Source organism: Bidens hawaiensis, unplaced genomic scaffold, assembly GCF_021521415.1.
Source record: "Bidens hawaiensis isolate Kalapana, Puna unplaced genomic scaffold, B.hawaiensis_p1.1 tig00004412_1, whole genome shotgun sequence".
NCBI classification, from domain to species: domain Eukaryota; kingdom Viridiplantae; phylum Streptophyta; class Magnoliopsida; order Asterales; family Asteraceae; genus Bidens; species Bidens hawaiensis.
The window spans coordinates 607,498-751,676 of NW_027491265.1; the positions used below are offsets into that span (position 1 = coordinate 607,498).

General features: G+C 34.8%; 11 protein-coding genes, 1 non-coding gene and 1 pseudogene across 13 annotated transcripts; 5 read left to right on the forward strand and 8 right to left on the reverse strand.

The window, feature by feature from the left end:
• The first annotated feature begins 37,420 nt into the window (after positions 1-37,420).
• On the forward strand, positions 37,421-40,232 carry LOC143626469 (wall-associated receptor kinase 2-like). The gene is made up of 3 exons (XM_077096554.1): positions 37,421-38,278; positions 38,365-38,526; positions 39,019-40,232. The coding sequence occupies exons 1-3, from the start codon at positions 37,426-37,428 to the stop codon at positions 40,230-40,232; spliced, it is 2,229 nt and encodes a 742-aa protein (XP_076952669.1). The 5' UTR covers positions 37,421-37,425.
• A 5,264-nt stretch (positions 40,233-45,496) lies between these two features.
• On the reverse strand, positions 45,497-49,451 carry LOC143626470 (gibberellin 2-beta-dioxygenase 8-like). Its single transcript, XM_077096555.1, has 3 exons — positions 48,988-49,451; positions 47,227-47,551; positions 45,497-45,757 (listed from the first exon to the last, which is right to left on the reverse strand). The coding sequence occupies exons 1-3, from the start codon at positions 49,449-49,451 to the stop codon at positions 45,518-45,520; spliced, it is 1,029 nt and encodes a 342-aa protein (XP_076952670.1). The 3' UTR covers positions 45,497-45,517.
• Positions 49,452-60,226: 10,775 nt separating this feature from the next.
• LOC143626527 (uncharacterized) lies at positions 60,227-61,752 on the forward strand. The gene is made up of 4 exons (XM_077096595.1): positions 60,227-60,434; positions 60,570-60,795; positions 60,863-61,148; positions 61,525-61,752. The coding sequence occupies exons 1-4, from the start codon at positions 60,227-60,229 to the stop codon at positions 61,750-61,752; spliced, it is 948 nt and encodes a 315-aa protein (XP_076952710.1).
• A 6,056-nt stretch (positions 61,753-67,808) lies between these two features.
• Positions 67,809-71,546, reverse strand: LOC143626471 (synaptotagmin-2-like). Its single transcript, XM_077096556.1, has 8 exons — positions 70,730-71,546; positions 69,897-70,138; positions 69,767-69,785; positions 69,469-69,674; positions 69,254-69,363; positions 69,059-69,157; positions 68,101-68,494; positions 67,809-68,008 (listed from the first exon to the last, which is right to left on the reverse strand). The coding sequence occupies exons 1-8, from the start codon at positions 71,443-71,445 to the stop codon at positions 67,920-67,922; spliced, it is 1,875 nt and encodes a 624-aa protein (XP_076952671.1). The 5' UTR covers positions 71,446-71,546; the 3' UTR covers positions 67,809-67,919.
• Positions 71,547-82,087: 10,541 nt separating this feature from the next.
• Positions 82,088-83,317, forward strand: LOC143626472 (pentatricopeptide repeat-containing protein At1g11630, mitochondrial-like). Its single transcript, XM_077096557.1, has one exon. It carries the CDS (start codon positions 82,103-82,105, stop codon positions 83,306-83,308), a length of 1,206 nt encoding a protein of 401 aa, XP_076952672.1. The 5' UTR covers positions 82,088-82,102; the 3' UTR covers positions 83,309-83,317.
• Positions 83,318-93,470: 10,153 nt separating this feature from the next.
• Positions 93,471-94,740, forward strand: LOC143626474 (UPF0496 protein 4-like). The gene is made up of 2 exons (XM_077096558.1): positions 93,471-93,700; positions 93,872-94,740. The coding sequence occupies exons 1-2, from the start codon at positions 93,587-93,589 to the stop codon at positions 94,613-94,615; spliced, it is 858 nt and encodes a 285-aa protein (XP_076952673.1). The 5' UTR covers positions 93,471-93,586; the 3' UTR covers positions 94,616-94,740.
• A 4,912-nt stretch (positions 94,741-99,652) lies between these two features.
• Positions 99,653-105,392, reverse strand: LOC143626501 (helicase-like transcription factor CHR28). Of its 2 annotated transcripts, none has more exons than XM_077096575.1 (11): positions 105,191-105,392; positions 104,988-105,098; positions 104,543-104,910; positions 104,309-104,380; positions 104,133-104,207; positions 103,236-104,049; positions 103,030-103,160; positions 101,711-101,929; positions 101,145-101,624; positions 99,954-100,163; positions 99,653-99,879 (listed from the first exon to the last, which is right to left on the reverse strand). In XM_077096575.1, the coding sequence occupies exons 1-11, from the start codon at positions 105,354-105,356 to the stop codon at positions 99,769-99,771; spliced, it is 2,757 nt and encodes a 918-aa protein (XP_076952690.1). In that variant the 5' UTR covers positions 105,357-105,392; the 3' UTR covers positions 99,653-99,768. The 2 variants fall into 2 exon arrangements, with proteins under 2 accessions (XP_076952690.1, XP_076952691.1); XM_077096576.1 differs by having other exon boundaries at positions 104,988-105,079; positions 105,187-105,392.
• An 8,717-nt stretch (positions 105,393-114,109) lies between these two features.
• Positions 114,110-116,507, reverse strand: LOC143626475 (6,7-dimethyl-8-ribityllumazine synthase, chloroplastic-like). The gene is made up of 8 exons (XM_077096559.1): positions 116,318-116,507; positions 116,119-116,237; positions 115,216-115,311; positions 114,925-115,020; positions 114,713-114,791; positions 114,567-114,613; positions 114,435-114,494; positions 114,110-114,318 (listed from the first exon to the last, which is right to left on the reverse strand). Exons 1-8 carry the CDS (start codon positions 116,505-116,507, stop codon positions 114,277-114,279), a joined length of 729 nt encoding a protein of 242 aa, XP_076952674.1. The 3' UTR covers positions 114,110-114,276.
• Positions 116,508-118,207: 1,700 nt separating this feature from the next.
• Positions 118,208-120,505, reverse strand: LOC143626476 (putative pentatricopeptide repeat-containing protein At5g08310, mitochondrial). The gene has a single exon (XM_077096560.1). The coding sequence runs from the start codon at positions 120,476-120,478 to the stop codon at positions 118,343-118,345; it is 2,136 nt and encodes a 711-aa protein (XP_076952675.1). The 5' UTR covers positions 120,479-120,505; the 3' UTR covers positions 118,208-118,342.
• Positions 120,506-127,962: 7,457 nt separating this feature from the next.
• On the forward strand, positions 127,963-131,191 carry LOC143626478 (ribose-phosphate pyrophosphokinase 4). Its single transcript, XM_077096562.1, has 7 exons — positions 127,963-128,078; positions 129,112-129,420; positions 129,518-129,620; positions 130,153-130,221; positions 130,300-130,428; positions 130,519-130,618; positions 130,865-131,191. The coding sequence occupies exons 1-7, from the start codon at positions 127,963-127,965 to the stop codon at positions 130,996-130,998; spliced, it is 960 nt and encodes a 319-aa protein (XP_076952677.1). The 3' UTR covers positions 130,999-131,191.
• Positions 131,192-133,703: 2,512 nt separating this feature from the next.
• On the reverse strand, positions 133,704-133,819 carry LOC143626545 (small nucleolar RNA Z279/snoR105/snoR108; annotated as a pseudogene).
• A 939-nt stretch (positions 133,820-134,758) lies between these two features.
• LOC143626546 (small nucleolar RNA Z279/snoR105/snoR108) lies at positions 134,759-134,864 on the reverse strand. Its single transcript, XR_013152435.1, has one exon. It is a non-coding gene; the product is annotated as a small nucleolar RNA Z279/snoR105/snoR108 (small nucleolar RNA).
• A 2,304-nt stretch (positions 134,865-137,168) lies between these two features.
• On the reverse strand, positions 137,169-141,021 carry LOC143626502 (protein MEI2-like 2). The gene is made up of 12 exons (XM_077096577.1): positions 140,931-141,021; positions 140,723-140,839; positions 140,241-140,641; positions 140,000-140,158; positions 139,813-139,929; positions 139,584-139,735; positions 139,420-139,511; positions 138,654-139,335; positions 138,490-138,574; positions 138,336-138,404; positions 138,080-138,259; positions 137,169-137,515 (listed from the first exon to the last, which is right to left on the reverse strand). The coding sequence occupies exons 1-12, from the start codon at positions 140,959-140,961 to the stop codon at positions 137,411-137,413; spliced, it is 2,190 nt and encodes a 729-aa protein (XP_076952692.1). The 5' UTR covers positions 140,962-141,021; the 3' UTR covers positions 137,169-137,410.
• Positions 141,022-144,179: the final 3,158 nt, after the last annotated feature.

Consider the following 144,179-nt stretch of genomic DNA (forward strand, 5'->3'; position numbering starts at 1 on the left):
TGGCGAAGTTATGAACAGGCGAAGTTGACTTTAGGCGAAGTTGACTTCTCGGCGAAGTTATAGCCAGGCGAAGTTATGAACAGGCGAAGTTAGCAGCCAGGCGAAGTTATGGCCAGGTGAAGTTAGCAGCCAGGTGAAGTTAAAAAAAAAAAAAAAAAAAAAAAAAAAAAAAAAAATTGTTTGGAGTTTTCGTCTGTATGGCCAGGTGTACACGATTATTGTGAGACCAAAGATGTTGTTCCGTCAACGAGTGATCTTGTTATCTCTTGGTCTTACGTGTGAACAAATACGTTTACAAAAAAAAAAAAAAAAAAAAAAAAAAAAAAAAAAAAAAATTTTGCTGACTTGTTTACAAAAGCGTTTGATAAATCCAGATTTCAAAACCTAATTGAGCTAAACGGGATGATCAATCCCGAGTAACCATGTCTTTGATTTAAAAAAAAAAAAAAAAAAAAAAAAAAAAAAAAAAAACATGGGTCATTTTTGCTTAAAATTAGTCGGTTACCTCAGTTTGATGGACATATCCTAGGATATGTTTTGGTCCTCGTTTCAACGTAGAGAATGAGGATAGCCATTAACTGGAAGACTGAAAGTGACCGGGGCAGCTATGACGTGTGTTCTTTCAGTTGCTGAAAATTAGTCGGTCATACTTAGTAAGAAGGACACATACTTGTATGTGGTCGGTCCAGTTGATCCATTGGATCTTCAGGATAGCCGTTTACCTGACGACTTTGACGTGATTGGGGCGATTGAATTTAAAGTTTTTTTTGTGGGAAATGAAATTAATGTTCAAGTCTGTTACTTCGTATGAAGTTCTATGCTGTGTTTAACAGAAAATTGATCCAACCTTGGAAAATGATATATATATTGATTGTGTGTGCTTAACTAGTGAAGTTATTAGGCTTAAAAGGCTTTAGAACAGTCATTGTATGTCATGGTAATTTTTATGGTGCGTAAAAGTGTATGTGATACTCACTTAAATTTACTCGAATTTACGTGGAAACTCCTTAAGAGTTTTGTATGTCTTCATACATATCTTTTCGAAGGATAGGCAGAAAAGCGACTACCCAGTCATACACGAGCCCGTGAGTGTTCTGATTCCCGTGAAGAAAGCATTTCAAGATACTGCAGTGATCCAGATTCGGGACTTGCAGTAATTTAGTACTCCGAAGTCGATAAAAATGTTTAATTTAAAAAAAAAATATATATATATATATATATATATATATATATATATACGTGTATATTTTTAAATACTTATGAGACATAGTAACAATCAAAATTTCTCAAGTCTGGAGTTAGAAGAAAACGGGAGGCAGACATAGTGTATCTACAAGATAATCAGACATTATGGGTCGAAGTCAATTCGGGGTGACTTGGATATAGCCAAATACGCTTTGAGAATAGATAGAAGACATCATTATCTCTGAGATGTTGCCAACTTAAATTTTTGAGCTTAACTGAACCTTAATCCGTATCACAGAAACGATGAAAACCATTTACGTTATTTACATGCTTACAACCTGTGTCTCTATGTCATAATACAGCCAAACACGGATCTAAGTGACAGTCACATCGTTAGTATGATTCCTGTTAGGATCTTTTCTAAAACGTAGTGGTCCCTGACTAGACTGAAATTTGATCCCTTATTTCGTTAAAATTTTTCTAAGTTTTTTGTTTTTTTGTAGTTATATTATTGTTGGTTACTAGGTCTTGATCATATTTGTTTAACTCTTTTTGGTAATTGATAAGGTTAAATTCAGGATTATTCAAACTTAAAGGGCTGATTTTGAAAATTACGGGCGAAGTTGTTGAATTCGGCGAAGTTGTGCTTAACTTCGCCTTGGCGAAGTTAAGAGTAACTTCGCCTGAACCAACTCTGCCCTATATAAGGGATTGTAAACAGTAACTATATCACTTTTTTCGAATTACCGGCGAACTTGTTCGAATAACCAATACATCCGGATCTTATTCTTCGCTTTCGATTTCGATCTTGTGTTCCTAGTTTCTACTATACTCGTGGTATGTGTAGTCAATATCATCCTATCTTTCTCGTTATAGTTTTACCCGGTTCGAGACCTCGGGTCGTCGAACCTTAGAAACCAAGTTTTCCGACCTCACGTTACGTGTTCATGGACGACCTTTTCATCCTAACACCATTGAAATATGTTGGACTTCATTGTTAGATCGTTAAATCGGTCCGAAACATCGGATAAACCTTGTTTGAATCTGAACAGTCGCCGTTTCAGATTCAGGCGAAGTTAAGGTTTACGCGAAGTTATTCTCAACTTCGCCAGTGGCTTAAGTTCGCCTTCAGCGAAGTTATCCACAACTTCGCTTGAAGCTTAATTTCGCCTATGGCGAAGTTATCCACAACTTCGCCTTGAACACAACTTCGCCTATTTCAAATTTTTTATAAGTTTTTAGACGAACTTACAGATGAAGCGAAGTTGTTCCCAACTTCGCCTCACCTTTAAATTCGCCTGTACATCACAACTTCGCATATGGTACACAGCGAACTTGTGAGATGATTATATGGTCTCTAACTTGATTTGTTTTGTGCAGATATGGCTGCTGTTGGAGGTACTGGAGGTGATGATGGTGATGAGCAACGACAATTCTTCCCAGCCCATAACCAATACATCACTTTGGATCCAGACGCACGAGGCGTTGAAGACTATAGGGAGATTATCACATTTCTCCAACGATCACGAGTTTTTCACGCGATCACTAATACACTACCCATATCTCTGCCCAACATTCAAGATTTCTGGCAGACGGTGTATTATGATTGCAGACCTGAGCCTCCAGTGATGCGAGCAACTGTCAATGGTCAAGACATACAGTTTTCCTCGGAAGACATACGGTTGGCTCTGCAGTTCGGTGATGAAACGAGAGACGACCCAACGGAATTCGTAGCTCCTTTCCGTGACGGAGCTTACTTAAGGATGGGTTATTCGGGTCCGCTGGGGGACTCGCAGAGGAGGAAAGGCTTTCTGCTGGATCAATGGCGCTTTTTGATGCATGTGTTGATAGTATGCATGTCCGGCAGAAAGGCAGGAACAGACGGGATGGGTGCGACGATGCAATCGGCTATGATTGCGCTGACTTACAACCGCAGATATTCTTTTAGTCAGCTAATCTTTTACGAGATTGATCGTCAGAGACGGGCGACGGCGCGCGAGCGTTTTATTATGTATCCTCGGTTTCTACAAATGATTATTAATCATGTCGCTCCGTCTATACCGCAAAGACGCCCTATCAGATACGTTGAGTGCGTAACAAAACGTATCTTTGCTCAGTGCAGAACGTCGAGCACTCGTAGCAACCCTGAGCGGCGTCCCAGGCATACTCCACTTTTCGGGTATCTCATTAACCCGGAGTATGTTCCTGCAGGAGGGGACGAGTTCAGGGATCCGCAACCACATCAGGCAGCAGCACCTCATGCTGTATCGGCTGCGCCTGTTGTATCTTCTGCTGCTGTGCCAGCTACTATATCTCAGGCTGTGTCCACTGCTGAAAACGTTGATCTAGATGCTGCTTTTAGTGGACATGGTTTGTTTGATATGGATGTCTCGGGTCCTCAGTTTATGGATGTTACCAGAGCAGCTACTTCGGTAGCTGACTCTGATCTAGACGAGACGTTTGCTGAGGCAAGAAGACTTATGGTGTCTCGTGAACGGACTACGGGAAAAAGGCCGAGAACTGTGGAGGAGGATGAGGATGAAGTGGATGAAGAGGAGGCAGTACAGATTGTGCTAAGACGCTCAAGAAGAGAACAGAGAGGGATAGGTTCGGGAGCTGGAGAATCTTCAAGACTAGTACGTTTTGCTCCACCTGCCTTATCTGGTATGTCTCTTATTCCTACTACTGCACAGGTTACGGCGATCGAGACGTCGGCACCAACAATTGTGTCCCTACCACCTCAACCGCTTAATCCACCGGTGGTAGTTGCACGGTTTGTGGAGTCGACAATAACTTCTACTGCAGGGTTACCAAGTGTACCACCTGCGGTCACTTCTGCTAATGTTCCTCCAACTCCATTGCCTACTTCAGATACCGAGAGGATTCTTTCGCTAGAGCGGATTGTTGCTGAACAGTCAAAGACTATTGACCGCCTAGTGGAATCCAATCGACTACAAGCTGCCCTCCTGGTTGAACATGGACGAATAATAGATGCCTTCAAGGATTACTTGGCATCTCAGGGGGAGAAGACGTGTAGGGGCGATGAGTTGAGAACGAAAAGACGAGAAGATCATGACGATGATCCCAATGCACCTTCAGGTGCAGGTGATGAGCTGCCAAGAACCTCTCAGGCTCTTGGAGCCTCCACAACTGAGGGGGAGTCTACAAATGCAGCTGGTGATGATGTTGTAGTTGTGGATGACGACGCTGATGTTGAAGACGTTATTGATGCGTTGAAGGAGTTGGATGAGGAGGAGGACGATGAGTTGATGGATGATGATGACGTGTTGCCTATGGATGAGATTGAGAGGATTGGAGAACAGATTAATGTGGAAGATGTATTAGAAGAAGGTGAGATTGTAGATGATTCAGTGGAACATGAGATTCCAGCTGTTGAGAGATCAGAATTGGGGGATGAGAGCGTGATAGAAGATACAGTATGGGAGGAGCAGCCGAACTGGAAAGAAGGCTGTGCTCAGTGGTTTGTTATAACCAAGAAGCCTGCAGTGCCAACGATGTTCAGAAAGACTTATAATATAAAGGGCTATGCAGAGTCAAAGAAAGGAATCATATGCTGGTTGTACGACAAAGAGCTGAAACTATTTGTGATCAAACGGTACGACGGCATTCAGTACTTTAAGAGATTGTTGAGATCTCTGAATTCCTTACCAGAATGTGAGGTGAGAGATTTAGCGAGATTGGGGCTGATCAATAGAAGTAATGATGATATGGCAAGAATCATTGGGAAGATCGTCTGGAAAGAAGCCATTAAAGACAAAAAGTTTGAACTGCTAAAGCCTCAAAAAGGAAAGTTGATAGAAGACAAAGATCGTGGAATGAGGGCTGACGGCAAACCTTGGATGGTAATGAAGTATAAACCAGTCCGTCATTTGAAAGAAGTACCGATGAAAGTTATGCCCAAGAACGTCCTAAAAGATTTAAAATGGTGGTACGTGGATTGTGAGACAGCTGAGGCGGTAATGGAAGATGAGGATGAACAAGAAGTACTTCGGGTGTACGACCCGATGCATCTTGTTAATCTATCGAAGGCTGATTTGAAAGTGCTCAACGAGAAGAAGATCTTCTACATTCCTGCTTGGAAGGATCAAGCTAGGAAATATCAAAGGGTAGTGTCGGTATGTGTGAGAGAAGGGGCGCACGCGTAGAGGTGAAGATTACAAGACTCAAGATTTGAAGATCAAGATATGAAGCTACTGCCAAGGGGGAGTCTGTTGGTACATGTATGTCAGTAGTTCATAGTCTAGCATTTGTAATCGAGTCTGTAATGTAATTATGTTTTGTTTATGTTTGTTTTGTAATGCGCGAAGTTGTCAACAAGTTCGCTATGGCGAACTTGTTGAATCAGCGAAGTTATTGACAACTTCGCCTATGGCGAAGTTGTCGTGTATATAAACTGTTTCAGACGAAACAGTTAGTGTTGGTCGTTTTAGGGTTTGTTTCAGTGTGTTTCGTATTGTTACGTGTCATCTTCTGTAATAGTGACCGTGAGTCACGTGTTCGGTTATCAATATAACGTGTTTGATTTATTGCTCGTGTGATTCTATCTCTACACTCGTAACTACCTGCGCAGGGATTCCGCACCTGCGTTGTTAGCGATATCCCGTGTACGATCCGTCCAGGAACCTACAATATTTGTTCACACGTAAGACCAAATCCCTGCGCTAACTTCGCCTGTGACGATCCGCTGGTCAGAATTGCATAGCGACGGTCACAGAATGCACCAACAGTCTCCCCTTTGACCGTTGCTCTCAATTCTAACAAACACGAAAGATCATCTGTTACAAAACATGCACTAACAGTGTGTGTTTGAGCAGCTTGTTTATTGAGAGAGAGTAAGAGACTAGAGTCGTGTGAGACGACCCGAGGTAGAGCTCACCTCGGGTCAGTCGTGTTTCTGTTTATGTTACGGTATGTAACGTGTTTTATTATTATATGAATCTGCAGATTTGATTATCCATTCTTGTATTTGTTTGTGTATTTGATCGTGTACGTGTTTGTGTTCTTCGTCTATACACCAATAAACGAGTCTAGGAGGATTCCGCACTCCTAGACCTCGTGCGGATCTCGTATCGATCAGCACCGGGACTAACATACTTTATTTCAAAGCTATAGTTATACAATAGAGAAGGTATAAATAAAATAAATTATATAAAATTCACCAAGTAATACAATCATCGACAAACACACGTACACGGGCCTCTCCACCACGAGTCAAGACTCGAGTAATATATTTGACCCGGACGCGGTAAGACCTAAGCATGTGACACGAGCCTCTCCACCACGAGTCAAACCCGAGTAATATATTTGACTAGGTCACAGCTTATACATCCAAACACGAGATACGGGCCTCCTCACCCCGGGTCTTCCCCAAGTAATATATTTGACCCGATCCCGGCTCATACATCCAAGCACGTGATACAGGCCTCCTCACCCCGGGTCTTCCCCAAGTAATATATTTGACCCGATCACGGCTCAACATAAACGGGCCTCTTCACCACGGGATTTTAAAACCCATGTAATATATTTGACCCGCCAAAATGATGATCATGTCACACGGGCCTCTCCACCACGGGTACAACCCGAGTAATATATTTGACCCGGCCGTGAATCACCATGCACACACACATCAATAAGCCTACATACATCATTCTTAGTCACGAGGAACTAAATATCATTACACAATCGTAGGCTATAAGGTAACACATCCTCATACGTATATACATACCTCCATATATACATATATATATATATTCCTGCATACATATATATATATATATATATATATATCATCCCATACGGGAACTAAGTAGATAGGTCTACTCATTTTCAATTACTACTAAGTCTACTAACGTCCTCGAGTCTAGACCATCAATAGTGTATGTAACCTTAAGGACACAAGACCATGAACGAGTCTAAAATATCCTAAGGCATATAAAATAATTCAAACATAGCTTTCAAAATGCTCAATCACGAATAAGACCATGTGATACCATCCAATAGTTTAAAAGATTAAAATCGGGTAAAATTTGTAATAGGGTGTGTATGCTAGCCCAAAACGTAAAAAGATTAAAAAGGGCATCGTGAACTCACCTGGAATCGATCGAACACCTGCAACGAGCTAGGAAATCCCTAAGTTAACACTCACAAGCAAGGGCCTGTAAAATTATACATAACGCGTTACTAAGCTAGACCGAAAGAACACTCTTGCCTAATGGGCCGCCCAAGCCCAACACTTTGGCCCAAGGCCCAACACTTTGGCCCAAGGCCCAAAACTTGGCCCAAGGCCCAACCACTTGGGCCGAGGCCCAACCCAACCCCAATTACTCTACCTCAGCCCCTAAACCTTTCAACTAACCAAATCCACCCTATGAATATGGCCGGGGCTAACCATGATGCACAACTCACTCGCCGGTAACCAAATCGAGTCGAATACGCGCGTAATAAATCTTAAAACCAATTGTCAAACGAATCAGCCCCAAATGGACTAAATTCCCATCTTAACCTTTTCTTACATCATAATTATGTCACCTGAGTTGATAGGGTTGACGGTTCCTTTTTACAACTTTCAATTTAACATTTGAACGAAAATTCGCGCACCGCCGACTCGATTGACCAATCACCAACTAAACAGCCCCGAGTATCAAAAATATAATTTTCCCACAGCCCTTAAATCCCTCCTAGGGATGTACAAACTGATTCGGTCGGTCATCCGATCGTTTAATGCATCAAGCTCAACAATTGCCAATCCTACACCCGATAAACCCTAGTTTTTGAACTAAAATCGATTGACCGACCTAAACACCTCCATTGACCATAAAATTTTAGTATGTTGTAAGTGACATACCTAAGAAGATGACGGAGTACGAACTTCAATTATAATAGCCACGAAAGATGCGAGAAAGGGCAGCCACCGGTTAAGCCTAAAACGAACTTATCGATCAATAACGAATATAACATGCAGATTTTAGCATGCAAAGATGTATTTTATTACATAGGAAAAACATGGAATTAGATTATAAAATTTTTACCAGTGTTGCATAAATATCTTAAGTTTATAAAAATATTTTTATTATATTTTTCTAGTGGACACAAAAATCATAAAATTCTTCCAACACAGAAAGGTATGTGCAGCTATTTCAGCGCGCAACAAAATGGTTTTATTTTTATAAAATTCATTAACCAAATTAAACCATTCCAATTGGGTTTGGTTCCTAACTCAAAATACTAACTTCCAAAAGTGGAACCAACCAATTTGGACCTGTCGAAAAAGGTAATGACGTCGGGAAGACAGACCAGAATCCGACATCCCGCATCAGCTTTGACACTCGATTTTATAAAATCATAAAAACCATTCAAATCTCGTCCAAAAATTACGTATTATACCTTTCTGGAAACTAGACTCAAATTAGAACATCATGGAATCAAGAATCGATCAAAAAAAAGTGGATTAACATCGCGTTACAGACCCTACAATAAACGTATACGAATCTGCCAGCAAGCTGTTATCATCAAAACTCAATCTTAACGACCAATAAACGCGTTAATATGATCAATTAAGGTGTAAAAGAGTTGTAGACACTTAATACCAACCTTGAATTAGACTCGGGAGGGCTGGAACTCGGCTGGAGCTGCACGGAAAACGAGGTGGGAGGGCTGTAGCTGCTGCGATCAGCTGCTGGTAGGAGTTAGGGTTTGTTTTGTTTTATGATATAAAAACAAAAGTTACATCCAAGTCCCTCCAAATTGAAGTGTAAGGCAAAATGGAAGGAAAGTTAAATGGTTTAACGTACCGAGATGAGGCAAAGGCTTCCAAGAAACATCGGATAAATCCCGAGAATTATACATACTCTACAAGCTTTAATTCTTGAAACCGGAATTAACGGGCGTTACACAAACATCTTTACAACTTTCATCACTAGACGTTTCACAAAATACAACTTTTGACCCTGACATCAAACTTCCTAACATTGACTCACACACTTTATTACAAACAGGATTGTTAATTGATTTTGTTAGACCCACACATGACTCAAACGGGGTTCTAACTCTCCATTTAGCTTAAAACCCTGGTTAAACTTCCCACAATCAACATTGATTACATAACCTGCTTCACAAGACACATTTAAGTTAGATTTATCAAATGATTGAACTGGAGCTGCAGTTTGTGGTATTGCAAGAACAAATTTCACAGGTTTTGGTATTCTCCCAACCCCATATGACATATCTTCCTCAGGAAAAGTAATATAGCTAAAGTGGGGCAAACTAGTATAATTATCATTCATCGGTGGGGGTACCGCTGAATAATCATATCCTAGCCCCGCTTTAACTTTAGTACTTCTCTGGGCTCCAATAAGATCATCCAATTTCTCTTATGATGCCTCAAATCTTTCAACTTGTTTTTCTTTTTCCTTTTTATCAGAAGCATCAATTTTTAACTTTTCAATTTCATCTTTTAATTCATTAATTATGTTTTTATAATATATAACGTCATGCTCCTTTTGAAAAATTTTTAGTTTAAGATTTGCCACATCATCACGATGAGTTTCAATCTTCTCAACGTAAATCTTATCAGCTTTTACATATTCAATATTTAATTAACGAAGTTTTGCATTTTCTTTCAAAACTTCGTCCTGAAGATATCTATAATATGTAGCCTTATTTATGCAAGCTTGACTGCAAAGATTGTGATTTACCTCACCGATGGGTGATGCATCGGAACTTGCAGCTGAGGATGTGGACGCTTCATTGTTTGACGTGAAAGCCATGTCTGCCATGTTGAGAGGATTCTACAGCTCTTGAAATTGATCATCCCAATCCATACCAGTTTGGACCTCCGTTTGGGAGACAAGGGCTCTTATGTTTGAGCTTGAACTCCCCTTGTGTGAATGACCTCCAATTCTCGGAGCTGAGCTGTTTAGCTTCTGCACCTCATGCTTTTTTCCAGCAGCTTTACTGTTTTCCTCCTCAGTCACCTCAGTCACATGAATATCATTGGCTGGCTTTGACGGATTCGTGCATTCTCGTGAAAAGTGACCCATCTCACTGCAGTTGTAACATCGCAGCTTTGACTTGTCGAAACCGACCATCTTCCTGTCAGAATCCTTGAAGCTGTCTTTCCCATACATCTTCATGAAGTTTGTAGCTCTTTGCACTGCCATTTCCATCTAGTACTTGATATCCATCTTGTCTAGATCCTTTTGGTTTATGTCTCTTATATCCCCAATCTCAAATTGAGGTGTCAATAGATTTCCTTTTGCATCAACTCTTCATGACTTGACAAAAATGCATGAACTAGTGAGACATTAGAGTCATTCAACATTGCGAGAGGTTCACAATAACTTGAGATTCTGCTTGGCTGAGGTTTTGAGGATGAGGTGATCCCATGTGCCTTCAGTGCTTGTTCAACTGCACTATCGACTGCCTTTTGAAATGAACTGGAACCAGATGAAGCAGATTGATTCCCGGTTGAAATAAATGTAGTTGGCTGGGTAAACATTTTGCTGAGTTTTGCTAATAAAAGTTGTTGGCATAGAAGATGCAGTACTCATCCCAGCTTGATTCAGAGAACTCAGATGATTGTTAATCCTCATTTGCTCGTCCATTTCAAACGACTTGATAGTGGAAATCAAATCAGTGTTTGGCATGGCATTCAGATTAGTGGTTCTCTTGATTTTCACAGTGTTGGTGCTCCAACTGTAAGGCAAAGATTTCATTAACTTATGATTGACCTCAGAGTTGGTGATGTTGACATTAGCAGCTTTGACTCTTACCATCAGCTTCTCAAACCTTTTTACTAAGTCCAACACAGCTTCACCTTGACGATGGTTGAACATATTGAATTCTTCTTTCAAGAGGGCCTTTTTGTTTTCCCTAATCTTAGCATTTCCTTCTACCTTTTCAATAAGAACATCCCATAAACCATTGGCACTTCTGTGTTCACGTAGAGTCTCAGTAATCTCATTCGAAAGACAAACGGTTAATATGAGAAATGCTTTCTTGTCTTGTGCTAACAGGTCCCTATCATTTTGATCATAATTCTCAGGAGTCTTTAGTTTTTCCCCAGCTTGTGTAACAGTCATGGGAACATGAGGACCTTGTTCAAAACTTCTCATTAAGTCGGATTCAGTCAACGAGATATAGTTCATGAACCTCCATTTAAAATCGGCAAAGTTATCATCTAAGGTCATGTACTTTGGAGGTTTTGTTGGTGTTCCCACTTGGTTTTCTAACAACATATACCCCTTCAACAACTCAGAATCAGTGCTCGTCATGGTCTCAGCAGTCTTAAACACCTAACAGTTCTTAAAAAGCTCAAAATTCTAACACAAACAAGAATTTCGCGCGAAACAGTTTGTGCGAAGCAAAAAAGTTTCAAGCGAAGCAAAACTAATTCTGATGAACAGTGATGCGAAGCGAAAAAGCTAAGCGAAGCGAAATGCTATGAGAAGCGCAAAACTTCTGAGAAGCAAAAAACTCAAATCTTCCAGAAGCAATCTTTCTTGGGATCTGTCCACCTAATCTTGTCAGTTTTGGTCAAAGGTTGTTGCACTAATTTTTAGGTCATGCGAAGCGAAATCTTTAACTTATCATTTTTAACAAATTTTCAAACCCGTATTACCAATTTTAACACTTTTAAACCCAAAACTTTAGATCTGGAACAAGTACACTTGCTGTTTTCACCAAGAACACACTCTAAGTCATGATTATCAACTTGAAGCCGATTCTTTTTATATTTTTGTTATTTTTCTTGTTTTAGTGGTTTTCTTAGTAAGAACACTTCTTTTCTTTTCCCAAGATCAAAACCCAAGGTTGTGATCCAAAAACCCTCAACTAGTGAGCCGAAGCTCTGATACCAATTGTAGGTCCCGTGGCGGGTGGATCTAACAACTATCTTTGGATCAACCGAACTTAGTGCTAGCGGAAATCACACTAAGTCACCTAAGTGGTCTCAGATCTTGAGAATGTTTTATGTTCGAGTTTAGAGAGAGAGAGAGAGAGGGTAAGTATGTGTGTGTCAGAGAATTTTTGGCAAAAGGTTCTTTTCTTCTCATGGCATGCTCCCTATTTATAGAGGAGCATGCATGAGAAGCATGTCATTATCATCAATGCCCAATGGGCTTGTTTACATAGTTTTCCGTTGGGCCATTTCCCTTGGCTATACAAAATGCATACAAAAGTATCAACTAGAGCCCAAATACATAAGCTTTCAATACAAAAGACTAAAATACACAAAATGGGACCTAACAAATTGAACCTCCGATCGTAAAGGACAAGACTCCCCAATTATCTTCCTCCTTACACTTCTTATCAGCATGCAATATAGCTTTCACTTGAACCCTAGGAGGCTGCCCTCACTTCCGTTTCACCGCACCACTTGCATTACCTCCGTCTGCCGTTGGTGCCGGAACAATCATCACACCACCACCGATGGGGTTCTGAATCTGTTGGCAAATCATATGGGCAAAGGGGAAATGAATCTGAACTTGTGTTAGGGTTTGAAGAAATGATGATCGATGATGTGGGAACGATGTTTTTTGTATTTTAGGGTTAGAAAGTATAAAAGAGGAAATGTGATTAAAGGAAAAGAGAAAATAAATAAAATAAAGAAAATTACTAATTTATCCCTGACTTAACGAACAAAATAAAAGGAATTGCAAATTTTAGAAAACTGAATTAGCCATTTGCAATAATTTTAAAAACAATATTAAATTTGCCTAATTAAACAAATATCAATGTATGAATTAACTCTATTTCTAATTTCTTTAAATACTAATATTATATAAAGATTAAAATAATGAGAAATGTATCTAAAAATCGTAATAGGTAAAATTAATTAAACTAACACGTGAAGTCGATACTTGTGAGTGTATATACCTAATGGGTATCAACTACTCTACAAATATTATATGATCTTATAATATCTTATAATAAAATGATATAGACATGTAAGCAGGCAACAAGTTGCGTTGTTACCCCATTTTCGATCCTACCGAAAACAAAGTTATCATTTTTCGGCGTTGTTGAGTTACTGTGCACAACCCGCTGAACACTTTTCGGAAACGGAGTATCATCGGGGAAAGAGACCCAAATGTATCGAAAGCAAAATGAATGAAGGTGTGTTGATTCTTAACACACGCCTTCCCGATGTCTCTAAGCCCGACAAAAGGGGACACCCCAGTAAGATTCACACAAGCATGCTTCCCCCCGCCCATCCAAACACAAGAATCTTATAATTAGATATGATATTGTATTTGTCTCAAAGCACGTCCATATCTTTATATTCTACTAAGGGGTAGTTTAGCAATTACTGCACCAATAAGTGCTAAATTAGTAAGAAGTCTGAATGGTTAACAAACTCTAAGTCAGTAAGTATTAAGTTAGTGTTGATTAGGCTGATGTGGTGATGGTGGTGGTGGGTCAAGGAGGCGGTGCGTGAGTGGCAGATAAAGGGTTATGAACACATATGAAGGGATAGAGTGGTAAAATTTTCATTCAATATCATTTTGAAGATTAATGATTAAGCAGTTTCCCAACCGATTCAAATGCGTCATTCTGATAAAGAAACATACTTAGTGCTGACTAATTCAGATGTAGCCTCTTAATAAAATCACTAAAAGGCTACCAAATAGAGCCCTTAAGTCTAGTCTAGTATAAGAGCACAACACTAAATATATTACTTTCCTTTTTTTATTGGTTGCTCTCTCTCTCTCTCTTAATTAGTTAATTTTCACTTGTTCCAGTCATCCCTGTCTAAACTCGTGGACTGGGCATAAGCGATGTTGGAGCTAATTCAAACTCAGGTTAACCGTTGAAGAAGTGATCGTTAGAAGATCAAACCGAGTCAATAAGCTTCTTAGTTTGGTGGCATAGTCTAGGTGTTTTTTATTATACATGCTTTATTTATCAAGTATTTCTCTTAGTTTGTTATTTGATTAAATCATTCTTTACCGTTGTAAGCTATGTCTATTTTAGGCGTTTATGATTAATGGAAAGGTATCCATCTTTGTTTTCAATATTCTTATCTATACCAATCTGCTCCAACAAGCAACCGGTGTTGTTAGTCATTGAAGTATGTAATTTGAAATAACTAGGATTTTTAGGACCCGTGCTTCGCGACGGGACCATTAAACTGAACAAAAAAGCATATGCCAAAACGTTAAACCAAGAACGCATTGCGAGTTAACACGAAATCATCATGTATCAGGTTATGACATCGGAACTAAACAAACAGAAATAAACCCGACAATGTCAAAATACAACAAATTATTAGGTGTAAAAACAAAAAAAAACGGCGGCACACTATAGCTCCGAACCAATGCAAATTCTGTTAGTATCTGCGACACCAACAAAAATTCGTAAACATGAATTTGTAAGAAAAAACACATATTTTAAAGACGCGGTATCAAACATCGAAGCGTGGATATAAAAACATATGATGACGGGATATTTTTAAGTCATGATAAAAGTTTCAGTCATTGTAAGACCAACTATAAAAAATACGAAAGCAAAGTTAAAAAGCAATAGTTTAACCGACAAATAAAACACATAAAACTAGCACTTGCCAAATATATAGTAAAAGTTAGTTAATAAGAAAATAAAATACAATAAAACAAGAACAGAGCCTGTGTGATACACGGGTGGTTAAAAAGTAAATAAAAAGTTAAATTTAATAACATACATAATAAATACCTTATGGATTTATAAGATATAAATAATTTTCTAAAATACATATATTAGTAAAATATTTCGTATTTGTATTTTAAAAGAAATCAAAATGGAAGGTTGTGTGAATCTATAACAATTAAGAAAAATGGAAGGTTAACATCAATTCATCATAGTTGAGTTGGTAAGCCACAAACTTTTAAAATTAAGGTAGTGAGTTCAATTCTCACCAACAACATATTTTTCATTTTATCAATTCATTAAATGGAAATTATAAAAATAGAAACCAGTGAGTTGAATAGTACTTTTGTGAGGAAGAAAAAATATACCTTTTAATATATATACTAATCAGATATAGAGGAAAATTATTATTCATCAATATATCAACCGGCTACTTTTTATAGGGCATAAATATACGAGCTATGTGAATATATGTAAAAGTTTATATTGTTTGCTTATGTGTTTGTGGTCACGTGCTATGTCACACTAGTCACTTTCTATGTTATTGTAACGTCTCATACGGTCGTATATATGATATGAGCAAACTACCCACATATGGCCCATATAACTTTATTGCCCGCATGTTATGTGAGTATACCTAATACGATTCGGTATAATCCACATACCAGCATACCTCGTATGATATGTTTTAGTAGTATGTCACTCGTGTGATTAAAACATGCCTCTTTCGCAATAAATTGTAAGACCCCGAATCCCGGGAATCCTACAGTTGGTAATCACATTCACAATTTCACCAAAAATTTAAAACCAAACGTTTCATTTTATTTAAAACCAGTCCAGAGTAAATAACAGCGGAAAGTTTAAGTATTAAAAATCCCAAATATAGGTACAAGTGTCCAAAAATCAAATATAAATAAAATATCGGTTTTATTTGGGATCCTCGAACAGAAATTCCTTCAACCTCCCGAGTAGCATCCAGCACGTCCAAGCGGTAGCATCCACTTCTTAACCTGAAAGTCAATCTAACATACACACAAAGTCAGCTTGAGCTGAGTGAGTTCAAGTTTTTCATAAACAATATTTCATACTTTATTTCAAAGTTATAGTTATAAACAATAGAGAGGACAATAATAAAATAAATAACATAATTCACCAAGTAATACATTCGTCGTCGAACACACGTACACGGGCCTCTCCACCACGAGTCAAGACTCGAGTAATATATTTGACCCGGACGCGGTACGACCTAAGCATGTGACACGAGCCTCTCCACCACGAGTCAAACCCGAGTAATATATTTGACTTGGTCACAGCTTATACATCCAAGCACGTGATACGGGCCTCTCCACCATGGGTACAACCTGAGTAATATATTTGACCCGATCACGGCTCAACATACAACGGGCCTCTTCACCACAGGATTTTAAAAACCCGAGTAATATATTTGACCTGCCAAAATGATGATCACGCCACACGGGCCTCTCCACCACGGGATTTGAAAACCCGAGTAATATATTTGACCCGGTCGTAATCACCATGCACACACACATCAATAAGCCTACTCACATCATTCTTGGTCACAAGGAACTAAATGTCATCACACAACCGTAGGCTATAAGGTAACATATACTCATACATACATACATACATACATACATACATACATACATACCTCCATACATATATATATATATATCATCCCATACGTGAACTAAGTAAATAGGTCTACTCATATTCAATTACTACCAAGTCTATTAGCATCCTCGAGTCTAGACCATCAATAATGTATGTAACCTTAAAGGATACAAGACCATAAACAAGTCTAAAATATCCTAAAGCATGTAAAATAATTCAAATATAGCTTTCAAAATGCACAATCACGAGTGAGACCATGTAATACCATTCAAATAGTTGTAACGAGTAAAATCGTATAAAATTGGATTTCGGTGTGTATGCTAGCCCAAAACGTTAAAAGAGTAAAAAGGGCATCATGAACTCACCTGAAACGAGCCACACAAATACCAAAGAGTTTGAGAACCTCAAAGCCAATCCACAGTTTACAAGCCTGTCGGATTGCACACAAAGATTACAAACTAAACGTACCGACTCGTTTATCCTACGATACGGTCTAACATGATTTGATTGACCTAAAGCCTTGACATTACCAAATTCAATTACATCAGCCCCTGAGGCCATGTATTTACCAAAACCACCCTTAGTTAATTCCGGGGACAAAGGATTCCCAATTTACCCCCGAAAGTTGCTGGCATTAACGAATACGTGCGTTAACGGGTTGTTTATGTACTTAGATACCGACTCAACCCGTGTGGACCAAGCTTAGTATAACCACAGCCAACAAGTCCACACGACGCTACACGAGTTGGATGGGTCAGTAATTCGCAAGCACGATGCACAAACTACCAATAAACGCGAATTTGAACCGTACCGACCCGTTCAAGTAACCGACAACCAATTCACCCTAAATACTAAAAAAAATCAGTTTCTCACAGCCAACATATCATGCCAAGTCTACAACATTCGAATTGGTTGTCAATTCACTCAAACAACGCGTTAAACACAACAACTCACAAACTAGTCAACCGAATCCTAGTTTTCAAACTATAAACAATTGGCCGACCTAACCAATTCAAATGACCATGAAATTTTAGTACGTTGTAAGTGACATGCCTAGGAAGTTTGTGGTGTAAAAACCTTAGCCGAAATAGCCCCGAAACTGCCCAATTGGACAGCCACCCGACAAGCCTAAAAACAACCGAATTTCGACGAATAAACGCGTCATAAGGATGAATTAAGGTGAAAAAGAGTTGTATACATATAATGCCGACCTGGAATTGAAGTTTGGATGGCCGGAACGAGCTGGTCTTGCACGAAAATCGAGAAGCGAGGGGGAGGGGGGCGCCAATCAGAATTAGCTAGGTGTTAGGGTTTTATTTATTTATTTTTTTTTTGTATTATAATATAATAATAATACATCCTAGCCCCTCCACTTTACAAATGGTCGAATTTGTAAGAAAATTTAAGTGAGAAACGTTTACGAGGGTGGCCAAGAGCTCACAAAAGAATGTCGGGTCAAGCCCGAAGGTGTACGCAACACTACAAAGCTAAACCTTTTATCGGAAATTTACGGACGTTACATAAATCCCATTAGATATAGAGGAAAATAATATTCATCAATATATCAACTGGCTACTTTTTATAGGGCATAAACATACGAGCTATATGAATATAAAAGCTTATATTGTTTTGCATATGTGTTTGTGGTCACGTGCTATGTCACCCCAGTCACTTTCTATGTTATTGTAACGTCTCATACGGTCGTATATATGATATGTACAAACTACCCACATATGGCCCATATAACATTATTGTTCGCATGTTGTGTGAGTATACCTAATACGATTCGGTATAATCCACATATCTGCATACCCCGTATGATATGTTTTAATAGTATGTCACTTGTGTGATTAAAACCAGCCCCATTCATAATAAATCCCATTAATAAAGGTTAGTTTCGTTATTTTTTATTAAACATTTGATATTATTAAAGTGGAGGAATATAAATATCTTACATTATTCATGATCTAGTGGTCTAGTAGTATGGTGTTTGTCTCTTTAAAATGATATGATGTATGCAAGGTTAGAAGGATTTTTGATGAAAAACTTTGTTGTTCAAAACAAAATAAAATAAATACTTGATATTTATAGTTTATAAAAAGTAGAATGTTTTTAACCTTTCTTTTAATAAACACTTGATATTATTAATTTATAAAGTATAACAACTTGCCTTTTTTAAAATGAATGGTTGGTGTCAGTTGCTCATTATAGAAACTAAGTTACTCGAATAGAATATAATAGAATAAATAATCTACAATTGAGGTTATTCACACACCCTTTGACTTCTCCACACACCATTTCAAGTGAGGTTCCATACGATAGTATAGCCCCTATATGATTGTATGTAGGGCGTGTGGATAACCAAAAGGTGTACGAATAACATATCCCATAATAAATGGGCCATTCTGATTTCTGAAAGCAGTCTAGCACCTGCCAAAGTTGACCTCAAATCGACTTTGGGATTCCTTGTGCTTCAAAACAAAAGAACTTGCAACTAGGCTACAATTTTTTATCACTAATTTCCAAAGTCGATTAATATGTGCGTTGTGGCGGGAATCAATGGATATTCTTTGGGTACATTACGGTATCGGTTCACTCATAGATCAAATGCCAAAAATCTTGGTTTTCAAAATGACTTTTTGAGAAAAAAATCAATAAATCAATAAGTTGTTTTGTAACTCAATCTCAAACATGCTCTAAATAGGAGTTCGGATGTAAAAAGTTGATTTTGGGTTTAAAACGGGCCTGTTGGAGATCTGTGTTCATCAAGAAACATTATCGCGTTCATCTTGGAACATTTCGCTAGCTTTCTGCGACACTCGATGGGTGTCGGCACTCATTATAAAATGTATTCAACCAAATCTTAAACATGCTCTAAATAGGAGTTCGGATGTAAAAAGTTGATTTTGGGTTTAAAACGGGCCTGTTGGAGATCTGTGTTCGTCAAGAAACATTGTCGCGTTCATCTTGGAACATTTCGCTAGCTTTCTGCGACACCCGATGGGTGTCGGCACTCATTATAAAATGTATTCAACCAAATTGATCTTTCTCATTAAACTGCTTGTTAATATATGCAAGTACAACATAAGTCTGAATAAGAGATTGATAACAAATAAGGAATTGCTATAAATGAAAATATACAGTCAAATAAAAGACAATAATTTGATATTCAAATTATTTTATGCATTTGGTGGGAAATCAATTGTAGTGTTAATATGCCCCGCAAGATGGACGACGAGAGGTTAGTCCCATCTTGGAAATAAGTGTGTAAAATCTTTGCTTCAGTAGTGGTTTAGTGAAACCATCAGCAAGTTGGTCATCGCCGGAGATGTGCGTGATGCGTATTGCACGTTTTTGAACCTTTTCTTGTACAAAGTTAAAATCAAGAGCGAGATGTTTCATACGGGAGTGAAAGACCGGGTTTGCCGAGTAATGCGTGGCACTTAGATTGTCACAGTAGATTGCATGTGTGACTGTTGACTTGTAACCAAGCTCAGATAAAAGTGATATAAGCCATTGAACTTCCATGGTAGTGGAGGCACCGGTCCTAAATTCAGCTTCGGTAGATGATCTCGCCACTATTGGTTGGCGTTTGGAGCTCCAAGCAACTGGATTTGATCCGAGATAAACAATGTAACCCGTTGTACTACGATAAGTAGGTTGGTCACTAGCCCAATCCGCGTCGGTGAATGCATGGAGGTTTAAAGGAGAATTATTTTTGAAGAATAACCCATGGTGTAAAGTACCGTGAAGATAGCGAAATAATCGTTTAATTGCTGCCCAATGTATATTAGTTGGTGAATGCCTAAACTGAGAAAGTTTATTAACGGCAAGGGCAATGTCAAGTCTCATGAGGGATAGGTACTATAAGTCACCGACAAATGCACGGTATTGGGTTGGCGATGGTAGAGGTGTTCCATCGGTGTGTGTGAGATGATCTAAGAATAACATTGGAGTGGACGCCGACTTGCAATCACTCATGTTGGCGCGAGTTAACAAATCAAGGACATATTTGAATTAAGAAAGAAAAAGACCATTGTTTTGGGAATGACTTAAACACCTAAAAATATGACAGAGAACCTAGATCTTTAATGGAAAAGCAAAATGCAAGAGATTTGATGAAACAATTAATGAGCGATGAATTCGGAGATAGTTGGTGTGAAACCACCTGAGAGAAGGTATGATTTTAGTTCATCATACCAAGCACGTGAAGCTTGGCGAAAACCGTAGATGGCCTTGTGTAATTCGCAAACGTGATTCGGAAAGGATGGATCGGCAAAACCGGGTGGTTGAGACATGAAAACATCCTCGACTTGAGTACCTTGGAGAAATTCATTGTTTATTTCAACTTGGCGAAGAGACCAACTTTGAGAATTGGCTAAGGAAAGAATGAGGCGAAGTTTCACACCCTGACCCAGGGCCTAGGGGCGTGACTTGTCAGTTGGTACCTGTTTTGTAATTATATCATAGCTGTGGGTTCATTTTTAACGGAAGGCTTTTTTTAAATATTAATTTACATTGAAAACTTCTCGGGAATTAAAGACCCAAGTATTCGTTTACAAAAAATATTGTTTTATATTATTACAAGGATTATATTCAAAGTTGAGCCATCTTGTGTCGCGATCATCTATCTTCATGACTCTAATCCTTGTCTATTTCTACCTGCACTTAATTACCTGCAATGATTGGGAAAATACGTCAGCGATGAGCTGGTGAAACGCTGACTCTATAAAATAATTTATAACAGTCGTTAAATACAAACATAGTTTTCTGTTTCACAATCTCAATAGGAACGCCTGTCATTCCCGGGATTTGTACCACTGCCCTACACACACAATTCAGGAGTTACCTGAGTTACATAGCCCCTGTTTGGAGTCAGCATTCCCCGAGCTATGTTACCCTATTTGGAGAATCGGTTATGACTAACTTGGTTTTGTGTGCCAATTGGTCAGTTATGTATGGATCCAGACACATGTGTAATCGGTCCGAGTTGCTTTTTATTATCTACTCTGTATTATAACGATTTAGAGATACGTAATCTCATGCAAACATTTATCAGACTCTTTGCAATAAACAGCCTGTCTATGACAAGAGTAAAAACTGTTCAGTCTGTAAAAAGGTTTAACGTATTCACCTGTGATTGTCTATTCGGTGTCGTTTGGAAACCTTTCCTGTCAATATGCTGTTAACCTATATTTGTAATAAGTTTGCATAAATTTCTCGATGGTGTTTCTTGATTAATCAGCAGACCTTAGGTCTGATTTAACCTTAGTAGAATTATAGTCGTTTATAAAAATATACTTGTATTTACATATGACGTTTGGGATAGCATGCTTGGGCTTAATAGGTTATATCACGTTAGCAAACTTCTCCAGGTAAGTAAACGGGTCCCGCGGTTGATTGGTGTACGAATTACTTACCTTAGGCAAAAAGCATCTGCTAATGATATCCCTCTTACAGTTATTATATGCCCGTCAATATAGATAGTTTCGATAACATTACTTCATATAAAAGTAACCTCATTATTTTAGTAAAAACATTATTTAGAAATCATTTACAGTTAACGGCTATACTCATAACTAGGTCTTAAATAACTATGTAATAAAGTAACTTAAGCATGATTCCTACCTTAAACGATCACTCGAGAATGAGAACAAGAAAAGATCGGCAACTCGTCAGTAAGACTACACTAGATGAAGCAGTTGGTCGTTAACAGGGCTTCGGAACCTCGTTTCTTGCGTAATCCTCGTGAAAACAAGCCGTCGGAACTTCGAGAAACGTATGGCATGGTTTTTTAGGCTAAGTATGTGTTTAAGAAAGTGTTTTAGGATGAGTTGGTTCAAACCCGTAGTTGCCCTATTTGTACTCGATTTTAGCTTCCTTCGCATCGCGCGAAGGACAATGTCCGCCGTTCACGTCGCGTGAAGCCAGATTATGACACGTCAGGACACGTGGCCTGTACAATCGTGCCACGTGTTGATAGGTGGTTGGACACGTGTATCAGATTACTTAACGTGGTTTCACGTAGCGCGAAGTATTCATTCGTGTAGCGTGAAACTCTTTTACCTCGGATTATGTTCCAGCTATTTCGCATAGCGCGAAGTAGTTTCAGCTTCAACTTTGCGTCGCGCGAAGAAATATAAAAACCAGAATTTTCATTTTTAACCCTCTATCTTTTGGAGTTGACATTTTCAGCCAAAATTTAGATGGGGTATTTTCATGGTGTTACATGAAGATTAGTGGATTTGATAACCGGACTAAATGTTTCGACATAATCTAGGCTCGGGCGTTGGTGAAAACCTTTGGTTACTAAGAGAGCTTTTAGGCGATCCACTGTTCCATCCGGTTTAAATTTAGTACAAAATACCCTTTTACAACCAACAAGGTTGGATGTGGAATCAGGAGGGATAAGGGACCAAGTTTTATTTCGCTGGAAAGCATTGGATTCGTCTTGCATGGCTTTATGCCATAGTTGAATTTTGAGTGCTTGGGTAATAGTTGTTGGTTCATTAGGATGAGGAGAGGTAGCATTGTAGAGAACAAATGTATCATTGTGGTATATGGTATTGGGTTTGCGGGTACGTGGCAGAGAAGTAATGTGTTCATTATATGTGAGTGGGGATGTGAATGAATTAGGCGATGGTGAATGGTTGTCTGGGTGGTTCAAGGGGAGGAGGGAATAGGTGGATGATGAGGATTAATTTGTAAAGTGGGCTGTTGGGTTGTGGAATTATTTGGGTTTGGAGATGTGGGATCAGAAATGGATGGATGTTGGTTTTGGTTGTCGTCAGGCTGGAGTTTAAAAGGGGAATGAATGGGGAAATTTCAATAGTTTGTGAAGAGGAATTAATGATGTCTGTTGTGTGAGATGGTGTAGAAGTTGTTGAGTTTGGATGCAAACATATGTTTAATGGTAACCAAGTGTCTGGATTAGGAGGTGATGGGGTAGACGATTTAGATAGAATTTCATAGGGGAATTCATCTTCAATAAAGTTTACATAGCAAGATATATATAAACTTTATTTGTTTGGGGATCTAAAAGATAATATGCGCTTTGAGTGGGTGAGTATCCAACAAAGATACATGGTTTAGACCTAGCTTGAAGTTTGTGGGAAGAGGATAGGACAAACAGCCAAAACTTTTTAGTTTATTGTAATTTGGTAGTTTGTTAATTAAACGTAGATATGGAGAATCGTTTTTGAGGGTGGAGGTGGGTAAACGATTAATGAGATAAGTGGCGGTGGTGAAAGCAGAAGGCCAATATTTTAGAGGTATTTTAGCATGAGATGGAAATGTTAAGCCGGTTTCGACAATATGACGATGTCGACGTCCGGCATAACCATTATGTTCCGGTGTGTGGGGTGGCGATGTAAGATAAGATATGCCACATGAGGCAAGATGAGAAGCAAGTTTGATAAATTCACCGCCATTTTATGAAAATAATTGTTTTATTTTACATTGAAAGTAATTTTCCACAAGAATTTGAAAATTAATAAATGTATTAAGAGAGTCGGATTTCTTTTTAAGAGGATAAATCCATGTATATTTGGTGTAGTGATCAACGAAGATTATATAATATTTATAACCATCATAAGAGAGAACCGGTGAGGACCATACGTCGCAAAATAAAAGTTGAAGTGGTGCATTAGAAGTAATAGAATATTCATAAAAAGGAAGCTTGAGGCTCTTGTTTATGCAACAAGAATTACATATTAAAAGTAGAAATGTACGAAGCAATAGTAGATAAATGTTGTAACACTTGTGCATGCGGGTGTCCAAGACGGTGATGCCACAAGGATGGTCAATTTTGCTGAACATAAAAAACATGAGGTGGTGATTTTGGGCTAAGCTCATAAATCCCGCATTCAGCTGTTCTCCGAAGGAGGGGTGGGTGGGAGTGGCAATCCTTGAGAATAAAATTAAGAGAGAGAAATTGTATTGGTATATTGTTATCGAGACATAAATGTGGAATAGTAATAATGTTACGAGAGAAGACGGAACGCATAAAACATCGTGTAAGGTTAATTAAACTGTATCGAAATGAAGTGCTAATGAGCCAACATGAGTAATAGTAAGAGATGAACCATCGCCAATGACGAGTTCTTGAGTACCATCATACGGAGCGTGAAGAGATAGTGCATTTAGATCATTTGTAATTTGATGAGAAGCACCACTATCAAAGAGCCATGGGCGGGTGTCATTGGTGTTTGCATTCAGAACCTGCATCATATTAGCTTGTTATGCATTGTTTTGAGTTCCTTTGGGCAAAGAAGGTAAGCCAATGTGAGTATACTGTTTCTTAAAGGCGAAACGTGAGGTAAGAGAGTGACCTTTTGCCAAGCAAAATTGGCTTTGGCCTAAAAAAGGTCGGTTTTGAGGGGTTGCTTGGGGAGTGGCCAAAGGTTTTGAAGGTTTAGGTGGGTTATGTGAAGTGTTTCGAGTGTGCCAATGTTTATGTGTGTGGCCAGTATTTGAATCAAAAGCAGTTGTTGAAGAGTATGAATAGTGGTGTGTTGTTGGGCTAACAATAACTCCTTCTTGATTAGATTTTCGTGAAGTTCCTGGAACAAGATTGGGGTATCGCGGGCATGAATCGCATCGATGAATTTGTAGGAAGTGGGATCCAACCCGTTTAAGACAACATCAGTAACATATTCCGGGTCGGGTTGTTTTCCGAGGATAGCGAGTTCATCGGCTATACCTTTGATCGATTGCATGATGTCGGTTATTGTTTGATTTAGACTTTTGATGGATTGTTTTAAGCGATATTGAAGCTGTTTGATATGGCCACGGGAGGTGGAGGCATAGGTGTCGGAAAGTATTTTCCAAGCCTCAAGTGGAGATTTGGCATTTGTGATTAACAAGACAAGAGGAGGAGAAAGGCTACCGACTAATGCTCCGAACAGTAGGTGATCTTGACGGAACCAGCCGTTAAAATCAGCATGAGGAATCGAATTTCTGTCTTTGTCAACATACGGTTTTGGTACCGGAAGTGTGGCATCAATGTATTTGAAGAGGTCAAGGCCATAGAGGAGGGCTTCGATTTGTGTTTTCCAACTTAAATAGTTGGTTTCAGTAAGTTTTAGAGAGGGAGGCAGGGTGACAATTGGAGAGAGGATGAGGTGTTGAGAGGTAATGGTGGAAGATGTAACAGAACCGGTGGTTGCCATAGCTGCCGGAAAACGTAGAGTTTCCAGAGAACAAAGCGGCAGATGCATGGTTAGGAGGCGGCTATATTTTAAGAAAATAGGATTCCTGGCTGATACCATATTAATTGTATTCAACCAAATTGGTCTTTCTCATTAAACTGCTTGTTAATATATACAAAGTACAACATAAGTCTAGGCTATGAATATGAAAATTTACAGTCAAATAAAAGATAATAATTTGATATTCAAATTATTTTATGCATTTTGGTGGGAAATCAATTGTAGTGTTAATAGTACGAGGTGTCACAATGATTGGCGAAACTTCCAGCATCGCAATATTGTAACTAGCAACACTACTAGCGTTGCAATGTAATTTGTGACACTTCTAATATCTAACGCAAGTTAGGCGAGACTGTCCGCGACAGTAGTAGAATGTGATGAGTTTTCGTAGATTAACTTTTATGTAGACCGGGGTTATCGAAAAAATTAACTTTCCGTTATTCGTTGTCCCTCCATGCACTCCAAATTTATTGGAACAAATCCGTTCTCGATTCTTTTGGGGGTTCAAAATTGATTAAAGGAAGATTCATTGAATATCATGGAAACATGTCTTTGTGACAAGAGAAATGTGACATCGAGATTGGTTCATTGGAAGCGTTTAAAAAGGCACTTTTACAAATGTGGAGGTGTGGGTTTGTTTGAAATAAACGTAGTTTATTGTTTAAGATGGTTAAAGCCTTATATGGGCAAGATAAGAACCCAATTTCCTAAATAATGATGGACGATGACATGTGTGTGGTCGGCAATGTGAAGATCATTTATTACTTTAGACGAATTGGATGTAATTGTTGATCAGTTCTTCACGTATGTAATAGAAAACATGAATGTTATGATAAACCTATAAGTAAAACATACATGTTACAGCAGAGAGAGTAGCCATGTTGATGGGAATCCTCTAGACGACATGATATTCAGCTTGGTCGAGTTCCCCTTTAGGATGTATATTAGTGATGGGGATTAGGGTTTTTTTATGGAACCGAAAATACAGAGAGAAAGGGTCACGAATTTGTGTGAGGTTTTGAGTTATGTTCTTATGATGTTAATTGATCTCTCCATATATTTATATACACCCAAGGGGAAACCCTTGATTAGCAAGTAAGGGTAATATGGTCCATCAACAATTACCTAGCTAATATAATTATAAGGTATAATTTTTTTATTTTGATCTATTTTTATATAAATGATAATGATGGCCATACATACATATATATATATATATATATTCTTACATTCTCCCACTTGGCCGAATAAACATTTATTATGAGCGTTAGCTTAGTCTACAGATTTTAACACTCATTGTAGCTTTAAACTCAAACTGGAGTAGAGAAATGCAGTCATTGAATTGAACATCAGCTCAAGACCCCCATTAATTATACTGCAGTCTTTATTTAAAACCTAAGTAGTTATGATCAAAATTTTCAAGTAAGCCCTTCAGAATATTTGATTTGTATACTAATTTGTCTATATGTCATTACGCATGCAGAACATATTAAGAGAAATACAAAATCAAAACTGGTGAGGAAAATTAATAATTAGTCAATTTAGTTTCCTCAATTCATTCATAAACGAATAATTTATTTCATATCGAAATTTAATGCGGCACCTCTCGTACTGTTACTGTTTGAGAAAACGTGGTAGCTGGCTTTGTCATAATAAGTCTTCAATATATAATTTATATGGAGTTAATAAACTTATGAGTCCAATGATAAATTTTGAACAACATTTATTTACAATTGCGTTGAGATTTAATCAACATATTATGTCATTAAAATTTAGATTGTTGTTCTTAGTTTATTATGACTCCTCCATGAGATAGATTTACATAAGAATATATCCTGAAATTTACATTTTCTTATTTTTGAATATGACGAAGTTTAGAATAATCAATCGGTTTGAATTCTCACTTATTCTTTTAATTTATAGTCCCCCGTTTCCTTTAAAGATATTTCAATACTCTTTTAGATGCTTCGCATTAATCTAGACATATCTAGTGTGTTGCAATTCGAGTAATATCTGAACGAATATAGACTTTTTTTTCCTTTCAAAAAAAAAACCTACATAAGGCTTCTACATAATAAAGCATAAGGAAACAATCTCAGTGATCCTATTATCCTCTAAAGGAGAGCATTATTGTGTGTTACTTGTATAAGGACCCTTTTAAGTTAATACTTATAAAACAAAACTAATGTCTCTTCAGGTCTATCTCAGTATGTTAAGATATATATCACGTAAGGGATATCTCTTGAGATCTATCATATCAAAGTATGTATAAACAATACTTAAACTTATGTAACATATGCTTGTCAAAAGAATGTCATCTATATAAGGACAAGTTTGTTTTTAGTTGCTCCCACTCATCTTGAGATAGGTATATTGATCCACTTAGTTGTTGATGAAAATTATTGTATAAAGGTTTCATCATATTTTGATGTTTGCATTAACCCATAAATGGATTATATTGACTTACAGACTAAGTGTTCTTTGAGCTTCAGTTTAGAACTTCAAGTTACTTTATGAACATGCAAATATGCAAGCCAGTTGTTAAGAAAAGTTGTTTAAATGTTCATGTAATGTAGCTCTTAAATATTATAAGCTAATTGAACAACGATGATCCTCAAAGAAATCTTTTGTAATAAGGGTAAGAAAATTCTTTGATGATTTACTCCCTCTTAAATATAACCTTTAATAATCAATCATGCTTGTTAGTGTCTTAACGTTTGTATTAGGATTTAGTTTAGTTATGAACACTCTTAGGTGATCAACCAAATCCCAAACGTTATTCTGACTTATAGAATTTTATTTAGATTGCTAATAATAGCTTTATACCATTCAGAAGATTGATTGATATTAATGGTTTGATTAGAAGAGGTAGGTTCAGTAAACTTTCCAACATCCATTTCAACTTTAGTTAATGGGGTTATATAATCATCAAAATTGGTAGGTTTTTAAAACCTAGATGTCCTCCTGAGTTAATTATTGGGTTTATTAGAAGTTTCAGTTTTATGGATTAGCTCTTGTTTAGGTTGCTATCATTTTCAGGATTCTAAGTGTATAAGAGTTGGTGTAGTATAGTGTATAAGAGGTGTAATCGGAGTTAAATTTGGCGTAAAATTTAATGACTCTTTTCCCCCCGCCTCTTGCACTTCTGATAAGTCATTTTAAAGACTTTTACTGCTCCCACTGACCTTAGAAACCTTTAGGAAATTAGCATGCGCGCTTAGGGTCAATATTTAAAGACCAATAGATTCTAATGGAGAAACTAGTCGTTGTAGTTTCTCTTGTTTTGAGGATTACTTTAGTTATGATAAGAAATCTGATTATGCCTATATTTAAGTACCAATGAAACTTTTGTAAGAGTAGTATTGAATTCTAAGGAGATAAGTCATGATGAAACAGTTTTGTGATGGAGCAATGTCTTGTACAAGAGGTGTAATTGAGTTAATATCAAGTTTTTACCCCCTTCTCTTGCAAATCTTACAAGTTATGATTAAGACACTTAATGCTCCCACTGATCTTCAAATCTCTTTGAAATCTACATGAGAAGTTTCAATGATGTACGTGACGTAGGAACATTTCATTCATATATTAGACTTGGTTTGATTTCCTTAACGTCCATATGTCATAAGAAACTTAGGGACATTTTTTTAGAAGAAATCATATTAAAATTAAGTATACATGAATGAATCTGTTTAAGACCATGGACTGATGTTTGGGTAAAAGTTAGTTATTATTATATATTAATTAGTTATATTTGGGTAAATAAATGAATAAACATTGGTACTTCAAGTATTGCTATGTGTTTTCAGGACATTGGAAGTTAAGGAGCTTAAACGAGCTAATTCAGAGCCATCCAGATAAAGATTAAGCAAGCCTCGAGAAGATGAAAGCATGGGGAAACATGTACTGAGGGTTAAGAAGGATTCGGGAAAGGATTGGATGAGAAACCTGAAGCCGAAGTGAAAACTAAACAAGATGGGTTACCAGGAAAGTGCCTTTTAGTAAAACGGGCATATCTCGGCCTAGAAAATGAGTTACGGAATCCATAATATATGAATTTCATGTTTCTCGACGATTGGAATCTGAATATTGTAAGTCCCCCCGGGGCGTTGCCGATCGATACGAGATCCGCACGAGGTCTAGGAGTGCGGAATCCTCCTAGACTCGTTTAATGGTGTAGAAGACGAAGAACACAATTACACACAAACACATACACGAACAAACACACGAATGGGATAAACACATCTGCAGATCCTTTCATATAATAATCATAACTCGTTACATACCAAACACGAAAACAAAGACACGGCCGACCCGAGGTGAGCTCTACCTCGGGCCGTCCCACACGACTCTCCCTCTCGGTTTCTCTCTAGACAATTAAACTGATCACAAAACACTCTAATTTTCTGGATTCTCAAACCTAAACAAGACACATATATATATAGACAAAACAACTTCGCGGGCTTGGGCTTGGGCCAGTAGGCGAAGTTGTTATAACTTCGCCTATGGCGAAGTTGTTCTAACTTCGCCTATGGCAGAAGTTGTTACAACTTCGCCTATGGTGAAGTTGTTCTAACTTCGTACTTCGTTTCCGCTGATCAGAATTGCATAGCGACGGTCACAAAATGCACCAACAGACTCCCCTTTGACCGTTGCTCTCAATTCTAACAAACACAAAAGATCATCTGTTACAAAACATGCACCAACAAATATGAAATCAGTTTACACCTTCGCGATATGAGAAGATTCTAGACATGCAACTTCGCGATACGCGAAGATGCATAAAATCGAAAAAATCTAGGTTTTGCTTTATATAAACCCATTAACCCCACCAATCGGTTTATTATGACTTTACAGAAGTAAAAGAGGAGTTGTAGGGAGATTTCCATCATTCCAAGGCTTCCGATTAGTTCCGGGTTTGTATGTTCATCAAAGATAAGTATTTTGCATAATATGTCGATGTTCGGCTAAACTCTAGTGTTCGTTCTAGGCTAAGGTTTTGTCTGAATATTCCATTTGGAATAAGTTCCACGAATGTCATTGAAATATAACTTTGGGTGGACCCATACTTATTCCTTAAGCTTAGTAATGTTTATGGCATCTAACACATGATTTTAAAATCACTTAGAATGAGATTATATGAAAAATCATCCTTATTAACCATGTCATAAATTTTCATGAATTTTGGTTTCAATGGATGAAATGTTAGATCTCATTTGGCTTTTGTTAAAAAAATAACAAGATAGAGTTGTGAAAGTATATCGTATCATCTAGTTCTATCTTTTAATATTTATATCCGGAGATTGATAACAAATAAGATGAGCATTTAATTTAAGATTGACTTTATTTTGGCTATGCAAACCTCACAACTGTCATAACGCAGCTTAAGTATTGATACTGAATTCTGATTAACTACCAGAATTTATAAGGTATCCTAAAGCATAACTAGAACAGTTTATTATGGTTTATGATAACCTGAACATTTAATTTTGTCACCAATACTCATGTTAGTTATTCGTTCATTTTTGGTAAGGAAACATATAAAGAACTAGAATCAACCAATCATTTGTTAAAGAATTAACTATTATGAATATGTGACTACTTATTTCAGCCAATTGTTCTTTTAAATTATGGATAGTGTCATTGTTTATGCCTAGTATAATGACATATATTCGCAGTGAGGCTTCTCTTTAGAGAACTTAAAGCTTGAAGTTATACTTGTATTTTGTCTATGAACCTTAGAAACATATAAAGAACTAGAATCAACCAATCATTTGTTAAAGAATTAACTATTATGAATATGTGACTACTTATTTCAGCCAATTGTTCTTTTAAATTATGGATAGCGTCATTGTTTATGCCTAGTATAATGACATATATTCGCAGTGAGGCTTCTCTTTAGAGAACTTAAAGCTTGAAGTTATACTTGTATTTTGTCTATGAACCTTAGAATTGTCCTATTTTTGGTTTTAGTGGTAGTGAGTTGAATAACATCTTATTTTCCAGTATTAGATATTTCTTTTCTTGTACATATGTTGCTGATCAACACACTCATTTTCCTTTGGTACTTCTAAGTGTTATAGTTGATTCTTAAGGCATCAAATTCTACTATTAAAAATTTTAGTGTATAATGTACTGGAAAAATTATACCTATTTTCATGTGTGAGCCCTTAATTTTATGGGTCATGATACTGTATATTATGATGTATCTAGTAATGTCATTTAACCTTATAGTTAGAATTTAGAAGGAATGCATGCATCTTTGAAGTTATTTTTATTATTTTCTAGATATTAGATTAGTCTTAGGGAAAACTAAATCTAGAATAACTCTATTTGATAGCATGAGTTTATTGATTATCATAAGAGACATTATGTTTGACTCATTCCATATGTTATGTTCTAGTTTTCAATAGAATAATTGTTATTAGAAAGAACAGTGGGTTAGTCATATCATGTCTTAAGAGATAATTAAAACTAAGAAGAGCTAAATGTTATTGAAACTCTTTATGAGGCAAAACTAATATTTGTGTTTTAAGATTATAGTGGATGTTTTGGATGAGAGTAATTTCTAGGAAGAAAATTATAGTGAATAATGTAATGGATATTAAAGTAAGACAGATTAAATTTTATGATCAATAGATTAATGAAGAATCATTAATGTGAGGATCATTATATTTTATTGAAGATGTAATATGTCTATTATTAACATCAAACTAATAGAAAACTTAAATTAAAAGTTCTACTTAAATAAAAAAATAAATCACCTTTAGACAGAATTAAAATTTATTTAAGTATATGTGCAAAACAATTGTAACACATCATCTTTGGGCAGAAGTGAGACAACAATTTTAATTATGCACGAGTTAGTTTTGCTTTATTTAAATGTAACTCATCACCTTTGGGCAGAAGCGATACATTTAAATCATGTTAAGTGAAACTAACACGGCTTATATTGAGACTTGAATGATATGTTAGATGCAATCATCACCTTTGGGCAGAAGTTTACATCAACAATTTATTCAAGTGTAAGTCTTTCCATGTTTTGTAAAATTAATCAATATATATTTATATTTTAAGTGTCTTACAAAACTAACATATTAGGCTAAATAACACGTCTTGTATTAAGACTTGAATGATATGTTCGATGTAATACATCACCTTTGGGCAGAAGTTTACATCAACAATTTATTCAAGTTTAAGCCTTTCTATGTTTTGTAAAATTAATCAATATATATTTGTATTTATATTTTTCGTGTTTTCTGTTTTAATGAGATCTCGAAAATTATTAGTTCTCGGTTAACACTTAAGTTTTCGGTTTTTATTGTGTTTTCGGTTTTATGAGATCTCGAAAATTATGAGTTCTCAGTTAACACTTGAGTTTTCGGTTTTAATTGGGTTTTTGGTTTTATGAGATCTTGAAAATTACGAGTTCTTGGTTTTAATGAGATTTCAGTTTTAGGAGATCTTGGTTTGACCAAGATTTCGGTGAGCACTAAAATCAAAATTATTTAAGGTAATAATATTTTGGTTCAAATTCTTATGGATTAATTTTATCTCCAAGATTTGTTTAATTTTGAAATTTATTTCTCAATAATTATTCAAAATTTATAAATCTTTGGAGATTTGTTTATTCAATTATTTTAGGAAAAACACAATTATAATCCGAATTTTAACCAAAATGTTTAATATTTTCGAAAAACCCATGATTAACACGAAGAACACCACCGAAAAACCATAAAGTTTTTAACAGGTTTTTAATGTGAAATCAGTTATAAGATTTTTAAACAGATTATATACAACCAGATTTCAACAAGTTCAAAAATTTAATGATAATAAAAGGCAGAATTAGGGTTTATCAGATTTTAATTCATGTCTTCCGGTTTAGATCCAGATTTAGGGAAAACATAAATAACTGATTAATCAACATCGCTCTGATACCACATGTTAATCAGTTCTTCACGTATGTATAGAAAACATGAATGTTATGATAAACCTATAAGTAAAACATACCTGTTACAGCAGAGAGAGTAGCCATAGCTGATGGGAATCCTCTAGACGACATGATAGTCAAGTTGGTCGAGTTCCCCTCTTTATGATGTATATTAGTGATGGGAATTAGGGTTCTTTTATGGAACCAAAAATACAGAGAGAAAGAGTCACGAATTTGTGTGAGGTCTTGAGTTATGTTCTTATGATGCTAATTGATCTCTCCATATATTTATATACACCCAAGGGGAAACCCTTGATTAGCAAGTAAGGGTAATATGGTCCATCAACAATTACCTAGCTAATATAATAATAAGGTATACTTTTTTTTTGTTTTGATCTATCACACACAAAGAGTATGGTTAAATATTTATTTATGATTAAGAAATATAATATTTATTTACAAAGGTGATAGTAAAGTAATGTTTCTTCTTGAAGAAGAAACCTGGTTTAGATGTTTCTTCTTGACGTGTGTCTAATAACCCTATAAAAATGACCCTCACAACTAAGCTTTAATATTAAAACGAAAATCCTAAAACCACACACAACCGGCAAGTGTACCGATCGCAAGTAGTATAGACCTAGGAAGTCCGAGTATCGAACATGTGGACACGTAAGACGCTAACGATTACTGACCCTAGACAAGACCTACCTTAGAATAATATTTAATTGATTTTTGATTTCTTTTAACTTAACTGAACTAACTGGACTAACTAACAAAACTTACCAAAAATAGAAAACTTAACGACAAACTAACTGTGTTAACTTAGGATGGAGAAAAACGTCTACCTAGGTCTGAATCAAATTGTAGGCCTAACAAGCTAATGGATTGAATGACATCAAGACACCGGTCCCTAAATATGACACGACTAAGGATCGCTCGGGCTCACTGGATTACCTCTCGGTCTCACACAACAAGCCTAAACTACTCAAAATCGGCTAAAACGACCAAACCGGGAAACAATTGCTAACGTGTTCTAATGCTAGATCACCTCTCGGTCTCACCAACACTCGACCCTAATGGAAATGAATACTACACAACCAAGGATAGAGGAACAATTTAGCTTAAACCAAAATAGATCAACTAGTAGCTCAAAACACCTAAACCTGACAAGAAACGAACTCGCTCTCGCGCAATCCTTATAATTTACTCGTATCTGATTGGGCTATATATAAAATGGTACAACTGGTTGAACCGGGTTATGCCAAGAGGTTCAACCGGTTAAATAGTTTACCTTATAATTTTCAATAAAGGGATTTTTACATATTCCCCCTTCCTAAACCTTTGAAATTACATATTTCCCCAAAATACAAGTTTTTAATGCAAAATGTACAATGCTATTTAAGCATGGTTTGGAGAAATATGTACTTTCAAAGTTTAGGAAGGAGAAATATGTAAATGCCCCTTCAATAAATGCAATTTCAGCTCCAAAAATAACCTAAAAGTAAATGATTCCATAACAAAAAAATAATTCAAAAGTTAATCCATATTAAAAAAAATAATTCAAAAACACTCAGTTTTAAAAAAATAGTCCTAAAATTTACACGTTTAATGTTAATTTTTTGTTGGGTTAAAAGTAATTTTGATAAAATATGAGCCGCAATTATCTAAAATTTCTCAGACTTAAAACCGGTTTACCGGTAGACAACCAGTATTTTAGAAAAAAACACCAGTAGATGTTCTAGGAAACTGGCCGAAAATACCAGACTCAAAATACCGGCCAGCTGTGCAAAATCCGATTTAACCGGTTCAACCGATTTTTAAAGCATTGCTTCTAACCCGGATCTTCTCACTTGCAAACAAAACGGAGAACCATCTGAGCCACACAAACCTCTTTGTTAACTTGCATTTGTATTTAATTTTTGTCTAAATCGCTGAGGTTTTTTTTTTCTTTTTGGGCCCTATGCAGTGGTATAGCTCGCACAGGCCTGATTATGACCGACTTTTGGATATGCTTTTGTTGGTGATGATGATGGTGTTTGTGGATGGATTAAAAGGATTATTATATTATTATTGTTATTATTATTTATCATATATTCATATTACCAAATTACCCTTGCATTGGAGAGTTTTTTTTATCAAAATGAATGGATAGAAAAATTATTTACCAAAGTGATTTGAAAAGTATTAATCAAATTAGGTGATTTTTAAAAATCTCTTTTTTCTCACTCTTAACATCATTGGATAAACATAACTTGATCTAAATTAAGAATTTAAGATAGACAAAAAAAATTAAATTAAAAAAATAAAAAATTTACAATTTTATATTTCGTCATGTTAAAAAATGAAAACATATTAAATCATTGTATAAATTTCACAAACATATTTTAACCATAAAAAAACACCAAAAACAACTATAACTAATTAAGAGAATATCTTAGCTTGAAAAAAAGAAAAGACAAGGTTGAATGTTGCTCGAAAAGGCTCAACTAGTCAACTCGAATGTAAACTCGGCCAGGCCAAGGCTTGTTCGCATACGAGTTTTTTTTTAGACGAGCTTTTTTCAAGCTAACTTCAAGGGAGACATGAGCTATAAACTTTTTAAATAATCCTATAATTTTTCAAGCCGAGTTTTCCTCTTTAATAAGATAAAAAACGTTTTTTTATATATCCATGTGTCACTTCATAACCATTTATTATCCCTGTTGATCAACCAAACCGAGTTGGCTTAGCTCATTTACATGCGATTTTTTTTAGTCAAGCTTTTTTCAACCAATATTCAAACGAGCAACTAGCTTTTTAAACATCACTGTAGTACATTTTTTCTTTCCAAGCCAAGCTTTTCTGTTCATTAGTTTTATAGCATTTTTTACATAGTTTTTTCCTACGCGGAGATAAACACTAATGAAAATTCAAACAAAAGATAAACACTAATAATTTAAATAAAATAAATAACAAGTCACTTACTAGATCTATCTGTATCATTATTTTACGAATTTTTTATAGTAAAACAGATATTTGTAAAAATAACTTTGTTCAGGTAAAAATAACTTTGTCAAGCGAGATTATTCTTTGCACGCACACAGATTGACTTATTTGAATGCACTTTTTTTTAAATAATTTAGAGCACAACGAGATAAAAACAGTAAAAAACTAAATTTTTATTTGTTAAAATTCGATATTTTTGGTCAATCTCCATTCAAATTAAAAAATTTATATAGAAAATATGTTTATCCAATTATGTTAAGAGCAAGAAAAATGAGATTTTTTAAAATCACCTAATGTGGTTAATATTTTTTAAATAATCTATTTTGGCAAATAATTTTTCCACTCACCCTACTCTGGTAAAAAAAAACTCTACATTGGATGGGTAACAAATAGTCAACTGACAGAAGGGCATAAAAAAGTCTATTAGAAAAGTACCAGCGCATATATCAATCAATTTAAGAATTTGATAGCACATAGACACAAATCAAAATTTTCTAAAACAATTTCGTGAACCAAATCCCCAACCCCCCCCCCCCCCCCCCCCAATCAACTTTTGCTTATATTAGTCTTAATAAATTTAATAAATGATTAAATTAATATTACCATAAAAGATTCTCATAGTCCACAGATCATTTAAAAAAAATCTAAAGACCTCTTCAAAAAGCAATTGGTCAAGTTGCACCTTAATTTCAGAGCCAATTTAGTCCGTAGTAGTTTACCCAAAACAGAGGACCAAGTCTTATAACAATGTTCATAAGATCTTTATCATCGGCCACTTCAAATCAAACTCCATATATATTAGAATCAGGAATTTAAACACAGAAAAGAGAGAAAACAGCTATGCATTTAATATTACTGATATCAGTAGTGGTTATAGCATCTTTGGGGCTAGCAAGCTCTCAAGACAGGCTAGATTGTGAAAGTTCATGTGGTAATGTGACCATTACATTCCCATTTGGCTCACGTGAGGGATGCTACTACAGTCCTGATTTCCTGGTATTCTGTGACCGATCATCCCCTGGGGGACCAATACCTTATTTCAAAAATAGGACAAGCAATATAGTCATTACAAATATGACAACGAGCAAGAGTGAGATGGAAATTCAGATGTTCGTAGCCAGCGATTGCTACAACAGCTCCGGTCCAGCCAAAAGACTAACAGCATCTTTGTCCTTGAGGGATTTTCGGATCTCAACCAAGAACAGATTTATTGCCATTGGGTGTGACACACAAGCCTTTATTGCGGGAGTGCTGGGGAACGATATCATTAGTACTGGATGCACTTCTACATGTGATAGCACCACACATATCACAAATGGATCTTGCTCAGGAGTTGGGTGTTGTGAAATTGCAGTTCCAAAAGGAATGAGCACTTTTGCTATGTCGATAAGTAGCTATAATAATCATACAAATATAACGGAATTCAACCCTTGTAGCTATGCTTTTCTCGTTGAAGAGGGGAAGTACGAATTTTCTTCCCGTGATCTGCTTGAGTTTCGAAGTGATCAGAATATGCGGATGGTACTAGATTGGGCTATTGGAAATGATACGTGTGACACGGTAAATAAGGAAGCTGATAATTTCTTATGCAAGACAAATAGCATGTGTGATCAAAACTATACAGGTCCAGGATATCGTTGTCGTTGCTTAGACGGCTATAAAGGCAACCCTTATACTAAAATTGGCTGCGAGAGTAAGTACAGATTTCATATTCGAGTATTTTGTTTCCTTCATTTGTTCCAGAATTTCACCTAATTGAGACCTTTTGCTATTCAACAGATATTAACGAATGTGAAGATAAAAATCATGGTTGTACACACAAATGTATTGATAAAGAAGGATATTATGAGTGTAAATGTCGAAAAGGTTACTCGGGAGATGGCAAGATAGGTGGATCAGGTTGCAGGGCAAATCAGTCACTCCTTACAATAATTGCTATATGTAAGTAAAGTCACAATCATTTTTCATTTTGTAAACGGAACTGCTACTAGAGCTCAAATCATGATGTTGTAAGTGATGGCACAGATCCTTTATTACAGCAAATAACACACAGCAACTGATCAAAACTGATGATCGGCTCTTTCTTGATTAATTGAAATACATACTGGACTAAAACAAAGAAGACGATTGCATCTATTCCTAACCCTAGCTGCTGACATAAATAGGCCCATTCACACACACACACGTAACATGAACGTGTTGATCAGCCCCATTCACACACACACGTAACATGAACGTGTTGATCAGCCCACGATTAAAAACTGAAACATGACCCACTACTTAACTTACAATTAAACATAACAAACATGTGACTTAAATAAATAACTTCCTAATAACTTGACCCTCTAAACTTGAATTCCTACTGACCCGTATCCGACCCGATTTGACCCGTCAAGATTAACCCAACAGTAAGATACATGTTTCTTATTGCAGGTACCTCAGCAGCTGCCACATTTTTACTTGTATTTGTAACCTGGTTATACTTCGGAATCAAGAAGCGTAGGCTTATTATTCTTAGAGAAAAATTCTTTAAGCAAAATGGTGGATTCATGCTCCAGCAACGAATTTCTGGGGATGGTGATTCCCATGACCAAGCTAAAGTCTTCACTATTGAGGAGCTTAAGAAGGCAACCAACAACTATGATGAGCGCAGAATTATTGGAAAGGGTGGCTATGGCACAGTTTATAAAGGGGTTCTATCTGATAACAGAATAGTTGCCATAAAGAAGTCCAAATTACTAGAACAAAGTGAATCCCAGATAGAACAATTTATCAATGAAGTTGTTATCCTATCCCAAATTAACCATAGAAATGTGGTGAAGTTGATTGGGTGTTGCCTGGAAACAGAAGTCCCTTTATTGGTGTACGAGTTCATTCCAAATGGCACTTTGTCTGAACACATCCACAACGAAAGCAAGTCATTAGCTATAACTTGGGACATCCGACTCAGAATAGCAACCGAGACAGCTGAAGCACTTTCATATTTACACTCCTCAGCCTCTGTTCCAATCATCCATCGAGACATCAAGCCAATGAATATACTTTTGGATGATAATTATGTAGCAAAAGTGGCCGATTTTGGTGCATCTAGGCTTATACCTATGGATCAAATTGAGTTGGCCACTATAGTGCAAGGAACATTAGGTTACTTGGATCCTGAGTACATGCACACAAGCCAGCTAACTGACAAGAGTGATGTTTATAGTTTCGGGGTAGTGCTAATAGAGTTGTTTACCGGAAGAAAGGCTCTTAACTTCGATAGGCCAGAGGAAGAGAGGAACCTGGCTATGTACTTTCTATCTTCTTTGAAAGAGGGGAGACTCTTCCAGATCCTTGACGAACACTTGCAACTAAACGAAGTTCCTAGCGAGATCATCCAAGTTTCACGACTTGCGGAAAGATGCTTAAAGGTTAGAGGAGACGAAAGGCCTACAATGAAGGAAGTAGCAATAGAGCTGGAAGGGATATTGGCATCCGTGATACATAAGCATCCATGGGTGCAAACTACTTCAAACGAAGAAGAAACAGAATATTTACTTAGAGAACCAAAGGAAGGGTATGAATACACAGATGGGGCCAACACAAGCTCATCTACTTTTGATAGCATGAGCAAGCAAACTATATTACCAATTGCTAGTGGTAGGTAATGGTACAGAATTGTAACCTTGATTTTGGTAGACCTAAGAAAGATAATAGGCAACAATTACGTTTTGCTTATCTTTTATAAACTTCTTGGATTTTGATGTGTGTAATTTTCTCTTTCTATTGGCATGTACCTTGTATGCCCAACGTCATCTGCATATGTTTATAAATTTATTAAATTTCATTTTCAAACGTGTAAGTTACTTAATTAGGTCACAAATTTGGTAGACAAAAAGTGATCCGAGGTATGCAAAACGAGCATATTATGAAGTCTCATACTCTATCAGAACATACCAAAAGTGTACTCAGTTCACTTGGATAGTGATTGATAATTTCCTTATGCTCCCATCTAATTGCTCTAACTCTTTGTGGTACTTTGAATAAATGATGGTTTATCTCTATAATTAATATACCTTATTTGAGTCGAGTGCATTGGAGATTATAATTACCAGGTGCCAGAGAAGTTTCAACACCTTTTTTATGTTGTGGGAGGTTTTTGGTTGTTACACAAGAGACTCCTACTAGTTATTGGAGACAATTACTCACTACCATGAAAATAGACATTTAATGGTCAATTTTAGACCAAAATCACAACAATCACAAAATTAGCAACAAACACTGCAGACAACACCATTTTGGTTGCGAAAAAAGTCACAAGTATGTTACTGCGTCATTTTGGTCACAAGAAGGTTGCATAAAAAGGAGAAATATGTAATTAAAATCAAAACTTCAGTTGCAATTTGTGAAAATAGCAATACCAATTAATAGTCTAACAATATGGGCGATATGGTTTAATCTTATAGGCGCAAGTCGGAAAATATTCCAACTTTGAAGACTTGTTTTATTTTTAGCATTTGATTTGGTTTCTAATTAGACATAGGTTTAATTTTGACTTCTTATCTTTTTGTTTTTGTGTATTATGTCACTAATAAACGAAAAGAGTCGATGTAATCAAAACTCCAACGTGTTCTCGGTTTTTTTGCTCCGGGTGTTTCAATCCCAAACAAGTTGTGATTTGTTTGTCAGGTTATGAACCGATAGAAGTTGAAGGAAGCTAGGGCCAGCTGATTTAGATCGTTTAAAACAAATAATCGATTGAAGGAAAACCAAACGATCATCATGGGCGATTTTCAAGTTATAGGCGGTGTCAAGTAGGATGATCAAATGGTGTCATGTACCAGTACCGAATTGGGTATCATCGGTTCTGACTCGGTACCAAATTTATGAGGTTTCGAGATTGGTACGGTACCGGTATGGTACGGTTCAGTGCAGTACAAATATTTTGCCTAATTTTTGTCTTCACTACCGATACCGCTACTGAGCTCATCCATGGTGTCAAGAAGTTGAACAACATCAGCAATCACACGTGGTCTTCGTGTTTGATGTTTTATCTTCGGGGCAAGACCCAAGTACCAAGAATTGACACTAATGGTATGATCCATAAGTGGAGGATTCGGGGCGGTCAGAAGATGTTTATTCTCAAGACCACAGTGGAAGAAGAACTACTCAATCATCTACAAGGCGTAAAGAAAGGTGAAGGAAACGTTAGCCGAGGTGGAAGAAGAATGGAATGTAGAAGAGAACATGGCCAGGAGAAAGAAGTGTTAGCTTTTACTACTGGAGTCAAAGAAAGAACCAACAATCTTGATGAGTGGATCGTCAATTCCATATGTTCAATTCACATGACCGAAGACAAAGATAAGTTATCTAACCCTTCTATTAGTTTTGGAAATAACTTGATTTCATCACAAATGAGTATTGGTGTAGGAAAGAATAATAGTAAGCATGCGTACTAGGCAACAAGAGATCAGCGTCATCACAGAGACTTTGGGAAGAAGTGGGTGATGCCTTAGGAGCAAAAGCTTGTGAGTGAAGAGAGAGAGAGAGAGAGAGAGAGAGAGAGAGAGAGAGTGATCGATTTGACTCCAAGATCAGCAAATGCAGTTTTTAAAATATTGGGTTTTGTAATTCAAAAGGGTAGCGGCACAGCTTGTTGCCCGCTTGCCTTCTGTTTCGATGTAATCCAAACTCAATACTGTTCGTAAAAAAAATGATTGAACTCTTAAAATGAAAGATTTTGGTCTTTGTATAATATACCTATGATAAAGGGATTTAAACACTTGTTTACTTCTTATTAAAGAAAAGTTTAGATTACATCGAAACAGAAGGCAAGCGGGCAACAAGCTGCGCCGCTACCCCTTTTTGAATCGCAAAACCCAATCTTTTAAAAACAATATTTGCTGATCTTGGAGTCATAACATAGCTATGCATGACCCGCTGAACACGGGTAAGTAGCTCCACAGCTTCAGGCGCGAGGAAACCAAAAGTGTCAAAATCAAAATAAATAAATACATGTTGGTTGTCAAGACACACCTTTTCATATTTTGCCACCTTACCTGAAGCAGCTTTTAATGCGGCTTGACCGACTGCGAAACCACTACTCCCTAAGCCCACCAAAGGAGAAACTCCTGTTAAATCCACACACACGTGTTTCCCTCCTATCCATCCAAACACCAAATTGTCAGCTGGTCAAAGAGATGATCTTCCCTCCGACAGGTCAGTCAGGAAATTCACAGGTTCTTCTTTCTTAACAGAAATTCCAGCTCGCCTGAATATATCAAAGAGCACATCCCTAACCAGATCGTGTCGGTACTTGAACCCCGGGAGCTCTTTACAGTGCACCGGGTGCTCCCCATATGAGGGTAAACACGCCTTACGACAAACAAGACATATCTCATCAACCGGAAATAGAGGAATCATGAGGCGATACTTAAGGATACTACGATACTCCACTGGAGACATATGCTGGCCTAACCCATCTATAGGGATAGCAAGAAGAAAATCTTGAGCATGTGGTGCTTGTAGACACTCAAAAATGGCTTTTTGTCTGCTTGTCATGTTAAAGTGTGACTCCATGTCGTGAACAATTTTACTAAAAAGAGTGCACGCCAATGCATGCTGGGCTTTAGAGGGGGGCGGTCTCTTTGTTAGAGAAACTGCTAAAATCGAAGCTTGGAATCATATCACGAAGACAAGCCAGAGCACAAGAATAATCAGAATCCATCCCACATATACCACTGTCTCGCAAAATGTGATCCTGAAGCACCCACGATTGGGCTCTCGAGGCCACAAATGCATAAGAGGAAGCCTCTACTGCCGAATACAACCCCAAACCCCCATTCTTAATGGGTAAGGAAGCAAGTCGCCATTGGAGATCTCCAAAGAAAGGACCTACACAAACTACAATGTCCTCAATCGCCTCACGCAATCCCTTGTCAAAAAACACCGCTGCCTCCATCATGTGTACAGGTTGGCATGTTCTCAAACCGAAGAAAAGTTTAGCAATACCCATACATGATCGAAGCAAAAGTAACTCACTCTGCGGGTCACCAAGTTTTGGGAGAAGACGCATCAAATCAACAGCATTAGTAGCTCTCTTCTTTGCCAAACCCTTAATAAACCCGGTGTCTTTACTAACAGCTCCCCAAGAAGCTTCACCCCTAATAATGGTCTCCCGATGTCAGCAGGGAATAAACCGTCACGAGACTTCGTACCATCACAAGAAGGCCAAAATAGCTCAGTTTTCTTAATATTCAGTTCAAGATCCAAAGTTGGACCCGTCACCTTAATGATATCCAGCACTCTAGCCACCTCCGTTGAATCTCCAATGACTGTCCCATCATCAAGATACCAGGCATGAAGAAGAAGCTTGCAATTGTCTCGAATCTGATGCACAAGGGGGTGTAAAACAAGGGAAAAAAGAAGTGGTCCCAATGGGTCTCCTTGTTGAACCCCCCGTGGTGGACCAAATATTATCATCCCCAAGATATAGTCTTGATGGCTGCCCATATAAAAATTCCACCCACAAGGAAATAGAAGGGCATCTGATCCTTACCTCATGAAGTAAAGCTGATCTATCCACCATATTAAATGCATTAGAAAAATCGACTGTAAGCATTGCAAGAGACCCATCAGTGTGACGCTCACTCAATACCCTGTTGGCGCTATGTAATACGGCCTTCGCACTACCCAACACACCAACCCCAAACTGGAAATCATTAAGGTATTTGGTCATTTCTTTGCCAACCCCTTTCATAGCCACCTTAGAAACCAAACGCCTCCATATAGTACCCACTGCAATAGGTCGAATCCCATTGTCGGGTTTTAAAAGCGGTGTAAAAGGAGCAGACGCGACAAACTCTGCCAAAGTAGACGGACATCTCCCTCCTAACCATAAATTAACCACTGCAGTGATAGCACATATGAGGTCAGTGGCAATAGCCGATCCTTCTCCACAAAGAGCATCCAAAATATGTTGCGCTCTCAAACCGTCCCTCCCACACGAAGTTCCTTTGGGAAACGATTTAATGCAACCAAGGACACTATCAACCTCCGCCACAAGAAGAGGCTCGGAATAAGTCATGTTCGGCATAGCCGGCGGTTTCTTGTACGGGTGTTTAGCCTCTAAAGCCTTTGTGATATCAGAATTGTATGGTGCAACATCAGATGAGCATAACACCTTTACTGCAACAGTAAAGTGACCATCCGCAACTTTTCGAAGACACTGTTTAACGTTATTGTTGACAAGGTCCTCCTCCTTTTGAATATCCATGTCATCTTGGCCTAATGACCTCGAACCAGAACCATTTAACATATTTTTAATTAACATGGTAATACCGTCAACTTTCCCCCATGTGGCTAAAGAACTCATTATTTAATGATGTTGCATGGCTTTCCTATTCCTGGACCTGCTTTCGTGCCTATTTTGGGTCTAAACACCTGTAAAGTGCAACGAGGAAGAAGTAACAGCCTAACCCACGCATCAACAGAATCTGGTTGAGCAACCACTTTATAGAGTGTTGTTTTCAAAGCTTGCGAAAAGGCCATCCGACAACTATGAGGGATACTCTTGACGGTAACGATAGGTGTCTTAAGTACACGATCAAGGAGGGAGACATCCAACACTTGTATGGTAGAAATAACATACGCATAGACGATTATAAGTGATCAAGCAGTATTTAATTACTTAAAGCATTTGTCCATAGAATGAGCTTGTTAGTAAAGGTTTATATATCCTTATATTATATTAGATAACACAAAGATATCTGTTATATGCCAAAAGAAAAAAAAATTACATACCCCCCCCCCCCCCCTTCTTCTCTTCAAATGGTGTGCAATACTAGGCCAGTAGAATTTTACATGATTTGATCACTACACAACACACAACTGGTTATGTGAAAGCACTCTACTTTGGAGTAACAAGTTCTTCAGCGACCAACATCCATATGTATTATGTAGAAACAAGAAATCTTGGAAGGCCAACCTTGTGACCAAAGGCTTTAACATCTTGCTGAATTTGGCTTCTATACTCTCCGAATGTAAATCTTCTGTAAACCGAATTTTCTTCATCATAGCAACCGATAAACGACTCGTAAGAAGGGCACAAGAAGTAAGCTATAGAGTGTCTCTCCACTTCCTGATTTACCATTACTTTGTGCTCCACGCTCTTGTAAACATCGTTGCTCCACGCCTGCAAATTTCGTATATTTTACGAATTTATGTCATGATTCATAGAATATATGAATTTACATGACGTGTATTCAATAGAAAAATATGATGTGTATTCTATGATCATGAATTAAACTTTACTAATGATTAATGACTGATGAACAACTATGCCTTTGGTCGAATATAAAAATCACTTATTCCTCTAAAAGTTTTATTTTGAACTATACGTCTTCTCTCACCAAAGATTAATTATCAAACCTACCAGTTGACCTGGGTTCATGCTAAGAGAATCTACAACTTATTTTTCAGAAAAAAAAGAGAATCTACAACTAAAAGTTTCATTTTGGACCATATATATGATACGTAGCATTTGTATTATACACAAAAAAAAAAAAAAAATTATAGTCAGGGGAACAAATCAGTATTTAAATATTAAGAAAAGGTCGTTAAAGCTTATTAGTTGAAAAGATGGACAATTTACTAATTAATTCCCACGCTTTTAACTCAATATGTTTAAGTGTGAGGCAATGGGGATGTAACAGGATTTGAATCACGCATGTAGCAAGAATTTTATGGGTTCGGTTTAATTCCAACAAGTGTATTTTACTAATAGAAGAAAACATCACTTCTAGTATTCAAACTTAGATACGGTAGGTTGTGTATGGAATAAGCTTTTCAGAATCCTCCTCACCCCATCACCCACCCCTAAAGTCACATTAGTTAAAACAACCCCTAAAGTCACATTAGTTAAAACAACAACAGTCTATACAAACTAACTGCATATCCACACTCTTAAATGTTGATAGATTTTTAAGATATCAATTGCTTTTCTTAATTTTAAATGTGAACTTTTCTATGATTTCTTTATTAACCTTTTATAGGCGAACATACACCTCTAAATTTACTCCTAAAATACACTAAATGTAAACTTTGTGTAATTTAAACTTGCACCGCTTAAACACCTAATGCTAATAGGCGAAGAGGATATCGGCCCATGAAGGCTTAGCAAGGTAATATCTAAAATAGATATTGCCTAAAGTGACGTTGTACAAAAAAAAATGCAGTGTCTAAAATAGATTTATAAGTATGAATCTTTTTTGCTTTATTTGACACATCTATATGAACGGTAAAGAAATCAAATATTTTTCTAGTGGTTATCTAATGATTCGAAAACTTTTAGTGTTTTTTCTTTTTGCGATTTATTTCCTCCATCTATTGACTTTAGTACGAACTTGAGAATATATTGCATTAAGCAAATTAAGATGTTGAAAGTTGTATCTACTAGCAATGCATTAAGATTTGATTCCCTACCCCATATAACTTTAGAATATGAGGGGTAGGGAACAAACACATTCGAAACTATAACATCTTTATATCATGCCCATTAGTATAAAAAGTTAAAGATGCTATTATGGGAATAAAACTTCTTGTTGTTGCATTTAAGGGCCAAAAATAGGTGTTCACCAAATGCAAAAGGTATAAGAAATATACCTGAAAAAGGTCACCAATATTGACAACAAGGGCATCCGGGTTAGGTTTAACTGCCACCCATTTGGAATCTTTCATGAGTTGAAGCCCACCAACATGTTCATCCTGGTGCAAAATTGTGAGGAAATCGCTATCCGTATGGGGCACAAGTCCAAAAACCTCTGGAGAGATGGGACATGGAGGGTATCGATTCAACCTCATGAAACACGTGTTTGCATTGCAGTTATCTTCCCATGCCCCCCTTTGAGAGCCCATATTCGCCACAAGCACTCTCGCTATTGACTTTGCAAGTTCTTGCATCGCACCCGCGTATTCCTGCATTACTTCCCTAGAAAAGATAACACCGAATATATAGAGTTACACATTTTGTATTTACTTGAAACTTGTACGTGAAGAATAAAAGGGAAATAGATAGTGATATTCTTTTATCTCAAAAACGCAGTATAATTAGGAGCATTTGCGTTTGTACGTAGGAGAATAATATATTCTTTTATTCCATTATTCTTAGCCGCTTATAATATTTTTTTTGGTTAAAATTCCTTACTTCTGATTCTCTTTATAATCTGCTTGTTTTTCTTATAATATTTGTACAATAACTAATTTATTATAGGAATAAGATAGGCAATGGCTTGATACAAACCAAAAGTTGTCCTTAACTTATATAAAACATCTTATAATAAAAATAAGAAACCATTAAAACCGACAGAGAATATTTTTTACCCGTTTTAGTTAATAAAGGACTATATGATTATCTGATTGTGGAATAGAATTGTAGTTTAGTGCTTCAAATTCTACTTTATAAATATAAATAAGCAAAGTGGTAGTGGCTTAATTAGAACCTTTTTTGATAACTATGGTTTGTAAGAATAAACATATGGTTATGTATATTTATATATGTTTATCAAAATAATTAAATTATAGCTTATTACAATATTAGCAAGGTAATTATTGATAGATCATATTACCCTTACTTGCTAATCAAGGATTTCCTCTTGTGTATATACAAATGTATAGAGAAATTTATTAACATCATAAGATAAACCTTAAACCTCACATAAGAATTCTGTAATCCCTTTTCTTTCCATATTTTCGGTTTATCAAGAACCCTAATCATCATCACTAATATACATTCTAAAGGGGAACTCGACCAAGCTGACAATCATGTCGTCTGGATCAAGCTCATTAGTCGTGGCTCCTCACTCTGCCGTAACAGGTATGTTTTAGTTATAGGTTTATCATAATATTCATGTTTTTCATTACCAACGTGAAGAACTAATCAATATGATTGCGTTCAGCAATGTCTATTTTATTAAATTATGCCCTAAAACAGTCTTTCTGTTAATATCTTATGTTTAACTTCAAGCCATGTCTTTAAATTAAACCATATACATCATGTGTGTAACAAAAACTCAAAAAACCGTTGGAAATGATTTTCCAGTGTATGTTTTTCCCACGCACATTTAGGAAAATCGTTCAAAAATGGGTTTTTGAACAAATTTCCTATGAAATCTGTCGTAGGAAAATGACTTATTTCCTAGTAGTGAAGTGTTTGAACATGCATCATGTTTATACATGGAAAAAGTAAACTTGAGCCCTAAATCAAAGAAGAGATTGAGCGATATATATATACGCACCTTTCGGCATGACAAGATCAAAGACCACACAATAAAAACAAGGTTATATATGGGTTCTAATTGTAAGAGGGAATAGTGTTGTAAAAGTTTTATTTCCTTACGAAAAAGTGAAATGAAAAGGTCATGTTACCTCAATGAGTTGAATTCTCCATAGCAAGTATCATCAGATATCTTGGAAAGAGGAACATGGAAAGCTTCACACCATGATAACTGTTTTGGACATGTTGCGGTCCGGTTTCCCCAACGATACGAGTTGTCAAGAAGCCCGGACGATGTTTTTCGTTCAAAAGGCGCCTTAAACAGCTTCACTTGCTCCTTCCTCATCTTCCTAAGAAGCTCAAGGTTTATTCCATGGTTAACAATCTGAAAGAACCCCCATTCGGATGAAGCTTTGCATATCTCCGAAGCGCAAGAAACCCGCTCTTCCTCATTCTCACTCCACAACCCGCAAAGGTCCACAAGCGGAAGCTCACATTCTTCCAACCCCGGCTCGTCGTTCACGACTCTTTGTTTAATGTCAACCCAGTCACAAGACTGGTTTAAAAGTTGAGCATAGTCATGGAAGAGAGGTGGATTCTGGTTGCGCTCAATCATTTTCACACAAAATCTCTAGTGCACGAGGGGTTTGTATGTTTAATATAACAAACTTGAATGGTACAAATATATGACCAGAAAGAGGAAGTTTTATAGTGATAATATTCAAGAAACTACAAGGAGAAAACAACAAAAGGGTGAGTGCTAAATACTAAAGTGGTCTTCTAATTGTTTATATATATCAAGGTTGAAAAATGAAGATGGAACAAACGGGAAAGCTTAGAAATTGTGACAATTGTCAAACTTGTGCAGCCTAGGAATTATATTGGGCCAAAAAGGACGAAGTCTACGCGTGGTTACAGAAGATCAAAAATATTTGGCACCGAATAATGTTAAAGAATAAAAATGCTGGTGGAAATGGCAGAAGAAAAGTTCGGTGGATCCAATTATAAGTAAAAATAATGACCAAAAGTAAGATACTTAAGAGCATGCCACATGACAAACTGTACAATCGTGTTTAACTATTGAGGTTTATGAACTGGTTAGTTTCACATGGTGATCGGTACATTTAATTTAATATATTTTTAGACAGACTAAAAGGTATATTAATGTTTACTTAGATAATAACCAGGGTTACACATAGGTAAAAAACATATCAACAAACAATATAAAACATAAACTACGTATTCAGTCAACACAAATATTTGACATAAGTTTTTTAACAAAAGATGTTAAACTATATCTATAACATAAAAAGAAAATACTTTATAAATAAACAATGCAATGAATAAGAAATAATATAACATAAATGAACCATTAGACCTGAAAAAAAATAAAAAACACATATTAGTAAAAGATTTTGTAATATTAATTGAAAACTAAGTTTACAAATACATACCAGCTTTAAACTGTATCACATTAAGTTTCCGAAAATCTCTTTGTAAATAGCTTTATTTATTTTTTTTAAATGTTCCTAATTGTTCTAAAGAACGTTTTTTTTCTTTTTTTTAGAGTGTTTTTTTAAATAATTTTCAGAGATATATATATTTTTATAGCATTTTTCATGTCATTTCTTAATAAATAAATAAATAAAACTTAAAGAACATTCAGTTTGATCACCATTCACCGGTTCTTCTTCTTTTCTCAAGAGTAAATTAAATCATTGACAATGTGGTTATTAATTGGAATAAATGGACTTAATCATGGAGTTAATTGCGTTAATGTGAATAAATAGATTTAATTGTCGAATTAATTGAATTAAATTGGAATGCTTATTTTAATTTAGTGGATTAAAAATAATTGTGAATATGTGAAAATTATTGATATGGAAATGTGATTACATGGAATCCTATGTAGATAGGCTAGAATAAGGACATGTGAAGAGAATCATCTTGCTTTAATATATTAGTAAGATAAGATGTTCATGGTGCGTAAATGTAAACAACTTGAAATAGATTTTTTTTTTTAAGATTTTTACATATTTCCTCGTACTTAGCACCCTTAATTACATATTTCCCCACACCTAACAAGCAATTACTTATTTCCCCTTTTCATATCAAATTACCAAGTTACTTATATCTCTTACCATTAATAAATTAATTAAAAAACAAAGTTATATTAGTAATTATAGAGTTAAACACACACCATGAAATCATTTTCTCTAGCCTACTTCTGGCAAGCTCGATTTTTCCGGTAAGCTTCTGGCCATCTCATCACCGCGATAAATGACTATCACCACTTTTTCCCTCTGAATCCCGCCCTCTCATGTACACTTTTTTATTATACTTGAGTTGTTTTTGTTTGTAACAAATTTATATCCAAACCTTTTTTATATTGACTATTGATTAAAAAGTTCGATGCCAATTGGTTTATTAGTGTTCGATATGTTCATCTTTACATCGACTCGGTTTGGAGTGAACTTAAGGAGATATGTAATTGATGTTTTAAGAAAGGGAATATATGTAAGGGCAAATGTTATGGAAAACCAACCAACGTTCAATATTTGCTCACAAAAGTCCCTTTACATTTTTTTACATGTAAAAGTCCCTTTACATGATATTTTTGATCATAAATATGAAATCACTTATAATGGTCTGTTTTACTATCTATAGAGGCTAGTTGTGTAATTATCTCTAAAACATAAAAATCTCTCACCATATATATATACTAGGCGAGTGCTCGCGCGATACGGCGGGTATTTGAAAACATGTCTTGGTAATCACGTAACAATTATGGGTGTTCATGGTTTGTTTTAAAATCTTGAAACCGTGGTCGTATTTTGGTTTCATAGTTGGTTTTTATCATTTACTTTCAGTCGATTGGTCAATTCCAAAATTTTCAAAATGTAGTGAATGGTTTAGTTTGCAGTTTATAACGAAAACTGTCCATATGATACCAGACCATACTGTAAAAGTTTAATGCATTTTAATATTTTGATTGTTTAGTATTAGATATGTTTTGTTATATATATATACACACACATACATACATACATATAGGGTGAGAATCCTATAAGAACTTTTTGAAATTGAAATTTTTAAGAACCATTTTGTGCAACAAAAAAACCCTTTAAAAATTATAAAAAGAAAAAAAAAAGAAAGTTTTAAAAGTGTAAAAAATCCAAAAATTTTTATTTTTCATCCAGGTTTCATTAAAAAAACCCTAACTATACACATATGTATATTTTTATTTAATCTTGATTTACATAATGTACACATATGTACGTTATCATTTATTTTAAACTAAATTTATTGTTGAAGCTTAAACTGTGAAACCAAACCAGAACCAAACCGTTAGTAATGCTTTAGTTTTAATTTTCAATTGTTCAGTTTTAATTTTCAATAATAAAAAGTTCGTTACTAACGTTTGAGCTCATACGTTTAACTTAAAGTATCAAAACTGGCATTGAACACCCTTAGGTAACATGTCAATTTTTTTAAAAAACTGAAAAAACTATAATAATATCATACTCAAATTAAAGAGCATAAAAATCTCATTTTTATGATGCAATTTTTGTACAAGAACACTGACGTATGAAAAAGTTATAGTCTTTTAAAAGTCGTAGGGGGTGGTTGGTTTGAAATTGAAATAAAAAAATATAATATGGTTAAAGATGAGAGGGTAAACTTGTAAGCTGGTTGAGTTATGTTTAAAAGACAAGTTTACCTCTTTTTACACATGTACATTATGCATTAAAATATGTAAACTCTTAAAATCAAATGTCTTAATTTTCCTTTGTCTCACGCATTATATATAGTATAGATAACCACACCAACGTTCCTCCTCCCAACAACCAGTCCATAACCGTCGACCACCTCTCCCAACCACATATACATGCAACGAATAGACACAAAGTCATCGCTGCTCCTCATCTTCTCATATCTATCATTCAATATATTTTGCATCTTTAAATCTTAGTTTCCCTAACTCTAGATACAAAACTAATTTTGTTTTTAAAGTAAAAGAGGTTAATATTTAAAGAAATTAGGGTTACATGAACTACTGTTGAAGATCCTGTGTGTTAATGTTTGTAGTTAGAATGTGGAAGGTGAAGATGAAACAGAATTAATAGTCATCATCTTGGAATATAGTAAAAGAGAACGCGTAAATTAGAGATTCGGTCGACCCCAAGATGAATTAACCCAAAAATCCAAAATTGAGATCTATTTCAACAGTCCGAAAACCATTCCTCAACAAGACCACCATCGGTGAGGAACAAATCATCGACCTCATCCTCAATGTCGTTGTACGACACATCTCGGAGTGGCTTATCGGTGTCGATACAAACCGATTCAACAACTCTCAAATTCGATATGAGATTTGAGGAAAATTGACTGGAGAGGCATAATCCTAGACCTTGTTTTGATGTACCAAAATTAATGAACACTGGGTGAGGATTGATTGATTGGAAGGTCTAACATAACTAATGGTGAGATAATTTTGTGTTTAAAGATAGTTACACAACTAGCTCCTATAGATTGTAAAACAGACCATTATAAGTAATTTCATATTTATGTTCAATAATATCATGTAGAGGGACTTTTATATGCAAAAAAATGTGAGGAGACTTTTGTAAGCAAACATTGAAAGTTGGTTGGTTTTTTATAGCATTTGCCCTATATATAAATACTTATTTAATTATGTCATTAAATGTAAAGCAGTCATTTAATTAGTTAATTTTAATGAAATTGGGAGATATGTAATATGTGTGGTTTAAGGAGGGAAAATATGTAATTGTTTTTAAGGAATGGGTAAATATGTAATAAGGTAACGTAGTAAGGGGATATATGTAAATGCTTTTTTTTTATTATGCACGATTTATTTATTTAATTTCACTTTTTTTTTCTTTAGTTTTGTTATAGAATACAATGAAAATCCCATAACTTTAGTTACCATCAATCAATTATATATGGACAAAATAAAGATAACTACAAAAAAACCGTCGGTAATACCTTGATAATTGAGGTTTTGGATTTTTTTTATTACATTACAAGGTTTTCCAAGCAATTGTCGAGATGGGGCCATTTTTGACGGGTATTTCGTTGGTATAATCATCTAGAACTACCTGATCCCTTTTCCCTCAAGCGCAACACAAAATCAATCAAACTAAAGTCATATTGTTTGTTTGTTATCCCACCCCCACTTGCGCCAAACCTTTTTTTCTTATGCCCCAAGTGTTTGTTTAGTGGTGGTTAAAATGTTGGCATCAGTGGGTACCGGTACTATAATATTACCTCTTTGTTTGTGGTTTTGTCATTTATACAGGATAATTCATCTTTAAAATCAAAGATGAATTATTGATGTGGTCTTAGAATCCTCGTCTTATATATGGTTTCACTGTTGTTGATTAATAAATATGGTGTTATTTACCTTACACTAAGCAATGGTGGTCTACATTAATCCATAGATGATCGCCTACTAGCATGTGGTTGTTATAATTTGTAATGTCAGCAATGTAATTAAAAAAATTGTATGCTAGAGAAATTTAATGTAATTTATCTACATAAAGTTTGTTTAACAAAATGACTTGTTATAGCCACTGTTACTTCATATGATTAAAACGGACCTAACTGACACGTGTCAAGGGCCATAATGGCCCAGTAGCGAACCAGTAAGTGTATATGTGTTGTTTAACATAATGACTTGTTATAGCCACTATTACTTCATATGATCAAAACGGACCTAACTGACACGTGTCAAGGGCCATAATGGCCCAGTAGCGAACCAGTAACTGTATATGTGTCTGGAACACCAAAATGACTTGTTATAACTTAGTGTTGCTTTGTAATAAGATAAGGAACTCAACTAACACATGTCAAGGCATATCATGGCCCAATTCGAACTAGTAACAATATATGTGTTTACGACGTCAAAATGACTTGTTATAACTAATCTTTACTTTGCATTACCAAAACGAGCCTAAGGCATGCCAAAGCCAATCATATTCCAATAACGAACTTTAATTGTATATGTGTATTTAACAACAAAATGAAGAGTTTTTTGGCAATACCCTTCAATTTCGGGAGTTAGGAATATATGAAATTTTAAAAGTTCGGTAAGTTTTTTATTTTTTTAAATGCTCATCATCCCATGATATAAAGTCTTTGAAAACCAAATCTGGTTGGAAAATCAAATACTCATGCTAACCCATAATTTACATTACAATCTTTTGAACTATTCACGAACCAAACAAAATATCGGATTTCAGTTCTATTCTATTCTATTCTATTTTCAGTTAACTTAAAAAATTATAGGGAACTTCAAATCTTCTAGTATTTTAAATTCACAAATCAAACTTCCAACTAAACACGACCATTCGTTTATAAGATGAAAGAACAAAATCAAAAATAATCTTGAACATTCATCTAATTAAATTTTGCTAACAAATATAATTAAAAAATATGTTTCAATAAAAATATAAATCAGCACCAATATAATGCATTAATATGTTAGATAGTTGCTAATTTACACCTAAACCACCTTACCACCTCATTAAAATAGATAGTTGCTAATTTTAACAAATTTTTCGATACAATTATTAATAAGGGGCATTTACATATTTCTTATTCCTAAAGTCATTTATTACATATTTTCTTAAGCTAAAAAAACTAAATTACATATTTTCCCTTCCTAATACATATATATTATATATTTATCCTTTTCACTAAAATTAACTTATTAAATTCCCATTTTACCCTTATATATAAAAAATGTTTCTTGCATATTTTCACTGTCAAATTTTTCTAAATGATTTGATTCTTTGATGCTTGTAAATAATTTTTTAATCTTTTCATGTTCTTATGTGTAGCTTTTTGTATAATTTGATATCAATTTTATAGCTAATTGAAACAAATACACGAGATATTAGAAACTAGATTAGTTTTTTAACCCACCATTTCTCAAGCAACAAAATTAACTATATTTTGTATCTTGCAGTCCATGCCACAACCGCCAAAGACTACTACGACCCTAGAGTTCACCGCCGAAAAACCGCCGTAGGATTTCGTCGCTGATGGTTAACCAACGTTCGTCTCTCCGCCTTGGTTCGCCACAGGTATTGCAAATCTGAACATTGGTCCAACGATGGTGGGTTTCCGGCTGGTCATAAACAAGCCTATCTATAGATTCTCCAATTTAGGTTTGAGAAGAAACTCCGATTTGGTACTTCATTTCTTTTGGTTGTGGGTATTATATATTGATGAGGGTAAATGAATAATTTTATATAAAAAAAGAAGATATATGTAATTGATTTTTAAAAGTTGGGGAAAGAAAAATATGTAATTATCTGTCTTATAAAAAGGAAATATGTAAAAATCTCTATTAATAGCTACAAAAACTTATAATAAACAACGTATATGAAAATAAACTGCATATATTAATAACAATAACAATTAACAAGGGAAAATTCCCTAAATAGCCATTGTTAATCAAACTTTTTAGAAATAACCATGGTTTTTAAGAAATTTCCAAAATGACCAAAAAATCATCAAATCTAATGTAAACCATTTCTGATCTGACAAATTAATGTGGCCTATTATAAGCCGTCAGGTGTTTCATTTTCCAGCGGAATCGACTGATTTGGAGTTTCTCGGATGCATTCGTGAAGGGCCGACGTAAAAGAAAAAACAGTCGGGTACGACGATTTAATTCTTGTTACTGTCGGATCCGAAGAATTAATCTTCACAAATTTCTCTAAAATGAAGTCATGGATTCGTCGCTTTCTTGCGCTAATTTCTCAAAAAACAAATGTGATTCATGGAAAATAAGCACTATGGTTGGGTTCTCATAAAAAAACTAAGCAATTTACACTATGAATTAGCAAGATTATGTGAAGAAGATAGAGTTGGTTATGGAGGTTTTAGTGTTTGAGATGTAGAAGATGAAGACTAAAAAATTACGTCAGAGGACTAAAAAAAATTACGTTGGACAATGCAAAAACTTCGTTTTTAGTCGGAAGACCATACATCATGGCACGTGGTAAGATTTTAGTAGCCAATCTAATTCATCGGATCAGAAATAGTTTACGTCAAATCCGACAATTATTTTTGGCCATTTTAGGAATTTCTTGAAAAACCATGGTTATTTTTGAAAAGTTTGCTCAACAATTGCTATTTAGGGAATTTTCCCTAATAATAATGGTAAAGCCGGTCTTGTTCCTTTTCTGTTGAATTCTTTTTCAATTAAATAATTTAACACTGTAGTTGACTTTTAAATCCAAAGTATATTTTAATATTCAATATTATTAAATATTGAAATTCGTCAATCATGTTTGTTTTTCTTTCTTAAATTCAAAGGACGGATCAAGTTGGTCTTAGGGATGAATATTAATAATAAGCACATGGTAAGAACATCTTCGCTTCAACTGCCTTCAACTATTATAACGATAATTAATTTTATAACTATTATAGATTATTATTCTGTGCATGAGTCATGACCTCCAAACCGTTTTTTCCTCTCATAGAATATGAATATCTTCAACCACCTAAATAAAATGGTCTGCAAATAATGCATTACATGGAAGTGATTGATTGTCACTAGCCGCCCGAAAATGATGGAATATCATGCGGTTAGCGATCTGTTGATACCGTTTTCTTAACACGGTGGAATTAAATTGAACACAGGGTTTTGATTTACTAATATTACTTAACCATTGATTTGAGTTTCAAGGTTTCTATCATAAAACGGCCAAGCATACAACATAACTTCGTCTTAGTTTCAAAATATGCTACATGGATAAATCTAAACATGATTTTGTAGAATCAAAAGCTTTCAAAATCCTTAATGATTTCCTTTCAAGTAAGTAGTCTTAATGGATCCTTGAGTCCAGGTTTCTAATGATTGCGTTAATGGTGAATACAATCAACAAACACGGTTTAAATCTAACCTTACTAATAAAAGAAAATAATAAGGATGATGTGGCAATACCATATTCATTATTGATCTAATCTCTTTTCTCATTCATTCTACATATCTATGGGTTGTGAACAAAACCATTTTGTTAAATGGGTTATAATTTCCTTTATAATCTTTAATCTAATTTATTATCTATCCATGAATCATTGGTCAAAATAATTATGGCAAAAGAGTTATAATTTCTTTTATAATTTTCTAATTGCTCATCTTATTTATCCTATATATCCATGGGTCATGGGTCAAAACAATTTTGACAAATGGGTTATAATTTCCCTTCTAATTTTATAGCCTCTCATCTCATTCATTATAGTTATCCATGGGTAATGAGTCAAAAGAATTTTAACAAATGTTGTATATTGTTGTAAACTTGTAATGGTTCATCTCATTCGAATTTCTAAATTTGAGATTATAGACTTCTTATTATTTATAGTATATATATTTTATTTTCTTCTTATCTTTGATTTTGTTTATTTATTTCAAAAAAACGTACCTTATTTATTTTTATTATTTAACAAATCCCGTGTAATACATGGGTTCAAAAGCTAGTAAAATAATAGAATAAACAATCAACTTGATCATATACTTTTAACCAACCTATCAGTTAGCCGATTTATAGTTGTGTTTTCACTAGATGCACAAACTAGTTGTCCATATATTATTGTGTATGCCTACTACTAGCGTGTGCTTGGGTTGCAACTGATTTTGGATGAATGTAGTACATACACAATTGGAGGCGAGAAAGGAGGGTTAGGAATGTATCAAGCTCAGTGTCAAAAATGGCATACTTACTGATAATTATAATCCCGATTCGTTAAAGATAAAACCGATGGGTGGCTAGGTCGATCTCAAGGGGAGGATAAGGAAGATCAAATTCAAATATAAAAGGTTTATTGGATTTTAATAATCCCTATTGACTAGTATTGACCGATAATAATCTCTATTCATTTTATCGCCGCTGGTGGTCCCAAATTTAAAAAAAATGGCCCCTAATGGTCCCCCGTTAAAAATGACTTAACGGCGTTATACTTTTTTCCGAATTTCAAACTAATGTGTTAGGGTTTTTAATCGGAATGAGGATACGAGTCGATTGATGTAAAGCTTCGTTCGAAACGGTGCTCCAAAACGACGATACAATGCTTCAATTCGGGTGTTTGAACTTACAATTAACAAAAATCAAGTTGTTTGGATCACCGTTTCAAGCTAATTTTTACATCAATCGACTCGTATCCTACTTCAGAACAAAAGCTCTAAAACGATAGTTTGCAATTCATAAAAAAGTATAACGCCGTTAAGTCATTTTTAACGGGGGACCATTGGGGGCCAATTTTTTTAAATTTAGGACCACCAGCGGCGATAAAATGAATAGGGATTATTATCGGTCAATACCAGTTAATAGGGATTATTAAAATCCAATAAACCAATATAAAATTACTTAAGTTTTATTTATTCAAAGTTTATATTTATCTTTAATTAGTTTCCTATTTCTAGTCAAATTGTGATTGTTAGGCCTATAAATATTTTTCAGTTTTCTTTTTATAATAAAAAGTTCAAGCTTTAATTGAAGTTTAAAAAAACCCAACCTTATTTCCATTCGATTTCGAGTTTCGATCTCAACAATTTATGTAGCATCACTTTATTTATTATATTCTTTGATACAAATCCTATCACAAAAGTCATCAACGTTAACTTCGATTCCATGGTCAAGTTTCTGTCACACAACTCTTAATTAAGAGTTCTATATCCAATTTGTTTTTTTCCAACAATTGATATCAGAGCGTAGGCGATCTACGATCTTCAGGAAGTTCAAGAACGGTATGGGGCGAATAACCACATCAGATCGACGGGAAACAATTCAGCCGTAAGGAGTACGGCTCACGTTTTTCCATTCAATCAACGAAGACGGTGACTATGGGAGACGCGGTACCAAGCGTGAACCAAGTTTTGCAAGCAAGGGAACCAAGTTCAACTTCGTTGAAGTGTTCGAAGTTAACAAAAACAAACTACAATACGTGGGCTGTAATTATGGAATCAATCCTTGATGCTTAAGGATTATGGAGGTGGTGAAAGGAGAAGCCGTAGATGAGAGAAAGAACAAGATGGCTAAGGCTATTGTTTTTCAAGCCTTATCGGAAAACGTGTTGATGCAAGTTTCAAGACCCCTAGTGCTCAGGAAATTTGGGAATCACTACGGGTAAGATTCCTTGGGGCTGATCGTGTCAACAAGCTCGCTTACGATCATTGAAGATGGGTGAAAAAGAATCTGTTGAAGACTTTGCTAGGAAGATAACGGAATACGCCTCGCAATTTGATAGTTTGGGTAGTCCGATAGATGATCATGAACTCGTGAAAAACTGCTCGATAGCGTTTCGAACCGTTTTATTGCTATTGTAGCAACTATCGAACAGTGGACCGGTCTTAACACTATGGTTTTTGAAGATTGTATAGCAAGATTAAAGGCTTTTGAAGAGAGAATCAAAGGCAAGGAAGCAATGGCCGAGATGCGAAAATTATTGTATGCCAAATACGATAATCAAGGAAAAAAGGTCACCGATCATGACCGGAAAAATTATGCTCGGGGTCGTGGCTCCTCGGGTTATGACCAACGGGGCCATGGAAGAGGCTGTGGTCAAGGTTAGAGTAGAGGACGGGGTCGGTTCAATCAGAACTATGATAACCGAAGAGACGGTAACCAACTGAATACGAACAACCAATGCAGAGAAGGCAATCAATGTAATAATTATAACAATCAAAATAATCAAAATCAAGGTAGAGATAAAAGCGGTGTTTGGTGTTATAATTGTAATGTTTTGGGCCACTTTGCTTGGGAATGCCCGAGATCACCGACTCAAGAAACGAATCTGAACCAAGCCGAGGCCAACCCGCCGACTCTAATGATGACCTCAGTTGAAGTTAATAAAGAACAAGTCATGTTGAACGAGGAGAAGGTTCATCCATTCCATTATGCAAACGACTCGGTAAGCGATTCAATTTGGTATTTAGATAATGGGGCATCTAATCACATAGATGTTAAGCCCACTTTGCCCAAATTGATTATCCAGTGGCGGTTTGGTGAAATTTGGAGACGGGTACAAGGTGAATATCAAAGGGAGAGGTTCAGTTATTTTCGATTGCAAGAATGGTGAGCAACGGGTTATGAATGACGTCTATTACATACCTGACTTGTGTAGCAACATATTGAGCATCGGCCAGTTAACCGAAGAAGGGTGTAAAGTTTGGATAGCAAATGACCACTTATGGCTATACGAGGAAAGAGATCGCTTGCTAATGAGAGTTCTGGGAAGTCCAAGCCGTCTTTATAAGATCGAGCTTAGAATTGAAACCCCGGTATGTCTTTTAGCTTCCATTAAAGACCAAGGATGGCTATGGCATGCTAGACTAGGTCATGTTAATTATGAAACAAACTAATATGAAGTCTAAAAATATGGTGCATGGCGATATTCAAACTTTGCATGGTGAGCATGTTTGCAATGCACGTATGCTTAGCAAACATAGTAGAAACCTGTTTCCTAAAAACGCCACGTTTCGTGCCACCAGACCATTCTAGTTGGCTCACACGAATTTATGTGAACCAATCTCACCTCCCACTTTGGGAGGAAACCGATATTTTGTGCTTCTTGTAGATGATCATACAAGGTACATGTGGGTTTATACTATTAAATATAAGAATGATGCTTTGGGTATTTTCAAAAAGTTTAAACAGGAAGTGGAGTTAGAGCATTCGTTAAAGGTTAAAGCTCTAAGAAGCGATCGAGATGGCGAGTTTCTCAACAAAATTTTCACCGAATATTGTCATCAAGAAGGAATAAAAAGGATGTTTACGGCTCTTTACTCTCCTCAACAAAACGGTGTAGTCGAAAGGCGAAACCGAAAGGTCCTAAATGCAACTAGAAGTATGATGAAAGCTATGGACCTTCCACAAAACTTATGAGGAGAAACGGTGAGATACTTGGTTTACGTGTTGAATTGGGTACCAACTAAAGCATTGAAGACAATAACCCCCTATGAAGCCTTGAAAGGCCGAAAGCCCAATATAACACACTTACGAGTGTTTGGGTGCTTAACGTAGTTGAAGATACCCACCGTTAACCTCCAAAAATTAGATGACCAAAGCATGGAGGTTGTACATCTAGGAACCGAACCGGGATCAAAAGCTTACAGATTGTACGACCGGGATCAAAACTGTATTTATGTGAGCCGGGATATCCGTTTTGAAGAAAGTCAAAAGTTTAACTGGTCTCGACATACCGACTCGTTTCAAGTCGGAACCGGACCTAAATGGGTTGAATTTATAATCGAGTCGGTCCAAGAAGAAGTTCAAGAAGAAATTTCAGTCGAAAATGAATACCCAACAGACCTTAACGGGCCTGAATTTGAAAACCAACCAGAAGATAATCCCGAACCTGAGCTGCAAAGAACTGGTCGTCAATCGGTCCCTCCTAAAAGGTTTGAAGATTATGTAATGTTATGTGAAGTAGAATGTCTTATTCTAGATGAAGAGCCAGCTACCTTTAGGCAAAGAATTCCAAAAAATGGTGAGAAGCAATGAGATCCTAATTAGTCTCAATCGAACAAAACAATACGTGGGACTTATGTAACTTACCACTGTGTTACAAGGCGATCGGTTTGAAATAGGTGTTTATAACCAAACATGATGCAGATGGGTTAATAATAAAGTACAAATCAAGATTAGTCGCGAAGGGGTACGTACAAGAGCATGGGGTAGACTTTGATGAGGTTTTTGTTTCGGTGGCAAGAATGAAAATTGTTCGTTTGTTCTAAGCAATCGCAGCAAATTATGGTTGGTTCATTTACCATTTGGACGTTAAATCGACGTTCTTAAATGGCAAGCTGAAGGAAGAATTGTATGTGAAGTAACCTGATGGTTTTGAATTTCCCAGGAAACACGGTATGGTTTATAAGTTACAAAAGGCTTTATATGGTCTTCGTCAAGCCCCACGAGCTTGGAAAGAAAAACTCGACAAAACGTTGAAAGGTTTGGATTTTATTCGATGTCCAAGAGAACCGGCTGTGTACAAGCGGAATACGAGAACTGACATCCTCATTGTTGGTGTATATGTCGATGATCTTATCGTGACTGGATCGAGTCAAACCGAGATTGAGAAATTCAAAAGTCAAATGAAGAATGAATTCGAGATGCAAGATCTCGGAATGCTATCTTATTATTTGGGCATTGAAGTAACACAAAAGAAGCATGAGATAAAGTTGAAACAAGAAGCTTATACTAATAAAATTTTAATGAGTGCAGGTTTAAGCAAGTGCAACCCGACTCGATTTCCTATGGAACATTGATTGCAAGTAACGAAAGATGAAGAATGAGAACCCATTGATGCAACCAAATATCGAAGAATAATCGGTAGCTTAAGGTGTTTAACACACACGAGGCCTGATCTGAGTTACTCAGTTGGAGTTGCTAGTAGGTTCATGCAAGAACCGAAACAATCCCACATGCAAATTATTATGTATATATTACGATATGTATAAGGCACGAGTGGGTATGGTTTAACGTATGGATGCGGTAGTAGAGAATTGGTTGGTTTTTGTGATAGTAGTTATGGTAAGGATCAAATGGATGGACAAGGTACCACCGGAATGGTGTTTTATTATGGTGGTGCATTGATCTCATGGCTCTCACAAAAATAACAACTGTAGCCTTGTCGCCATGTGAATTTGAGTACATGGCAGCAGTAACCGCGGCTTGTCAAGCTATATGGTTAAGGGGATTGTTAAGCTAGTTGACCGGGTATGAAGAAAAGGTAGTGACGTTACATGTGGATAATAGATCTGCCATAGATTTGATGAAGAATCTCGCGTTTCATGGAAGAAGTAAGATTAGATTTCACTTCATTCGTGAATGTATTGAACGTGGTGAAGTCCAAGTTGAGCATATTAATGGAGAGAAACAAAAGGTGGATATACTTACAAAAGCGCTACCGAAGTTAAAGTTTGAAGAGATGAGGAAATTGCTCGGGATTGAAGATCTGAAAGGAACGAATCAAGATTAAGGGGGTAAATGATAATTATAATCTCGATTCATTAAAGATAAAACCGAGGGGTGGCTAGGTCTATCTCAAGGTGAGGATAAGGAGGAGATCAAATTCAGATATATTATTATTTAAGTTTATTTATTTAAAGTTTATGTTTAACTTTTATTACTTTCCTATTTCTAGTCATTAGGCCTATAAATACTTTTGAGTTTTCTTTTTTATAATAATAAGTTTAGTTTTATTGAAGTTAAAAAAAACACAGCCCCTGTTTCCTTTCGATTTTAAGTATCGATCTCAACAATTATGTAGCATCACTTTATTTATTATATTCTTTGATACAAATCCCATCATAAAAGTCATCAACGTCAACTTCGATTCCGTGGTCAAGTTTCAATCACACAACTCTTAATTAAGATATCTATATCCAATTTGTTTTTTCCAACACCTAAGTTTGTGATATGGGCTAAACCCATAGCTACCTAGGTTTTTGATGACTACTTTGTGATTTAAGGATTTTTCTTGGTTTTTGGTTTTATATTTGCATTAATACTAAAGTAAAGAATCTTTTTACAATTGATTTAATGTGTTTGCATATGTAGTTTTTATTTATTATTGATCTTTGTTTCGTATGTGTCTTTTTGAACGTCTTTCAGTTATAGACGCATATTTAGGTAGCTTACTGTGTGTTTGTGATTATTTTATGGTTTTACTAGACGTAGTAATCCATATGAACATTGGTTGGTGATTTATTAAGATTTTATATTCTACCTATCTGGAGACTGAGAGGTAATAGATAGTCGGATTGTCCTTGGGATTAGGCGTTTAGGCTAGAACGCTCTGGCAGGAGGTTTCCTAGATTTCCCTAGTTTCATTGTAATTCCGTGTCTTATCGATTGTTCTTAGGTTACCCCTTGCACTTTAGGGTGTATTGAGATAATGAGACTGACAGGTAATCTATCTTTTAGGGTACTTTAGTATTGTTTGAGAGACTGACAGGTAATCCAACTAATCGGTAAGTTTAAACGCCCCTTAGTGTTTCCTTTTAGGTGACACCCGGAGAATGATTAGGGATCCACTAGGTTGCTTAAGGGTGTCGTATTATAAGATCCCGGTTCCATCATAGTTCCATAGCCGAGAGAGATCCAAGATTCATAAGTATGATTCTAAACCTAGGTAGTGTTTCTCCCATCTTTGAGCTTGTCTAGGTCATAGAGTTTAAGTCTGTTAGTGTCAGTGTCAGTGTCAGTGTCAGTTTTAGTTTAAGTATTTTTTGAGTTTATAGTTAATAAATAAAAAACACAAAAAAACAATTAAATATATTTAATTAAGTTTTAAGTCGGAGTCTAGTTTTAGGTGTCGCTAGTGTCCTTTGGGTTTGATATCCGGACTTCATTAGGCTTTACTACAGTTGATAGGTACACTTGCCTGTCTAGTAGTCTAGCATTAGGGTAGTCTAGATTTTATCATTTTAAAACTAGAGTGTCTAGATTAGATTAAGTTTTTATAGACCGCTTTCAGCACATCAGTTTTCAATACAAACCATTTGAGATACTCATACTGTTCGTATCCGATAAGCCATGGGCGTCCATATCCGGATTTGATTTGTATGACAGCTTGCAATACGTACCGTATGGTTTATAGTCCAGTTCGTATTGCCATCTTTTCATAATTGGCAAATTAATCCTTTGACTTGAACTTTATAGGCTTGACACATCAGTCCCTCAACTTCTTAAACATCAAAAAAGTCAACCGAACACTTTTAAAACTTCTGAAGACTCGTATACTCGTATATATACTTGTATATAAATATGTATTTTATATGGAGTGTTAAATTGATAACATAAATATGAATATGAAGTTTTTTTTTAATAACAAACTAACCTACTCCTAAGTACTCTTATAAACCGCATATGTCTGCAGCTTGCAGAATTTGAACCCTTCTTATTTACGATAGAAGGGAGACACCTTACCACCACCTCATATCCAAAAAAAAAAAAAACCATGTGTAAAGTCAAACCTCTTTATTTCACATGCAATCATAAATCAAGGTTTATGCATCATCACATGCTCCAAGCAGGTTTAGGTGAAAAGGCAACCAATAAATGAACTAACTTCAACTTGTGTGTTTTCATTAATTCATAATAATAAATCAATAATATTTTAATGCAATGAAAATGTCCAAAACAGTATTCGTACGTTAAAAACCTTCATTTTCCCAACCTCACGGATTCCCACCTTCGTCGATAAGAACAAATCAAGGTTTCATTTTCGACCAGATTTGAATTCCTTGCACAACTGTTTCTTAATATTCGGCCGGCATATGGTTTAGTTATCTGTCATGTGTTTTGGTTTTTGGACGGCTAATATTCATTTTTTTGGTTTTTGTTTTCAACGTGTGAAATGAATCTTTTATTTCAGCATTTATATACGGAGAATATCCCAAAAACCAGGATGTTTTAAGACTTTTATCTATAAAACATGTTTCCATGTTCTTTTTCTTCTTTTTATTTTTTTTTTCTTATTTTTATAACAAAAAAAAAAATTCAACTTAAATCCATCAGATGTTATACTTGAAATTATTTGAACCCATTGCCATACTTAATCGAATAAATTCAATACACTAGGTCTCATTGTCAAAGGTTTACCGTCCTGTATCTCCATAATTGATTTGTCAGAACCGAGAACTCGTCATATGAATTTATCGGGTTGGTTTTGAATTATAATAATCGAGTCATCTAGATTTGAAAATTTTGAAATTAAATTTGAATTAAACCATATTTGAGTTTCAATTTGAATTGAGTTCCAAAAGCAACTTGAATTTCGGTGTGAACTTGGGTTATTTCAAATAAATTAAATGAACTATGAGCGAAATAAATAATATATAATGAAAGTTACATTTAGTTTTTAAATAGTGAAAAATTATATATATGATGCGAATTCTTATATTCGGGTCAAATTGGTTTTAAAATCGCATAGAATTTAATTCAAGAATTCAATCTTTTTTATGTTAACCCAATTCAATAAATCAAATTTGAATTCTTAATTCAAATTCAGTTTAGTTCAAATTTTGATTTGTCTAACTCCATTTCACAGACGACAGTCGATTCACATAAGAAACACAGATCTTCGTACCAGATTGTCAAAAATCTTCTCAAAAAATGTTCAAATTCACTAGTCCCAAGGTTATAAGCTGGCAATTCAACATGCTTTAACTCATCACAGCAAGACGGTTATATTGGTGACCAAGCTCGTACTTGACAGTAAATAACGGTTTATATTAGTATGATGCTAGGTAGAACAATGTAAGATTTGTGTGTGTGTATTGAATGTGTGGTGGTTAGATGAGAATTGCCATTCACAAAAAAAAATAATATAATAATAATTGAATGCCCTCTTCTGAGAGGATGAACATTGTATATATGTGCATTTTTTATTTATTTATTTTTTTAAACGGCTACGTATTATAAACACAACCAAGCTACCAGGCCCAAGAGTAGCAAGGCCAAAAATCCAGAACACTATAGTATTCACTATTCACCCCTATATAGAGGTGCACAAATCGATTAACCGGTTAACCAATAACCGGTTAATTTTCTATCCGGTTTTTTATAGGCAGGAAATAACTGGTTAAACGGGTCGGGTACTAACCGGTGTTGATAAAATAATAAATAAAAAAATCAACTGGTCGGCAAATAACCGGTTAAAAACCGGTTTTTAATAAAATAATAATAAAAAAAATCAGTGAAATCAATAATAAAAACCGGTTACTAAGCAACAGTAAGAATCGGTTAGTAACCGGTTAGGATTGGACCGGTTAGACTTTCAGGTTAGGATCGGTTGGTAACCGGTTAGGATCGGTTGTAAATCGTTTGGTTGGTTTCAACGAAAATAAAGTTAGGATTGGACTGGTTACTAACCAGCGGTTAGAATCGGTTAAACAACATTATAGTATTCACCCCTATACCCAAATAAAAAACTATTTCATTTTCTTCTATAACAGGACTATTACAAAACCTCTATAAAGAGCCACATTTGTAACTCTATTTTCTCAAAAATATTAACATTTCAACACGAAAATAAAGCGAAAAAATCAAGGATTAAAGATATTCGAGCCGCCCATGTTAATGGCAGTTAGAATTGAGATGGTTGTGATCACACCAAGCCATAATAAAGCTGATCCTGCAAATAAATTTAAACATTGATTAATAAAACAACACATATGAATGAATATTACAAAACAAAACATGTCAAGTGTGGTCAATAGTCAATACCTCCTGAATCAGAACCACCATCAGGAGTCACAACATCAGGCGTTTGACCGGAGGACGTTGTAGCTGACTTCGTATTATTCACATTTAATGTTTCAGAAGCCACTATTCCCTGAAACTCTTCACTAACAATAAACGCTGCCAATACATCCATGAACGATTCTTTATCGGATGACGGCTCATATGTAGTGCCAGCTGGCGCTAGTTCTGAAAACTCGTCATCTGATGCATCAATGTCGGCTTTGATTCTTTCATCTTCTTCATCTTCAACATAAGCTTTATATGTGAGTCGAAGTAAAATCTCTCCGGTGGGCCCCTTGTTAAACGGCACCCAACCTCCTTGTAGTGTCACAACCCTGTCTGTTGGCACTGTGTCTTTTAAAGATCTTAGGTCAACCTAAAAGAAGACCGATTAAGTTATTAGCACGTCGAATAACCAGATAATTAGATATTTGAGTGTTTGAAAACGAGAATTATTAAAACTAACGAACAAAAAATTTGATAATGAGGAGTGTTTTCCAAATTAGATTAAAAAGGCGGGTTGAAAGACAATTTTCTTTTTTATAACCGTGAGAACCTGCCGTTGAGGATCCAAGACTTTTCGTAGGGGGGGGGAATAGGAGTCGGATAAAAATGCATCGGGACAACAACTGTTGAAATACCGATGTTTTAATGTATAAACAGATTTAAATAATTGAATTTAACAGCCACTAATGATGACAAAAACGCTATAATTAATGTAAAAATAAATTTTAAAAAACCGAAGTTTTATAAAAGATTAAAAAAATTTACCTAGATGAAAAATAACACTATCTTAAAAGAAAATATAAATTATCGATAAATTTTGTCAAAAAGTGTAATTTAACCAATCGGTTGTGTTGCGATTGGTATGAAACTAATTACCGGAAACCCAATTATGTGACCGCATAATAATAAAATGATCAAAGGAGCAGTTATTTACCTCTCCTGCACCAACAGTCAAGTGTACAAATCCAAGAGAATCCTTTACTTGTACCGACAACTTCTGGTTTCTAGGGTTTGTAACTAGCATACTGAAATCCTGCCATAAAGCAAAAGATCAACAAATATTAGTAATGAACTTCATACAGATATAAAAGACGCAAAATAACGAATTTCATAGTGATGAATATCTCACTTGATTCCATATTGGCTGGCCGGGAGGCCCAGTCACGGTGGTTTGACTATTCTTTTTACTATGCATCACTTGATCTTCCAGCTTTAGTTCAACATATGGATCGGTTTTTCCTGTAAAAATAAATAAAAAAAAATTCATGATAAGACTTGTATTTCAGTGTGTACTAATCTTGTACAAAAAGAAAATAATAAAAAATATATAAAAATGACAGCCACCATAGAAGAGGTAGGACAGTTTTCGAGCATCGACAAGAGTGACCGAAAGTTCGCCCGCAAAATCTTTATTTCCTTCTTGCATTTCACCCGACTTGAAATCATTTTGAAGTGGACCGACTGTTTTCCCCTTTTGGAAGTCCAACACAATTTTCTTGGGACGCACAAATAATCGAGGCAAATCCTCGGTCAAAAGTTTTTTCAAAAACCTAAAATGTAAAAAAAGAAACATCAAATAAGTAGTTGATATATCACAAGAAATGTCTAAATAAATCATGATCACGTGAAGAAAACCACTTACATTGAGAGTACGGGGATCGCTGGTATCACATAAATACATGCAAGAGAAAAAAATGTTAAATTATGTATTAGTATTTAGCTAAGTCAACAATATAATGGTACAAATGATTAACTAAAATTAAGTGGCATACCCATTAAATTAAACAACCGAAACGGCAACAACTCAAACTTAATTTTTGGAAGCGAGACAAAAGCCCATGAAACACCTCCCACCCAAGGCTCGGTTTGAATCAATCTAAGTTTAACCCAAAGTTCTCCATCAATATCAAAATCCCGAATGCCAACCGGCACCTTGACTGGAATAATCCCAAAGTTCAGTGTCAGCATTAGAAGCATTTGAGCACCACCCGTGTAACGAAGACCAATTTGGTACCTTTAAAAAGTAATACAATAAACAATTAAACATAAAAGTTAACCAGCAACTAGGCCTATAAACAAACCAAACGTTCAGCTAAGTTCGTTTGTTTAATAAATGAACGAACATGAACAAGTTTTTTTGTTGATTTAGTTAAGCGAACATGAACGCATGTCTCGTCCATTCATTTATATAATTAACGTTTGTTCATTTGCATTCGTTATGTATTCACTTAATTTTTTAGGCCAATTGTAATATGGTCTAGTTTATGAAATCAAGTACCACCCAATCGCCAATTACAATTTAGTCAAGTTTTATTAATTTTTTCGGCCCAATAAATTGATTTTCGGTTTACCTTTAATTGGCGTTCATTTAGTAATGTTCGTTTGCATTCGGTTCGTTATACTATTAACGAACACAAATACGTTTGTTTTCTTAACGAGCAAACAAACAAGAATACCTCATTCGCTTAATTATCATGTTTGATTAAAGTTAAATAAACGAGCACGAATAGGCTCCATCACGTACAATCAGTTCATTTGCACGCCTACCAACAACTAACAGATAACAACTCGAATATAAATTTTAAAACTTTAACATATAACTCACTGTAAATCATTGTTACTGCGTGACGTTCTCCGTTCCACATTTCTAACAACAAACGGCTCATCCCCAAGCGAAAACTGTTTAATCTCAACCCGTTCCACATAATCCGGCTTCTGCAAATCATCAATAACCGGCTGAAGCAACCCGATAACCCAATTCTCGAGCCCGTTTCTATAAACCTTCCATAACTTCCCCAACACCATATTCACCCACTCAACCGATTCTTTCCGCTGCAAATCCTTTTCAAGAAAAAGCGAAAAACTTGACGGTACTTGCGGCCAAATTCCGAGCTTCCCGTCATCTTTTTTCGGTTTTCTTGACGCCCAAATCTTATCAAACACCACCCCACTAATAAAAAACAAAATAAACATCCCACCAATGTTTTTATTAACTGGAGGCAAAGGAATTGGATGTATAACCCCTAATTGAGTTGATAGTTTACCTATTACAGGGTCTTCTCTAAACCCACTAAACTCATCAAAAATTTGATCTTTTTGATGGGTTTTTAAACCCATTTTCATTAAAGTTGAAATCTTTAAGCTTAAAGATTGATTCTTGCCATCAATTGAACCCATAGAACCCAAAACCAGACCTCTGTTTCTTCTTCTTCTTGAGGTTGTAATAATAAAATTGGTTCCAATTGATTTCTGACATGGGCAATTGACCGGCGATACAGATGACATCCACAGAATCTTGGAACAATCGGAGCTTGCAGACATGGAATTAGGGTTTAATACATGAAATTGAATTGGGGAAAATGGGTTGAAACCCTAAAAATGAATAGAAGCTGAATTGGTGTGTTAAATTTCAAGATTTCGATGTGGGTATGACTAAAAGTTGAAGAGAAACGGAACCCAGATTGGAATTGAAGTAAATGAATTGGATTTGAATGGTCGGCATGAGTGATTTGACTGGAAATTTATACGGTTTTAATGGCCGAGAAAGTGGGATGAGCTAAAATGGTGGAAATAAAGGAGGCTGGCGGCACGATATACACGTGGGGCGGAATAGACGCGGGGTTACATGATACGGAAGGTTGACTGTTGATGTTGATGGTGAAAGCAGGCCACCCTGGGGTCGATCTTCTTGTTGATATTGATGTTGGACGGCTGTAGACAACATGAGATGTGGTTGGAGTTTGGACTCGAGTTTTGGATGAGTTAGTTGGGTGTGGGTTCCTGGGGCGACCATAAACCGGGTAAGATTCGTGAGACTAATACTGATCATATCTGGTTATTTATAATAGGTCGATTCTCAGGTCCTAAAAGTACCGGTAAACAGTCTAGGGTCGGGTCTTGCGGGTCTGACCATGTTCTTTTTAGATAAACTGAGTATGGCATATGAGACCGGAACTAATCAGACACGGTTGTTTACAATAGGGTCGGGTACCGGGTGTAAGAATACTACTAAAAAGGTCAGGTCGGGTATCGCAGGTCGACCCGTTTGCACACCCTTGTGGGTTTATATTTGGGCCTTACGAACGAGTCAGGTCAAGTAGGTTCGGATTAAGTTCAGTTCGAAATGGATTTGGGTTGGAACGAGTTTTGGGTCAGAACAAGTCGGCATGCAAATTGTGTTTTTTCTTGAAAACACGTTATATTTCAGTTTTGCTTATAAGTTCTAATGTTAATCAATAACTCGATTATTAAAATAAAAAAGTTTCAGTGAATCTAAAGGTTCAAAAAACCTCAAAGTCTCCTTTATAATAATCCGTTAGGAGCAAAGTGGCGCATGGTAGCGAAAAACATGAACACAAATGAGCATGTACGATTATCATGCAATAAAAAACTAATCAAGAATAAACGACACAAGAATGGTTTGGTTCTAGTGCGGGACCTACATCCGTAAGCTGCAACTAGTTTATTTTCATTAATAAAGTGCAAATAATGCAATTACATAGCAATGGTATATATAGATGTATATAAATTTAGGATCAATAACTTAATTACCAAGAAACAATTATGGGTTTCACAACCTTAACCAACCCAACTATCTCCTACTTAAGGCTTTGTTCTCCTTGTCACCAATTTGAGCCCGAACCCAGAATCGGCCCACAACCTTAACCAACCCAACTATCTCCTACTTAAGGCTTTCACAATCCAGCAATAGTCATCCAAGCAAATCCTACATCAGTAACTCCAATAATCTTTAAAGACTTCAATCAACTTAATTCACCTAATTGTAGCAGTCTACACATCAGTTCCCGAAAAGCCCATTGAAGCTCCCAAGAGCTCCAATCCGGTCGTCACAGACCCATACATGAAAAAAAAACGCTTCAATGACTCATCTTCAATATCATCTGACACCAGCTTACTCGCATAACCGGCTCCAAAGACTACAGAAGAAAGAATGCTTTCCTAATACATCAAGCACCCAAGAGAGAATTTCCATTTGGAATTCCGGTCTCAAAACTCAACGTCACTATGTAACTGTGCAGAACACCCCTCGTGCTCCCACTGTTACCAAATCCCCGTTTAAGGTTTAAATCTATGAATGCACTCAAGCTGACATCCGTGTGGCTCTAGAATTCATACTTGCAGTATGAATCCACTTAACTCTACCAGATGCAATGAGCCAAGACTTTTACAACTCTAGAAAAGTTTTCAATAACAAATTCACCAATGACTTATTAAAGTAGGTAATAAAAATGAAGCAAAACAAAATCTACAACCCAAGAGTTTTCACCACCTCCTATTTGAGTCCTAGTGCATCACCACATATACATTCTTAGAACTAGAAATTACCATCTTGGGCATCAACTCTAAAGAATGCCCACACCTCCATGCAACTCCACCAAATCAACTATGCATCCCCATGTCCATGTTATCTAAACCCATACCACTCAACTCACCAAGAGATGAATCCCTAGACGTGTTTCCTCAGTGAATATCTTCATCCAAAACAAGTTCCCAAATCCCCTCAATTGTCGAACCACTGTTCACCACTGAAAAAGAAATTACATCATAGTTCTAGACAAACATGAAGTAACAATCACAATTCCCGATTAACAAATAGGCAAATGGTTATAACCACTGGTGGATCTTTCTTCGGGCCAAACTGAGCTGCGGCCCCATCACGTTTTTCGCTCGGTAGTATCCCTTTTCCAGAAAAATCAAGAAAAAATATATATGTATTGAGTGCGGCCCAGCCAAGTTATCTGAGTCCGGCCAATCCATATTATTTGAGTAAGGGCCAGCCTTGAATTTTTATAAATCTAAAGTTTGTTTAAAGCCGAAGATGAAAAATCGTTACGAAATAAACGTTGAGATAAAAAAAGGGAAGGCTAAGAAATAGAACTCCATAAGACCAACAGCAAGCCCAACTAAATTTTAAACAAAAAAAACTAAACATTAAGCCCAAAATCCAACCCTAACATATGGTGGATGTTCAAACACAACAAACGAAGGTTTCGTTGTGTGATGGCCTTTGTGTGACTTACTGACTTATGAGATTCGGCACAGAAGTCAAAACAAAAGCTGGGAAGCAAGCAAGTGAATTGATGAAATCATTTGGATGTGAAATCGATTGATTGATTGGGCATGCCGTTGTGTAACATTCTTTACTTTTCAAACCCGGAAACCCAACCCATTTCGACCTTTTGATTTTTTTTATAAACATATATATATATATATATTATAATATTCTCAAGTTTCGTTTCTTGTAACGTTCGTTAATTTTTATTTTATTTGAATTTAAATTTGCATTTGCATTGGTTAAACTGACCCGGTTTGTCGATTTAATGTATTCTTGTTCATCGTTTATTGTTAACATTATATTTCCAATTATTTATGTTTATCGTACGTTCATTATCTATTCGTATTGAATTCCGAGGATTTACGGTTATCGTTTGTCATTTTCAATTCATTTTGTTCAATTAATGAAAGTTTGACATTTTAAAGTTAAAATAATTTGCAAACTATGGGGGTAAAATATAAAAATATCCAAGTTATATAAATTCTATTTCATTTAGATCACACCTCAAAGTTCAAGGATTAAAGAGTAAATAGATTTTGAAAACTGATTCGTTTTATTAGTCGATATGATCCATTTAGTTATACATACAATCATATGTTACATATTTCGTATGTAATAGCTTTTTTCTAAAGTTATTTAAATATATTAACTGTTACTTATATATATATATATATATAAACAAAATTTATAACGCTTATTATTTTTCTTTATTCAAATGTCGTATAGATAACATTTACTTATGCATAACCAATGTATATTTTTTTATATTTAATTATGTCACATTATTTTTACTTAGTTTTAAAAATGAAGGAAAATACATTCCTACTACATTAAAATTTTGGTTAAAAATTATTTATGATGATAATAAAGGTGTTTGAATATAATTTTGTTGGTTACAACTTAATTTTTATGACCAATTAAAAACCTTGAATGGTATTCATGATCCATTAAGTATTTTGACCAATTTAATTCAATTGAAACACCCCTAGCTCAATTCACTTATAAATAGAGCTTAATTCCTTCTCATTTTCTCACAATTCAATTTACAAAAGATTGTTGTTATTCTCTTTTGGTGATTTTCACCTACTTTGATTTATGAAGTCAAACCGTGAAGTTCAAAATTTCTTCTTTTATTATCTAAGTTCTTCTTCCGGGTATGTCATGTTTATAGTTTCTGCTTGCTCGGGTCGTTTAGCACTTAACGTTATATTAAAATTTATTTAACATTAGTGTTAGTTCATAAAAACGAACTTGACTCGCTTATGTATTTAGTCATTACCTTTATTATGTTAATCAAACTAAATTTTTATAAATTATTAAAAATCAAATAAAATCATTTAAATTTAAATAAAGTTAATTATAAACTAAATTTTATCATCTTTCATCTAAAAAATCCAACTTTTTTCACATTCGTTGAGTTTCGTAAAACTTGATTAATATTTTATTATTTATTCGTTTCGTTAAACTTTATAATTCGTTAACGTAATCTTTTTTGAGAAAAAGCTATCATCAAAAACCCATGCCTTGCAAAAATAATATAATTCTCGTATTAATAATAAATTATTAGTTGAAATAATGTTTAAATTATATAAACGTTAATATCATAATCCCTTTTCGTTAACTTTATAACACGTTAAATTTATGATTTCAAGATAAAATTTCCGGTAAAATTCGAGCCTCGTTTTTTCCCATATTAATATTAGATGATTAATCAAATAATATTAAAGTAGTTTGTTAAATGCCGGTAAAGTTTGAATATAATATTATAATATTTATGCCATAAAATGTTAATAAAATGCATTAAAATAATACTTGATCCTAAAATTTAACTATTTAACTTTTTCAATCCCGTTAGGTAGATTCTATTTTTGTTTTAATTATAATTCATAAAGTTCAACCATTTCGAGTTCTTTAACGTACTTTCGATTTATGTTTCAAGTTTATCTTTGATTTCGAGGTGAGTTTCTCACACCCCCTTTTTACCTTTTTATTACTTTTAGGGGTAGCATATGTATCCTATAAACTTCAAGTATTTACAATTTCGCTTACAAACTACAATTCTTTACATGGACTTGTGTGCTTACTTACTTACTTACTTGCTTACGGGCGTTGATTTCAAGTGGTTGCCTCAATAAGTATGATTATACGCCCCCTTTGCATTCATGACCATTGTTTCGAGTGGAAAAGGGACCCCCGATCCGAGTGCGTTAGGACATTGCATGCACTTTAGTTACACTTCTAAGTTTCATGGAATTGCATGATTTTTACGTATTATCAAACCGTGTGAACTCACCAACTATTCAGATAGTTGACATTATTTTATGCATATGTTACAGGTACAAACTTTAGAGGATGACATTTGGAGAAGACACTAGACTTAGGTTATTTAAACAAATGAACAAAATGTTTAGTTGTATTTATTTTCCTTGTATTTCTTGTTTCAAACGTGTGTACCTGACTTGTAAATTAATTAATGATAATATTGTCACTTAATAGTGTCACATGTGTTTTGAACAATCTATACATAACACTCGGGCGATTTCGCTTTAGCCGGGGTGTTACACGTTGTTTGCTGAGGCCTGAGGTTCAGAACTGACTCGTGTTGGAGTGAAATCGATTAATCGAAACAGTCAACAAAAGCAAGCAGAGACCAGGTTCGATAATTCGCATCTCATAATTTTGTATTTTTTTTTCAGTTTGGTAGGTTAGGGTTTGAAATTATTGTTTAACCTGACCTGAATTGGATTGCCAACCCGAAACTTAGAAGTAGGAAAAAAATTTGGTTATTGTGACTTTCGGCCCATTTATACTAGATGCTCAAGATCCTCCGCTGGTTATACAACAATTGAACTTTCATGGAAAACAAGCGGTACCAAGGATTCTATGACCATACACAAATCATTTAACATAAACCATAACCAAAAGGTCATCCAAATGGCACAATAAATCACATGACTTGTTAATCAAATGTGCAATATAACAGCACCCATCGATCCTTTTTTTCTTCTTCTTTCTGGCTCAATAGCTAGGTAATAACCCAACCAAAAAAGAAAATAACAACCCAATCAGCCATCTTCACCCATCGTCACAGAACATACCCAACCCGGTTAACAGCTACAACACCAAACGATCTCGGCCACAAACCTCGGTTCCAAGAGTCATTTTATGTCTCGGCTAAGAATGCTGACCACCAACCCTAACCCAAAAACTATTACGACTTTTGATATTTTATTTAGCCGTTCACAGTCACCGGACAAACTAATCACCTCTCTCTAAGACACAGATTCTAGCTCCAAAAAGTTTCCTTTGATCAATCTAACTACCAAAACCCTTAATTAATCTGACTTCCAGTCATTAAACGGAAATTACGAACCAAAATCAAACTGCGAATCTTGATCGATGCAATCAATGTGTTAAACGGGTCTGACCCACGATCTTTAAAGAAAAAAAGTTTCAAGGCCACCCCAAAAATAGATGGAAGATAGAATAATATTCATGTGACTAAGCTCTAGTACCACTTGTTAGGAACAAAGCGACACACAGAAGTGAAAAATACAAACACAAAATGAGCACACACGATTTTCACGCAGTAAACAGAAAATAATAAACAATAAACGACACAAGAATTTTACGTAGTTTGGTCCCAATGGAGGGCCTACATCCACACGCTGTGACTATGCTATTTTCATTTTATTAATAAAGTGCAAAGATTACAAATATTGCATAGCAACAATATGTATAGATATAAAACTAGGATTAACGGCTTAATTAACATGAAACAATTATGGGCGCGGGTCTTTGTTCTGTATGTCACCAATTTGAACCTATACCTAAAATAGGCGCAAAGCTTTACAAACCCAACATACTCAAAACTGAAAACTAAACAATTTTGAACCCTTAAAATTCAAATTAGGAGATAATCCTTCTATCATTACTAAATATTTTGGGCTCAATATTAATTCTTTTATCTACATAACCCAAATACAAAAATTAGCAACATGCACAAACTAATTTATATTGGATATGTAAGAAGTACAGATAAGAATGAATGTAACCTAAATTACAGTTTGTATGCATTGTTTCAAATGCATGAAGCTATATATTTTGTTTTAAATGGTTTACAATATTAGCATCAAGTATCTAATAAATAATGTAAATCAAACAAAATATAATACTAGCCGTGTTCCAAATACATGCATTGTTTCAAACATGTATATGAATGACATATATTATGTTTTAAATGGTTTACTGTATCAATATCTAGTATATAATAAATAATTTAAATCAAACAAATATTAATAGCTGTTTCTAGATAAGCTCAAAAGATAAAATCATAAAAGGGTAAAAAGTATATATAAAATCTAATGTGAAATTGATGCTATTTAAAGCATGATATTTGGTTTAGAAATACATTCACACTAGGCTACCTTTAGTATATATAGGAGCAACATCTTTACTTACGATATATACGAGTTACACTTTTCTGGTTATTCGTTTAGGATTTCTTTCGGTTAAATTGCGTTTCAAGGTGAGTTTTGATATAAACTTCTGCTTCGAATAAGATGAATTCATATAATTATCAACACACCATTCTTCAACAAGGATACTACACGTACAGTGTTCTTGTATCTCCAATTCCAACTTCGTTGGTCGCGTATGAACAAGTGATTCCGGTTCATTACACCGTGAGCATACTCCACCCATCTATGCAGCTTGTAGACAACGTAGCTATACTCAATACTCCTAATATTATGTGGGTGAATCAAGAACTTATGCATATGTATTCACTAAATGATCAATATAGTACTATACCTTATCGACGACCAGAAGACACATCTGACTCATTTATTCATCAGTTGGAAGATTTTATAGAAGATAGCGTGATTATGCAAGAGTTAGAGGCCGGTCACGCTCTGCTACAACTAACCTCTAGTACAAGTGGTTCGGGTTTATCAAAAGAAGAGGTCTCCAAGCATCTGCATGTGTACACGACGCAAGGAAAGATGTTTGCAAACTCTGAAGGGGACACTTGTTCAATTTGTTTAGGTGACTATGAAAAGAAGGAGACGATGGGGCGACTAGAATGTGGGCATCAATATCATGCCGAATGCATCAAGCGATGGTTATTGTCTAAGAATGTTTGCCCGATGTGTAGGTCTACTGCGTTAATGGTATAGATGTTTAATTTAGTATTTTGATGTGATATGTTATATGTGTTTTACATTCGGTTTGGGAAACTAGTACTTGTAGTGATATAGTTACAAGCTATTTAAAGGTTTTAATTAGACTTTTAATTCACAAAAGATTGTAAATGTTACATAAAGTTATGCTTAGTTAGGCAGATTACTAACTTGCGTGTGACTAGCTTCTTGGAAAGAAAATAAACTAAGATTAATCATGCAACTAATCATATAAAATGATTATAGATTCGATCAACTAAATCCAATATATATTCATGGTGAACTAACATTAAGTATCTTTGTTATTTTTTAAACTCTATTGTTCATGTTTAACCCGAGACCTCTAATCTAAGAATCAAGTGTCTCTGTCAAGTAGGCTAGCCTTACACTGATATTGGAAAGAAACTCGTCACTTTAATATAAAAGATGAATCATATGTAATTAACATTTTGGTCATGCTAAAGCATGCTGATTAAAAATACATGAATTCATTGCAAACTCTCTGGATTATGATACGACTTTAACTAATAATATAGACAGCCAAATTACGAATAAATATTTTAACCGTGCATAAGGGTGTCAAAAGTAGTAACCTCATAAGTCTCCACCACTTGTCCACATGGTGCAAATTGACCCATCAAAACTTCTCAACCATTAATAGTAAATAACTAGCAAGGCTAAAATTTATGCTTTTAATTGCTTAATCTTGTGCTACATGAGCATCATCTCAATGTCTAAATGTCACTTCAATCTCAAAACATTTTAAATGAGACCCACCATTTACTTATTAGTTCCATATTCAATATATTAATATTTAAACCCTTAATCAAACGAATATATTTTTCTGATTTTGCAATTTTTATATATACTCATTAAAAACTTAGAAAAAAGGGTTATAAGTTTTAGCTTCTCTCATTCAAACTAACATGTAAAATCAATTTTTTGTTTATATGATTAGAGTGAACAATCTTCACTAGCGGCCTAATGGTAGAAAGACTTTGATTCTCAAGTAAATACTTAAGTTTGATCCATACTAGTGTTAGTTTAGGTGGATATTAATTATTTACAATGAAAGATTTGAGCTAGGCGTTGTGATGTTGTCACTTTAGATATTGAGCCCATCCGGGTTTTCGTTCCATCATGTCTACGCCAGAGAGTTATGCTCTTGTGACGGCACAACGACTGTCAAATGAGAGGCTGACAGCCGATGGCATAGTCAAACGCCTATCTCTAAAGTCAAACTCTAAAGTCAGCATGAGGCTGGTTAAGACACCATAATCTGGTCAAGTGAGACAAAGTGACTCTCCAAATTAGAGAATGCGGTAACTTAAACACAAAAAAAAAATTGTCATTCTATACAAAAATCAATTTTAGTTTCCAGAATTCCAGTAAACATTTTATTTTGTTTTATCAGACTCGTTTTACCCGACCCATTTTTTCCCTCGCTTACAAAAATTCCTAAATGCGACACTAAAATAACCAAATTTATATTTATTTTTTTGCGCTTTTAACTATCACTAAAATACCATTCAACCTTCAAAAAAACAACACATTTAGACTAACTTTATTCACAACCTAACTCAACCCAATATTTTAATAAAAAAAAACTAATTTCTCTCTCTTTTACATACACAACCCAAACTAACATAATTTTTTACTTTTATTCATAGCCCAACCCAATCTAATTATTTTAATACATATATCTTATTTAGGTTTTAATTTATTTTATAAAATTTATTAAAATTTAAAAAATGTTTATTTTTTAAGCTGTATTATTTTAAATATAAAAAATATTAAAAAGAGATGCGTTCATTAAACATATTTAATTAAAAGATAATTCAAGTTACAAGCATGACACTGAATTTAAAATTACAAGTACATAAGATAGAAACTACATAATTATTTATCAAGGGGAAATTTTGTCATATATGCTTAATCAAATCGTTTTTTAGAGCATTATAAGATTCTTTAGATGACAGTTTATATCAAATAAATCTAACAAACCAATAGAGTGTGGACAAATGGTAAATAAGATAATATCATAATTTTGTAAAAAAAAAGAAAAAAAAACCTTGAATTTTTACAAGTATTAACAAAACTGATTTTACATATAAATATTAAAAAAACATGTTTTTAAAAGTGCTTCATTTTTAATAAAATTTATATCGAAATGCTCATAAAAATAAATAAAACAACACTGTATTTTAAAATTTTTAAAAGAAGTTAAATAATATAAATTATTAAAAAATCAAATTATATAGAAAAGAAATTGTGTGAAAGAAAAGAAGAAAAAAAAATATTTAAATGAAAGGTTGGGTTGTGACTTAAGTTTAGGGATGAGCTCGGTACGGTACCGGTACTGAAAATACCGATCCCGAAAATCGTCAAATTTTGGTACCAGTGTGGTACCGGGACGGTACCGGTATTGAAGGTAAAAATTCAGAAAATACCGGTACCGGTACGGTACCGATCCCAAAACTCAAAACTTTGGTACCGATTCGGTACCGACGATGCCAAATCGGTACCGGTATGGATACCAAATACTCATCCCTCCTTGGGTTTGGGTTGTTCTCATGGGTGGGTTGTGCAATCAAATTGATTTAATTTATTCTTTTAATTGTTAAATAATGTAATGACCGGTTGTTCTTGGTTTATAGATCTTTACTCGTCGTCTTCCCCAAATTAGGGCTTTTTGCACCTTCAAAAACCCTCAAAAACAACAATGGCGGCTTACATTTCCAGACTCGCCAGACTCTCAATCACCCAACAAAACCCTAATTCCATACGCCCATTTTCATCATCAACATCTCTCACATCATTTCGTGCATTAAAATCCGCCATCAAATCCGAACAAGACCCACTTAAGCTCGCCAACCTCTTCGAATCATCTATTTCAATACCCACATTCAGACGCTACAAACCCTTGTTCACAATTTCCGTACACAAGCTCACTCGATCCAAACGGTTTGACCTCATTGACCGCATATTATCCAAATCAATCACGGATTCTGCACCTACCCAGCTCGCCTCTGAAGGTTTCTGGCTTCGGATTGTGATGCTTTACTCGCAAGCTGGCATGGTGGACAATGCACTCCAGGTGTTCGACGTAATGCTTGAAAGAAAAAAATGCCTGGTTACCGAAAAATCGCTTTGTGGGGTTCTCACCGTGTTGCTAGATCACAAGATTTATGATGAGAAGTTTCACCAGACTTATGAAACATTTATAAAGAAGTCGGGTGTTTTACCCGGTGTTAAGGCGTTTAATTTGGTATTGAAGGCTCATGTTAAAGCAAGTCGGGTCGATGAGGCGCAGACGTTGGTTACTGAGATGGAAAGTAAAGGTGATGTGAAACCGGATGTGGGTTCGTATAATATTTTGTTGGGAGGGTATTTGGATAGTGGGAAAAAGAGTGCGTTTGATATGGTGGTGAAACGGATGACGGAGAAGGGTTTGGAGCCGAATTTGGTTACGTATAATTATCGGATTAGGAGGTATTGTAAGAATAAAGAGTGTGCTCGAGCTAGGAAGTTGTTGGACGAGATGGTATCGAAAGGTGTGGAGCTGGATTCGTCGAGTTATAATGCTATTATTTTTGGGTTTTGTAAAGTTGGTGATTTTGAGTCTGCGAGGACGGTTCTTGAGAAAATGGTGAGTGATGGGTATGTAAAGGCGACGTCTTTTGGTTATTATACGTTGATGAAGCATATGGTTGAAGAGGGTGAGATTGAGGGTGGGTTGAAGGTATGCAAGGATATTATTAACAAGAAATGGGTTCCTCCGTTTGAAGCCACGAAGATTTTGGTCAATGGGTTGGTTAAAGATTCGAAAGCGGATGAAGCGAAGGAGATTGTTGGAGATTTCAAGAAACGGCTTAGAGGGTCTGCTATAGAATCATGGGGAAAGATTGAAGCCAGCCTTCCTATATAAACCGAAGAGCCAATTTCATAATGTATGATCGAAGGCCTAAGGTAAGATGATGGCTTGTTTTAAGTTATTTACTTGTTATATGTGATATTCTTGGTTAGTGGTTATAATTTGATCAACTATGGTTCATTTGATCGTCAGGGTTTATACCTTTTTAATCATATTTGATTTTGCTTACGTTGACATTCTCGTGGATTGTAACTTGCTCGTTAGCTTGAATACCATGTTAGCAATGCTCTTTTTGCACTAATAAGTAGATGGGAAATTGCCCGAGTTTATATTTTTATACATCAGTTTACTCCTTTGATTAATATTGTGTCAAATTGATCCGGTTCTTGTTTTGGGCAATTTAACATGTATATATTGTTAGTTAAGAACACTTACAAAGACTATACGATTGATCGCATAGAAGATTGTTCTAAATGGTTTAAATCCTAGGAGAAATAGGACACTTTTTGTAGTTTGATTACTGAAAATGAAATGGTTTATGCTACTAGTTTAATAATTTGAAGAAAGCTGATACGACCCGACAACAACAATTCCATGCAGGCGTGGACTTGACTTGTGCAGGGATCATCACTTTAGCACGAAATGGTGGCCTTAAAAGTAGTGCTAGGCTCAAAAGAAACAATAGGAGGCCCTTGAGATATGATGATTAAAGGCAGGATAAAGTGTCAAAGTAGAGTCCTTTATATTTAGTTTCCATTGCCTAGTTATTAGCCATGATCTCCGTGATGACATGTTTAGAGTCGCTAGTATAATTCTTGTTCTTTGTAACCTTTAAAGATGTGATCACAATGGTCATGGCTTGTATCTAGGAAATGGAAACTAAATAAAAGGAATTGCACTTTCACCCCTTATGCATTAATCTTTATATTTCGAGGGCCATAATTTGGGTCGATCAGTACTTTTTGGGTCATCGTTTTGGGCTGAAGCACTGGTTCATGCATAGGTCAAGTCCATGCATGTATGAGATTGTTGTCGATTCGTATAGAAGCGATTGAGAACAACTTTGTTGATAGTGGTTGTTAACACGATGTAGAATCAAGAAAACAAAACTCCTAGGTTGGGTTTGAGTTCTGTGGTTTGCTATGCATGCTATTATTAATATACGTATTTGTTTTATGAAATGACAGTATTACCCAACTTGAGGTGACTTAACGTTAAAAACAAATGGACACGGATGGCAAGGATCACTATTTGATGAAATTAGGCTTGTGAAATAACCGAACATTCAGTAAATATACCCGTCTAGCAGGAAGTTCATCAATTAATAAACGGAAGAAAAAGAACAAAAAAATTGTTTTTAAGTTAAGCATACAAACATGAATGCATGTCTCGTTATGTTATTTTTAATCGTCTACATTTGTTCATTTAAATTTGTTTATGTTCGTTCACTAGTTTACATTTGTTTATGCTTGTAGTTAATAGGCGTTAATATGTTCATTTAAAATGCTTTGACTTATTACAACTTGGTCTGGTCTAGTTTTAATAACTTTTTAGGCTAACACATTGTTTCCACATTACTATTAACTAGTTTTAGCTCAATTATGTTCTCTCATCTATGATCAATTATATTTGTTTGGCTACATTCATGAACCGCTCGTTTATGTTGTTAACGAACATAAGCGCACACGAGCATGTTCCTTTTCTTATCGAATAGATACTAACCAGAAAACCATGTTCGTTTAATTGTTCGTGTTTGATTGTTTGTTTGGTTTAAGTTAAAGGTACAAAACATGAACATGCTTGTTCGGTTCTTTACAAGCTTTAGATGAAATGATAATGTCTTTCTAACAGTACCATGTGTAACCATATATACTTTTGATGATGTCTGAAACACTATTTTGGGAAATAAATATAAAAAAGCTAAAAGGTGATTTAAGGAAAATGGAAGCTTGAAGCATCATCCATGTTGATTTATAAAGAAACAGAAAACATAACTAACGCGCTGGTTGTCGGGTCCAACCAAAATACGGACAGTATACAAGTGGTTTGTATGATATTAATCATTTTTTTTTTGAACGGCATGATATTAATCATTTGGTTTGTGAAACAAGTCATTCTATAAAATAATATATATTTATAATAGGCTTCTTTTCTTATTTATATAACTAGTTTTAGAGTCCGTGTTACACACGGAATAATTCAAATTATAAAATTACATAAATTGATTTTATTTATATCACAAAATTATTTTTTTAAATGAACTTAACAAAAAAAATGTTCGTGCATAAATGTACCCGAGAATACTTCTTTCTATTGAAAAATTCATTCTCGATGTCATATATGTATAATTGAAAGAATTTTGGTTATGAACAAATATCGGAAATAAGACCCCTCATACGATAGTAGTTTTAATCACTCAGCCTAAATACAAAATGAACGTTACCTTCATTGATATATTTCTTAATTTACCACCCATCAAAGGAAAGTAAAACATTAAATTATAACGATGAATGTCATTCAAGAACTATGTTTTTTGAGCTACACCATGAAAAAAATTTTAATAAGTTTCAGATAGCTTCTTGACTTGGTCATAATGACAATAGAAAAAATAACATGCTAACCCATGCAATTTTGTGAATATTTTGTTTCATTTGAGCATATTTTTACATAACATGCTTTCCATACAACGTTTTGATCACAATTGAAGGAATAGTTAATGTTAACATAAATATTTCAATTTTATAAAAGTTAAAAGCATTGATAGGCAATCTTTTATTAAATTTTAGTAGTTGAAGGAATAATAATCAATTTGCCAAATCCTAAACCTTTTGATTATTTCAAAAAATGACTTTAAAAATAAATTTAAAACCTGAATCATGTATAAAATTCTAACTTTCATAATTTTAACATTTTCAAGTCAACACTTTGAACCCATATCAAATTTAACAATAAATCTAGTTTGCATTCTCAAACTTTTAAAAATAATCAAAATTTTTATTTTTGACCCGTAACAAATTTTGACTTAAATGTAGTTAACTTGTACCAAACAATCTATTTACCAACTTTTGACCCATAAAATCAAATTTAAGTTTCACAACAAACCCGAAACAAGTTTCATTTGAGAAACATAATTTGTTGTTGATTTTTGGAATTCACCAAGTATTTTGAAATATAAAGTAAAATAATATGTTAATATTTATATTTATAAAAATATATAGATATTATATAAATATAGTGTAAAAGGAAAGTGAATAATAATTGATTTATTACATATATATTAGTTTTGGAGAGAAAAATTTGTGAGAATTAACCAAAAGATGACAAGTGTCCACATTTATTTTACTTTATTAGAATATGTAGATAAGTAAAACAAATAATTACATAGCGTATATGAAAAAAAATGTATTACATGTATGCTTGTATCTATACAATATATATGTACATAAATTGATTTTATTTATATCACAAAATGAATTTTTTTAAATAAACTTAATAAAAATCTGCCCGTGCAAAATCGTACCCGATAATGCTTCTTTCTATTGAAAAATTCATTCTCGGTGTCATAATGTATAATTGAAAGAATTTTGGTTATGAACAAATATCGGAAATAAGACCCCTCATACGATAGTAGTTTTAATCACTCAGCCTAAATACAAAATGAACGTTACCTTCATTGATATATTTCTTAATTTACCACCCATCAAAGGAAAGTAAAACATTAAATTATAACGATGAATGTCATTCAAGAACTATGTTTTTTGAGCTACACCATGAAAAAAATTTTAATAAGTTTCAGATAGCTTCTTGACTTGGTCATAATGACAATAGAAAAAATAACATGCTAACCCATGCAATTTTGTGAATATTTTGTTTCATTTGAGCATATTTTTACATAACATGCTTTCCATACAACGTTTTGATCACAATTGAAGGAATAGTTAATGTTAACATAAATATTTCAATTTTATAAAAGTTAAAAGCATTGATAGGCAATCTTTTATTAAATTTTAGTAGTTGAAGGAATAATAATCAATTTGCCAAATCCTAAACCTTTTGATTATTTCAAAAAATGACTTTAAAAATAAATTTAAAACCTGAATCATGTATAAAATTCTAACTTTCATAATTTTAACATTTTCAAGTCAACACTTTGAACCCATATCAAATTTAACAATAAATCTAGTTTGCATTCTCAAACTTTTAAAAATAATCAAAATTTTTATTTTTGACCCGTAACAAATTTTGACTTAAATGTAGTTAACTTGTACCAAACAATCTATTTACCAACTTTTGACCCATAAAATCAAATTTAAGTTTCACAACAAACCCGAAACAAGTTTCATTTGAGAAACATAATTTGTTGTTGATTTTTGGAATTCACCAAGTATTTTGAAATATAAAGTAAAATAATATGTTAATATTTATATTTATAAAAATATATAGATATTATATAAATATAGTGTAAAAGGAAAGTGAATAATAATTGATTTATTACATATATATTAGTTTTGGAGAGAAAAATTTGTGAGAATTAACCAAAAGATGACAAGTGTCCACATTTATTTTACTTTATTAGAATATGTAGATAAGTAAAACAAATAATTACATAGCGTATATGAAAAAAAATGTATTACATGTATGCTTGTATCTATACAATATATATGTACATAAATTGATTTTATTTATATCACAAAATGAATTTTTTTAAATAAACTTAATAAAAATCTGCCCGTGCAAAATCGTACCCGATAATGCTTCTTTCTATTGAAAAATTCATTCTCGGTGTCATAATGTATAATTGAAAGAATTTTGGTTATGAACAAATATCGGAAATAAGACCCCTCATACGATAGTAGTTTTAATCACTCAGCCTAAATACAAAATGAACGTTACCTTCATTGATATATTTCTTAATTTACCACCCATCAAAGGAAAGTAAAACATTAAATTATAACGATGAATGTCATTCAAGAACTATGTTTTTTGAGCTACACCATGAAAAAAATTTTAATAAGTTTCAGATAGCTTCTTGACTTGGTCATAATGACAATAGAAAAAATAACATGCTAACCCATGCAATTTTGTGAATATTTTGTTTCATTTGAGCATATTTTTACATAACATGCTTTCCATACAACGTTTTGATCACAATTGAAGGAATAGTTAATGTTAACATAAATATTTCAATTTTATAAAAGTTAAAAGCATTGATAGGCAATCTTTTATTAAATTTTAGTAGTTGAAGGAATAATAATCAATTTGCCAAATCCTAAACCTTTTGATTATTTCAAAAAATGACTTTAAAAATAAATTTAAAACCTGAATCATGTATAAAATTCTAACTTTCATAATTTTAACATTTTCAAGTCAACACTTTGAACCCATATCAAATTTAACAATAAATCTAGTTTGCATTCTCAAACTTTTAAAAATAATCAAAATTTTTATTTTTGACCCGTAACAAATTTTGACTTAAATGTAGTTAACTTGTACCAAACAATCTATTTACCAACTTTTGACCCATAAAATCAAATTTAAGTTTCACAACAAACCCGAAACAAGTTTCATTTGAGAAACATAATTTGTTGTTGATTTTTGGAATTCACCAAGTATTTTGAAATATAAAGTAAAATAATATGTTAATATTTATATTTATAAAAATATATAGATATTATATAAATATAGTGTAAAAGGAAAGTGAATAATAATTGATTTATTACATATATATTAGTTTTGGAGAGAAAAATTTGTGAGAATTAACCAAAAGATGACAAGTGTCCACATTTATTTTACTTTATTAGAATATGTAGATAAGTAAAACAAATAATTACATAGCGTATATGAAAAAAAATGTATTACATGTATGCTTGTATCTATACAATATATATGTACATAAATTGATTTTATTTATATCACAAAATGAATTTTTTTAAATAAACTTAATAAAAATCTGCCCGTGCAAAATCGTACCCGATAATGCTTCTTTCTATTGAAAAATTCATTCTCGGTGTCATAATGTATAATTGAAAGAATTTTGGTTATAAACCAATTTCGAAAATAAGTCTTCTCATACGATAGTAGTTCTAACCAGTCAGCCTAAATAAAAAAGAGGCATTACCTTTATTGATATATTTATCAATTTACCACCCATCAAAGGAAAGTAGAATATTAAATTGTAGCAATAGATGTTCTTCAAGAACTATGTTTTTCTGAGCTACACCATAAAAAAGATTTTGATAAGTTTTAGAGGGTTTTTCGACTTTGTCATAATGATAACATAAAAATAACATGTTAGCCCATTCAATTTTGTGAATATTTTGTTTCATTTAAGCATAGTTTTGCATGACATGCTTCTCATACAGCGTTCTGATCACCATTGAAGAAAAAATTAATGTTGACATAAATATTTCAAATTTAATAAAAGTTAGAAGCATTGATAGACATGGGTGGCATGTCGAAAGTGTTCGCAATCTTTTCTTAAATTTTAATAGTTGAGGGAAAATAGTCAATTTGTCAAATCCCGAACCTTTTGATTATTTCGAAAAATGCCCTTAAAAATAAACTTGAAACCCGAATCATGTTTAAAATTCTAACTTTTATACTTTTGACATTTTAAAGTCAGCACTTTGAACTCATAATAAATTTGACGATAAATCTATTTTGCATTCTCAAACTTTTAAAAATACTCAAAATTTTTATTTTTGACCCATAACAAATTTTGACCTAAATGTAGTTAACTTGTACCAAAAAATCTATTTACCAACTTTTGACCCATAAAATCAATTTTAATTTCCACAAAAAACCCGAAACAATTTTCATTTGAGAAACATGATTTGTTGCTGATTTTTGGAATTCACCAATTATTTTGAAATATATAAATAATATGTTAATATTTATATTTATAAAAATATATAGATATTATATAACTATATTGTAAAAGGAATGTGAATAATTATTGATTTATTACATATATTAAGGTATATTAGTTTTGGAGGGAAAAAATTATGAGAATTAACCAAAATATGACAAGTATCCCAATTTATTTTACTTTATTAGAATAGGTAGATTATTTTAGAACGACTACGATTAATCTACATATTTGTCTATAACAAAACTAGAATTTTCAACAATTTGAACATGTGTATATACAATGACACCGTTATGCTGTCAACCTTTTGAATATTTAATTAATATGTAATATATCATGGATCGATCCTTGATATTCACCAATGAGGAAAAGCCTCTTACCACTTGGTCAAAGCCTCAGTGGCAAAGTTATATGACGTTATATGAGCTTTGAATTCTTGTTAGTGAACTACAACGGTCAAGTGATTGCTTTTTGAGTAATTTTATTGTTAAGACCATTTGCTAGCTCTACACATACGGCACCCTCCCTCTTTCACATTTGACCGCCTTTCGTTCACGTTGAGAATGCCAATTACACCCTTTTTGTGTTAGCTTAATTGTAATCAATCCTAATAGTTAATCGTTGATGATAGATGGATTATACATGAATGAATCATCGTAATGAGTTTGTTTATGGGTGTAACTAGAAGGAGATCAGTTGACCCTCCGACCAGCTAGATGCTCTATTAACCAGGTATCCGATGCCTTCCGTTATTTTTTATTTGTAGTTTAACTCGTCAAAATCGTCTCACATTTACAAATAAATTGCCACCGAGTTTGTTGTTCTTAATATAGTCTCGGTTACAAAATGAGATGTTATAACACATATTAACCTTGATGGCATCTATGTTTACATCTATTTACAAGTAAATATACGTATAGTTAGAAATATTTAACATTTAATATTTGTATTTTTTTAAAAATAAATTTAAAAAATAAAAACTGATTTGGGAGAATGGAGGCGTGAAGCATCCATGTTTGACGTTGACTTATAAAGAAAAAGAAAGCCAACAAAACATAAGGAACGCGTACAAGTGGTTTGATGAGATCCATGACCCGTTTATTTTTATTCTCTCAAGCCACAAGTTTATTTGTAAACGGAGGGTTCTCATGAATTTGGCCTGAATTCACGGATATCGGTTAAACCAAACTCAGATAGCCCTTAAACGGCTTATAATATCTCATTAAATTAAAACTTAATCTCATCAATATTTGATATGGAAATCCTATAAAATAGGGATATACTTAAAATTAATATCCGGTTTTTTTTAAAAGATATCATTTATAATTAAAAAACAATTTTATAGTAAATAAAAATAAACGGGTCATGGGTCTCACCAAATCTAGATAGTTTTTAAACCAGGTTATAACATCTCATTTATTTGTGAAACCCTTTTATTATAAAAAATCCTAAGTATATTATTACTTCCTTACAATAAATAAAATTAAAATCCGAAAAATCATAACTATTAGAACCGAATAATGTAAAACGACTCCGTAAAACGAGAAATAAAAGCTAATGACAATATATAATAAATCAAGAGCTCAGTTGATTTGCCAGTAATAACTTCTACTGTTTAACCTTTTCAAAATAATCTAATTACAATGTATCATTCTTTTACGAAATAATGATATAAACTTAATTCAAAACCAAGTTGATTTCTAAATATAGAATTTTTACGTTTGCATTTTTTTAAACATCTCGGGTTATAGTTTTTTGTTCTATTATATTTTTAGTGGTTGTTACTTCAAATCTTAGTATGCCGACAAGCAACACGACGTGGTGTCTCCCCCTATCTTAGAGATGGAGAGTTCAGATCCTGCAAGATACAAATTTAGATGGTTTATGAGTATTTTGGTGTATGTTAGTTTGTCGATCAAAAAAAATATTTTTGTATGTTTTTAAATTATCAATATAAAAAATGAGAATGGCAGGACTCTTTCCATTGGTGTGGAAAGTTGTATGAAAATAACGTGACTCCCACTTGCCATTTTCCACACACCGTAAAATATACCAACATACCTCATGGCCTTTCGCTACATATCATCTTTTTCCCTCAAGAAAGAAAAGTTCCTAATCTGTTTGTCCAATAAATATATATATATATATATATATATATATATATATATATATATATATATATATATATATATGGTTTGTGATTAACACAATCTTATTCCCAACTTGGTGAAGTTGAAATATATACATTACTTTAAGAGTTGCTTATTGTTTAAGTGATTTAAAAAAAAAAGTTTGATAAAATCTATATGATAATTAAGTGAAACACATGTTCCTGAAATGATTTTATACTTTTTAATATCCACACACTTTTCCAAATGCTTTATATGAAGCTTTGCTAAGTGCTTTATAAAAAGTGGCCTTACCGTTAAAAGTGCATTTCACGAATTTAGCACGGGTATTTGTTAAGTGCTTTCTAAAAGTGGCCACGGTATTATGTGATTGACGTATATGTAAATTAAAATCTTAATATGAATGTTAATAAAAATAATATAAAACCTGTGTACTAGTCAAATTGGTTATGACAATGACAATAAGAACTAGGCTCCCAAGTCGTCAATTAGAATTCGAGCCAAAATGGAGGATTTATCATGTCTGTGTTATGCCAGAGAGTTTTAACTCTTGTGCCCGCGCAACTAATGTCAAGTTGCATAGTTTCTCCTAGGAAGCGGGAAGGACCTAGGAACTAGGGTTATGCCCTTCGGGAGAAACTCTCTAGGGGTTCCAAACCGGGGTTGGCCGCTAACCCACCTGCACCATCAAGTCATATGGTAGACTATCGCAGTTCTAAAAAAATTAAAATAACATAAACTTAGGAGCCGGACTAAACTGTTGACACTATTCACTAACATGTCAAATCAAATAAAACATTTTCACCCGTTGGTGTTCGTGAACAACTCCCATAACAAATTCATTTTCATAACGAACGAACACGTACAAGAAATAATGTTCGGCTAGGTGCTTAGGAACCGTTCGCTTCTCAGATAATAAACACTTAATAGACGAACATAAGCAACATCTTACTTTATTTGATTTGCTTCGGTTTAGTTCGGTTAATAAATAAACATAAGCAACGTCTTACTTTATTTGGTTCAGTTCGGTTCATTTACCACCACTCAACTAATACCTATAAAAGTAAAAAATATCACCTTATAAAAACGGTCAATGAGGGCAATTCAGGAATTCCACTACCTTCCTTATCTTCCCGGAAACCATTCCTCATATTAATATACACGTCTTTCACAATAACAATCATAATAATAATAATAATAAATACATTCCAATCTCAAATATATCACCTGCCGCACAAATCAATCCAAACCCTAACCGGTAAATACCTAACTCCGGCGAACTAAACCTAACTTTTCCGGCGACTTCATTCTATCTTACATACACATCTGTAAGTCATGTTTCTCGTCGATAAAACTCACTTAACTTCGCATTTCAAACTAACACGCAACAAAAAGTTACCTGTATCATCCAAAACCTATCAATTAACAGCTAGATCCTTCGACGAGAAGGTTAATTATCACCTCAAAAACCTAATTCCGTCATCCGACGCCTTTAATCCGTCGGTTATCAGCTTAAGCTGGATGACGAAAGCTGTTACGTTTATCTCAACGGTTCATTTCGAATCGGAGAGTCAGATTTCACAGATCTCGAGTTTGAGATCTGGATCTGATTATTATCAGGATTTGTATATGGAGTACAGCCAGAAGGTGCTAGATCTGACGAATTTGATTACGTCAGCGGTTAAGCAGTTGACTGAGCGTCGGATGCTGTTGAAGCTGAGTCTCCGGCTGATGGATGTTAACTCCGGTGAGATTCCGGCGCCGGAGAAGCTGAAGAAGGCGAAGGATGCGCTCACCAGATCCGTACACTGTACGGAAAGTACTTCACCGGAGAAAGCTCAACGCGCGAAGGATTTGATCGGAGAACTGATCGCTGCCGTCAACCGGTTTCCGGCCGGCGACGGTGGAGATCTGGTGACGCGTACGTTTCACGCGCTCGGCGCCTTGACTGTATTCTTCACCGGCGTTTTGGTCACCGTACTGTACGGACAGGTAGGTGAGTCAGGTGACTCGGATCTGGTTAATGTCCGAGTTCCGGCTGAGTTTCTGTTCGCTGACTCTGTCAACGGCGTTCGGAAGGTGATATTTGACTCGGTCAACGGCGGTCAAAAGAAGCGGTTATCGGAGTTTGAAGATACGGCGAACCGAGCGCTGGCGGTGTGTGACGTCATCGATGACTTGGCGGTCGACGGCGGCGAGAAGAATCGGTTACGGCTGGTGGACGGCGTGAAGGAGCTGACGGAGGCGGTGGTTAGGTTTTCAGGCGGTGTGGATGAGTTGACTAACGGCGTTAACGGTTTGTTTGGTAGTGTGTTGAAGACGCGTAACGGTGTATTAGACGGCGTTAGGAAGGGTGATTGGTAGTTGGTGTGAGTTTGATGTGCCGTGTGGGGTAGGTTGTGTATAATAATCTTTTTATTTTATAAAGAGAGAATTATATTATTAAAGTATTTGCAAAAATATATAAAGTTAGTAAAATATTTTATAGCGTTGTGTGTAACATCAACTGTGCATATTATAGGTTTGATAATATATGGTTTACTGACTTTATATATTACAATATATGTATAAATGTATATACATTACAAACTCATATAATAGTGTGTATAATACATTAAATGATGTGTGTGTAACTTCTTAGATTTGTTTTGTTTGATACTTTTATATGTTTTGATTTATTATTGTAATTTGTTTTGATGCATAGACTTCAAGATTTGTAGTCGTGCGTATAGGTTGTTTTAGGGGTGTGTTTTTTAACCGTATATGAAACAACCCCATATCCAAAATACCCATCCTGAATGAAGCCAACCCAATTAAACTCCTAACACGAACCCGAGAACAAACAGTCGAGTAGGTATTTGGGTTGAAATATTCAAAACCAGGTTGACCCGAGCAACCCAAATAGCTTGCCATACCAGGCCAATTATCCGTCGGGGCTTTGTTGGATAATTACCCGTCGAGTATCGGGCATACCCGCGGGAATCGGGTATACCCGTTCGGATTTTCAAATACATTTTTTTAACATTATATTTCTTTTATATCTTTTATTTATACTATGATTATTATAAATTAAAATATAATACACTCCATATATATAAGCGTTAAAATAAATAAATAAATCCATGAAGCACTATAATTTTTATATAGTTTTTCATATATATACTCTTCACAACCTACACAATACAAAGAATTTTTTGAGTATACGATTCGGGTATATGCTCGAGTAATCGGGTCGGGTATCGTCTAGTTCTATACCTGGCCCATACCCGCAAAAATTTTTATATCTGAACCCCATACCCGGCCTATACCCATCGGGTTTTGGGTATACCCGTCCCATTTGTTTTGGATTTTGGGTATACCCGTCGGGCTCGGGCTTTTCGGGTATACCCGTCCCTAGCTGCTACATGCATATAGTCTATATATCATTAATAATTAATTATAACTGCTATATTCATTCCATTCACAGTTTCATTTAACAAAACCCGATATCGCTATTGCTTATATGCATTGATCGGTGGTTCTTCTCCTTTTCACAATCCACAGCCACACATCACACTGATAGCATCGCACAAATCCATGAAGCACTCCCACCATGCTCTGACTTGGTTCAATTAAATCTATTTTAAGGTAATACATTAATTCTTATTAGATTAATCTAGTATGATCTCTGTTTCAAGTTAACACTTTAAATCTTATTAAAGATTAATCTAGTCTGATCTTTAATTTTGTGTTTTCTACAATAGAATTGAAAACAGATGAGCAAACTTGAAATTATTTTTACAACCGTCACAATGAAGAGTGAAAATTGTTTGGAAGTTTATTTTTATCATCTTTTTATTGTTAATTTTATGTTTTAAACATTTTATTTCTACTAAGTGTTTGAAATTATGAAGGTTTTGGATTTTGTTATAGTTAGATATGGTTGTATGTTGAATTATAGTTCGAATTATTGTTAAAGATGAATTTTTTTAACTTGTTAAACCTGACCTGAACAACCTGGAACCCGAACAACCCGACCTTATTTGAGTCGGTTTTTGGGTCAATTTGCTTTGAGCTCAAACCCGAACAACCCGACTCAAACAATCCAAAACCAGAATAAATAACCCGAAGAACACCCCTAGTTTGTTTCAAGGTACTGCAAACTTTATTGGTTTAATTCGTCGCAATCAAGTTCAAGTACATATTTAAATCACTTTTGTAAACAAAGATAAAAACAATCATAAGTTTTAACGTGTCAAACTTGTAGCGTTGTCATCGGTAGCTCCATAGTGATGATAGGGTTCCCATAATCAGTATCGAGAGTCCATTACGTGCGAATTTGAGAAGGAAAAGAAGACGATTATTTTCTTATATCGTATGTTGTTTATAACGAAAGATAACATAAATCTATGCTACTCATTTTGGTCTTAAGTATAAAATAAAATTAGATATCATTTTTGGTTTCATATACAATAACTTTCTTAACATGAATATTTGATCATCCCTAAATGCCTTGGCTGTTAGTATTTTAGTGTAATTGGATTAACTGGTCGATCAGTTTAATCATAGTAAACATTAAGCAAGTTCAGGATGTGCGAAGTGCACACTTTCTTTAGTTTACTATGATGTTAGGGGCGAAGCCGCTAACGAACGGAGGTCCAAGGGCAGCGCCCCCGGTTGCGGGGTTCTAGGGGCGGTAACCCCTAGCAGGGTCCAAGGGGCAGCGCCCCTGGCTGGGGTTAATTTGGAGTTTATTTATTAACAAATTTTGAATAGATAACTGCTTAAAGCAGTTATCTAACTTTGAAACTGCCTGGAAACTGCTCTAGAGTTAATATATTGTTCATATTTTGATTGACGCTTTCTCTGGTTCATCTTCCTCACAAATTCCATACGAAATTCTTGTCTCAATTTAGAGTTTTATCCGATTAAAGTGTTTTGGAGAACCACCAAAATAACTTTTAATCTAAAAGTTATCACACGATTCTCTAAATAATCCAGGTTACTATTTTGAAATCCCCAACATTGGCCAAATAACTCATTAAAAGAGTCAAATTGATTTGGATAAGTTAAAACAAACGACACGTTTGTTATCTTGCAAATCATTTTATTTACAAATAATATATTATCATTTATATACTTGTTTTTTTAAAAGAGAAGATGCACGCCTTAAAAATCTATTTCTAAAATCCATTTATTGCTCACTCTATTTGACTCGGACTAACACCAATTTGGTAAAGATAAACAGCATATGCTACTAGGCCAAGAAGCCATCAGCCATGTCATTTATACACCACAACTAATTGCGACTACAAGAGCACGTACGTCATGTTCTGTATTTTAACCCAATCCTTGTAATTTGGGAAAATTTTGAGGTTTTCACGTAATATGATGCTCCATTCCATTATGTATAATGTACACGAAGTTTAGAAGGCAACTTTTCATTCCATATATTTAGAGGCTCGTTATTCATTCTCTGTTTTGTTTTCTCAAATTTTGTAAGTATAAAAAAAAGGAAAAATAATAAAATAAAGATGAATAAAAATTACATAAAATTTGAAACCCACTTATATAATAATGTCAAAAAAAAAACAAAAAAACAATATTATAATCAAGTGTTATGTGACAAAAGAGTCATGCATCAACTTTAATATACGTCTCTGATTTTATTACATGAAACACCATCTTAACCGTCATAGACGCACCTACTATAACACGTCACTTTTTTAGCAGCCATCATTAATAAAACGTATGTTTTGTGTTTAAATTCGAATCATACGTGAATATACATCAAATATTCCCACAAATTTCCCAGATCTAACTCTTTTTATACCGAATTAATGCATTAAGTTTCTACATCAATATAGCGTAGCCAGAAAAATCAATTTAACTCAAATGTCTATTTATGTAGAAATAGTTTGAATTTACTAGATTTTTTAATCATTAATATAGACTATAGCCATAGAAAATTAACTTATTTCTAATATTAATATAAATCAAATCACAATTCTCGCCGTCTAATATGAATATAATTGCAACTATTTACCAAACAAAACCTTAATTCTTTTAGATCAAAGTGAGTTTTTTACTTTTTTAATTTAGACAAATTTGGAGTTCGAATGATGTACTCATCAATTATTGGCATTGGTAGCAAACCAAAGCAATTTGATTATAGTTCAATTTGTGAGGATCACAATAAGAGAATTCATATTCTTCGGTCGTTGGCAAACAATCTGTTGGACAATACTTCAAGCAATTACCACAATCTATACATTATCTGAAATCAATATTAGTTGCAAGAAATCTATACCTAAGAGGATACAAGGACTGCTTGCAAGGAGGCCTCGACTCAAAAAACGAAATACAAACCTGAAAAGTATGTTATCAACATAGAATGTTTCTAAAAGAATCTAAACAACTTGAGACTAAAAGTAGTAACAATAGTTTTGTAAGCCATCAATAGCATAAAATGAATGTAAAAACATAATATTATCATATTAGACAAAGAAAAAGGTAGCATGCAAATGTCACCAAAAGTATCGGAAAACTTAAGCCTCTAAAACACAACTAAGAAAGATATAATCTCTTTAAACGACACAACTAAAAAAGATATATAACTCTCCTAAAAGTCTTTAACCTTAATTCTAGGCATGTACGAAGTAGGTATCCTCTATCATGTACTCATAAATACGCAAGTCACTATTCTCTAATCCTCTAACTAGTGTCCTCGTCCTTCTCTTTATGCATCCGCCATCCCGTGTCTTATCTAATATGCTAGTCACACACAATCTTTCCCCAAAAAACTCACGTTATTATACGCTCCAACCTGTCTACCTATACATCCACCTCAACTTTCCGATCTCTGCTACCTTCGGCTTATGCATTTATGTCTTCTTAATGGCCTAGCAAACTGTTTCGTATAGCATAGCATATTGCAGTACAACTCTATAAAGTGTCCCCAATAATTTAGTCAGGAATCTCATGTCACAATACACGTGTAATTTTCCACAAACACCGGCCAGCTAAGAGAGAGCAAGCTACAACACTATTTGTCCCCATTGCAATGCATAACAATACTAAATACTTGAACTTGGTTAACTGCAGAACCACCTGGCCTTCGATGGTGATCTAGATGTTCCCATCGATGTTTACACTTTGCACCATCGACGTCACAATACAAGTAATCGGTCTTCAAGTGACTAATCTTCAAACCTTTGTTCTCTAAGCTGCTTGTCACCTTTCTAACCTCACATTCAGGTTACACACTTACGCTTACTCTTTGCAACTAACACAATATCCTCAACAAAAAGCACGCACTCAAGACGGTTCTAATATCAGTTTCCAGTTTTCAATCAACAGCAATTAAAAGGATAAAATAAAAACCAAAATACAGAGTTAAGGCTATGTCTTCAAAGAGCATTTTAAAGGGTCACAGTATCATCCTACATATAGCAGTAGTAAATTACCACTATTTACTGGGCTTTACATTTTATCAAAAAACAAAAATGCCCAAAATTATCACCTAATCAATTAAAGTTTTAGCGCGCCCCCGTGAACAAATATCTTAGATCTTCAGGCCTTAAACGAGCAGCTGAAGACCCACCGTGATCTTCACCAAAAGCTGACGCAACCAGTTTCCTCTTTTCATCCTGCATTCACCAAATTTTAGGGACGCGTAAATATAATGAAATTGAAATTAGAGTTTTACCGCAGAAATACAAACCTGGAGAGCAAGAATTCTGTCTTCAACTGTGTCTTTAATAGTGAGTCTGGACACTGTAACGGGACGAGTTTGACCGATTCTATGGGCTCGGTCAATGGCTTGATCCTCAGTAGTTGGATTCCACCATAGATCCAAAAGAATAACAAGAGATGCAGCCACCATGTTTAAACCAAGATTCCCGGCTTTTAGTGACATCAGCATAACGGTTACCTGCAACATATTTTTCATTTCTTAGGTGATTACTGTTAAATCAAGTTTTACGGTTACCTGCAACATATTTTTCATTTCTTAGGTGATTACTGTTAAATCAAATTTTTTAAAACTTTGACGGGCTTTTAGCCCTATAAAAAGTCGATTACTCCACATGTATTAGTCAAGTTTCCTATTCTACCCTTCATTAAACTGCATTGTTAATCTGCGAGCAATTCATAAGGGTGAAATTGACATTTAACTATATAAAACGCATTGGTTGCACATTCCTAAAATTGTGCCTTTTGTCTAGTGGACACTGGACAGTGTCCTTGTAGACAAAGCGAAGGAACACGAACATAGCATGTTCGTGATCGTTCGTTTAACTTTAACCAAACAATGATGGAACACAAACAATAAAACAAACTAGATTTTCTAGTTCGTGTTCGTTCGTTAAGAAAATGAACATGTGCGTGTTCATTTATGTTCATACGTTGACAGTATAAATGAACATAGATGAATAAACGTAATTAGCTAAAACCAGTTAAAGGTGGTGTGAAGAACAATGTGTTGGGCCTAAAAGTTATTATAACAATATTAAGTTGTAATGGACCAAAAAAAGTTAAAAGAATATATTAACGAACGTAAACGAACAAACTTAACAAATGTAAACGAGTGAACATAAACAAGTTGAAATGAATGCAACTAAACAAACATTCACGAACGAGACATGTGTTCATGTTCATTCGTTTAACTAATAAACACATTTTTTCGTTAATGCTCATTTGTTTATTTGATAAACTAACATATACGAACTTCCCGCCAAACGGTTCACTAGGCGTTTCGTTTGTTTACATTTTCAAGTAACCCATTAAAAATGTAAAAACAAAAATAAAGTTAAAGGAAAAAGTGTTTTGTCCCTAACATATTATCCAACCCGCCTATTTGCCACCTCTAGCAACTAACTTTGACTTTAACAGCTATAAAGACTAGAAAGTCAACCTCAGGATCAGTGTTGAATTGTTTAACCGCACGGTCCCTTGAAGCTAAAGACATCGAGCCATCAAGTCTCCTATATTCAATACGATGCCGATTAAGTGACATTTCAAAAAGATCCAACATTCTCGTCCATTGGGAAAAGACAATCGCTTTTATTGGTCCTTCAACACCCGAACTAGAAGATGAGTATGAACTTTTTGTTCTGCAATTTTTCCTAATAATCTCAATTGCAGCTGTAATCTTGGATGAACTATAATCTTGTTGAAGAACATTAGATTTCTCATCGAATCTTGATGAGCTGGCACCATTATCATCAGAGATGGAATTTCTTAATGTGGATTTGCTAAATACCACATCAGGCCCGATTGAGCTTTTGCATTTTGGTGATGGGCATGTATTGTCATCCCCAGTTACGTATTCAGATACACACTGATAACAGAATACATGTTCACACATGGTAACAACTGCATCTTCTGGTGGATCCTGTAAAATCATCAAGCCACTAATCAGTTATAGTAGAATTATAAATAATAATCACAATAATAATAATGAAGAGCAATGAAACTCACGCTACACAAGCAACATATGCTGAGAGTTTCCAAAATATTTAACAAATTGACTTGCATATCCTTAGGTAGTCTCTTTGCCATTGTTGTAGAATGTCTACTGACAGATTCTGAAGTAAATCCCTTAACTAACAGCGGATGGTCACACGCTTGTCGTAGCCTCAAAAGCATTAAAAGAATATTTGCATAATTTTGACTCAAAGTACCTGCAGCTGCATATGCCTGCAAGGAGTATTAGAAATTAGATATTTATTTCTCTTCATTTGTAGCCCTGCTTGTGGTGCGCACATATGATGTATATATGTGTGAACCCTCGGGTGGGCAAAAGTGAAATTGCACTAATTTTGACGTTATTTTACTAATCTCGTGAAAATAACGTTAAAAGTGACGGACGGTTAATCAGGCATCATGTAGTGGCGTTGATAGCCGAAAGACAAGGGTACATGCACCGATCAGCCGGTGTCCCGATGATTGAGTGCTATGTGCCTTATGTCCAAGGCTTGATGCAAAACTACTATCAAGCCGGGGGTCTCACCGAAAGCAGCCTCTCTATCCTTATAGGGTAGAGGTAAGGCTGTCTACATCTTACCCTCCTCAGACCCTACCATAGCTTTGCTATTGGTGGGATATACTGAGTACGATGATGATGATGATGATGATGATGATGATTTCTCTTCATTTGGTTCTTAATTCCTGATTCCAATCACAAATATTCAGATAACATAATAATTAGGCCTCTGTATACGGACCAAACGTAAGTTCATTTATTTAACAAACGAACAAGGATAAACGCCTTATTTTATTTATTAAGTTAAACAAACGAACATGAACAGATGTCTCGTTCGTTCATTTATGTTCATGAGCATTCGCTTACGTCGAACAATTATGCACGTTTATATTCGTTTACATTCATATATGTTTGTTAAATTATGTTTATTTAAGTTTGTTTATATATTCATTTGAAATATTTAAGCCCGTTACAATTTAGTTTAGTTTTATGTAATTGTAATACTTAACTCTTACAATTTAGTCCAGTTTTATTAAACTTTTAGGCCTGAAATATTGATGTTCAAGCTTACTTTAAGTTGGTGTTCGCTCAGTTATGTTCCTTCATCTGTGTTCAATTATGTTTGTTTGTTTATACTCGTGAACTGGTTGTTTATACTATTAGCAAACAAACACAAACAAGAAAAACCCCGTTTGTTTGATTGTTCGTGTTCAATTAAAGTTAAACGAACTGACACGCCACAAGCCTAAATATAAGCACATATATTTAAAAAAAAAACAGAGATTTGAAAAAGGAAAGACAGAAGCAAAATAACCTTAAATCGTGAACGTGATTCAGCTTCAAGCTTTTGATAGAAAGCCCGCTCTTCAGGTGAGAAGTCAATCGGAGTCAACTTTATTGTTTTTGGAGGTAAGTTAATAATAGGCTTACCATCAATCAAATCGCCTGCACAGAAAAACTAAACTAAGTAACATTGTTTATTTTGTTTGCAAAAGCTGTTTGCAGTAGTTAAAAATGTACTTTTTGTGCGACGAAGCAGTATAGCCTTCAACACAGCTTGAAGTTTCAGATAACCTTGACTTGAGTAATTAGATATCGGGAACTTTATATGATTACAAAAAGATTTATAATTTGCATACGGGTCACATTTTAGAAATCTGAAATAACTGAACAGCTCATCAATATTGTTCTGCATAGGCGTTCCAGATAAGCACCATCTTTTTCTAGCTTTAAGGCCACAACACGCTTTAGATATCTGTGTTCTGCTATTTTTAATCGTTTGAGCTTCATCTAATATCACTCTGAGCCAACTAACTTTAGCAAGTGTACCACTAGAATCAGTGGCAAAACCATTAAATCCCTTTTTACCATTCTTTTTCTTTCCAGAAATACCCTTTCTTTTCTTGCTAGCAAATGCAAAGTTCAATCCATTTCTTTGATCTTCTTCATCTTCATCAAAATCTTTACTCGGGACTTCTTTTCCCACAATGGCATATGTTGTAAGGACTACATCATAACTTGCCAGCTCAGCAGGATTTTTAGTCCTATTGCCACCATGATAGATTAATACTTCAAGCTTACCTTCTTCTGCAACTTTTTCATCGAGCTCACGGGCCCACTGTCTTAACACACTCGCAGGGCACACAACCAGTGATCCTGCTGATGGTTTTTGTTTACTAGCCCGTTTTTTTGAGCTATTGGCTTCAGTTATTAACACTTCATCATTTTTTTCTGCATCTACAACTACTGTGGGCTTTACATTATCTAACTTTGGTTTTGATGAAACTCTGTGATGCTGTATAAGGGCGATCATGGAAATTGTCTTACCAAGACCCTTTGGAGAAAGATACAACAAAAGTAAATCCAGGTGGCATATTAAAATTTTAAAATATAAATCACATATTGTATATATGTAACCTGATCATCAGCTAAAATTCCACCAGCACAAGCCGAGCTATTTTCCTTCTGAATCATCCACGCCAATGCAATTTTCTAGAAAAACATAATAAAAAAACGCAACCAAAAATAAATTCATATACACACGCACACTAATGTAAAGAAAAAAAAGCTTTGTAATCAGGGGAGTAGAAAACCTGGTGCCTTAAAAGAGAGACTGACAGAAGACCATCAGGTAAATCTGCTTCGTTTAAGGGTTGGTTAACATGCTGAAATATAACAACCACACCTTTTTCAGCATTAAGCATATGTAACAATATAATGAACAAATTATTGGAAACAAACCTTTTTCTATACTAAAATAATAAGAAGAAACAACAATAACTCTTTCTTCGTTTTTAATACATAACAATACAAGAAGAAATCAATACCTGTAAAGCTTCTCGATATACGTGTCTCTCATCAACAACCGCTTGTTCATCAACAACCCCCGAAGGGCGGTAAGGTTCAGATAGACTGCCATATTGTGCATTTGGAGACCACATTGATGGTGGTAGAATCCTACTTCCATGGTTGTTATCATTCATCAAATCATTATTAGCCCTACTGGAACTTTCTCCCATATGAGTTTTCACATTATTTTGCCTTGCATTTTCGTCAGATTTTCCATAAGCTTCACGAATTTGACTGGTGCCTACACTTTTTGCACAAGCATTCGGCTTATAACTAGATGAAAATGCTTGAAGAGATGCTGGAAGCATTCTTTTAGTATCCGACGGAAGTAACTGATTATCAAAATCTGTACCAAAAACATTGTAATATATCCAATCAAACCCAAATTATAACTATTCGTTGAAGATCATTTTGTTTACTTACTTCCATCATTATTACTTGAACTGAGTTGAATCTGAAGCTGGCGATCCAAATCATAATTAGCATGAGACAAGTGTCCATTTGTAGCAGGCTTCCTTATTGAACCATGTTGACCTAGAATTTAGATAAAGACATATTAAGTTATCCAGCAATAAAGTAGTTTACTTTGCAGCATAACTAGACAAATGAATACAGGCTTTACTTACCTGCATTATTCGCCCCGGATGAAGACGCAAGGGCATGATGAGCACTAGAACTGGGGGCTGAAGTAGCAGTATCCTTTACAGCCAAGTCATTGTATGCTTTATATACATCTAGATCCCAATCACTCGATTCACTATCTGTTGAACTAGCAATATCTATCGGTTCCATCACAGACACCACAACTCAATAACCAAGATCACCACTTCCTAAAATGCTCAACCAACCTGAATATGAATCAGAATAAATAAACCAGAAAGTATGAGCTAATTAGCCCCTGAATTAGGCTGCTGCTAACAAACTCATTCAAATAAAACTGAAATTACAAAGTAGCAATCACGAAATCAAAAGCGGATTGACATGATCGATCACTTATTCTTAACGAACACCTTGTAGTTCGCATACACAAGTAACAGAAAATTCTCAAATACGCAATCTCAGATTCTACTAAAAACAACAAAGCGCTAACAATTAACGAGAAATCAAAATTAGAACTGGCGGCTGAAGTAGCAATTAACGAGAAATCACTCTATCTATCGGTTCCATCGCAGACACTGCGACTCAATAAATAATATCACCACTTCTCCCACCCCAAATTCTGAATATAAATGACCTAATTAAGTAATTAGCCCCTCAAATAAAAGCCGAATAGCATGATTGAGCAGACGAATGACAAGTAACAATAATATAATAATTAGGTTAAATACGCGACGTGACGTAATTACATGAAAGCAACAGATAGATACGCAATGTCAGATTAAGAAGAAATGAGTTAAACTTTGCAATCATACATAATATACATTCACAGTTAAACTCTTCATGAAGATAAAATTTATTTATTTAGACGCACACGCACCAGGGCAGAGAATACCAAGAGTTTATTTTGGGGGTTTTAATTATTATATATTCGTGCAGGTTTTCCCCCTTTTTCTCTCCTCCTGTTTATTTAATATCCCAAAACAGTAGTACCTGACGTCAGCAGTTAATAAGAGAAAAAATATATATGCTTCTTTTTAGTTTTAACTACCTATTACTATTATTATTTTCTTAAATTAAACAAAACAATAGAATAAAAAGGGTTTATTAGAAACCATACTTGCCCAAAACATTTGTGACGGATCCTACGGGTTTGGGTTCGAGTTTGTGCCCGTGTTCGTGTTCAGGCTTGAGTTTGGGTTCATGGTGGAAATTTGAGAATTTGATTTTTTGTTAGGAGAAGAAAAATAGTGTTTGCTTGTTGGAGAAAAATATAGGTTGTTGTTTAAATAGATAATTTAAATTCTTTCTTTTTTTGTTGAACAGTCTCGTGATCATTTGAATTGGAATTGAGCCCCCACATCCTCAAGCACATTCCATCATGGCCCCACCATTATTCCCCTATGCCGCCCGGTTAACTGGTTGCTGGATTCGCACGGTGTTGGGGGTGACAAAGCCCCTGATGCTAGTCATGGCGCCGGCCAAAATGGGTGTAGAACAAAAGGTGTTTTCACGTCACTATCATGTAGAACAATGTGACCTTAACTAATCAACCGAAAAAACAAGTGTTATGAAAGGGGTTAGTTAACTAAGATATTAAAAAAGTAAGGTGATTGCCTGAGAAAGAGGTGGACCCCCCCCTCCCTCTTTGGGCATGAATGGAATGGCAAGCAAGGGGGTTTTGGTTGCAGCTAGAGGAGCGTAGTGGTTTGGTGAAGAGTTATTTGTTAAATTGGTATTAGGGATAGTAATGGACTAGACTCGATAGAAATACCTAAAATTCAACACATGAGACATGTATAGGATCAGGCAATCATGTATGAGATCATGGGTATTGAATTTGGTGATATACTTGTATATCAATAGATGTAACATATAAACCTTTGTACCCAAATGTCTATAAGATTTGTTTACTACAAGAAATTAAAAGTTAAAAGAAGGAAAAGTTTTTTTGCCATAATGAGGGGGAAGGGGCTTTCCCTTTACAATAACGTAGCGTTTGGTATGCGGGAATGACAAGGTGAATGGAATGATTCATTACGTGAGAATAAAAAAAAGTGGTGTTTGGTTGTTTAATGGAATGGAATCATCCATTATACATGGAATCTCATTCTATCAAAACCATTCCTCCCTCCCCCCCCCCCTTCTTTTTTTTTTATTTCATTCATCTTTCACCCTACTTTCTTAACAACACAATCACCTAATAACCACTACCATCAGCCGCCACCACCACCACCTTACCACTAGTGTTACCACAACCACCGCCGCTGCCAACAACGTCGCCGTAACCACCGCAATCATTGTCATTGCTGCTGCCTGATCATCACCGCCACCACCACTGCCGTTGCCTAACCACCACCACCACCACAGTACCATTGCCATCACTACCAATGCTACCACCGTCACCCTTGTCGCCTGACCGCCATCACCATCGTCACCGCCACCATCATTTTTGTCGCCGGAGCTACCACTATCGCCATTGTAGGGTTTTTTTTTTTTTTTTTGTAAAAAATATTTTTGAGATAGGAGTGTTTTTATTACTTCTATTTTATTCCTACAATTTTATTTTTTTTTGATACCAAACAACATAAAGTAGTAATCCATTTTATTCCCATAAGTTAAACCAAACCAGACAAAATAATGGTAATGATCCATTTCATTCTCTTGTCCATTTCATTGCTTCTCTCATTCCATTTCCTCTTCATTCCATTACCTCCAACCAAACATAATGGAATGAACGAGGTAATGGAATGGACAAAAAAATGAAATGAATGATTATCATTCCATTATCTTGTTTGGTTACCACACAGGAATGAAATGAATAATCACTTTATTATTTTTTTTATTAAATAGTAAACTATACACACGTATATTTTTATTAGTTAATGGAACGGTAATAACATAATACGATATAATAATAAAAATACAATAATAAATATAATTTAATAATAGTTATACTACAACATAATAATAATAATAATAATAATAATAATAATTGTTGATAATTATTCATTCCATTCCTTGAAGGAATGAAAGAAAAAACACCTTTTACTAAGGAATGAAAAATGTTATATATGAAAGGAATTTCATTCCTAGGAATGATTCATTCCATTGATTAATGTCAACCAAACATGTTTATTTCATTCATTTGAAATGATTCATTTCATTCTACCTATCATTACTTCATACCAAGTGTATCTAGCATTCATATACACACTCCTAGTAACAATCAGTGAGAGTGGTAATTTGAAACCAAAACAGAGTTAAAACCATATATGAAAAGATGCATTATAAATGATCATAACATCCTACTACATTCGAACTTTGGTATATAACCACCTATACAAAACAGCTAATAGACTACTTGTATAATAGAAACATATATTCCATGTAATTCTCATCTATTGTTCATATATTATCTCCAATTAGGAGATTTCGCTTTCCTTGTATGTTAAATAGGGGTGTTTGGGATTCCTTATTTAACCTCCTTATGACTTATATAAATCATAAGTTATAAGTTACAAAGTTGTAACTTATGACTTATCCATTCACAATCTTTAACTTTCTCAGATACCTTATAACTTATAAGTTATAAATTATAAGTCATAAGGAGATAAAATAAGTAATCCCAAACACCCTCAAAGATCGATGTCAATCGATGAAAATATTTACTTTAGAAATTATATTCCTTCAGCGGCAATAGTAAATTACCACTATTTACCGGACTTTACATTTTTATCTAACCAAAATTACCACCTAACTAATATAAGTTAATGTGCACCCATGAACAAAAGCCGAATCAACCATTTTCGCCTTTTCATGACCCCCCATGAACAAATATATCAAATCTTTAGCGGTTAAACAAACAATTGATGTTCCATTTTGATTTTCACCAAAAGCCGAATCAACCATTTTCCCTTTTTCATCCTGCATTAACCAAATTTTAGGGACATGGTAAAATAGTGAAACTACAGTTTTAACTCCAAAAGTACAAACCTGGAGTTTAAAATTCTGTCTTCAACTGTGTCTTTAACAGCAAGCCGGGATACTATAACAGGACATTCGGTCAATGGCTTGATCTTCAATAGCTGGATTCCACCACAGATAAAGAATAATATGAGTTGCAGCCAACTTGTTCAAATCAAGATTATTAGCCTTCAGTGACATCAGCATAACGGTTACCTGTAACATTTCCAAATTTTTTTTTTTTGATTAAAATAGGTTCAAGTATATTATTAACTTTCTTACAATCAATAAATTTTTTTTTTATTAAAATAGGTTCAAGTATATTATTAACTTTCTTACAATCAATAAATTTTTTTTCCAAATTAATGCTCAACATGTCAAAGAGGTTCAATACTTCAATGTCGCGCAAAGTGAATCTTTAATCGATAAAATCTCCTAAATCATTTTAATTAGAAACCTAGATTATTATTATTATTATAAAATAACAAAATATCTGTAACAATATTCAACACTAATTTGAAAGTAACCGTTTTTTTAGGCCAGAACCATTGAAGTTTAGATCTTTTACTTATGGTTAGATAAAAAAAATGTGTTTTTGACCCAAACATTTATCTGACCCGCCCATTTAGCCAACTTTAGCAATGCAACGGCATTTCATTAATGTAATGATAATAAAAAGTAATAATATTTTAGAAATGCAACGGCAAATTAGGTCAAATAAAATACGTTAAGACGATATCATGAAAGCAACAGATTCTATTGTATTGAAGAGTAAACAATGAAGAAGAAAGAAATGAGATTCATTTTGCACCTGGTAATTGTGGATGGCATCAATCAGCAGTGTGATTCTGTCAAAACCCTAACCCTCTGCTATCGATTGCAGACAGTAACGGATGGTGCAGGGAACAGGGAATGTAACAGACTATGCGAAACCTGTCGGTATCGGTTACGCTCGTTTCAATATAAAGTGTAGGCTCGTTACCGTACAGAGTACCGACACCGTTGGTAAAAACTAAGCATTATAAATTTATAAAATTAACGTATAAAAATATTAATGTATGAAGAAATAAAATATTCGATGTTTTTTTGGTCGGTAAACCTGGGTGATGGAAAATCACAAGTGTTGTTGGTCCTGGACATTAAGGCGGTAACTCGGCACGGATTATGTCAGTTTCGGTTACGTTCGTTACAATACTGTAGCTAAAAAACGGGGGAAAAGGATATAAAAACCGAGATGGACCAATAGGGTGGCGACGGTTGGTAAACTTAGGTGATGGTGGCACCGATGGTGGCAACAACGACGATGGTTGTGGTGGTGGTGGTTGCGGCGACGACAGTGGTTGTGGTGGGGATGATGGTGGCAATGGTAGTGAAGGTGGTCTGGTGGTGGTGTCGCATAAGTAGGATAAAAATGGAATGGAAAAGAATCAGGGGGTGCAAATGAATCGTTGATTTTGGAATGAGATTATCTGAGTAATCGTTGATTTTATTCCATTGACCAACCAGAAATCTCCTCTTTTTATTCTCTCAGAATGATCCGTTATGTCATACTTATCATTCATGCGCACCAATTGCCACCTAAGAGGTTTTTTTAGTGTTTATGGGAAAAGTATTTATCACACTAGTTTTGGTAAAATGGGTGTGATGGAAAAAGTTGTGTTGGATTATTAATACTAGGTAGAGGTGCACAAATCGGGTTTTTCAAACACCCGGGTTCGGATATTGAATCGGGTTCAGGTACGACCGGGTATTGGAAAATGGGGTATTGGTAATACCCGGGTCGGGTTCAGGTCCGGGTATTGTCTCTAAAAACCATACCCTATGCATTGGGTTCGGGTCGGGTATAGAACCGGATATTCTAAAACCTGGTATTTGAATATCCTATTTCCGAGTATTGAAAAACCCTATTTTTGAGTTTTTTTGGGTTTTTTCCGGGTACAGATTGGATTTTTTTAAGGGGTTACAAATTTTAGGAGTATTTTCGGGTATTTTCAGGTATTTTTCCGGTAATTTCGGGTATTTGAAAAACCGGGTTTCGAGTATTGGAAAAACCCAGTTCTGGGTATGGAACCGGTTCCGGTTTTCGGGTATTACTGGGTATAAATCGGGCCCGGTTCCGGGTACGGATTTTGGTACTGAAATGCATACCCTATCCGTACCCTACGGGTAAGGTCGGGTACGGGTTCGGATATAACAAAAACTGTTCCGGATATTTTTTTCGGGTTCGATTCCGGGTTCGGGTTTTTCGTACAGCTCTAATACTAGAAATAATAGACCCAAACTCACGAGAGATCCGAAACATATGGACGGGTATGGGATACACAACCCGATTAGCCAATAACATCAAATTCGTTTACTTGTCTATATGCCCCACGCAACTTTAAATTTCTTTTTAATTTGCTTTAAGTGTATAATACACCTGATTATGTTCCTACCGACCCACTTTGTTTTAAGTAAATTTTGTGTAATATATCAGTTTGATTTTATATGTACACAAGGCATATAATAAACCTGATTTCTAATATGTATATAAGGTGTATAACAAACTCTTCGTGAGCCATTTGAGATTTCAACCTGTTAACGTTATCATACCAAGGAATGCAACTGAAAACATTATCTTTCAACGTCTCTAACCCACGTGGTCTTCTTTTAACATCTCTAAACCCCCCGCCGCGCTGTGTTCTTTCAACATCTCTAACCCCCGCTGTCGCAACGCGACGGGTAAAAAAACTAGTTAAGAATAAGTATGATGATAATGATGATCTAGAGCACTTATAAATAATTAAAAGTATGAACAGAGGTGTTATAAATTTGTATTAGTTTACGTAAAATATGAAGTTAAATAATGAGAGCTGATAAAAAAAATTTCAAAAAGTTAGCTTTTATAACAAAGGTCGAAGCCAAACAACCCGGAGGAAGCCTACCGCAATAGCACTCAAACTACATCAAGGAGAATTAACACCAGTTAGACCAACTTACCGACTTATATTTCAACCGACTTTTATATCGTAGAAAACTCAAAGATTTAATCTCACAAAATGATTGCTTCAATCTTCTCTTTCTTATCTTCAAAAATATTTTCATTTCTAGCTTTTCAAATTCTCTGACAAGCAATTATAACAATAACACGAAAATCCTCATTTTCCATTTCCTCTAACCCCATGTGAGCGTACAATTCCAAAAGGTCTCAAACAGAGAAAGCAAAGAAAGAAGGCGTTTACACCAAGAAATCAAGGTGTCCTACACATTATAAGCCAACATAATCAAATAAAAATCAACACATTTTTAAATTAAACTTTTTTTTAGAAAGAATGATATTATACTAAAAAAAAGGATCCAGTTATAGTAAGTAAAGCAAATAAGCAGGCAACAAGCTGTATCGCAATCTCCTTTTGAATGGCAAAACTGATCTTACTAAAAACAAAGCTATGGTTCTTCATCATCGATGAGCTGCTATGCACGAACTGTTGATCTCCGTTAAGAGACAACAACTTTTGGGGGCAGTGGACGTTATACCCAAAACTTAATCAAATTAATTAGTTAGATAGATAATAGTAATATTTAAGTTATATTACTTAAAGATATTTATGCTAAAAAAAGTTTAAAAAAAAATTGTTTTCTAATAGAGTTAAGATACAATGGGTTGGTAATCTATTGACAAAGGTAAAACCTATAAAACACCTAGTGGTTGAAAGGTCTTGTGTTTCCTTGTAACAAGAATTTTGCCGTTAAAAATATAGATTTTAGATTAAACGAAAGAAAGAAATAAAACAAGTAATTGATAAAAAGAAAGTAAGTTTAACAGCTAAAACAACAATATATAATATTTAGGTGTTTAAAAATAGTTAACAAAATATACATTAATTAATGTATCATGAGTCGGTGTAATCTTAAATTAGGAAACAAAATATTAGCCAATCTTGAAGTGGTAGTTACCGTTGGAAGTATAGGAACCTTCTAGTAAAAGTTACCTTATATAATATATAAGGGCGGCAATACCATACCCATTCGTCTATACTTCTCGGTCGATCATTACGTTCATCAAACTCTCTTTATATTTGTTCTTGTTCACCATGAACCCTTTTGGTTATCACCACGCCATTCCCCAACAACCAACCTACACTTACGCTGTTTCGGTGTAAGAAACTTTGCTAATGGAAGAGTTAGAGCAGCAACTAAACACCAGCACCAGCAGTTCCGGTTTATCGGAAGAAGACATCTCGACGCGTCTACATGTGTACACAGCAGGAAAAGGATATACGATCAAAGACTGTGAAGCGGATACCTGCTCTATTTGTTTGTGTGACTGTGGAAAGAACGAGAAGATCGGGGCATCAGTATCATGCCGTATGCATCAAGGGTTGGCTACTGTCGAAAAACACTTGCCCCATGTGCAGGTCTGTTGCACTCAGGGTATAGATATTAATTCATGTTGATATGATATATTCATGTAATACTTTACATTTGCTTAGTAATCGGTTTGTTATTTTTTGAAACCAGATTTAAACAAAGTTCATATAAATGCAGATTCAATTTTCCTTTTTTTTTTGGTGGTTTTTGTGGCTGCTGCTTATGTGGATATATATATAAACATTGTTTAACTAATATGCCATTAATGAGATATGTTAATAAAACTGAGAAATACATAATAAAAACGTTGCCGTTGACTCAGCACCCAAATCTCACAAGACATCATGTTTGAAACTATGTTGACATAAACACTATGTCAAAAATCTTTAAGCGCAACAAGTTGGGGTATACAAGCCATATAATTTCTGGCATAACACATCACTATCACACAGTCAGTTTTAGTAAAACTATATGACCTGTGTGAATAAATTTCGTCATGTCATACGGGGCATAAAGTTATAGAACCCTATGATTTGCTGAAAAAGTCACACATATAAAGTTATAGAACCCTATGATTTGTTGAAAAAGTCACACGTCCATCACAAGTTTTTCCACTTGATTCTCACCATTATTAAGCTGAAATGTCATGTACTTAACAAAACCACAAGACTTTATTGTGTGACTTTTCAAGCAAATTACAAACAAAAAAGAGCAAAAAAGGATTTAGTCAACTCTATAAAAGTAGTTTTAATGACAGGATTCTCTTGTCCTCTTGCATGAATAAACTGTCACACAACAATTAATCCTTCAAATGATGCTCAAACAAAGAGGCCATTTCAATCTGCAACACAGATTAAGATTTCAGTGAACAAAATAAGCACAAAATTATAAGTTGGCATATGTAAATGAAGCAGAACAAACACACAGTAACATCTTGATAGATTAAAGTCAACTTACAGCAGTCAAAGCTGCCTCGGAGCCCTTGTTCCCAGCTTTACCGCCAGCACGATTCAAAGCCTGAAACAACAAACAAACATATATTTAGACAATTATAAATTAAAACACACACACCGACAATTATAAATATACCTGATCCATGTCTTCACAGGTCAAGACTCCAAATATGCAAGGAACACCTACATCGTTATGATTAAATTATATGAAATCAATTCAAGTAAAAAACTTTAACTAAATTTGTTAATCTTCAAATGGAAATGGAAATCATAAAATCAAACCTGAATTAATTCCAGCTGAAAGGACTCCAGAAGCAGCTGTATTAGCAACAGCATCATAGTGAGTAGTATCACCTCTTACCTAAAAAACATAAATAATCATACACATTCAAACATCGACGTCAATTTAGTTAAGTAGTGTTATTAACTTATTAAAAGCAATATTGTATATTAGTTGGAAATAATAATAACAACAACAACAACAACAATATTACCACAGCTCCAATACACACGATGGCATGGTATTTCCCTGATTTTCCAAGCTTTTGAGCAACCAACCCGATCTCAAAACTACCAGGGACCCACAAGACCTAATAAGTTTAAACACAATATTGTTAGTCACAATATACTCATAATCAGTTCAACCAAATTGCATGTGATAATTCAAACCAAGAGGATTATAGCCAAACACTAATTATTAAAAGCTTGTTTTAACATGTTGCATTTTGGTTATAGCCCACAAAAGGTATATAATTCAAGAAAGAAAAACAAGAAGTATTACATACATCAATGTCTTCTTCCCTCACTGAATATTTCTTAAACGTGTCCAAAGCACCCTCCAACAATGGCCTTGTAACAATTTCATTGAACCTTGCAACAACCTATGCCATGGTAAGTGGTAACATATAACAAAATGTGAAAAAAATACAGAACTTTTTGTTTAATTAAGATTAAACTATTGTTACAGAAAAGCTAGAGTTCTATGTTATAAATGAAACCTAGAATATTACACTCTGCAAGCTAAAGCATCACATCAATTCAAAAGAATGCGAGTAAAAGGAACTAAATTTTGTTTTTAAATTTGATAGTAACATCAGTATTGTAAAAATCACGATTAGGCGCTGATTAATCGAAATCAGAGGGCTATGCTTATTTTGAAAATCCATATATAATAATTTTGTATTTAGGGGTGTAAACGAGCCGAGCCAAGCCCCAGCTCGACTAAGCTCGAGCTCAGCTCATTTTGACTCCCGAGAGCTTGAGCTCGACACGTTTCGAGCTCTTTTTATAAAGCTCCAGCTTGGCTCGTGAGTAATCTTTTCAAGCTCTGCTAGTTTATCATTTATTAATTAATTTATACACATTTTAATAATTCGTATATATATTGAGAAAAGCCTTAAGCGGGCCTAAGCTCGGCCTGAGCTCAGTTGTGCAGTGTGAAATTAACACATAGAAGTCCGAAAGAGGTCAAACTTAAAAATACATAAGGCTCGGCAAGCCTACACAAGCTTCCCATATAAGGCTCGAGCTCGGACACGATAATCGATTCGATCTCGAGTGGCTCGGCACGCTTGCACCCCTAATTTCTATTGCATTTGCTACACAAATAACTATATTAATATTAAAATTAAACACTCAAACCACACCTATAAGTTTCATATTGTAAAGATAAAATGCAGTAAACTAACAATGGCGAAACGAAAACCCTCGGCTTTCGTCAAGAACCCGGTCAATTGCCGAACAGCTTCGGTTTGAACCGACAGTTTCTTCTTCTCTACGGGTGCTACAAGTAACGGATTTGCTAAACCTAACAGTAACAGAGAGTAATAAGCGTGAATTGAACAAATTGAATAAATTGAATGCGGAATTTGAAACCCTAGATGCTACCTTTTGGGGAAAATTGGATTAGTGGTGACGTGGATGAAATTTGACGGTGAGAAAGAAGAGACAGTGAAGATGAACGATTGTGTAGGCCTGTTGATGATGGTATTGATGAATTGGTGTTGTGAAGACGATGAAGAAGAGCAGTTGATGAAGATGAAGATGAAGATGAAGATGAAGATGAAGCAGCCGCCATTGTTGTGGAGTTTGGTGGAGAGTGTAGTGTTCACTTTCCCTAGGGTCAACCATCCGTTTGATTTTGACCGGTCATCCTTTTACATGTTTAACGAAACGTTAGTTAACTGTTTGATGGGAAGTTTGTTTATATTCGTCTGCTTAATGTTCGTGTTCATTTAACTATGTAAGTGTGTTCGTGTGTTTTTGTTATATTCATTTACGTTTGTTCATATATGTTTGTTTAGTTATGTTCATTTATGTTTGTAAACTGTTCATTTAGATTTTAAATGCGGACACAAACGAATACGAACATGTTTATTTCTTAAACGAATGAACATCAACACGGATATTTGTCCTATAAAGTGTTCGTGTTCGTTCAGCGTGTTTACAGGCCTATTTGTATGTGTGACTTACCCTTTTCCCATACGACTCTATGGTTAGTTTTTAAATACGCTAAAGAGTATATGAATAACCAAAGCCTGGGAATTGCTTTCTATATCACCATTTTTCTTTAATTTAAAATGCATGATAATTATTATTTTGTGCAGTAATAAAACTTATGAGGATATGTTCATGATTTTGTAGACATGCTACACACATTATAGTAAAAGCTGAAGATTATTAGTTTTCACGAATGAAGTTATTTTGAATAAAGTTTGAAAGATTATTAGTTTTCACGAATGAAGTTATTTTGAATAAAGTTTGATTCTTCGTTATGCTACACAACATCACTTGCCACTTCAGGACGGGGTGTGTTCAAATACAAACTCATGAAACTACCCAACATGATGCAGTCACCTAATACCATACCACCTGTGGCGGTGTTCCAGCTCCATCATTTGAACCCTCATGCTTTCCAAGAAAATTACCCCCCCCCCCTCCTTATTTTTCTCTCATCCAGTGCGGTTCGTGAACCTGGAAACGATCTTAATATGATCCCATGATCCCATCTAGCATGATGGAGGCAGTTGCAACGGTGTTCCCGACCAACCCTAAACCCAATCTGACGAATGCCCGCCCTCCACGTAAATTTTACCCGTAACTGATTAAATCAACCCAACCCGACCCAATTCCACATCTACCAGATTAACTTGACCAGAACAAACACATTACCCGAAAACCGATTAACCCTATTGCTATTAGGATTAGACCTTTCACATCAAAAGCCCAGATAGACAAATAGTCCATTTATAAGTACAGCTTGAGCAATAAGTTATAAATTGTTTGGGAAAGTTAGATTTTATGAGTGATAAGTAATAAATTATTGACATTGTACCACAATATGCATCTATAGTTGGAATTATTGACAATTTGGCATTTCAACCAGAAGCCAAGTTCAGATTTAAAAATTTAACATATTATAATACTCAACACAAGGTTATGTATTCCTTCAAATGAGCTCCAAAAAAAAGGATATTGTTTATACACAGTTCTACAGTTCTTGATATATTGACCCAATAAACTAAGATTGTGTTCAGTCATCCAGATCCCAGAGAGCACATAACCGGAATTCAAGATTTCATTCAATCCAATTAAATATCAACTTTGACTCAAAACTCCATTAAACTGACCGACAGGCTCAACCACTGGGCGTACCTCAAGTTTCCCTGCCGGAGCTCCCGAACCTGAAGAGGTCGCCCTTTCGATATAAGGAACACACATTGCTGAACAAGCTCGTTCAAGTGGTCGCCAAATGGAACAAACAGTACAGACAAACAACTGGAAGAGCCAACCTCGATGGCATTAGGATCTCAAGTCGCAGCAACACCTATAATGCAAAGAATAAAGTGATCATAGAAACTGTAGTTTCAGAGCTAGCAATCCGAGCGACCAAACCTCATTTTACAAATACAACTACACCCCGCCTGTTTCTAACACATAACCTGGAAGACTACCATCTTCAATAAGACTCTTGACTTCCAAACAAGTCAACTCATCATCCAACAGTTTGACCAAAGCTTCCTTTAACACAATACAATACTTATCAACAGAATCCGGTACCCGTTCATCCTTAATCATCTTTCTTAAAACATAAACCGCCATCGGTGCATTCGATACAGAAACAAACGCATCTATCAACATCACGTAAACATAACTATCCACCTTCATATTCTTCTCTTCCATTTCTTCAAAATATACCAACCCCAAATCCGGTTTCCCACATTTACAAAGCCCATTAATAAAACCCATGTAAGCTATCTTATTCGGGTCACAAACTTTGACCATTTCATTCCAAGTCAACAAAGCTTCATCTGACTTTCCAGCATTACACAAACCATCAATCAAAGTAGAATAAGTAATAACATTCGGGTTTCGTTTCTTCTCACTCATCATTGAAAAGAAACAAACCGCTTGATCAACCTCGCCATTTTTGCAATACGCATCTATTAACAAATTATACGTCACAACAGACGGAACGAAGGATTTTTGCAACATTTCATCATAAATGTCTCGTGCTTCCGACACTCGTTTATCTTTGCAAAGACCGTTTATGATAGTATTATATGCAACCACATCAGGACAATGCCCGTTAGCTGAAATATCCTTAAACATTTTTAACGCGTAGTCGATTTCCCCAATCTTTAACCAACCGTCAATAACTGTAGAATAAGCAATCATATCTGGAAAATATCCGATTTCCTTCATTATTGTCAAAAAGGTACACGCGTCGGCCGCTTTTCGGTTTATTGATAAGTTTTTCACAAGCAAAGTGTAATGTTTGATCCACGGTTGATGCCCGTGAGTATGCATTTCACGAAGCACGTCTATGGCACCACTTACATCACAAATCTTGCAATAATGTCCAAATATGGAGTTGTGAGTGAAATGTGACGGTGAAACACCGTTTGTTTTCATCTCTTTTAAAAGCTCGTGACACTTTTCCACTTTGTTTGCATTGCTTAACGCGCTAATCAGATTATTGTAAATAAGTAAGCTTTTTTTACAACCGATTTGATCCATGTCGTTGAAGAGGTCTAAAGCAATGTCTAACTCACCTTTTTGGCATAAACTGCTAATGACAATTTCAAAAGACGAGGCGTCTAAAGAAACAAGATTTTGAATCTTGAAAGTGTCATCATCAACATCATCTTTGATGACTGCTTGAATGAGGTGATGGGCTTTATCAGTTGACCCGCCTTTGACCAGACTAGTCAAAGCAGTGTTGAACAATGTAGTCATTGATTTGTTATTCACATGGTCTTTTGCCTCTTTCAGTAACAAGATCATATCTTTCTCGTCGGATAAAGACGATATTAAAATCTTGAATATGCTAACATCAGGATGAATACCAAGTTCATTCATCTGTGAGTACAAATCTAAACCTTTTTTAAACTCTTTACGTTTGCAAAACCCTTCGATTATCACCGAATACAGCGAAATCCCAGGAACAAAACCTAAAGCTTGCATCTTTTTCAACAAGTTTAACGCATAATCGAATTTCCCACCCTTCACAAACCCGTGAATCAAAACATAAAAAGTCTTCTCATTCAAACTTATCTTAAACTCACCCATCTTATCAATCAACCGAACCGCTTCCTCCACCTCACCCGCTTTCGTCAACGACACAATCAATATTGTGAAAACATACGAGTCAACCCAACCGCACCCCTCCATCTGTCCAAACACATCCAAAGCCTTTTCAAACAAGTTCGCCCGACAATAACACTGCAAAACCGAAGTCAACGTAAACTTATCCGGCTTCCACCCATTATCCCTCATCTCACTCATCCGCACCGCCATCAACTCAACCGACCCCGACTTCGAAACCGCCTCCAACAACGCGTTATAGCTATAATCATTCACCACACAACCCATTTTCCTAACATGATCAAACAGCTCATTCGCCTCGTTAACCATCCCTAACCCACCCAAACACCTAATAAAGAACCCTAACCCACCCGGGCTAACATAACAATTTGAATTAACCAAATCAAGATACAAACTTTTCATTGCGGCATTTTGTCGAACACCTAATAGGATGGAAGCCATGGCATTGTATGTATAGCAATTGTGGCGATACCCGGGTTGATTCGACGCCCAATTGAAGAACCTGAAGGCTGGTTGCCAGTTCTTGAAGCCTTTGAGGGCTGCTTCGACTGTGTTTGTGGTGAGTTTGCAGTCAAATTGGGTTAGTTTTGATGGGTTTTGGTGGGTGAAGATGGAGATGAGTTTGGTGATTGTTTGGAGGTTGTGTGAGTGGTTTGTGAAGTGGGTTTTGGAGTGGAAGTAAAGATTATTGAGGAGAATTTGATGGGTTTGAGTTGGGGGTTTGAAGATCATATGACAAAGAGTCATGGTTGAGTTTAGGAGTTTGAATTCACGGATACTATGAATAATAATAATAATAATAATAATAATAATAAAAGTGCAATGGCATTCAAAAGAAAATAATAAATAGCTAAAATTAAACAGGAAAAATAATAGTGCAATATTTATGTTTGGAGGACGGAGATGGATAAAATTTTCAGTCGCATGGCTTTGTGTGGATAGAACATCAAGGTTCCTTTTAGGCTTTACGGTGTTTGCGATTCGGGAGTTGAAACAGTCGACCATGTGCTGGTGGACTGTCGAAAGTTTTTGGGACTTTGTGAGCTCGTGGTGTAAAGTGCCTCAGATAGTCTCTTTCTCGGTTAAAGATTTGTTGGATCTTTATTCTAGCTCGGGTGTGGGGTAGAGAAAAAATTGGATTTATAAGGAATCGTGATTATAGCTTGTTGGAGTATTTGGAAAGCGAGGAACGAAAGAATTTTTGAAGGCAAGGCGTTTAAGGTAGAAGACATTGTTGGAGATATAAGATCTCTTGGCCTTTTGTGGTACAAATATAGGTCCAGTTTAAAGACCATTGAATGGTCTAAATGGTGTAAATTTAGTTTTTCTAAGTTCTTTTGGTGGCCGGCCTTTGGGTTTTTGAAGAGAGGTGTCTTGTTGGTCTATTTGGTTGGTTTGTTTATAAAATTCATACTTCAGGAAAAAAAAAAGAAAGGAAAAGACAAATTGTGGTATTGAACCATGACTTGACTATCAAATCGTTTTAAATGCAATCCGTGGTTTAAAACCAATGTTTGCATTATTTTATGTCAAATTGGGGTTTGAGACAATGGTTTATCAAATGACAATTGTTCTAAAATGTGAGACGCCCTATAAAAACTAGGAAAATTGGAAATAAATAATCTCACCTTTTGTGTATTGGTCGATAATAATCCCACCTTTAAAAATCACTAGCAATGGTCCCACCTTTTAACTATTTTTGTCTCGCTGGACCTCCGTTAAAAAATACTTAACGTCGTTATGTTTTTTCCCTAGTTTCAAACCAATGTTTTAGGGCTTTTGATCGGAAGAACGATACGAGTCGACCGATGTAAAACTTATCTTGAAATGGTGATCCAAACGACGAAACAATGTTTCAATTCGAGTGCTTGAATTTCCAATTAACAAAAATCAAGCCATTCGAATCACCGTTTCGAAATAAGTTTTACATCAGTCGACTCATATCGTTCTTCCGATCAAAAGCCCTAAAACATCGGTTTGAAACTAGGGAAATAACATAACGACGTTAAGTAATTTTTAACGGAGGACCAGTAAGACAAAAATAGTTAAAAGGTGTGACCATTGCTAATGATTTTTAAATGTGGGATTATTATCGGCCAATACACAAAAGATGGGATTATTTATTTCCAATTTTCCTAAAAACTATACCATTTTAAAACACATTTGGAAAAGCATCATTTTTGAAATATATATATAAATATATATATATATATATATATATATATATATATGTTGTTTTAGTTAGCGGCCCACCAAGTAAGGAGTTTATGTTTTTAGAAGTGTGGGGGGGGGGGTGTTCAGGGCGATTGTTTATCATCATTTTTATGTATCTTAACTATATAATAAGGGGATGTAATGATGCAAGAGGCGACATGAAAAGGGTGTTTGTAAAGTTGCCTCACTTACAAGTTACAAATAACAGTCCTGCTATATCACACATTATGTGCGCCAATAACATGCTGTTTGTGGCAGGTTGATCTGAGTTGAATCTACTCAAGTTAAGAATCCTTAAATGTCTTACCCTGTTCTCGGGTTTGAAAGTGAAGTGAATGTGGGGAAATATAGTCATTATAGCATTTGTGTGAACGAGACGAACAAGATTGAAATTGCTATGTGTAACATTTGTCAATTTCGGGTTATTTTATACTTGTATTCTTAATGTAAACCCGACCCGTTTTGTATCCCGAACCTTTCGATATTATCAAAATGATGAATTTTATGTTACATATTTGTTTTATAGTTGTTGGATCTAAAAAAACACCCTTTTCGGTTCTTAAAATGCCCCGAAAACGCTCAAAACGAACTCAAGGGACTAAAACTACCAAAATGGAGACTTGAAGGACCCATTTGTAGTTTGTGCTTTCTTGGGTCTATAACCAACCCATTTTCATGCAACACCCTTTATAAAAGACCCATTCAACTTACCCTATATATACACACCCATCTTCTTCATTTGTACTTGCTCATTTCCTCATTTCTCTCTCAAATTCTTGAATTCTAAGGTTGTTCTTCATAAGCTAATCTTTCATTTTAACTAACTTCTCAATACTTAAAGCATGATGTTACAACATATATATAATATACACTACTTGTTTACCTTCGGTCTTTCATTTCTCCGGTCTCGGCCGGTTGAAATGTCGGGCTAGTAAGGCAAGGTTACATGGAGGACTTTGTAGTCCTTGTTTATATATTTAACAAATCTAACCATATAACTTGTTATACTTGCTTAACTTCTGCATATTTTAGTTTATTGTTCATATTTGTCAAGTTCCATGGTATTGGGTATGTGGTGACTAGCCTCGGTTTCATCCCGAGTTGAGAACTGAACCAAAAACCGAACTTTTGTTTAAAAACTTTATTGTTAACTTTTTGAATGTAAAACTTAAGTATTGTTATTTATAAGTTATTTTACAAGTTCCATGGTAATTGGCTATGTGGTAACCATCCTCGGTCTTATTCTGAGTCAAGGACCGAACCAAAAAAACCGAACTAAACCGAGTTCACTCGCTTAAGACACACAAGTGTGTTTTTAGCCACCAAAACTTATATTTTTCTTCAAGATTATATTTTAAATCAATTTTAGTTAATTTCTAAACATACTTGGCATGTCGGTAACCAAATTGATCTTATAACAAGTTCGGGCCGATAAAGTCGTATACTCGTTTAACGAACGTTAAGGTTCTTCACAATAGAACTACATACTTGGTTAAGTCTATTTTGATTTTTATGGAGTTATCTCATAACATTTATTATTTTGGGAAGTTAACTTTGAGCTTGGTCAATTATCAAGTCTCGAACCGACAAACCAGAACACTCGTTTAAACCTCGTTTTGGTATTCTTATAAACAAGGGTTTTGCAATATTGCATTTTAACCCACATTATTACTTAACATGGGATGAGTAAAAAGAAAAAAGAAAAAAACTAATGAATAGAATACCGAGACCCGGTTTTGAGTAAACTTATTTTACAAAACTCGTTTCTTTAATTTCTCAAATATTTACATTTTAAATCCTAAACTTTATTTATTTACTTCATTTGTCATGTATTTTATTTTAAAACCTTCCAAGACTACCTACTAACACAAGACCCGTTTAATATAGATCTTGCTCGTTAAACCGATCTCTCCGATTATTCACGACACTATCTTTCAAGTTATTTGTTAATTTGAGTACTTTTTCATCCCCCGTTTTCCATCTTTCGTTTTGGGGGTGGCATTGCATACTTATTCAAATTCAAATGATTTATACTTGAGTCTTAAACCACAACACTTATTGTATATGTTTACTTAAATAAATGCTCGATTTGGTGTTATATGCTTTACATGATTATGTGCAAATTCTTGAATGCTAAGGCGGGTAGCCTCTTGAATGCTAACGCGAGTAGCCTCATCAAAGTATGATCATAGTTAATTCCGAGTATATATGGTATCCCCGTATAGAAAGGTGTCGTCAATATATTCTTATTGACGATTTCATTATTATCGTCAATGTATTCTTATTGACTGTTCGTCAATGTATTCTTATTGACGGTTTTATTATCTAAATTGTTGCTATTATTTATTGTTTTCATATACTAGTTGTGGATTTCATACTATATACTTATTGTCCAAAACTATGAAAATTGCTCACCAACCTTTGTGTTGACAAACTCTATTTTATGCAATGTTACAGGTTTGATGTTAGCTTGATTGGATTACTTGAAGAAACTTATCATCTTGGCTTTAGTATATTAGAAAATAAAAGAACAAGTTATTTGTTTATCTATCTATTTGGCATTTTGTATGAACAATTGTTGTGTTATTTATGATGATATGGATTTAGATGAGTTGTTTAAATATTGTAACTTTATAGTGTCGTTGTGCAATGAGCAATCATTTCGCGCCTCAACGTTTCCGCCTTCATTGGTTGGTTTGTGACACTATGATCGTATTACCTTCTATTTTTCTTGGCATCCCCTTGGGAGCCAACAAAACATTAGTAAAGAGTTGAAATCCCGTAATTGATACATCTTATAAAAAATTAAACTCATGGAAAACCTCTTTTATTCACGCGCGCGCGCGCGGGGGGGGGGGGGGGGGGTGGGGGACTTCAATTGAATTGCTTCTTGGAAGCTTTCAAATTCACTTCAATTTAAATTCAAGATATTAATTTTTTTTAAAAGGTAGTTTTTGTTTTTTACGTTTCAGATGTCTCATTTAACCTTAATCTCGAACCTAAATCAAAGATGGCTCGACTCGATCGTTAAACAACGCAAACAATTCAAGTTGGTTCCTCGCAAAAGAAGAGTTACCACATGATAAACCCTGATTGTCGCTTCATGTAATTTAAAATTATTTAACACGACAATATTCAACTTTTAAAAAGATATTATTATTATTATTAGGAATATTGGCCTCATATAATCCCAACTATGGCCCATTGGCAAATATAAGGACCAACTATTGAAATGGCAAAATATAATCCCAACTACGCATGTGGGTGGAAAATTAACGGGAAGTTAACCTTCCGTTAGTTTTTGTGACGTGGCGGCTAACGTGTCTCTTAACCTACTGACGGGGCTGCTGACAAGGATGCTGACGGGGCTTTTGATTAAAAGAAAATAAATTATAAAATCCACGGGGATGATGACATGACCTTTGTAATACATTATGCCCTAATTTCGTTCAACCACCACCACCAACACATAACCACCGTCTATCACCACCACCGTATGCTACTGTCACCACTGCCACCGCAAAAAATCCGGCGACCAAAAAAACCCATCTTCGTTAAAACTCTAAATCCGGCCAAAACAAGCCCCATTTCCGGTAAAACACTAAATTTGACCACCCTGTGACCACCACCATCACCGCTGGCTTTAACCATGCCACCACCAGATCAACGACAATTCAACTTCTAGGGTTTTGATATGGGTTCGAAGTTATGACTGATGTGCGTTTACATATGGGTCCAGAGTTGGAATTAGGGTTTTAGATCGGACACCCACCACCGCCTTTAATTTGGGTTTTAGATCGGATATTCACCATCGTCTGAAACTAACACCATCCCAATTGAAAGAAAGAGGGGTTAAGGAGTTGCATATGTGTGATTCACAGATTTATAGATTTGTGATGACGGGGAGGTGGGGTTCCTGCGTTGATAATAGGAAGATGGAGGAGCTGTTGTGGATTGTTGGTGAGGATTAAAGGGTGGTTTGATAGGGGATGGTGATGTGTTAAAGAACAGGAGTGTTTGAGAGAGAGAGAGAGTTTGTGATTTTATATTTTTTTTTATAACTAATAACCCCGTCAGCATCCTTGTCAGCAGCCCCGTCAGCAGGTTAAGAGACACGTCAGCCGCCACGTCACAAAAACTAACGGAAGGTTAACTTCCCGTTAATTTTCCACCCACATACGTAGTTAGGATTATATTTTGCCATTTCGATAGTTGGTCATTATATTTGCTAATGGGTCATAATTGGGATTATATGAGGCCAATATTCCTTATTATTATTATTATTATTATTAGAGTTGATAGCCATTTTCGTCCCTGTGGTTTGCTACTTTCGCCACTTCAGTCCAAAGTTTGAAATTTTGTCAATTTAGTCCTTATAGTTTTAAACATTAGCCAATTACGTCCCCCCGTTTAACGACATCCAACTATGCCGTTAGTTTTAGGGGTATTTTTGTCTTTCTCCTGTTTATGTTTAGTTAATGGCCAGTTTCATCCCTGTGGTTTGATACTTTTGCTACTTCAGTCCAAAGTTTGAAAAATTTTCAATTTTATGTTTAATTTATTCAGTATTTTTTTTGCTACATCAGTCCATAATGGAGTTCATTGGCAAAGTGGTCAGGGTAATTTCCTAAAACCGAACTATACGAAAAAACAAAAATCGTTTCTCTGATTAATGCATAATAGTTAGGGTTTAGAGATTAATATATCGTAGCAAACATCAGGGTCGAAATCAACATCAAGAGGTCGAATATCCCGCATTTCCATGTTTACTCAGATGCACTAAATCGCATGTGTGTTCTTCAAATCTTGGTATTGTTCTTGAATTCGTCGAATTCAACCCTAGAATTGTAGTCGATATAAAGAATTCAAGAACAACACCACAATTTAAAGAACACACATGCGATCTAGTGTATCGATTTCTAGAGCAAACATGGAAATGCTGGATATTCCACCTCCTGATGTGATTTCGACCAAGATGTTTGCTACAATATGTTAATCTCTAAACCGTAACTATTATGCATTAACCAAATAAACGATTTTAGTTTATCGGTATAGTACGGTTTTAGGGAATTACCTTGACCACTTTACCAATGAATTCCACCATGGGGGAGAGTTTAGAAAATGTCTAGATACTAAATACGAGGAGGGTATGATTATTGTTATCGACAGAGTAAACGTAAACCTGTTTGGTCGATGCTCGATGGTTTTGGGCTTGGATTATGCTCTTAAGGGCTATAGACAAAAAAAAGAAAAAAAAACTGAATAAATTAAAAATAAAATTGAAAAATTTTCAAACTTTGGACTGAAGTAGCAAAAGTATCAAACCACAGGGACGAAACTGGCCATTAACTAAACATAAACAGGAGAAAGACAAAAATACCCCTTAAACTAACGGCATAGTTGGATGCCGTTAGACAAGAGGACGTAATTGGCAAATGTTTAAAACCATAAGGACTAAATTGACAAAATTTCAAACTTTGGACTGAAGTGGCGAAAGCAGCAAACCACAGGGACGAAAATGGACATTAACTCTTATTATTATTATTAAAGTGAGGTGGCAAGGGATTTTGGTTGGAATCATGCTTTTTGAAAACAAAGCAACGCAAGGCCCCAATAATAATAATAATATTTAAAAAGCAGTGACTGTGGTCTCTTTAGAATCCACCTGCAACAGTCGTCTTCTCCGACTACCAAAACCCTAACACTTTAAGATGGAGAAGCCGCAGAAGAAGCAAGTCCTTCTGTTTTACTGCGTGGAAGCTGAACAACTGGCTCGCAAAATAGCCGCTCAATCGGAACACATTCAGCTCCAATCCATCAACTGGAGGTTTAATAAACAACTCCCCTTACTTCTTGTGGAATTATATGAGTGTTATGGTTTCAGATTGATGCCCTAATTTTTTACTGCAGTAGTTATTTTGTCTACTGGAAGATGGCTATAAAAATAAATTGCTAATTTGAATCGAAAATCGAAAATTTGTATTCGATTACTAAACTCGAATATTCAAAAACCGAATTCGAATTTAGAGTTTTTCGAGTTTGATTCGAATACCGAACACCCCTAGTCATAAATTATTTAAAAGAAAGTTGAAGGTGCTAAGTGCTAGTTTAATTTAATTAATTAGTATTTTGAATAATTAGAGTTATCTAATTTGATTTAATTAGTAGAAATAATGCTAGGGTTAGGTTTATAGGTTATAACTGAGAGAAGTATTTGAGTAGGATCTATGCAGTCAATATTGGCGGGATATCGGCTATCGGTCTCCGTTTGAAATATCGGTACTGATAATATCGATGATATTGACCAATATTGGACCGATATATCACCGATATCTCTGGTATCAGTGCTTTATGTCTTAAATTCTCAATTTTTAGTGTTTAATGTTAGTGTTTTAAGGTCTTAATCAGTTCCTACTTGCTACAATTGTTAGTGTTTTGTAAGTTGCAAAAGGTTAATTTGTTAATGGTAGGATAGTATACTGAATTGTTTGTGTTAAATTGCTATATATATAAATTCTTCATGATATTAAAATTACCGATATCCCACCGTGATAACCAATATCTCAAATATCGGTCCTTGACCGATATCCGATATTTTTCCGCATTAACTGTATATAGTAGGATTAGTATAGTTTTTCTAGTATATATAGAGCGTCTGGGGTAATTGTTATGTGTGGTTTTCGTTTGAATAATATTGAAAGAGTCATGGTAAGTTACCACAAAATATCGGTGTTGACAATAACCTGCTACCATGAAAGGATATTGTTATTTATTACTTAACATTTATGAAGTAATGAATGCACTTGTCTTGTAAAGGAAGGTTGTTGACTGTTGAGATACTTTTATATATCCTGTTTCAGGAGTTTTGATGATGGATTTCCTAACTTATTCATAAACAATGCACAAGATATCAGAGGGCAGCATGTTTCTTTTCTTGCATCTTTCAGCTCGCCTGCTGTAATATTCGAGCAGTTATCTGTTATATTTGCGCTTCCAAGGCTCTTTGTTGCTTCTTTCACTTTGGTTTTACCTTTCTTCCCAACTGGATCCTTTGAAAGAATGGAAGAAGAGGGTGACGTGGCTACTGCGTTCACCATGGCAAGAATATTATCCAACATTCCAATATCCAGAGGTGGTCCCACAAGCTTAGTCATATATGACATACATGCTTTTGCAGGTCAGTTAAAAGTACTTAAAGTTATCTTTTGAATGTTGATTAACTAACATTAAGCTAATTCTAATATAGTTTATGCTAAAATTTATCTTTTTGCAGGAAAGATTCTACTTTAGCGACAATGTTTTGCCGTGTTTTGAAACTGGGATTCCCTTATTGAAACAACGTCTTAACGAGCTTCCGGATGCTGATAATGTAGGCTATATAGCAACCTCTTTTGTTTCTGTTTCAGTCTTATGTTGCTTATATTTAACTTTCATTATTATAAAGGAAAATCATGAAAATATCTATTTTGACCAAGAAATTAACAAAGTAGCCTTGACTTTATAACATAGCTAATCAACTAGAGTGCGACAAATGTCTTTTGGTGCAACAGATTTCAATATGTCACAGCAGATCCATGCATCCAGAGGCCCCATGTGTTTAAAAAATTATTCTTTTTAAAATTAAAACTTGGGGCATCAGATTTCACCCTGACGTGGGAGTTTTTAGTCGAGGGTCTAATCTGTTGGTGGTGACACGTGTCCTGTGATAGGTGGAAATGGAAAATGAAAAATGTCAAACATCTGTTTTTTGTAATTTTAAAAGGTCAAGTATATATTGTTAATATCCTAGGTCAAAATTGATGTATTCATGATGTTCTTGTAATCTACCAGATAATACACTTTTCAAGAATATTGTTTGCACATATTATGATGATAATGCTCTTCTTTCATATGCTTTTTAGATTGTAATCGCGTTTCCGGATGATGGAGCTTGGAAGCGATTCCACAAGCAGTTGGATCACTTTCCCATGGTGAGTTGAATATTTATTACAAATTTAGCAAATTGAAATTGTATGACTTTATATAATCTTTATCTTGACAAATGACAGGTGGTTTGTGCAAAAGTTCGCGAGGGTGATAAAAGAATAGTAAGGTTGAAAGAAGGTAATCCTAGCGGTTTCCATGTAGTTATTGTTGATGATTTGGTGCAATCTGGAGGCACTTTAATTGAATGCCAGGTACTTTTTTGACGCTCTGTATATTTTATACGATAGAATTAATGATGACAATTTTGTTGAATTATCGATATAATAATTGTTTTGTTGCAGAAAGTTTTGGCAGCTCACGGTGCAACCAAAGTCAGTGCTTATGTCACTCATGCAGTGTTTCCAAAAAACTCATGGGAAAAATTTGTTCATGAAAATGGTGGTAAGAATAAACGTTAAATAATTATTATTTTTTAAATATAGCTTTAATTACCTTTTTATGTTTTAATATAAAAGGTTATGGAATGGTCAAAACATTGAAAATTTTTATCTTCATTCAACATGTTGTCAAATTTGGTATAAATTTATCATGATATTAATACATACTTGGATGACCTATAATCCCTTAGATAATAATCAAATAGTCGATAGATATACGGGCTTTCACATTTACTACTACTTTTTGCAGAGAACTCAAACAAGGCCTTTACTTACTTTTGGATAACCGATTCATGCGCGCCTACTGTGAAAAGCATTGAAAACAAGGCTCCTTTTGAGGTATTGAGTCTTGCAGGATCGATTGCAGATGCACTTCAAATATGATGGGTTGCTTCTATTGTTGTGCTTTATTTAACAAATAAACGAGTCGTTAGCCAGTGATTAGTGATTATTCATCATGTCTAACCGCATGCGTGCCCTTTGATGCAATGTAACCATGCATTTTTTGATGGGACCTAGAACTCTTATTAACAAAGACTTGGTTAGCCCCAACCCAAGGGGGTGGCTTGTTTAATGATAGTTTGTTTAGGACATGGTGCCTCATGAAGAATATGTCTTGTGTTGGATGAGGTGCTTTCAACTTCTTGATTGTTACATTAAATGCATGAAAATCAAATGAGTCATATCATATGGTCTAGTATAAAAAAACATATTTGAGAAAATATATCAGAATCGTTTAAACTTGTTTAAACTATATAGAAGGATAGTTTAGACAATGTTTTTCCTAGAACGATCAAGGTGTAACATCATGTTGGTTTATAAATATTCTTATTTAAAATTTTGGTTTATAAATATTCTTATGTATACAATTTTAAAGTAAGAACGTTTAAGAACATGCAAATTAACTATTAAGTTTAGATAAAATGTTAAAAACTAAGTTATAAAAATATAAAGTAAATTGGGGGAAAAATAACAGGGACGATTATATTATGGGGAAACTACTAGAAACGGGTATATTGTGGGTGGGTGGGTGGGTAAATGTGTATATTAGGGGGGGGGGGGGTGTAAACTAACAAGACTGAGTATATTGTGGGGAAACTAGTAGGATACATTTTTGTTTTGTTTTTTGTCAATGTGTATTCGCGTAAGTGGTTCTAAAAATTACTCGTTTAGCTATGATTTTTGCACGTCCCGACTAGTTCTATGTGAGTATTTTTAGAATACGTTGGAAATAGTAAGTAAAACTTGAATAACTCTTTTAGAAATGAGTATTTTGAGAATTTTTCCAATAACTTATTGTATTTGAAATAATCACTTATTAATAGATAGGGATCAAATGGCTTAAGAATGACAGGCTTTGGGCGAACAACCCGTCTCGCATGTTTATATGCGAGTAACGACCACTCATCACTTCCCATTAAAACGTGCCTGAAGGATCATGACTTTCATCTACACCCCCTAACCGGTATATAGCATCCACCCAAGATTACCACTTTCTTCTAAGTACGATACGGGACCACTAATAGCCTAATTCAAACTGTTAAAATATTTGGTCATTATGGTTCCCTTGTGCTTCTTACTGGAAAATAATTAGTCTCCACCTTTTGTCTCTGTCATCTTGTTTTACATTGTCTATAACATTACAAAAGATTTTTTTCGATGTTGATGTCGAGTTTACACGTTCACTTGATGTTAAACCATTACATATTTTTGGTACGAATATGTTTCGGCATGTTAACCGCCCCCTACTGTGATTGGTGCTTCTAAGTTCTAATGTTATAGTTAAACTGAATTCCTAACTTGAAGTTTTGGAATTTTTTTACAAGAATGGTGCTATATATACAGATTAAATCACAATGGGTATATATTTTTATACAAGGGGAGTCAATGACAATGCTGATGGGTTTTTGAACGTATAGGTTTGTCAGGCTTTGCAAATGGCGACGGGTGGTGTGCTACATGGCAATTCACGTGACCAAAAAATCCTCTCAACTAGAAATGGCAACGCGTATAACACTTTGCCAATGAAACTAGCGATGGTTATGGCGCCTTGCCATTGAAAATGGCCATTCATTGCCTTCTCAAATCACTTATACCTTTTGAGAACAAATTTGTTAAAAAGTTGATTAAAAAAATGAATATAATCATATGAAAAAAATACTTGTGAACAAAAATGAGTTCTGAAAACAAAATAAAAAGTTAAAACCACTTCATAAAATATCTACTTTTAAAAAAATCTTTGGGCGAACATCCCGTCTCGCATGTTTATATGCAAGCAATGACCACTCATCACTTTCCATTAAAACTTGCCTGAAGGATCATGACTTTCGTATAACACCCTAATGGCTTTCTATAGCATCCCCCAAACCATCTAATATCTTCTAACTTCGATGTGGGACTAATAATATTCCAACTCTAATTATGATGGTAGAAATAATAGGAAACCAACACCAATATTTGTATATTAAACCAACAATTACTTATGTTATCTAACGATAAAGGAATTCGATAAAGTGGTTGATCTCCTTGCTTCTATCATGCTATAGTCCTCTTCCTACCGCGCCTCATTCTCGTGGTCTACAGAGATAACATTAACATGTAGGTAAGAACGAATTTACCAAGTTGTTGCATTAATATAATAGAAAAATGAACTGTCTTTTCTATATACGTTCTTGGTCCAATGCTACCGTGAATTTTAAGCAATCGATCGAATTAATACATATATCACTTCAACACAAATAGGTCGTCAAGGATCTCAAGTGCCCACCAAATTACGAAAGGTAGGCTTCTCTCACATAGTAGATGGCCAAAGAATCCAAAGGGAGAACCCGAAACCCGAGAACTTAGCGCATGTATTTGGTTAGTACTGGGTATGAGAATAGTTTTAAACTACTGGTTTGAACCAGGTATATTAGAAGATATCGTCTCAATACCTTTACCTTGCACTTTTTACCTGAATTGAATCGAAAAAGTTTCCATATTAATGATATTAAAAATATGATAAGAAATTACCTTGCACTTTTTACCTGAATTGAACCGAACAACTTTCTATATTAATGATATTAAAAATATGATAAGAAATATGTTAAGGGATCAGATAGTTTAAAATTAGAGGTGCCCAATTGTCCCAATTGTCGCATTAGGCTTTAGGCGGACACCCCTTCTCGCATATTTATGTGCGAGCAATGACCACTGATCATATCCCATCAAAACGTGCTTGAAGGATCATGTCTTTTAATCCATCCTTAGCCCCATTTTATAGCATCCACCGACCAATCCTTTTTTCTTCCAGCTTCGATATGGGACCAATATAATCTACGGTGACGTAAAAAATAGGAAAACCAACCAAAACACTTTTACACTGATCCTAAGTAATCCAATAACTATTTTTTCATCTAATCAACAAACAAAGCTGTTACCCACCAGGATTATAAGAAATCCATGTTTTCGGTTATCGTTAGTCTTTGTTCAAAGAAATGCGTTGAGAAAAGACAGATGCATAGAACTTTTCAACAAGATAGTGCTTGTTCATCTACCCTTATGCCTACTTCTTTCCGCCTTTTGTGTTATGCACACGATTATAAACCTTTATTGATATACGCAAAGTACCTATGTTAAAATGCCTTATATATAGATATAAAAGCACAATGAGAGTATCGAAAGACAAAACACTTACTATATCATATATTTGAAAAGTAGATATGGGCCGTATGGCTTATGGCTTTGTCAGTTAGTGTTGTGCAGATATTTCAAAAGTATATATGGGCCGTATGGCTTTGTCAATCAATGATGTGCGTCTTTACATCATTCATTTCTATGTCAATCTAGCACATCATATGGGCACACACTTATAAATTTGCAAATGCGAACTCACTTTACAATTTTGTAAAAATAATTTTAGTAAACCAATTTATTAAGCATCTTGTTTTTAACAAAAAATTATAAGAAAAGATATTTTTGTAAAAAAATCAGTAAAGTCTAAAACAAAATAATTGAAGTAAAAAACCAAAGAAAATTTCTTGTCTATTAAAATTATTAAAAAAAATAAAAACAAAACAGAAAGGTTTTTGAACAAAAACTATTAAAGACTAAATAAAATAAAGTATTAGAAAAAACAATTTTTTTTTGACAAAATTAAGAAATAAGGATCAGATGGTTTAAAAATGGAGGTGCCCAATTGTCGTAAAGGTTTTAGGCGAACACCCCATCTTGTATGTTTATATGCAAGTAATGACCACTCATCACTTTCCATTAAAACTTGCCTGAAGGATCATGACTCTCTACATCACCTCTAATCCCATTCTATAGCATCCCTCAAACCATTCACTTTCTTCTAATTTCGATGTGGGAATTTACTTCTTTGTTATCTTTCATTTTATCAAATTTGTATCAAACTTGATGCTAATGAACAAAAATCAACTACTTGTTACCTTTTTCTTTTTTTTGGCAAAATAATGACAAAAACTATGTTGTAGACTTGTGGATGTATGACTACGAGTGTGCTGTCATGTTTGTTATTTGAATCATTTCGTCTAAAATCGTCTTTCCAACAGTCTAATGAAATTTACTTGGTAAGATCGGTTGATGAATACATGTGTTAATACTATGATTGGGAATAGAATCCTGAAGTTATGATTCATAACAGATGAAGTTTGCGAAGTATCACATCGATCCAAAATTTAAATTCGTGATTGTAATGATTCTATTTTTATTATCATATTCTACACTATAACTATTAATACAAGATTAGAACGGAATAAAATGGTTGTTTGGCTCAGTAAGTGTACCAAACCATTTGATATGAATGTGCATTATGTTTTGATATGTTACTCTAATGTTAACATAGTTGAATAAAAAAAGCGAACCATTAAAATACATGACTATGAACGAAAACTCATAACTCTTTCACATAAGCCATGGAATGGGTTGCTATTGGAGAGACCGTATTTCACGGTAACGTGAAATATGATCACTGTTGGTTATAAAACTTTTAAGTGTTATAGTTTCCGTTACGTGTTGTGACAAACACGTTAACCATAGAATGGGTTGCTTTTATAGTAGCATAGATAAATAAAAATAAAGTTTAGGTTATGAAATATGAATTAATAAATAAAATAAATAAAACCTGTCATTAAATACAAATTTGAATATAGTGAATTGAGTGTATGACTAGTGACTATAAAGCCATTTTACTCTTTTAAAAAGTCGTAATTATCTAAAGTGAATACATCAAGTGTTACATTAGGCGGTTAGGGTGCGGTTAAGGTGCAAACTAGGAGATCATTGATTTAAATCGAATACAATTTAAAAAATTTTAACGGTTTGTTTGCGGTGCGCGCATATAATGTATATATGTGTGAAACCTCAGGTGGGCAAAAGTGAAATTGCACTAATTTTGACGTTATTTACTAATCTCATGAAAATAACGTTAAAATTGGCGGAAGGTTAATCAGGCATCATGTGGTGGCGTTGATAGCCGAAAGACAAGGGTACACGCACCAATTGGCTGGTATCCTGGTGGTTGAGTGTTATGTGCCTATCCAGCAGGGGTCTCACCGGAAGTAGCCTCTCTATTCCTACGGGATAGAGGTAAGGCTGTCTACATCTTACCCTTCTCAGACCTTACCATAACTTTGCTATTGGTGGGATTTTGAGTACGATGATGATGACAATTTAAAATTTTAATCATAAAAAAAAATATGAATAATACCTTGTAAAGGTAAATTAAACTAAATTCTTAACATGCCCTTTAAAGTTTTATAATGAGTATAGATTATTTAAATCAGTTAAGTGAAAGGGATTTTTAATACTTCTTAGATTTTGAAAACCTAACTTTTGAATAAAAGTATGCTTCTAAAACAGATATAGAAAACGGTTAAAAGAAACCAAAAATGTTTAACTTAAAAGAGAAAAAAAATTAAGATTACTATAAAAGTATGTTTCTAAAACAAAAACAAAACACGATTAACTTAAAACAAAAAATAATTTAAAAACAAAAAAAATTAAAATATTTATAAAAAAATAGGGATCAGATGGTTTAAGAGTAGAGGTGCCCAATCATCATAACAGGCTTCAGGCGAAAACGTGCCTGAAGGATCATGATTTTTAACTGCAACCTTAACTCCATTTTATAGCATCAACGGACCAATCCTTTTTGTTCCAACTTTGATATGGGACAAATATTATTCTAAGTACTCCAACGTACCATGATGCTAAACATAGGAAACCAACCACAACACTTTACACTGACAAGTAATCCAACAACTAATTTTGTGATCTAATAAAAAAAAATGTTACCCCCTGGATGATCAAAATTCATTTTTTCTGTCACCGTAATCGTTTTCGATTACTGTAGTCTCCATCAACAACGGCTAATACATCGCAATATGATGATCATGTCCAGAGATCGGTTTACTTCGTTTGTTGTGAAGAAAAATCTAAGAGATCAATGACATCCGCAAAATTCACAAATCAACACAAGCCTACACAAATTATACAAACAACTTACCGGATTACAATTGTGTCATACATACAAGATCGACAAGAGATCGGCTGTCTCCGTTCTATACACTTGAAAACAACCCCTTGACACCAGACTTCTAACTCACATGGAATTATTTACACATATTATTAGAAAGCATTCGCTAGTTTAATTACACGCAGACTGCACATTGTTACTATATCTCTGCTTCACGGTGTTCTTGAATTCCCATAAAACTTGTTCCTCACAATACAACAAACCAACTTCACTTTTATTGGTTTACATCGGCTCGTTAAAAATCATATTTCTTCAAGTCTAGTTTTTTTCCGGACTACTTGTTGAACCATCTAATGAATCCACCGAGTAAGATCCATCTGGTTGGCGAATGCATATGTTCATGTTATGGTAAGGAATAGAATCCTGAAAATATAAAATTAATAACAAATGAAGTTAGCATATGATCATAAATAATGAATATGTTTTAACGATATTTTGACAATAATAATCAGGGCCGTCTTTGAGAACCTCTTAAAATTTTGGGGCCAACAGGCCTCTAAAATCGCGTTCTCAACTATGTAATAGATAACCTGACACTTTTATCAATAAGATTGCCTTTCAAAAGCCCAAAACAAACAAATTATAATAAACATGCTACAAAAATGACTCATATAAAACACAAATAAAAGTTTTTTTCTAAAAAAAATAACATCTATTGTGAGAATTGAACCCATGACCTTTGTTATCATAGTCTAGAACACTTTCCATTCAACCAAAGAATCATTTTGTAGGCCATTGTGTTAAAATAAAATTATATATAAAAATATATATTTTATTTTTTAACAATTATGGGCCTCTTGAGAGAGTGGGCCCGGGTCCGTCGCCCTCCCCGCGGGCCGGGCCTGATAATAATCTAAATCTTTGAATGAAAACTATTTAGGCATTTGGTCAATAGCAGTCAAAACACATATGTGAAGTCAGCGTTACCTGATTCTCGTTTTCTTGGGCCTCTGACTGGAAGATAATCGGTCTGCACCATTTATCCTCGTTCATTAGACTCGAATTCTGAAAATGTGTAATTAGAGCCACTTTCCCTTGGATCCTTGCGTATGCCAATGAAGCAACCTTTTCACTGTTAAATTTCTCCCATTTTTTCCCATTAAATACCTGCACAAAAAGTAAATTCCATTAACATTCATATGAAGATTAAAAAAAAAATAGCTAAAATAAAAGAAAATAGAACCTCATAAAAGGATACAATATGTGAAGGTGACACCATGTTAATGAATGCATAGCCCACATTGCATTTATTCTGTTAACATAAAAGATAAATCAAGTTATCAAATTGGCACGAGTTTGACTATCGAGTTGACTTCATGAGTTCATAGTACTATTACCTTAAAATCAATCGGTAAATACACAAAGTCATAAGTACCCTTGTGATTTTCATCAATTGCTGCAAGTAACATCTTTGAAGTGTACCTTTTATATGAAAAAAAGTTACTAACCAACCAAAAAACAATATACTTTTAACGAAACAAAAAGATTAGTACTTTCTTACTTGTTAGGAATATTTTTGATCATCAATGTCGTTCTAGAATCTTCCCCGCTAATTATCTTGTCCAAATCCAGTTGATACTGTTTATTTCCCGCCATCTGGTTAACAGTATAATCAACTCGCCGAGTATAGTTACGCTCGATAAAGCCCTCATTTAACGCTCCCCGTACCTGATAAGGACCATTCCCGATAATAACCGGTCCTTTATTAGGAAAAAAGGTCTTTCGGGAAATAGGTGAACCACTTCCACTTCCGTTGCTGATAACGGGTCCCACACCATTGGATGGAGCAGAACCAACATGATGACGTGGACCCAGAAACGAACCATGCTGACTGGGACTGGCATAAACCGGAGGAGAACTTTGGTGGTCAGAGTAAGTGGTTTGACTTCCCCAAAGAAACTCTGGGCCCGATAACCGACCGATACTAGACGGGTCAAAATTTGAATTGTTGAGAGATGGTGAGTTTGCTGGACTGGAGGAATGGGATTGTTGATGGTCAAACCCCAGAGTTGACTTTATTCCAATTGGTGCAATCTTTAAAGGGTTTGACATATGTGGTGGAAGTATAGATGCCAGTCCAAGCAACGGGTTGGGAACCGGGCTAAGTTGTCCGAACCCTGGTGACCAACTGTACCCTTGCGGTGAACCGTGTTCTCTTGGACTGCTAAAATGGGTCCAGCTACCTGCCACATAATAATAATAATAATATAATTATATCAGAGGTGACATTTTGACCCGTTTACTTTTGAACAGGTCAACTAACTAACCAGGAGGAGAGTTGACCACTGGTGAACCAGCATGGTGCCAGAAGGGTCGGGTTTCATCCTGTTCGAGTGCTAAACTCAGTTGTTGCATCAAGCTATGCAAATAAAAACATTAGTATATAATATTAATAAAACGGTTTTAAGTAGCAAATACTAATAATGCATACGTTCTACGAGCACCACCGGGCCTGCTATGCTCGAGTTTTATTCGTTTTCCTGCAATTTCGCTCCCGTTTAAATCTTTTAGAGCCATTTCTGCAGCTCTAACATCATAAAATTCAACGAATTTATGGTGTCTCTTGTGTGGTGTTTCCCTAATCTGTTTTTTCAAACAAAAATGAATTAACAAATAATTTAAATTTTTTAACTTTTTTAAAACTTAAAAGACTCAAATACCTCTTTGACTTCCCCATAAACCGCAAATATATGACGAAGATCGTCACTCGATATCGATGCATCCAAGTTGAAAACAACAAGAGTTCCTTGGTTAATATCCTTTTCTGATGGATTATCCTGAATATATCATATAAAAATATAAATAAAAAGTTACAAAAAAAATAACAGATATAAAAAAAATACAAACCTTAGGGATTGAAAAATGAATATCTAATTTTCTTCTTCTTAAAGGTTTATTTTGAAGCTCTCTCATTGCAGCTCGCGCGTGTCTGATGTCATAATAAGATATCATCACAAAACCCCTGTGCTTACACGCGGTATATAAATTTCGGATTTCTCCATATTCCTACACAAAATAATTATTTCTCAAAAGTTAATAATTAATAACACAACCAATAATTAAACAAGATCTTCAAAATGATGAATACCTCAAAGAGTGATCTCAGTTCAGAGTCTTCAACATTGCTGTTAATATTCCTAACAAACAAAGTTCTCGAAGGGTGTTCTCCATACGGGTGCTCTCCAACAACCGGGACCCCACCATTGGGGAGCTCGTGACGGTTAACACCAGTTAAAGGAACATTATCAGATAACCTTAAATTAGAGATACCGAATTTGATACCATCATGGGACTCAGAATCCATTTCCATTCCACCTCCGCTTTCGAAAAGATCATCTTCGAAGTCCAAATCCTCTAACTGTGTAGGTAAATCACCAAGGTCAAAATCGTCCGTTCCTGTAAATAATATCTCGTCTTCTTCACCTGGAAGCATGCTTCCGGTTAAACTTGTTGTGATATCTTCACTCTCATCTTCTAGAGGAAATCCATCTTCACAACATTATGTATAAATTAATATATAAAAAATAAAATATATAACTGAAAAACGTAAGAGATGTATATTTATCGCACATTTTTCATGTACAATGACTGGTAATGAGCTTGAAAACAAACTGATATCCGCTGATGCTCGGTATGCGTTTTCCACTTCCTGAAATACAGTTGGTGCTGCATAAGATTCTGGCGTACCTGCGCGATGAAAATATGCATATTGTTATTATTATTTGTGACCAAATTATATTTAACATTACCATAAAATGATAAAAATATAGCAACTCACCAGAAAAAGATTTTTCCAAGTTCTTCTCCATTGAATCACTTCCTACCAATATCCCAAGTAAACCTATTAGCAAAAACTTATATTATTAATCCTTTCATTATATAAGACAGAAACAATGGAACAAAAGCAATATAATCAATTATTTTATTTTTATTTTTTTTTGCTTTTGTGATTATGGCAGTTACCGAAGAGGTTATATTTAGGTGTGTAAACGAGCCAAGCCGCTCACGAGCTACTCGAGCTGAGCCTAAAAATAAGCTTGTTTAATAAACGAGCCCGGGCCAGAGTCTCACTATTGAACTCGAGCCAGCTTGTGAGGCTAAACGAGCTTCTACTATTTTTAAATTTTTATTTAATATGTTTAATATATATATATTTATTTAACGATTATAACTATACATAAAATTATGATAAAAACAACTAACTAGTAACACATTAAATTAAGATAAAAACAACAAAATCATATTATGTTAAATATAAAAACATAACTGAAAAATATATACAAAAGTAACTACAAATATATATAACTTAAATAAACAATAAAAACTCGAGTTTTAGAAATAGAGCTCCGTGTAAGTAAAACGAGGTCGGCTTGTTTACAAATCCATGAATTTGGTTGAAAAAGAAAAACCCCAAAGAGAAAGTATGAGTTTCCATTACAGGACCAAACACGAAGGGGATTCACCATCACTTCAACTACCAAATCACCATCCAACATAATCTAGTCAACACACATGATCATGATGAGTTAATTATTTTGCAAAACCCACAAAGTCAAATACCCGATTGGATCATGATCGTGCAGACTTGAACAATAATAATAATAAGAGGAAGAATGAACTGACCTTCGGTGGGTTGTTACGGGATTGAATTGGAGATTGTGTATTGTATTGTATTGTATTGTATTGTATTGTATTGTATTGTATTGTATTAATTAAATTAAGAGAAGAGAAGAGAAGAGTGGTTCCGTAGAAGGCGAGAGAAGGTATTTCGTATACTCATCTACTTCCTTTTCTCCCGCCGATGGATCATCAACTCTTCCTCTACTCTACAATCATTGGATCAGATGGATGCTAAGTAATTAACTACTAGACTACACACACTTCCTTTGTTTTTATTTATATTTTGCTGTTATGATGTTTTTTATTTTTTATTTTTTTGAGGGGTTTTTTTTTTTAGGGGTTTTCTATTAAGATCAAAAACCCCTCAAAAAAATATTCAAAAATAATAATAATAAATTCATAACTCAAAATATAAATCGAAAACAAAAAAAGTAAAAAAACTAAAATGTTTTATTCGTTGTTCTTGGTAAAAAAAATCTCAAGAAAATATTCTAACGAATTCACTTGAAATCCTCTACATTTTGGAATGATTTAGAATCTCTATATTTAAAGGAATTTGAAGAAATTGAATTCCAATTCCAATTTCTTGACAACCGAACACACCAAAATGGAATTAGGATTCCAATTCCAACAAAACGAACACGCAATGTCATGGGATTTTAATTCCAATTCCATTAAAATCCCATGAATTCTGTGAAACGAACGCGCCCTTAAATCTTTTTTTTTATCTTCATTTTCTTTCAACTATAATAGTTGAAAGAAAATGAAGATAAAAAAAAGATTTAAGGGCCAATACAATCCTCTTAGTAAAAAGATTTAAGAAGAGCTAAGAGCTTAGAGGCTATCTTCTTAACCATAATCCTTTTAGCTCTTAACCTCTTGATTTTTCTATTAGAGTGGTTAATACCAGATGATGAGTAATATCTGTCAACACATTTATCACCGAGACATGAAAACTAAATAAAAAAGCCATTAGATTGTTCATACTTTTAACGCGTTAGGATCGTAAGATCACAATGGTTTAATCTGTTTCTAAAAAAAGTCAAAATATAAAAAGATGTTAAATTTATTTTATATATATTTGTGTGATTGGAATGATTGGGAATAACATTTGATTTGATTCTTAGATATCCTAAATATTATAATATATATATTCTTTAAATTTAAATAGAAGTTAGGAAAGTATTGACCTCATATTTATTTATATTTGGAATGATTTAAATAATGATTAAACTTTATACGATTGAGCTCAAAAGATTTGTCACGTTTGAAAAAAAGGAAATTTGCATAGGAATTAAGAAATGAGATGGTGAAGGATTTTTATTTATGCATAAAACATGACGCAACAAGTGACGTAGCATCAAGCTCGCTCTTTTCACTGCCGGCCTGCTATATATAAACAACTCCAATTAAATAGATCAAGCTCACATTGATTGGATAACGATGCCACTTATATTTTATTTTGATACTTATACTTATGATTTTGCTAATCTGAATACTATATTTATTAAATACTGTTAAACATACTTTAAAGAATATTAATATCATTTTTTTTTGTAATTTCGTTTATGACCAATATTTAGATATAATTATTTGGTAAAGATGTGCATTTTCTTATATCTAGCAATCCGTTTTAAGGGCCAATATCCCAAGCCTAAGTAGTTGATGTGAAACATTTAAAAACTTTATTTAAAAAAAAAATGAAACATCTTGGATTCGTCTGATCACCTACTACAAAAAATAAGGGGTTTTAGGTTAGGTCGTTGTCACACCCCGACTTAGGGCCTAGGTGTGTGACTCATAAGTTGGTACCTGTTTTGTAAATATATCAGAGTTTAAGGTTGTAAAGCGGAAGATTTAATAAAATATTATTATATTTGAAAGAAGGGATTTTCAAACACCCGTTAATTTGTACAAAAGTGTTTGGATAATAAAACCATGATTTATATTATTTTAATAATAAAACGTCCATTGAGCCATCAGATCGTCTAACGGCTATCCATCATCTCCAAACACCTACTCTCCATTACCTGTAAAACAGTTATAAAAATACGTCAGCAACACATGCTGGTGAACACGCTGACACAAAATATTTTAGTACTTAGTTGTCCCCTCGGGTATCTTATGAGCCGGCCCATCGTAGCTTAGGAAATAATCAAGTCAAATTTACTATTATAAACATTCAGTATTACTTGAAACCTCTCAGCGATACCGCAGCATCGAGGACTTAGCAACTATTAATATACACGAGATAATCCCCTCACGGGCATTACTTAGGTCCGGCCCAACGTGGCGGAGGCATTAGCAAGTGTGGTGCGGTGTGTCCACCGTCTACCCACATATGTAAGGATCCAAACAAACGTATACAATAGCCTGAGGGCCAGCGATTACTTTTGTTTATAAAGTT

Excerpts from the sequence above, each read along its gene's own strand:
- LOC143626471 (XM_077096556.1), bottom strand. The coding sequence starts at position 71,445 with ATGTCTGCAAGCTCCGATTGTTCCAAGATTCTGTGGATGTCATCTGTA. Across the intron at positions 68,495-69,058 it reads TGACTGTTGGTGCAGGAGAG|GTTGACCTAAGATCTTTAAA; the intron begins GTAAATAACTGC and ends GTCTTCTTTTAG. Across the intron at positions 68,009-68,100 it reads TGGTGGTTCTGATTCAGGAG|GATCAGCTTTATTATGGCTT; the intron begins GTATTGACTATT and ends ATTTATTTGCAG.
- LOC143626474 (XM_077096558.1), top strand. The coding sequence starts at position 93,587 with ATGTTTCTCGTCGATAAAACTCACTTAACTTCGCATTTCAAACTAACA. Across the intron at positions 93,701-93,871 it reads CTAGATCCTTCGACGAGAAG|GATTTGTATATGGAGTACAG; the intron begins GTTAATTATCAC and ends GATTATTATCAG.
- LOC143626478 (XM_077096562.1), top strand. The coding sequence starts at position 127,963 with ATGGAGAAGCCGCAGAAGAAGCAAGTCCTTCTGTTTTACTGCGTGGAA. Across the intron at positions 129,421-129,517 it reads GTCATATATGACATACATGC|TTTGCAGGAAAGATTCTACT; the intron begins TTTTGCAGGTCA and ends AAAATTTATCTT. Across the intron at positions 129,621-130,152 it reads AGCTTCCGGATGCTGATAAT|ATTGTAATCGCGTTTCCGGA; the intron begins GTAGGCTATATA and ends TATGCTTTTTAG.
- LOC143626470 (XM_077096555.1), bottom strand. The coding sequence starts at position 49,451 with ATGATTGAGCGCAACCAGAATCCACCTCTCTTCCATGACTATGCTCAA. Across the intron at positions 47,552-48,987 it reads GGAGAATTCAACTCATTGAG|GGAAGTAATGCAGGAATACG; the intron begins GTAACATGACCT and ends TATCTTTTCTAG. Across the intron at positions 45,758-47,226 it reads ATATTGGTGACCTTTTTCAG|GCGTGGAGCAACGATGTTTA; the intron begins GTATATTTCTTA and ends CGAAATTTGCAG.
- LOC143626476 (XM_077096560.1), bottom strand. The coding sequence starts at position 120,478 with ATGGCTTCCATCCTATTAGGTGTTCGACAAAATGCCGCAATGAAAAGT.
- LOC143626527 (XM_077096595.1), top strand. The coding sequence starts at position 60,227 with ATGGTTTTTGAAGATTGTATAGCAAGATTAAAGGCTTTTGAAGAGAGA. Across the intron at positions 60,435-60,569 it reads TGGAAGAGGCTGTGGTCAAG|GTAGAGATAAAAGCGGTGTT; the intron begins GTTAGAGTAGAG and ends ATCAAAATCAAG. Across the intron at positions 61,149-61,524 it reads AGCTTAGAATTGAAACCCCG|GAAGTGGAGTTAGAGCATTC; the intron begins GTATGTCTTTTA and ends AAGTTTAAACAG.
- LOC143626475 (XM_077096559.1), bottom strand. The coding sequence starts at position 116,507 with ATGGCGGCTGCTTCATCTTCATCTTCATCTTCATCTTCATCTTCATCA. Across the intron at positions 116,238-116,317 it reads AATCCAATTTTCCCCAAAAG|GTTTAGCAAATCCGTTACTT; the intron begins GTAGCATCTAGG and ends TGTTACTGTTAG. Across the intron at positions 115,312-116,118 it reads AGGGTTTTCGTTTCGCCATT|GTTGTTGCAAGGTTCAATGA; the intron begins GTTAGTTTACTG and ends ACCATGGCATAG.
- LOC143626501 (XM_077096575.1), bottom strand. The coding sequence starts at position 105,356 with ATGGAACCGATAGATATTGCTAGTTCAACAGATAGTGAATCGAGTGAT. Across the intron at positions 105,099-105,190 it reads ATCCGGGGCGAATAATGCAG|GTCAACATGGTTCAATAAGG; the intron begins GTAAGTAAAGCC and ends TCTAAATTCTAG. Across the intron at positions 104,050-104,132 it reads GAATTTTAGCTGATGATCAG|GGTCTTGGTAAGACAATTTC; the intron begins GTTACATATATA and ends CTTTCTCCAAAG.
- LOC143626472 (XM_077096557.1), top strand. The coding sequence starts at position 82,103 with ATGGCGGCTTACATTTCCAGACTCGCCAGACTCTCAATCACCCAACAA.
- LOC143626502 (XM_077096577.1), bottom strand. The coding sequence starts at position 140,961 with ATGGAGAAGAACTTGGAAAAATCTTTTTCTG. Across the intron at positions 139,512-139,583 it reads CCCGGTGGTGCTCGTAGAAC|CTTGATGCAACAACTGAGTT; the intron begins GTATGCATTATT and ends TTATTTGCATAG. Across the intron at positions 137,516-138,079 it reads CCCAAGAAAACGAGAATCAG|GATTCTATTCCTTACCATAA; the intron begins GTAACGCTGACT and ends TTATATTTTCAG.
- LOC143626469 (XM_077096554.1), top strand. The coding sequence starts at position 37,426 with ATGCATTTAATATTACTGATATCAGTAGTGGTTATAGCATCTTTGGGG. Across the intron at positions 38,279-38,364 it reads TACTAAAATTGGCTGCGAGA|ATATTAACGAATGTGAAGAT; the intron begins GTAAGTACAGAT and ends GCTATTCAACAG. Across the intron at positions 38,527-39,018 it reads CCTTACAATAATTGCTATAT|GTACCTCAGCAGCTGCCACA; the intron begins GTAAGTAAAGTC and ends TTCTTATTGCAG.